The 144179-nt window shown below is 46.1% G+C and overlaps 1 protein-coding gene across 3 annotated transcripts; it reads right to left on the bottom strand.

Annotated features, from left to right (window-relative positions):
- Positions 1–45078: 45078 nt before the first annotated feature.
- KCNJ16 (potassium inwardly rectifying channel subfamily J member 16) lies at positions 45079–119667 on the bottom strand. 3 transcript variants are annotated; one of them, XM_077458671.1, is made up of 2 exons: positions 119512–119667; positions 45079–49539 (listed from the first exon to the last, which is right to left on the bottom strand). In XM_077458671.1, the coding sequence occupies exon 2, from the start codon at positions 49484–49486 to the stop codon at positions 48119–48121; it is 1368 nt and encodes a 455-aa protein (XP_077314797.1). In that variant the 5' UTR covers positions 49487–49539; positions 119512–119667; the 3' UTR covers positions 45079–48118. The 3 variants fall into 3 exon arrangements, with proteins under 3 accessions (XP_077314797.1, XP_077314798.1, XP_077314799.1); XM_077458672.1 differs by lacking the exon at positions 119512–119667 and adding an exon at positions 107043–107256; XM_077458673.1 differs by lacking the exon at positions 119512–119667 and adding an exon at positions 78540–78669.
- Positions 119668–144179: the final 24512 nt, after the last annotated feature.

The raw sequence follows: 144179 nt of genomic DNA, 5'->3' as shown, positions 1-144179 counted from the left end.
TAAACCCCCAAAATATATGATTTATTAAAGATTAGCAGTCCTTGGGGGAGATGGCTGGATTTGTTTTATTTTTTATAGCCTAAATACATTTGCTGCAAGCACAGAAAAGACCTGTTGATCCTGCCAGAAATGCCGTGTCCTTGTAACTTTCCCACAAGCTAAACAAAAATCTGAGAACCCCTCATAATGGGCACAGCAGGTGTACAGACCCAGGAACTCAGCACAGGGATGGTGGGAACCTCTCATAATGTGCACAGCGGGTATACAGACCTGGGAACTCAGCACAGGGATGGTGGGAACCCCTCATAATGGGCAAAGCGGGTGTACAGACCTGGGAACTCAGCACAGGGATGGTGGGAACACCTCATAATGGGCACAGCGGGTGTACAGACCTGGGAACTCAGCACAGGGATGGTGGGAACCCCTCATAATGGGCACAGCGGGTGTACAGACCTGGGAACTCAGCACAGGGATGGTGGGAACACCTCATAATGTGCACAGCGGGTGTACAGACCTGGGAACTCAGTACAGGGATGGTGGGAACCTCTCATAATGGGCACAGCGGGTGTACAGACCTGGGAACTCAGCACAGGGATGGTGGGAACCCCTCATAATGGGCACAGCGGGTGTACAGACCTGGGAACTCAGCACAGGGATAGTGGGAACCCCTCATAATGGGCACAGCAGGTGTACAGACCCAGGAACTCAGCACAGGGATAGTGGGAACCCCTCATAATGGGCACAGCGGGTGTACAGACCCAGGAACTCAGCACAGGGATAGTGGGAACCCCTCATAATGGGCACAGCAGGTGTACAGACCCAGGAACTTGGCACAGAGAACAAAAGAGAGAACACTTAGATGCTGTTGACCAAATAGGGATCACGTTGACCAGAAATGGACCACTTTGAAGCAGTTGGTCAGAGAGGGATCATCGGTGAGGTGTAACAACTTTGTATCTGTATTTTTTTTTTTATACTACATATTTTTTTTCTTTCAGTAAGGCCGGGTTCTGTTTCTTTTACATGTCCTCTTATCACCATCAGCTGGGGAACAGATTTTATTATTGGCTTATAATAATTCTGAGAAGTTACTCCGGGAATCCTCCAGCAGCTCTTGAACTTTGTTGGATTTTGACCCTCACTAGAAGAACAATGGAGCTCGGAAGCTTCCCACAGACCTTCACTTGCCTGACTTCTGACCGCGTTCAGGCACCAGCTACAGACAATCACAGCGCGTTCTCTTCCCTGGATTTCTATACCGGGATCTGAGCACTCCGAACGTTTCTCAGCCGTTCATCAGAATTGTGACAAACCCCAACAAACCTCATGTTACTGTAGCAGAGCCAGCATCAGATAGATTCATCGTGTTAAATGCATGCATAGTAAGTAACATGGCAGTGTGACCCTTCCAGATAATTATTCTCTCTCACAGAGATCACAGGACTCCCCCTGACAATCATCTGCCATCCACAAGGGCGGCGCCATCCTTGCTCAAGCATCATCTTGGGTCACCATGTACTTCCTGGACTGAGATGCCAGCTCAGAGATGACACAATCGTGTAAATCCTGGTGACTGTGCAGTTCTTGGCTGTGTTCACAAATGTCTGACCCAGATCAGCCCCCTGCTGCAGCCTCACACCTTGTGACTTGCTACAAAAAGTTACAATGTTGCTCTCACTGGGGAAGAAGAGACTGAGGAAATGCCTCCTTCTTCTACAAAGTTACAATGTACAGTCTGATCACTGGGGGGAAGGGGAGACTGAGGAAATGCTTCCTCTTGCGTGCAGCGGACTGATGACATCATCTCAGCCTAGGCAAAGTCGCTGGACTGGATCTAAACGAATAGCTGTCCTCGGTGAGAGCATGTGACAGATATGTGGATGCCGCTGGCGGTGGAGTACAGTTGGCGCAGTGCGGGGTTCCAGCATTCTATATAGAAGGGAATCTTGTTTTTTAAGCCAGAAATGTGCAGAGGCGCTGGGAAGTGGCGGCCTTAACACATTCCCGCTCTATCTCCAGCCAAAGCATTGTATTCAGCAAATTCTCTCCTAATCCGCTAACATCCAACGCTTTCAAGCTGCAGTGTGATCCTCCACAGACAGGTTGGGCAATCTTTATCTGCATTCCTTTGAGGTTTTTCTTCTATTATTATTATTATTATTGCTGCAACTGTGAACAATGGAAGACGGAGTTCTTCCACAACCGAGAACAGGGGACGGGACCTGCGGACTCACAGCCCTTACCAACCGAAAACATCCCTCTAACAGGGTCAGTCCACCCAATGACATCACCACTAGACTTCCTTGGTACCTTGGTAGATAAATTTAGTAATTTAGACATCTACTTAAAGGGTTAGGCCACCTGCTGTGCCCATTATGAGGTGTTCCCACCATCCCTGTGCTGAGTTCCCAGGTCTGTACACCCGCTGTGCCCATTATGAGGGGTTCCCACCATCCCTGTACTGAGTTCCCAGGTCTGTACACCCGCTGTGCCCATTATGAGGGGTTCCCACCATCCCTGTGCTGAGTTCCCAGGTCTGTACCCCTGCTATACCTATCATGAGGGGTTCCCACCCCCCCTTGCTGAGTTCCCAGGTCTGTACACCCGCTGTGCCCATTATGAGAGGTTCCCACCACCTCTGTGCCAAGTTCCTGGGTCTGTACACCTGCTGTGCCCATTATGAGGGGTTCCCACTATCCCTGTGCTGAGTTCCTGGGTCTGTACACCCGCTGTGCCCATTATGAGGGGTTCCCACCACCCCCGTGCTGAGTTCCCAGGTCTGTACACCCGCTGTGCCCATTATGAGAGGTTCCCACCACCTCTGTGCCAAGTTCCTGGGTCTGTACACCTGCTGTGCCCATTATGAGGGGTTTCCACCATCCTTGTGCTGAATTCCCGGGTCTGTACACTCACTGTGCCCATTATGAGAGGTACCCACCATCCCTGTGCTAAGTTCCTGGGTCTGTACATCCGCTGTGCCCATTATGAGGGGTTCCCACCATCCCTGTGCCAAGTTCCTGGGTCTGTACACCTGCTGTGCCCATTATGAGGGGTTCCCACCATCCTTGTGCTGAGTTCCCAGGTCTGTACACCCGCTGTGCCCATTATGAAAGGTTCCCACCATCCCTGTGCTAAGTTCCTGGGTCTGTACACCTGCTGTGCCCATTATGAGGGGTTCCCACCACCTCTGTGCCGAGTTCCTGGGTCTGTACACCTGCTGTGCCCATTATCAGGGGTTCCCACCATCCTTGTGCTGAGTTCCCAGGTTTGCACACCCGCTGTGCCCATTATGAGAGGTTCCCACCACCTCTGTGCCAAGTTCCCATGTCTGTATACCTGCTGTGCCCATTATGAGGGGGTCCCACCATCCCTGTGCTGAGTTCCCGGGTCTGTACACCTTTGGTGCCCATTATGAGGGGTTCCCACCATCCCTGGGCTTTAATGAATACATTTAATAAATGCACATTTTCTACTAATTCATTATTGGTGCATTTATTATAATATTTATAATTTTATATTGATTATTATTTATGATGATGATGATTATAAATGTCTTCTTATTGTTATTCTTTGTGATTTATCATTATTTATTATTAGACATTTATGTCTTTTTACTGCATCTTTTCACGTGTGACTGAACTGCTTCCAGAAATCGGTCGGCGGCGTTACTGGCATCCCAAAACCAGGGTGCTTGTAAAGGGACGTGACCCTCGCGGAGAATATTTTCCAGCATCTGGCCTCCAAATATAAAGCGCCTTCTAATACAGAGTGGAAACAGCAGAATTCCTCCCCAACAAAAGAGAAGACGCCGGAGGGGGGGGGGGGGCTGCCAGCTGCTCGGAGCCCACTAGGAAAAAATGCCAACGGTAACGGGATACTGGCAGGTTTTAGACTTATTTGATACGATAACCTAAAATTAGGGCCGCCGGGAACACAGAAACTGATGGCGAAAGCATTCTTAAAGGAGGCCTCTGCAGTTCGTTTCCATTTGAAAATGCCAGTCGCCTGGCTATCACTGGCCTCAGTAACTGTTCACCACTTGTTTACATATAAAAATCAGTATGAATATTTTAATTATTATTTTTTTTTTTTTTTTTGTTAGAACGTTACTTAAAACCTCCAAAAAATATATTTTGTTTAGCAGAAGCACTAGAGAAAAAAAATGACGATCTGTGCATTTTTGTATGTTATGCGCCATTTGCGTGACAGTTTTTCAACGGAAAAAAGACACTTTAATTAATTGTATTGCAAAAAAAAATAACAAAAAACACAATTTTTTGATCAAATATAAAAGATAATGTTAGGCCAAGTAAATTGACACCTAACATGTCAACACTTTACAATTGGAATGGCGACAAACTATGATACTTAAAAATCTCCATAGGCGACGCTTTAAATTTTTTTTTACAGGTTACCAGTTTAGAGTTACAGGGGAGGTCCAGTGCTAGAATTATTGCTCTCGCTCTAATGTTTGCCACGAAAGCTCACATGTGTGGTACAAACATTGCTTGCGCAATGTATGTATGCGTGGGGGGGGGGGGGCACTTTAAATATTTTTTACGTTAATTAATTTATTTTTCATTTTTTACACTGTTTCTTTTTTTATCACTTTTATTGCTGTCACAAGGATTGTGACAATGATAGGGAGTGACAGGTCCTTTTTATCCAGAAATCTTGGTTCTATAAGGGTCTATAAGATGCCAGATGTCTCCCCTGCCCTTAAAAGCATCTACAGTGCCTTGAAAAAGTGAAAAAGTATTCATACCCCTTGAAATTTTCCACGTTTTGTCATGTTACAACCAAAAACGTAAATGTATTTTATTGGGATTTTAATGCGATAGACCAACACAAAAGGGGCACATAAATGTGAAGTGGAAGGAAAATTATAAATGGTTTTCCACATTTTTTACAAATAAATATGTGACAAGTGTGGGAGGGGGGGCATTTGTATTCAGCCCCCTTTACTCTGATACCCCAAACTAAGATCTAGTGGAACCAATTGCCTTCAGAAGTCACCTAATTAGTAAATAAAGTCTACCTGTGTGTCATTTAATCTCAGTATAATTACAGCTGTTCTGAGAAACCCTCAGAGGTTTGTTAGAGAACCTTAGTGAACAAACAGCATCATGAAGGTCAAGGAACACACCAGACAGGTCGGGGATAAAGTTGTGGAGAAGTATAAAGCAGGGTGAGGTTATACATAAATCTCCCAAGCTTTGAACATCTCACGGAGCTCTGTTCAATCCATCATCGGAAAATGGAAAGAGTATGGCACAACTGCAAACCTACCAAGACATGGCCGTCCACCTAAACTGACCGGGCCGGGCAAGGAGAGCATTCATCAGAGAAGAGCCAAGAGGTCCATGGTAACTCTGGAGGAGCTGCAGAGATCCACAGCTCAGGGGGGAGAATCTGTCCACAGGACAACTATTAGTCGTCTCTCCACAAATCTGCCCTTTATGGAAGAGTGACAAGAAGAAAGACATTGGAGAAAGAAAGTCATAAGAAGTCCTGTTTGTAGTTTGCGAGAAGCCATGTGGGGGACACAGCAAACATGTGGAAGAAGGTGATCTGGTCAGAGGAGACCAAAATTCAACTTTGTGGCCCAAAAGCCAAACGCTATGTGTGGGGGAAACTAACACTGCCCATCCCCCTGAACACACCATCCCCACCGTGAGACATGTTGGTGGTAGCGTCATGTGGTGGGGATGCTTTTCTTCAGCAGGGAAGCTGGTCAGAGTTGATGGGAAGATGGATGGAGACAAATTACAGGACAATCTTAGAAGAAAACCTGTTAGAATCTGCAAAAGACTTGAGACCGGGGAGGAGGTTCACCTTCCAGCAGGACAACGACCTGAAACATCCAGCCAGAGCTACAATGGAATGGTTTACATCAAAGCATATTCATGTGTTAGAATGGCCCAGTCACAGCCCAGACCTAAATCACATTGAGAATCTGTGGCAAGACCTGAAAATTGCTGTTCACAGACGCTCTCCATCCAATCTGACAGAGCTTGAGATATTTTGCAAAGAAGAAGAATGAGCAGAAATGTCCTCTCTAGATGGGCAAAGCTGGTAGAGACACCCCCAAAAAGACTTGCAGCTGTAATTGCAGCGAAAGGGGGTTCTACAAAGTATTGACTCCGGGAGGGGGGGGGGGCATACAAATGCCCCCCCCCCCCACACTTTTCACATATTTATTTGTAAAAGATTTTGAAAACCATTTATCATTTTCCTTCCACTTCACAATTATAAGCCACTTTGTGTTGGTTTATCACATAAAATCCCAATAAAATGCATTTACGTTTTTGGCTGTAACATGACAGAATGTGGAAACTTTCAAGGGGTATGAATACTTTTTCTAGGCACTGTAATCGCACTAAAATCGGTGTGTTCAGATGCTTTCACTGTTTGTGGGTGGGTCATAGTAATGGCATAAAAATACATAGATTGTAATTTTTTTTACTGTTTTGGGACCGTTTTCCATTAATAATAAAAAAATAAACATGGAGATATCTAAAATTATTAATAAATGAAGCCCAATTCACCCTAAAAAAATATCCCCCCCCGGGTTCCTCCGGATTTTGGGTACTTGGGAGGGGAGCCAGGACTAAAATAAAAGGTTGAGAAATGCTGATCCAAGAGCAACTTCATCACCAAGATTTGGCGGTTACTAAGCCCTCCCCTGCTGGCTGAAGACCCCAAAGAAGCCGCCCCTTCTACTTACCATTGATACAACTCAGCCCCCCCCCCCCCCCCACACACACACATTGGATCCTTCCTTGTCTGATCATCTGCTGAAAAGGTCTGTGGGCGCTTTAAAGATAAACTTTGCAGGAGAAGCTTTTCCAGTGCTGTTCACTATGGCTCCTCCTACCAGCAATAGTCCCCGCCCCTGCGGAACACTATAATGCTCCGTCATGACAATTCTCACTGACAGATATTTAGAGAGGTGCTGCAATAAGGTAAAAATGAATCACAAAGACAAAAGGGTCATAAAGATGACGTTCAGTGTGATTTGTATTACAAATTATAGAAACATAGAAGAGGGACGGCACAAAAAAAAAAAAAAGACCAAGTGGTCCAGCGAGTCCCGCACCAACCTATCTGTCCTTGTAATTCCTCCATCACTAATGAACACAATCTGCATCCACTTATCGGAAACGTTCAGGCAGTGACAAGCCGTAAGCAGCGATTTGGCAGACGGAGGAAGAAACGTTGTGGAAATTATTCTTACTAATACACCTTATCACAGCTTATCATGGTAACGGCTGATGACATCACACCTGGCCATGCCGGGCACCTTCCACATTGGTCTAATGACCTCTATAGAGCGACGATCATTGACATGGAGCCAGAAGACCAAAGTCATTTCACTTTATTAAAATTGTCACCTAATCAGATGGATGCCACTTATAACAAAGTTTAGCCACAACTTGATGATGACCTACCTAATATTGAGTTGGTCACTACTTTTGCTGCCCTGACCCATCCAGGCATGGACCCCACTAGACAGAGGCGGCTCTAGGTTTTGTGAGGCCCTAGGCAAAACTTAGACACGAGGCCACACTCACGCCCATAATGGGAAAAATAATTAAAGCAAGTTATCAGTGGTGGATGAGACAATAGAGTCGATGGTGAGTCTGGGCCAGGACAGGAGTGTCACCACTACTGGGAGGCTTGAAAGGCAGGAGAAAGATCAGGTATATGACAGGAGTCCCACCATTTCACGGGAAGCTTGACAGGCAGAATAGGGATCCTCCTCCTGTCAGCTCTTTTTTCCGATCTGTAGACATCGGAGCTGAGGAAGGCAGCCAGTATCTCTCCCTGAGTTCAGATTACAGCACGATGAACGCCAAACAGCCCACACAAGCTGAGGGCGGGTGTGCCCACATTAGTGCCCCCCCCCCCTGCCAGGGAATTCACTGGAGCCACTTGGCTCTGCTCCAGCAGGATTTAGCCTGGCAAGGTCCTGGCAATGCAGGTAATTTACCGGAACAGAGAGGATCTCCACATAGGGAGAGAGACATTTCCCAAAAAAGCGATGTTCCGTGTGTGAGTCAGCCAAATTAGGAGGCCGCGGGGCCCCTGTGAGAGTGAGGCCTTAGGCGACCGCCTAATCTGCCTAATTTAAGAGCCGCCTCTGCCACTAGACCCCTGAAGGTATCTGGCACCAAACCGTCACTAGCAGATCCTATGAGTCCTGTAAGTTGGGAGGTGGGACCTCCATGGATCGGACTTGTTTTTCCAGCACATCCCACAGATGCTCGATCGGACAGAGATCTGAAGAACTTGGAAGCAACACTGAAGAACTTCAAGTCAACACCTAATCCCTTCATTAGGTACAGTGGTGTGAAAAAGTATTTGCCCCCTTCCTCATTTTCTGTTCCTTTGCATGTTTGTCACACTTAAGTGTTTCGGAACATCAAACCAATTTAAACAATAGTCAAGGACAACACAAGTAAACACAAAATGCAATTTGTAAATGAAGGTGTTTATTATTAAAGGTGAAAAAAAATCCAAACCATCATGGCCCTGTGTGAAAAAGTGATTGCCCCCCTTGTTAAAACATACTATAACTGTGGTTGTCCACACCTGAGTTCAATTTCTCTAGCCACACCCAGGCCTAATTATTGCCACACCTGTTCACAATCAAGGCATCACTTAAATAGGAGCTGCTTGACACAGTAAGGTCCACCAGAAGATCCTTAAAAGCTACACATCATGCCGAGACCCAAAGAAATTCAGGAACAATTGAGAAAGAAAGTAATTGAGATCTATCAGTCTGGAAAGGGTTATAAAGCCATTTCCAAAGCTTTGGGAATCCAGCGAACCACAGTGAGAGCCATTATCCACAAATGGCGAAGACATGGAACAGTGGTGAACCTTCCCAGGAGTGGCCGGCCGCCCAAAATTACCCCAAGAGCGCAGCGACGACTCATCCAAGAGGTCACAAAAGACCCCACAACAACGTCCAAGGAACTGCAGGCCTCACTTGCCTCAGTTAAGGTCAGCGTTCATGCCTCCACCATCAGGAAAAGACTGGGCAAAAATGGCCTGCATGGCAGAGTTCCAAGGAGAAAACCACTGCTGAGCAAAAAGAACATCAAAGCTCGTCTCAATTTCTCCACAACACATCTTGATGATCCCCAAGACTTTTGGGACAACATTCTGTGGACCGATGAGACAAAAGTGGAACTCTTTGGAAGGTGTGTGTCCAAGTATATCTGGCGTAGAAGGAACACTGCATTTCATAAAAAGAACATTATACCAACAGTAAAATATGGTGGTGGTAGTGTGATGGTCTGGGGCTGTTTTGCTGCTTCAGGACCTGGAAGACTTGCCGTGATAAAAGGAACTATGAATTCTGCTGTCTACCAAGAGATCCTGAAAGAGAATGTCCGACCATCTGTTCGTGTACTCAAGCTGAAACGAACTTGGGTTCTGCAGCAGGACAATGATCCTAAACACACCAGCAAGTCCACCACCGAATGGCTGAAGAAAAACAAAATGAAGACTTTGGAGTGGCCTAGCCAAAGTCCTGACCTGAATCCTATTGAGATGTTGTGGTATGACCTTAAAAAGGCCGTTCATGCTCGAAAACCCTCTAATGTAACTGAATTAGGACAATTCTGCAAAGATGAGTGGGCCAAAATTCCTCCAGGGCGCTGTAAAAGCCTCATTGCACGTTATCGCAAACGCTTGGTTGCAGTTGTTGCTGCTAAGGGTGGCCCAACCAGTTATTAGGTTTAGGGGGCAATCACTTTTTCACACAGGGCCATGATGGTTTGGATTTTTTTTCACCTTTAATAATAAACACCTTCATTTACAAATTGCATTTTGTGTTTACTTGTGTTGTCCTTGACTATTGTTTAAATTGGTTTGATGTTCCGAAACACCTAAGTGTGACAAACATGCAAAGGAACAGGAAATGAGGAAGGGGGCAAACACTTTTTCACACCACTGTATATGTGAGGGCTTACAACCACTTTAACTTACACTTTTACTGGACAGCTTGGTCTGGTAAACGAAGTTGTAAAGTAAAAGACTTTCTGATTAGATCACCAAGTGGAAATAAAGAAAAACGAAATGACAGAAAACTAAAGCAGCCGCCAAAATTGGTAAATTGCAATATATAACATTTTTGCTTTTTTGGGTTTTATACCTAAGGCCCCTTTCACACATGCGGACGATATGTCCGTATTTCATCCATCCATTTGCGGATGAAATACGGACATACATTCATCCCTATGGGATAGCGGGTGTCTGCAGATGAACATCCGCAAACACCCGATATCGTCCGCCTCCGCAACAGTCCGATTCTGCAGACGGAGGAAAATCCTACTTTTCTATCTGTCTGCAGAGCGGATCGGATGAACACGGACAGACGGTCCGTGCTCGTCCGATCCCTATAGAGGAGAGCGGAGAGCTGACAGGGCGGTCCCTGCACAGTGTGCGGAGACCGCCCTGTCCGCCGCCGGCTCAGCGGGGACAACTGATCCGCCTCGTGTGAAAGGGGCCTAATATTTAGTCATTGGCCCGCTTTAAGTCTTTCACAGGAAGCCGTGCCAGTGAAGAAGTCTTTTTTTTTTCTTTTCTTCATTTCCGATTTTGGAGAACCCCTGACAATTCTTTTATTCGCTCCGATAATAATGATGGGATAGACCTCATTTTTTATTCACCAGACGTTTGATGGAGCGCACTGGTCAGCCCAGCTTCTCTGCGTAAATCTGGCGAAGGTTTGTTTTCAGAGTGGTTAGGGAACTGGAAAAGGTCCATCAGGAAAAAGGTGGTTTTCTCCAACACAATAACATTTACAGAGCAACAAAAAAAAAAAAACGATTCCGCATGTGTGAGCGTGCAGAGCTGACCTCAAGACCAGCAAAACAAAACATAAGGGGAGATGAAGGAAGGTAGACGAGCTGCATTTCAAAGCCACGTCTGAGGAGCCTTTGTGGATGGTGCGGTTTATAAGGAGAACATCTAAAGACCGTTATGGGACTATGACGTCAGGCGGAAATTGTTAGTGATTGCCCCTCATTTCCCTTTAAAGTGAGTCTGAGACATCTAAAGCAGGTCATAGACCTAAGGGGGTGTTTGGATGAGCAGTCATGGTCCAACCACCCAGCCTTCCTAACCAGGGTCCAGCAGATTCCTAGGGTTCCTCAAGAGCAGGGGTGTCAAACTCAATTCCATTGCAGGCCGCATCAGAAGTACGGTTGCCCTCAAGGTCTGGTTGTATCTGGAGAGTGCTACATACAGAGTGCAGGGCTAGAGAGTGGAGAGTTCAGAGGTGCGCTATGTACAGAGTGCAGGGTTCAGTAGTGCATTACATACAGAATGCAGAGTTCAGGACTGTGCTGTGTGCAAAGTGCAGAGATCAGGGGTGCACTATGTACAGAGTGCAGAGTTCAGGAGTGTGCTGTGTATAGAGTGCAGAGTTCAGGAGTGTGCTGTGTATAGAGTGCAGAGTTCAGGAGTACGTTACATACAGAGTTTAGAGTTCAGAGTTCAGGAGTGTGCTACGTAGAGAGTGCAGAGTTCAGGGGTGCACTATGTACAGAGTGCAGAGTTCAGGAGTGTGCTGTGTATAGAGTGCAGAGTTCAGGAGTGTGCTGTGTATAGAGTGCAGAGTTCAGGACTATGTTACATACAGAGTTCAGAGTTCAGGAGTGTGCTATGTAGAGAGTGCAGAGTTCAGGGGTGCACTATGTACAGAGTGCAGAGCTCAGGAGTGTGTTACGTTCAGAGGGCAGGGTTCATGAGTGCGTTACATACAGAGTGCAGAGCTCAGAAGTGCGTTACATACAGAGTGCAGAGTTCAGGAGTGCGCAATATACAAAGTGCAGAGTTCAGGAGTATGCAATGTGCAGATTTCAGGAGTGCGTTACATACAGAGTGCAGAGTTCAGGAGTATGCAATGTGCAGAGTTCAGGAGTACGTTACATACAGAGTGCAGAGTTCAGGAGTGCGCTGTGTACAGAGTGCAGAGTTCAGAGTGTGTTACATGCAGAGTGAGGGGTGCGCTGTGTACAGAGTGCAGAGTTCAGGAGTGCGCAATATGCAGAGTGCAGAGTTCAGGAGTGCGCTGTGTACAGAGTGAAGAGTTCAGAGCGTGTTACATGCAGAGTGAGGGTTGCGCTGTGTACAGAGTGCAGAGTTCAGAGCGTGTTACATGCAGAGTGAGGGGTGCGCTGTGTACAGAGTGCAGAGTTCAGGAGTGTACTATGTACAGAGAGCAGAGTTCAGGAGTGCGCTATGTACAGAGTGCAGAGTTCAGGAGTGAACTACATACAGAGTCGGAGGTGAAGGAATGCAGTTCTGCCATGTTCTGGCTGCAAAATTGGGTGGGAGGGCCACATGATAAGGCCTATTGGGAGGTTCTTTTCCACTGACCACCATTGTAAGGAGGACTTCTCTACTGACCAATGATGTAAGGAAGTTATTCTCCATGGACCACCAATGTTTGGGAGACTTCTCTACTGACCAATGATGTATAGAAGTTCTTTTCCACGGACCACCAATGTAAAGGGGACTTTTCTACTGACCAATAATGTAAGGAGTTCCTTCTCCACTGACCACCAATGTAAGGAGGACTTCTTTACTGACCAATAATGTAAGGAGTTCCTTCTCCACTGACCATGAATGTAAGGGGGACTTCTCTTCTGACCAATGATGCAAGGAGGTTTTTCTCCATGAACCACCAATGTAAGGAGAACTTCTCTACTGACCAGTGATGTAAGTAGCTTCTTCTCCATGGACCACCAAGGTAAGGGGGACTTCTCTACTGACCAGTGATGTAAGGAGTTCCTTCTCCATGGACCACCAATGCATGGGGGACGTCTCTACTGACCAATGATGTAAGTAGCTTCTTCTCCATGGACCACCAAGGTAAGGGGGACTTCTCTACTGACTGATAACTGACTGATAACTGACTAATAACGTAAGGAGGTCCTACCCCACTGACCAATGATGTAAGAAGGACTTCCTTACTCATTACCAACGAAAGGGGTAAATTTGTATCTCGGATATGATAAATCTTGGCACGGTTGGACTCTCTGAGTGTACTCGGCCGTGTGAATGGAGCAGAAAGGAGGGACTGGGACCGGACACCTCCAGCTATGGCGTCTCCCAATTGTTACGTCACATGTCTATCTGGAGGTGTCTGCTGGTCTCCAGACCACAGAGATGGTCACTGGACCCCGCACAGCTCTCTATGAAGATGTGAAGCCATTTTACCTGCCACAAGAATTGTAATTCTGTTCAGCCGGGCTTGTGACCCCGGAACCCCCCCCCCCCCCCCTGCCAGATACATGGCTGAAAATATACACCCCCCCCCCCCCCCCCCCCCATCTGCTGGTTCATATCTACAGCTTAATGGAGACTAAATCAGTGCTGCGATAAAGCTGATTCATCGTCCTGTAAATAGACTGGAAGTGGAGATGACACAGCAGGATCTGCAGAGATCAAACGGGAAACACAAGGGTCACCCGCCTGCCTGCGTGTGTATATATAGTATATACATATTTATATATTTACATGCCTTTTCATGCATTTTATGTGCAATTTTAATGCGTTTTAATGCATTTTATGTGTGTTTTAAATATAATGTAAGTGCAATTTTTCATGAGTTTTCTTCCATTTTTCATGCGTTATTTCCTCGCAATTTATGTGCAATTTTCAAGCATGCTACATGCCTTTCTCGCACAATTTATGTGCAATTTTTCATGCATTTTACATGCATTTTATGAGCAATTTTTCATGCGTTTTAATGCATTTTATGTGTGTTTTAAATATAATGTAAGTACAATTTTTCCACGCAATTTATGTGCAATTTTTCATGCATGCTACATGGTTTTCTCATATGATTTATATGCACTTTTTCATGCATTTCTTATGCAATCTATTCACAATTGTTCATGTGTTTTCATGCATTTTATGTGTGTTTTTCATTTCAATTTATGTGCAATTTTCCATGCATTTTGCATGCCTTTTTCATGCAATTTCTGTGCAATTTTTCATACTTTTTCATGCATTTTACATGCATTTTTTCATGCAAATTATGCACAATTTTTCATGCATTTTAATTCACACATAGTGTTTTTAAACAATAATTTATGAACAATTTTTCATGAGTTTTTTTTTGCACTTTACATGCTTTTTTTTTTTTTATGCAATTTATGTGCAATTTTTTCTTGCATTTAACATGTTTTTTTTTTCCGTACAATTTATGGGCAATTTTTCATGTGTTTTCATGAAACTTACATGCATTTTTTCATCCAATTTATGTGCAATTTTCATGCACTTTTATGCATTTTACAATCCTTTTTCATAAAATGTATGTGCAGCTTTTCATGTGTTTTCGTGAATTTTACGTGTAATTTTCAATGCAATTTATGTGCAATTTTTCATGCATTCTTATGCATTTCACACACATTTTTTTATGCACTTTAGTTGCAATTTTACATATATTTTCATGCATTTCACATGCGTTTTTTCATGCAATTTATGTGCATTTTTCATGCATTTTAATGCATTTTAACAAACTTTTTTTGTGTTTTCATGCATTTTAAATGCATTTTCATGCTGTTCCATAAACACGACTAGGCCAGAAAATGCAGGTAAATGCATATAAAACCGGACATGCCTCATTTTATTTTTTACAATGCAGCAAAATGCTGCATGCCGATGTGAATGGCCTCATTGGAATCCGTGTATTTTTATGTTTTTCTGCTCTGCAAAACGCACAGACAAAACTCATATGCAAAACTCACATACAAAACGCACATACAATACTCACATACAAAATGCACATACAAAACGCACATAAAAACACACATACAAAACGCACATAAAAACACACATACAAAATGCACACACAAAACTCACAAATAAAACACACATACAAAATGCGCATACAAAACGCACATACAAAACTCACATACAAAATGCATACACAAAACTCACATACAAAACGCACATACAAAACTCATACAAAACGCACATACAAAACGTACATAAAAACACACATACAAAATGCACACACAAAACTCACAAACAAAACACACATACAAAATGCACATACAAAACGCACATAAAAAACACACATGCAAAATGCACACACAAAACTCACAAACAAAACACACATACAAAATGCACATACAAAACGCCCATACAAAACGCACACACAAAACGCACAGCTGTGAACAGGGCTTCCTCTTCTCCCAATAAGTTTTGTGTGTGCATTTTGTATGTGCGTTTTGTATGTGCGTTTTGTATGTGCATTTTGTATGTGCATTTTGTATGTGCGTTTTGTTTGTGAGTTTTGTGTGTGCATTTTGTATGTGTGTTTTTATGTGCGGTTTGTATGTGTGTTTTGTATGTGCGTTTTGTATGTGCGTATTGTATGTGAGTTTTGTATAAGAATCGACATTGTATTTATATTGTACTTATATTGTATTTATAATGACAGGTCCTCTTGAAAAGAAATCAACTCTCATATCATGTTGGGTGTTCTATTTATCGATCCAAATGTAATAAATAAATAATCCCCCCCCCCCCCCCTTTCATCATTTTCTCATCTATATCTATAGCGCAGATTCGGAGGATTTAAAGGATCTGTCGGTGTTCTCCTCGGACTGACGGATCTATTTTTCCTTCCCAGTGACTTTGCAGAAAATCCTCCTTTTGAAGGAGGCGCGCCTCCGTCTGTCTGCCACCGGGGGCAGTGCTGCTCCGCCGCTCTCGCTCGCTGGCAGTTGGGGTCTGATCAGGCAAAGGTCAGAGAGGAAGAGAAATACGGAACTTCTGCCCTCCAATTCATTCCTAATCTCTCTCTCTCTCTATATATATATATAATACAGGTAAAGTCGCCTCCGATGGGATTTCATTGGACGAGGAGGCGCAGAGCACGGCGAGTTTTATAAAAGGTCGCGAGTTCCATCACAACAGAAAACGCAACGCGCGACACACTGACCGAATACTGGGAACGATTTTCCAACATTTACAGGATTTTAATGACAGACGCAAGACGATCGTTCCGAAGGGGAAGTCCGCCAATCCTTTTATAGCTGAATAATAAGAATAAAGTGATCAGACTGTACATTGTAACTTTGTAGTGGAAGGACCTCTGCCGGAGACGCGGCTCTGTTCCTGCTCCCCGTTTATCTCTGACTGCGGCTGTCTGAAGTGATCGGCGGACAGAGCGATCAGACGGGTCCTGTGTGGTCAACCAAGTGCCGATCTCCACCGTGACCCGGCGTTAACCCCTTCAATACTGGGGGGCGCTCTCCCCCCTTCCTGCCCAGGACGATCCTCATCTTTCAGCGTGGTCGCACTTTGAATGACAATTCCGCGGTCGGCAGCTCTGTACTCAGATGACATTTCTATCATGTTTTTCACACAGACAGAGATTTCTTTTGGTGAGATTTCATCCCTGACGGGTTTTTTATTCTTTTGCTAAACAAACGGAAAAAAAAATGAAAATTGTGAAAAAAAAAAATCATATTTCGTTATAAAATTTTGCAAACAGGTAATATTTCTCCCTCACTGTTGGGAAGTGATGGGGCAGCACTGATAGGTGGCACTGATGAGGCTGCACTGCTGAGCACTGATAGGCTGCACTGACGGGGCAGCACTGATAGGTGGCACTGATGGGCACTTATAAGCAGCACTGATGAGCACTGAAGATGCTGCACTGCTGAGCACTGATAGGCTGCACTGATGGGCACTGATGAGGCGGCATAGATGGGCACAGATGAAGTGGCAGATGGGCACTGATGAGGCTGCACTTATGAGCACTGATGGGCACTGATGAGGCAGCACTGATGGGCACCGATGAGGCGGCACCGATGAGGCGGCACTGATGGGCTCTGATGAGGCAGCACTCATGGGCACTGACAGGAGGCACTGATGGGCACTGATGAGGTGGCACTGAGAGGCACTGATGAGGCGGCACTGATAAGGTGGCACTGTTGGGCACTGGTAAAGGGGCACTGATGGGCAGCCCTGATGTGTCACTGGTGGGCACCGATTAATAGTACTGATGGGCACTAATAGGTGGCACTGGTGGGCACTGATCAGCAGCACTGATGGGCACTGATGAGGCTGCACTGATGGGCATTGATATGTGGCACTGATGAGCACTGATGAGGCGGCACTGAGAGGCATTAATGAGGCAGCACTGATAGGTGGCACTGATGAGTTGGCACTGATAAGGCGGCACTGATGGTCACTGATAAAGCAGCACTGATGAGCACTGATGGGCTGCACTGATAGGCATTGATCGGTGGTACTGATGGGCACTGATTGGCAGCACTGATGGGCACCGATAAAGGGGCACTGATGGGCATTGATAGGTGGCACTGATGGGCAGCACTGATAGGTGACACTGATGATGAGGCACTGATGGGCACTGATGGGCAGCAGTGATGGGCACTAATAGGTGGCACTGATTAATAGTACAGTAGTACTGATGGGCACTGATTAGCAGCACTGGTGGGTAATGTTGGGACAGATTTCCCTTTAACAGAAGCCGGTTATCAGTTTCTTTCTGTTCTCCTCCTGCTGTCAGCGTAAAAAAAAGAAAAGGTGGTAAAGGTCCACTGTGATTGGCCCTTTACCCCAATCTGTGATCCGCCGAATTCCGAAGGACTCAGCTGGCAGCACGAGCACGGAGAACGTCCATGTATGTCCTCCCGGCAATGTAAGCCCGCGCTGTAACCGTCTTTCCAGTATAGCACGGGCAGGAACAGGGTGAGGTCCGCCCGATCATGTGCCCATCCCGATGACCTCAATCAAGTATTGATCACCTGTAAGAAGGCTGCCACCGTTATCGGGCCCCATTCACACTTCGTGTAGCGGGAACTTGCCTTCCCATTCGCGATTTTGTGTGGGCAAATTTTCGCATGGTTCCACTTGTCGCACATGGGCAGGGTTGCCCATTAACTTCGATGGGCCGCCCCTATGTGCGTTTGTCAGCCGCAAGAAGCTCTTGCTCCTTTTTTGGGGCGACAAGCTTCATGCGATTTGTAAAGGCACGTTTTTCCGGGGGATTACTGCGTGACAATCGGGGGGGAAAAGGCGCACTGCATTTGGGGTGACATTTAAAATGAATGGTGCCCAAATGGCACAGTGATATGCCATGCGATTTGGAACTGTGCTGATTCCACCCACGATTCCAAGTTGGCGCGTGTGACAGGCGCCTCGGTGTATCGCCGCGCCGCGTTCTTCAAACATTGTTACCAGCTGAAAAATAGCTGCTATAAATGTCATTATTATTTCTACTGTCATTGATTTGTTTGTTTTCACTGAATCACTTTGCAAAGAATACCCAATCATGTGCGACGAAGAAAAACAAAAAACAAAACAAAAACAGCATTTCTGCTGGCACGTGATTGGACGATGGAACTGGAAGTCAGCGGAGCGCCATAATCTCCGGGAAAATTCCCTTGCAAAGTGAGCCGTCTATTTGTCTTTAGTAAAGCAATCCGCCTCTATGGTGTCAGGAGCAGAAATATAAAATACTGACCCTACCTGACCCTATGTGACCCTACCTGACCCTATGTGGCCCTACCTGACTCTATGTGACCCTATGTGGCCCTACCTGACCCTATGTGGCCCTACCTGACCCTATGTGGCCCTACCTGACCCTATGTGACCCTACCTGACCCTATGTGGCCCTACCTGACACTACCTGACCCTATGTGGCCCTACCTGACCCTATGTGACCCTACCTGACCCTATGTGGCCCTACCTGACCCTATGTGGCCCTACCTGACCCTATGTGACCCTATGTGGGCCTCAGTCCTCACACAGTGCTCATGAATAAACCCCAAATTGTATCCGTGTATTTCCTATGATGGGCAGCGCCATCAATGTTTCCAGGTTCCAGCACTGAAAATGTCCCCCCCGATGCCAGCACAGAACCCCCCTGATTCTTGAACTGAAGAGTCCCCAATACCAGCACCGAACCCCCCCAATCCCAAAACACCCTGATCCTGCCACTGAAAAATCCTGATTCCAAACACTGGAAACTTCCCAATCTCAGCACCAAAAGCCCCCCCATTTTGCATTAAAGCCTCCCTGATCCTGGAATGAAAAACCCTGATAATGGGGCTGAAATCCCCCCCAATCCCAGCACTGAAAACCCCCCAATCCCAGCACTGAAAACCCCCCAATCCCAGCACTGAAACACCCCAAACCCCAGCACTGAAAACACCCCCAATCTCAACACTGAAACACCCCCCCGATCCCAGCACTAAAACTCCCCCAATCCCAGCACTGAAACCCCCTAATCTCAGTACTGAACCCCTCCCCCATCCCAGCACTAAAACACACCCAATCCCAGCACTGAAAATACCCCCAATCCCAGCACTGAAACCCCCCACAATGCCAGTACTGAACCCCCCCCCCCAATTCCTGCACTACCCCCCCCCCCCCCCTGGTCATAGCACTGAAAACTCCTCAATCCCAGCACTGCCCCCCCCCCCATCTCAGCATAGAAAAACCCCAATCCCAGCACAGACAACTCCCTAATCCCAGCACTGAACCCCCCAATCCAAGCACTGAAACACCCCCAATCCCAGCAATGAAAACCCCCACAATGCCACCACTGAAAACCCCCCAATCCCAGCACTGAAATACAACCCAATCCCAGCACTGAAACACCCCCCAATCCCAGCACTGAAAACCCCCAATCCAAGCACTGAAAACACCCCCAATCCCAGCACTGAAACACCCCCAATCCCAGCACTGAAACACCCCCAATCCCAGCAATGAAAACCCCCACAATGCCACCACTGAAAACCCCCCAATCCCAGCACTGAAATACAACCCAATCCCAGCACTGAAACACCCCCCAATCCCAGCACTGAAAACCCCCAATCCAAGCACTGAAAACACCCCCAATCACAGCACTGAAAACCCCCAATCCAAGCACTGAAAACACCCCCAATCACAGCACTGAAACACCCCCAATCCAAGAACTGAAAACACCCCCAATCCCAGCACTAAAACACCCCTCAATCCCAGCACTGAAACACCCCCAATCCCAGCATTGAAACCCCCCAATCCCAGTACTGAACCCCTCCTCCATCCCAGCACTAAAACACACCCAATCCCAGCACTGAAAATACCCCCAACCCAGCACTGAAACCCCCCACAATGCCAGCACTGAAAACCCCCAAATCCCAGCACCGAAAACCCCCAAATCCCAGCACCGAAAACCCCCAATCCCTGCACTACACCCCCCCCCCATTCCCAGCACTGAAAAACCCTGATCATAGCACTGAAAACTCCCTAATCATGGCACTGAACCCCCCAATCCTATCTCTGAAAGCTCCCCAAACCCAGCACTGACCCCCCCAATCTCAGCATCGAAAACCTCCCAATCCCAGCATGGAGGACCTTCTAATCCTGGCACTGAACCCTTCAATCCCATCACCGAAACACCCCCATTCCCAGCACTGAAAAAACCCAATCCCAGCAATGAAAACCCCACAATGCCACCACTGAACCCGCCCCCCCCCCCCCATTCTGGCACTGAAACACCACCAATCCCAGCATTGAAAACACCCCAATCCCAACACTAAAATTCCCCCCAATCCCAGCACTGAAACACCCCCAATCCCAGCACTGAAACACCCCCCAATAGCAGAACTGAAATCCCTAATCCCGGCACTGAACCCCCCAATCCCATCATTGAAAATTCCCCAATCCCAGCATGGACCCCCCCATCTCAGCACCGAAAACCTCCAATCCCAGCACTGAAACACCCCCAATAACAGTACTGAAAACTCTCTGATCCCGGCACTGAACCCCCAACCCCATCACTGAAAACTCCCCAATCCCAGCATTGACTCTCCCCGCCCCCCATCTGAGCACCGAAAACCTCCAATCCCAGCACTGTAAACTCCAAATCCCAGCACCGAAAAAACAAAACATGACCCCAGCACTGAAAACTTCATAATCCCAGCACTGACCCCCCCCCCCCCCCCCTCCCATTCCAGCACTGAAAACTCTTCAGCTCTTCTTTCTTTCCCCCCGTTCTGTAGTAGCCCCCAGGTCTGCCTGACGTCCCATTCAGTAGTAACCCCCAGCTCTGCTGATCCTCTGGTTTTCTGATCCTCCTCGCTCTGTACACCAAGCCCTAATGTAATGAGAAGATTTACACCGACCACCGATGGAACTGAGACATTTAGACTGCATTCACATTTGTGTGTGTCAGGAAAAATCGCTTTCCTGACCCCACAGACTGGTGCTGCCCTTTAGCAGATACTCAGCAGTGCCATTCAGTTTTGCTGACACCCTCACCCATCTACTAATGCTAATATGTGCGTAATCAGGGTGCTGTGGCACCATGTTATTTTGAAAATGGGTTCCATCTCCAATTTGCTCACCTTTGCAGAACAGGCTGATGTTAAGCTTAATGACCACAGTTGTAGGCAGGAATTTCAAGCAGGCCCCTTTATCTCCCCAGTGGGCAGCATTCACCAGAAGTGATGGTGGATATGACCTCGGGGGGCGGGGGGGGGGGGGCAAGATATACATATGAATGCCACCGCTATATACATATCAATGCCGGTTATTTACATGTAAACACAGGGTCTGCAGGTGAGTCATCTGTACACGGCAATAGGACAGAGCTGGGCAGCATTAGTAACAGAACTTCACACTGAGATATCGGGACGCAGCACATGACTAAAACTTCAAGGGACGAGGGAATTTAAACTGGGATAGTTGGCATGTATGAGGCAGCTGCTTTGGCCCACAAAAACTCCCCACTTAAGCCCCGGACCAATTTGCAGCCAAAGGACCAGGCCCCTTCTTGCGATTCGGCACTGCGTCGCTTTAACTGACAATTGCGCGGTCGTGCGACGTGGCTCCCAAACAAAATTGACGTCCTTTTTCTCCTACAAATAGAGCTTTCTTTTGGTGGTATTTGATCACCTCTGCGGTTTTTATTTTTTGCGCTATAAACAAAAATAGAGTGACAATTTTGAAAAAAATATAATTTTTTTTACTTTTTGCTATAATAAATATCCCCCAAAAATGTGTAAAAAACCTTTTTTTCCCTCAGTTTAGGCCGATACGTATTCTTCTACATATTTTTGGTTAAAAAAAATCGCAATTAGCGATTATTGATTGGTTTGCGCAAAAGTTATAGCGTTTACAAAATAGGGGATAGTTTTATAGCATTTTTATTAATATATATTTTTTTTTTACTAGTAATGGCGGCGATCTGCGATTTTTATTGTGACTGCGAAATTATGGCGGACACATTTTTTGACTCATTTTTGGGACCATTGTCATTTATACAGCAATCAGTGCTATTTAAATGCACTGATTCCTGTGTAAATGTCACTGGCAGTGAAGGAGTTAACCACTAGGGGGCGGGGAAGGGTTATGTGTGACGTGTGTGTGGTTTTTTTTTTATTGTTGGGGGGGCGTGGCTTGACATGTGATGTCACTGATCGTCTTTCCCTATAACAGGGAACAGACGATCGGTGACAGCCACACTAGGAAGCACGGGGGAGAGGTTTGTTTACACAGACCTCTCCTCGTTCTTCAGCTCTGTGACCCGATCGCGGGACACCAGCGGCGATCGGGTCCGCAGGTCCCGCGGCCACGGTCACCGAGCTCAGGACCGGGCCGCGAGCGTGCGGGCGCGCTCGTGATCCACGACCGGGGACTTAAAGAGCCACGTACAAGTACGTGATTGTGCCCAGCTGTGCCATTCTGCCAACGGTCCTTAAGTGGTTAAGGCAGGGCAAAAAGGGGCAGGCAGCTACCCTGGACCTCGCAACAATGATGGTGTCACGTACCTGGTAGGAGAGCCCAGAATGCAGGGAGCGGCTCCTCGTAAGCCTCCGGCTCGAGAACCCCTGGAAGTGGGGACAGGGATTCAAGAGTTCGGAGGGCACAAGTGCCAAGCTGGAGTGCGGTGGGTAGGACCCGCAGCAGCAAGGGATCCACAGAGGCACTGGATGGTAGACACCCGGTAGGCAGTTAAGGATGTGGTCACACCGTAGGCACAGGTGGATGACTGGAACAGCTGATGGCGGTCCGTGGGTAACAGCAGGCACTGGTGGTCAGGCTGGAACAGCAGGTGGCAGTCAGCGGGTATCAGCAGGCACTGGCAATCAGGCTGGAACAACAGGCGGCAGATGGCAGGGTCGGGAACAAGCCGGGTCGGTATCAGGCGGGCAGCAGAGGTACACGGGAAGAGACGGAGACGTAGTCAGACAGGCAGGAGGTCGGAGGCAGGCAGCAATCAAACGAAGTCAGGAACAGGCCGGGTAACGGGAATCAAGAACAACGGAAAACAGATAGCAGAATCACCGGACACGCTGTAGACAGGACAGCAAGGAGGAACAGAGGCCGGTTCCTTAAATAGCCCTTTGGGCGCCAAGAACGGTCGCACGGCGAGTCTGCGTGCCCCCGCGGGTAACCGTGCGCCCGTTCGTGACCCCGCGCACCCGCGCGCGCCCGTTCGCACCATTGCGCACCCGCGTGCGCCCGTTCGTGCCGTCACGCACCCGCGTGCGCCTGTTCGTATCTACGTGCACTCGCGTGCGTCCGTTCGCGCTAACGCGCGCCCAAGGATACCGACAAGTCCTCAACGAAGGAATCCTGCGGGCAGGTCTCATATGTGCGATCGGGACACCAGGTCGACCATGACAGATGGGGCCCAGAGCAGCTGCTTTGGACACCATTTAAGGCAGGGCAAAAAGGGACAGGCAGCTACCCTGGACCCCGCAACAATGATGGGGCCCAGAGCAGCTGCTTTGGGCCCCATTTAAGGCAGGGCAAAAGGGGCAGGCAGCTACTCTGGGCCCAGCAACAATGATGGGGCCCATAGCAGCTGCTTTGGGCACCATTTAAGGCAGGGCAAAAAGGGGCAGGCAGCTACCCTGGGCCCCGCAACAATGATGGGGCCCAGAGCAGCTGCTTTGGGGCCCATTTAAGGCAGGGCAAAAGGGGCAGGCAGCTACTCTGGGCCCCGCAACAATGATGGGGCCCAGAGCAGCTGCCCCTTTTGCCCTGCCTTAAAGAAGGCCACAAGGCCACAATCACATTTGTAAAAAATTTTTGGGAACTTTTGAGATCCGAAAGTAACTGAGATAAAGCTTTTCTCTCAGACGCACATCTGATTTAGAGTCACCCCCTATATAGGCGGATGTCATGAACGGAAAGCCACCACCCCCCCCCCCCCCCTGACAGATTTAGATATTTGTAGAGGAAAGTTAACCAATGTTAATGGTCGTTCGCACGATATTTAAAGCTGACTGGTCCTTTAATCTTGAACAATGTGATCTGTGAGCGGATGGAATACGGGGGGGATTAAGCGGCCAGAAAGCATTTCTATAAAGCAGGCATGGCCGCTAACACGCTGACTGTCATGGAGAGAGCGCAGGCGGCCCGAGAGGGGATTTCTCTGGTAATCTCATAATGCACATTATACAGCCATCCAGGCAAGGCAAGCATTTCTCTGGCAGCCGCGGCCATAGATCATGGAAGGGTCGGGATTACTCGGAGTAAGTTATATTTAATGTTTCCAGCTCTGGTCCTGACTAGAATGCAGCTAATTATTCTGCCTGTAAATAAAGGTGCAGAGAGTATAAATACCAGCAAAGGAGCCGGAGCCAGGACAGCTGCACATGGAAAAAATCCTGCAGATATTTTAATTGCACCAACCAAATTATTACTCTCACAGAGTGTATATATATATATATATATATATATATATATATATATATATATATATATATCACGGACCCCTGAAGGAGCTGCTGAAATTTGATTTGGGCCTGCACTCTGCTAATGACCCCCCCCTTGAATTGGCTCAGTCCCCTTGACACAGCTGTGGTGCAATACAATACAGTACAATATAATATAATACAATATACCTGTATTGCAACCACAGGATCCACTGGCTCCACCTGCTGGGAGAAAACAACACTCCACACAACTGGATACTTGACCAATTATATTTTACTGTGAATATGTTTCAAAAGGTGATTACAGTAATTGTGCTGTCCCCCCAACATAGGACGACCGTACAACGGACTTCAACATAAACAATTGCAAACAATATATATATATCTATACCCGGGAGCTTCCCCTACTTTTGAAGCTATGCGTGAGATCTCACTTAACGTACTTAGTCTTTGATCTTCTTGTCTTCGCTAGCTAAAGTAACTCCTTGTGATTTGTAATCCACAGGCTAGAGTAAGTTAAGTTGAGGTAAAGGTGCTCTTGGTGTTACTTCAGTAACTGTATTACAAGTCTTAGGACGTCAGAGTAGATAGGCCTCAAACCTGTTAAGTGTCAGTTGCTCTGCTCCTCCTCTGTGGAACTATAAATCCCAGTGAGGCCTGTGTCTGACTCTAACTGCGTGTGAAAGTTATCAAACTGAGGGCCGTGACCCGCTCACCAACCAGATCGGGGCTCCGTGTAGTAGCTTTGGTCCGGTGACTGCAGCTTGCTTCTTCGTCAGCTGGGCCCGTCGTTCCGTTCTGCTCCGCTGGGTGAGTCCGGTCCTCCGATGCCCAAACGAGTGTCTCTGGATCTCTCCAATCTGGTCACTGTGTCTCTGGCCCCGTCAGGTCACTCACACAAACTGCTGGATTTGCGCTCTGCAATAGCTGTGGGGCGCTTTCTCCGGGAGGACCTCCTCATAGATCCTCACAGGCAGGCCAAGCGATCTCAAGAGACCTAAAATGGCCGTTAGGGCTCCTTTTATGTCCTACCCAGCATGCACTGTCAGAGATGGTGTCCATGGGTAGGTCACCAAGCATCCTGGGTAAAAAGGTCAACCTTCAAATGTAAATAATCAGTCACTTCCTGTATTGTATTCAATGCTTGAAAAACCAAAGTTATCCCAGTCCACTTCTTGTATTTGACCGCTAGATGGTGCCAAATACTAAGCTATAGAATTGTCCATAGGTTTGCATTGTAAAACATTAGCATCACCTTAATAGGCAAAAATATGTCAGCGCTACATATATATATATATATATATATATATACTGTATATATATATATATATACACATACATAAAGAGAGGTATGAGAGGCAACCGAACACAGCATATGCCGCGTACACACGGTCGAACTGTTTGACGTACTTAGTCAGTTGAAACACATTTCAGCGGACAATCTGCTCGTGTGTGGGCTTCAGCGGACTTTTTCAGCGTGCAGTCCGGAGTACTAAGAATTTCGGTTTTTCCAAAAATCTGTCCGTCGTACTTTGGTTTCAGCGGACAATACGGTCGTCAGTATGCTAGTCCGACGGACTAAGAATGGCGCATGCCCAGAAAGGATTTACAGGGCTTTGCTGTGTCTTGGACTTCCTATTTCTAGTCCCGTCGTACGTGCTGTACGTCATCGCGCAAGCTTTCGTCGGACTGTTTGTGTATCCGTGTGTGGTCAAGTCCGTTCAGTGGAAAGTACGCCGGATTGTCCATCGGATTGTATGATGGAACAGTTCGACCGTGTGTACGCGGCAATAGAAGAACAACCGACTCCCAACACAAGTTTGCTCACTTACAAAGATATGAAGGGTCTATAATTCATATCTTAGTTGTATTTTAAACGATAGAAATATAATATCAACCAAAAATCCAGAAAAAACACAGATGTTATAAATTTAGTTGCAGTTCAGTGAGTAAAATAAATATTTGATCGCCAAGCAAAACAAGACTTAGTAGTTGGTGGAGAAACCCTTGTTGGTAAGCACAGAGGTCAGACATTTCTTGTAGTCAGTGACCAGGTTTGCTCACATCTCAGGATGGATTTTGGTCCTCTCTTCTTTACAGATCTTCACTAAATCCTTAAGGTTTCTTGGCTGTCTCTTGGCAACTAGAAGTTTCGGCTTCCTCCATAAATTTTCTATAGGATTAAGGTCTGGAGACTGGCTAGGCCACTCCATGTCCTTAATGTGCTTCTTCTTGAGACACTACTTTGTTGCCTTGGTGGTATGTTTTGGGTCATTGTCATGCTGGAAGACCCATCCATGAGCCATCTTCAGTAGGATTAAGTAGGACCCATCCATGACCCCTCTATAGGATTAAGGTCTGAACACTGGCTAGGACACTCCATGTCCTTAATGTGCTTCTTCTTGAGACACTACTTTGTTGCCTTGGTGGTATGTTTTGGGTCCTTGTCATGCTGGAAGACCCATCCATGACCCATCATCAGTGTTCTGGCTGAGGGTAGAAGGTTCTCATCCAATATTTTACAATATATGGCCCTGTCCATTGGCTCTTCAATGTGGCAGAAACAGCCCCAAAACATCATGTTTCCACCTCCGTGCTTGACTGTAGGAATGGTGTTCTTAGGGTCATAGTCAACATTTTTCTTCCTCCAAACACGGCGAGTCGAATTCATGCCAAAGAGCTCAATTTTGGTCTCATCTGACCACAGCACTTCCTCCCAATCCTTCTCTGAATCATTTAGATGTTCATTGGCATGACTGTAAATGTGCCTTCTTGAGGAGGGGGATTCCTCGTGTTTGGAGGAAGAAAAATGCTGACTATGACCCTAAGAACACCATCCCTACAGTGAAGCACGGAGGTGGAAACATGATGCTTTGGGGCTGTTTCTCTGCTAAAGGTACAAGACCGACTTTGCCACATTGAGGGGCCAATGGATGGGGCCATGTATTGTAAAATCTTGGATGAGAACCTTCTTCCCTCAGCCAGAACACTGAAGATGGGTCTTTCAGCATGACACTGACCCAAAACATACCGCCAAGGCAACAAAGGAGTGGCTCAAGAAGGAGCATATTAAGGAGATGGCGTGGCCTAGCCAGTCTCCAGACCTTAATCCTTTAGGAAATGTATGGAGGGAGCTGAAACTTCGAGTTGTCAGGCGACAGCCAAGAAATCTTAAGTTAGGAGAAGATCTGTAAAGAGTGGACCAAAATCCCTCCTGAAATGTGTGCAAACCTGATCACCACCTACAAGAAATGTCTTACCTACAAGGGTTTGAAAGTGGGCAAACTTACAAAATCTGCAGGGGATCAATTAGATAGATAGATAATGGATCAATAGATAGATAGATAGATCGATAGATAGATAGAGCGTTAATATGTACAATATCTAGATGAGCAGCATAACACCAATACTATAGTTATTGCTTCTGCCTGGTTGGTTGGGCCCCATCTCCATCATACAATGTTGGGGGGGTCAGCTGAGGTCTGGAATGGAGAGGTCTAGAATTGTCTATGAACCTGTCTGTGGTACTTTGTTTGATCTCCCCAGGTACAATGCTCAGACAGATGTTAGGATCTAGGAAGATAGGAGAAGTCAGTAGAATACAGAGCTCAGCCCTTGTATTGCCTCCCTCCTGTAGGGTTGCCGCCATGACGGTATGAATGACCCCCCGGCACTGAGACCTCTTCTTCTCTAAAACCGTCATTATGATGAAGTTTCCATCTCTCACTAATTACTATAAATAATTCATTCTCCCGGGAGAGGAAACGTATCATCCATGCGTTCAGTAAGGCAGAAAATTAAAAATAATGTCCGTGTGTGAAAGGCGACAAACCCCCTCCCCCCCCCGGGGGCGAATCTGTTCTTAGATCATCTGTGAAATGAGACTAATTCTGATTGGTTGATTAGCATTTTCGGGCAACAGAAATGTAGACACTGACAAAGCTGATAGCGATGACTCCAAATGAATAAAGAAAGGAAAGTCATTAGTGGACCGCCATCACCGGATTTATCCAATAGCCATACAGACCACCATCACCGGATTTATTCAATAGCCATACAGACCACCATCACCGGATTTATCCAATAGCCATACAGACCACCATCACCGGATTTATCCAATAGCCATACAGACCACCATCACCGGATTTATCCAATAGCCATACAGACCACCATCACCGGATTTATCCAATAGCCATACAGACCACCATCACCGGATTTATTCAATAGCCATACAGACCGCCATCACCAGATTCATCAAAAAGCCACACAGACCGCCATCACCGGTTTTATCCAATTGCCATACAAACCAACATCACCGGATTTATCCAATAGCCATACAGACCGACATCACCAGATTCATCCAATAGCCATTGCTGAACTGCCATCACTGGATTCATCCAGTAGCCATACAGACCGCCATTACCGCATTTATCCAATAGCCATACAGACCGCCATCAATGGATTCATCCAATAGCCATTGCTGGATTGCCATCACCGGATTCATCCAATAGCCACACAGACCGCCATCACCAGATTCATCAAATAGCCATACAGACCGCCATCTCCAGATTCATCCAATAGCCATTGCTGGATTGCCATCACCAGATTCATCCAGTAGCCACACAGACCACCATGACTGGATTCATCCAACAACCATACAGACCGCTATCACCGGATTCATCCAGTAGCCATACAGACCACCATCAATGGATTCATCCAATAGCCACACAGACCGCCATCCCTGGATTCATCCAATAGCCACACAGACCGCCATCCCTGGATTCATCCAATAGCCACACAGACCGCCATCCCTGGATTCATCCAATAGCCATACAGACCGCCATCCCTGGATTCATCCAATAGCCACACAGACCGCCATCCCTGGAATCATCCAATAGCCACACAGACCGCCATCACCAGATTCATCCAATAGCCATACAGACCGCCATCACCAGATTCATCCAATAGCCATGCAGACCACCATCCCTGGAGTCATCCAATAGCCATACAGACTGTGTCTATGTCACTCAAGTCGCATCAAAGTAGTGCAGGAACCTTTTTTAACTACTTAAGGACCGGAAGGTTATACCCCCCTTCATGACCAGGCCTTTGTTTGCCATATGGCACTGTGTTACTTTAACTGACCATTGCGCGTTCGTGTGACGCTGTATCCAAATTTAATTGACGTCTTTTTTTCCCCACAAACAGAGCTTTCTTTTGGTGGTATTTGATCACCTCTGCGGTTTTTATTTTTTGTGCTATAAACAAAAAAAGAGACAATTTTGAAAAAAATAACCACATTTTTTAACTTTCTTCTATTAAACATCCAAAAAATAAAAATAAAAAAACAAATTTATTCATCAATATTCAGCCACAAATTTTTGTTAAAAAAAAATTTGCAATAAGCGTATATTGACTGGTTTGCGCAAAAGTTAGATACAAAATAGAGGATAGATTTATTTCACATTTTTATTATTCTTTTTTTCCTAGTAATGGCGGTGATTTGCGGCGGACAGATCGGACACGTTTGAACTTTTTTTGGGACCAGTGACATCTATACAGCAGAGCTAAAAATAGCTGCATAAATGACAATGGTAGGGAAGGGGTTAACACTAGGGGGGGGGGGGGGCGATCAAAGAGTAAAGTGTGTCCTAGGGAGGCGTTTCTAAATGTGGGGGGAGGGGACTGACTGGGAGTAGAGAGAGATCGCTGTTCCTGATCAATAGGAACAGACAATCACTCTCTACTCCCCTGTCAGAACGGGGATCTGCTTTGCTTACATTGACAGATGCCCATTCTGGCTGTCTGAGGAGCGATCGTGGGTGGCCGGCGGACATCGCAGCTGCCGGACCCGCGTGTCAGCTGCCCTGCTGTGCAGCGCGCAAGGCCATAGTATCTCGTGCATGGAACAATGTACAGGTATGTTGTTTCTTGTAATAGGGCCACCCTGCCGCAGTATATATGCGGTCCTTAAGTGGTTAGGTCACAAAGATTTGATCGGCTTTTATTGATATACATGGGCTGCGACTTGTCATGCCACTATTCTTTTTTATTCTATTCTTTTCCAAATTCTATTATATTATATTCCATTCTTTTTTATATATATATATATATATATATATATATATATATATATATATATATTTAATCTGTTATTTTATATTCTATTACTTTATCTCATATTTTTTTCTGTTCTGCTATATTTTGCTGTAATATTTTCAAAATTCGAATTTCAGAAGGCAACTATATTCTAACACTAGAGCTGGCTCAATTTTTGAATAAACTTTCTTTCGAAAAACAGTAATAATATTAATGATAGGAAGAAGAAGTATTATAATAATAATAATAGAAAAAAACTGAAATAATATTAATAATGATTATAGTAGTAATAATATTACCAGTATTATTATTAATAACAATAATAATAATACAAACTAATATAATATTAATAGTAATAATAACAATGATAACGCAAAAAATAAAAACAAAATGCAAATGATAATATTAATATTAACGATGATGATGATAAAAATAACGATGATAGTAGTAAAAATAATAACAATAATAATAATACAAACTAATATAATATTAATAGTAATAATAACAATGATAACGCAAAAAATAAAAACAAAATACAAATGATAATATTAATATTAACGATGATGATGATAAAAATAACGATGATAGTAGTAAAAATAATAACAATAATAATAATACAAACTAATATAATATTAATAGTAATAAAAACAATGATAACGCAAAAAAATAAATAAAATACAAATGATAATATTAATATTAACGATGATGATGATAAAAATAACGATGATAGTAGTAAAAATAATAAGAATAAGAATAATACAAAATAATATAATAATAATAATGGTTAGGTCACATAGATTTGATCGACTTTTATTGATATACATGGGCTGCGACTTGCCATGCCACTATTCTTTTTTATTCTATTCTTTTCCAAATTATATTCTATTATATTCCATTTTTTTTTTTATATATATATAATCTGTTATTTTATATTCTATTACTTTATCTAGTATTTTTTTTCTGTTCTGTTATATTTTGTTCTAATATTTTCAAAATTCGGATTTCAGAAGGCAACTATATTCTAACACTAGAGCTGGCTCAAATTTTGAATGAACTTTCTTTCGAAAAACAGTAATAATAATAATGATAGGAAGAAGAAGTATTAAAATAATAATAATAATAGAAAAAACTGAAATAATATTAATAATGATTATAGTAGTAATAATATTACCAGTATTATTATTAATAACAATAATTATAACACAAACTAATATAATATTAATAATAATAACAATGATAACACAAAAAAAAATACAAATGATAATATTAATATTAATGATGATGATGATGATGATAAAAATAACAATGATAGTAGTAAAAATAATAAGAATAAGAATAATACAAAATAATAATATAATAATAATAATAATAATAGCAATGATAATACAAACAAAATAATAATGATAATAATAACAATGCAACAGACAATAGTTTTCTCTATTTGCTAAAAAAAAGGCCAAAGCTCAAAAACGTTGTAAGAAAACTGCACAAGTCGCGCATAAAAATGCGCCAAAACCGTGCATTAAAACCCGGAAAAAAAAAAAAACGCCCAAAGACGCTCAGTTGTGAATCCAAGTGTCAGTTGCTTAACTGCTGTCTGTTCACCGCAGGGGGCTGACAGCCTGCCAAGGATCTGCTGCAATAGAAAATAACAGGAAGAAAAAAGAAAGACTGACTGTGTTGTGAACTTTTGAAGATGAATTTCTCCACAATGAATATAGCTACAGAGGTGAGTGAGGGCCTTAAAGTGCCTTTACTTCAGAATAAATAAATACTTTAATGGTTACAGCCTGGGCATAGGTCCACTTTAATTCTGGAGCAGGGGGTCTGAGAATAAAGTCCGAGGGCCAGTTGTGGCTCGTGTGTGTGGAGCCCATCATACTCCACCATTAACAACGCAGAACACCCCTCCCCCTCCAGGCACATATACTGCAGACTGAGGGGATCTGTAATAACTTGCAGGGCAGAAAAGTCATTTAACACAATGACCTTGCCGAGGTCAAGTATGCAGATTGATCTGTCCGAAGATTCCTGAGCCTGAGAATGAACTTATCAACAAAATCCGCAACATGACAAGACAAGATCAGTATGGACTAAAGTAAGAATACGATCTCTCCCTCATCATGTACAGTGGGGACAATAATTATGTGGTCCCCTGCAGATTGGGTAAGTTTGCCCCCTTGCAAAGAAATGAAGGGTCTATAATTTTTTTATCATAAGTGTATTTTATATGATAGAGACAGAATATCAACCAAAAATCCAGAAAAAAACACACATGATACAAATGTTATAAATGGAGTTGCAGTTCAGTAAATAAAATAAGTATTTGATCCCCAAGAAAAACACGACTTAATAGTTGGTGGAGAAACCCTTGGTGGAGTTGGTGGGGAAACCCTTGTTGACAATCACAGAAGTCAGAGGTTTCTTGTAGGTGGTGATCAGGTTTCCACACATCTCAGGAGGGATTTTGGTCCTCTCTTCTTTACAGATCTTCTCTAAATCCTTAAGGTTTCTTGGCTGTCTCTTGGCAACTTGAAGTTTCAGCTCCCTCCATACATTTTCTGAAGGATTAAGGTCTGGAGACTGGCTAGGTAGGCCACTCAATGACCCTAACGCGCTTCTTCTTGAGCCACTCCTCTGTTGCCTTGGCGGTATGTTTTGGGTCATTGTCATACTGGAAGACCCATCCACCACCCATCTTCAGTGTTTCGGCTGAGGGAAGAAGGTTCTCATCCAAGATTTTACAATACATGGACCCGTCCGTTGGCCCCTCAATGCGGCAACAGTCAAAGCATTAGGTTCCCACCTCCAAGTCAAGTTAATGCCAAGAAGCTCAATTTTGGTCTTATCTGACCGCAGCGCTTTCTCACAATCCTTCTCTGAATCTTTAAGATCAGGGGTGTCAAGCTCAATTTCATCACGGGCCACATCATAATTATGGTTGCCCTCAAAGGAATCATTTCAGGGGTGTCAAGCTCAATTTCATCACGGGTCACATCGTAATTATGGTTGCCCTCAAAGGGCCAATTGTATCTGTAGGATACGGAGCACCCCACCCCCTCTTATATCAGATGCAAAGAGCCCCCCCCCGCCATCAGAAGTCAAGAGTCCCCCAGCCCCCCTTACATCGCAGTACACCCCCCCCCCAACTTGTGCTGCTGCTGGGAAGAAGCTGGGGGCAAAGCTGGGAATCAGAAAGTGCGAGGCCTTGAGGAGAACCATAGAAGGGCTGGAGTCTGATGAATGCTGAGATCAGGGGAAGCAGAGATGAGTTGGTGCTGCGTCTGCACAGAGAGGCGCAGGGCCTGTAGGAGGAATTTTGTACTCCACTCTGCTGCTGACTGCTGAGACGGGGAAGGGGATGCGAGGCAGAGATGAGAAGTGCAGGATCCGCTAGAGGAGTTCTGTCCTCTTCTCTGCTGTTGACTTCTGAGACATGGTGGGGGTGGAGACGAGGGGGTTGCCAAGAGGTTCAAGGGCCAATGAGATAACCTGGAGTGCCGGATTCGGCCAACAGGCCTTGTGTTTGACACATGTGATTTAGATGTTCATTGGCATGACTGTACATGTGCCTTCTTGAGGACATCATCCCTATAGTGAAGCACAGAGGTGGAAACATGATGCTTTGGGGCTGTTTCTCTGCTAAATGGTACAGGCCAACTTTGCCACATTGAGGAACCAATGGACGAGGCCATTTATTGTAAAATCTTGGATGAGAACCTTCTACCCTCAGCCAGAACACTGAAGATGGGTCGTGGATGGGTCTCCCAGCGTAAGACCAAACTTGAGCTTTTTGGCATTAACTTGACTCGGAGGTGGGAACATGATGATTTGACCGACTTTGCCGCATTGAGGGGCCAATGGACGGGGCCATGTATTGTAAAATCTTGGATGAGAACCTTCTACCCTCAGCCAGAACCCTGAAGATGGGTCGTGGATGGGTCTTCCAGCATGAAAATGACCCAAAACATACCGACCAAGGCAACAAAGGAGCGGCTCAAGAAGAAGCAAATGTCCAGACTGATATAAATACAAAAGAATTACCGCTCTAAGGTAATGACTTCTCCCAAAACAGCTGTCTCCACAATCCCACAGGGTGCTGGCTCTGTTTGCAACAGGAACTGAAGTAGAAAAGATGTAGCTGGATAGCCGCACTCCGAATTATTCAGAGCTATGACTAAGCACCGTGTTCGGCGTGAGACATGTCAGCGGCTGTGCAGTTAGTCTGTTTATCAGCCTAGATGCTATGATTTTAATTAAATTTTTGAAATAAAGTTGAATAATTCGGAGTGCGGCTTTCCAGCTACATCTTTTCTATTTCAAGAAGAAGCAAACTAAGGTCACGGAGTCTTCAGACTTTAAAGTGATTGTAAAGTCTCTTTTTTTTCCTCTAAAAATAACAAAGATGTTATACTTACCTGCCCCGTGCAGTGGTTTTGCACAGAGCAGCCCCAATCCTCCTCTTCTTGGATCCCTCTTTTATGCACCTGGCCTCTCACTCCTGTTCAGTGCCCCCCACAGCAAGCAGCTTGCTATGGGGGGCACCCGAGCCGAGTCACAGCTCCCTGTGTCCATTCAGATAGGGAGCTCCGCATTGGCCCTCCCCCTTTCACCTGATTGGCTTAGTGACTTTGATTGACAGCAGCGGGAGCCAATGGCACCGCTGCTGTGTCTCAGCTAATCAGGGGGGAGAGTCCCGGACGGACGAGGGACGGGTGGACATTGCTGGAGAGAGATGGGGCTCAGGTAAGTATTAGAGGGTGCTGGAGGGAGGCTGAATGCATTAAGATACAAAAAAAAACTGAATTTACAACCGCTTTAATCCTATAGAACAGTGGTCATCAACCCTGTCCTCAGGGCCCACTAACAGGCCAGGTTTTATGTATTACCTTGGGGGGAGATGCCGACTAGAATACTGCAATCACTGAGCAGAAAATGAGATCACCCGTCATGTATTTCAGTTATCTTGCAAACCTGGCCTGTTAGCGGGGCCCGAGGACAGGGTGGATGACCACTGCTATAGAACATTTATGGAAAAAAAAGGGGGGGATGTATATCTCCATATACCGGGACTTTAAATGAAACGCACAAGCAAAGGGGGGGCAGTGCGTCTCCATCCCTATTCAAAATTCAAAAAACAAGAAGAGTATGGGACTTTAAATGAGGCAGGCTCAAAAAACAATGTAAGAGTAGAAATTTTATTATCAATTATACACAAATGTCAGGGAGAGTTGTTATGTGACCAAAAAGTGTTCAATACATGTACAGGCGTAACATCCAAGTAAATATGATATAGAGCGTTGATAATCATAACAGGGAAAAAGATTTATAAAATTTTTCCAAAGAAGTAATACAGTAATAATATACAATAGAATTCATAAAAATGTTGTAAAAAATGATGGAAATGTGAGGGGTTGCATCCTCAATAGCTCGACGCGTTTCGTCGGTTGACCGACTCATCAGGAGCGAATATACAATGTCTGTAAATAATAAATAATAACAGAAATTCTAAATTAAAAAGCCTATGATATAGGAAATATTATAAGTAAATACATTTTACATAGAAAAGAAATGAACATTTACGGAGGGAGCTGAAACTTCGAGGTGCCAAGCGAAAGCCAAGAAACCTTAAGGATTTAGAGAAGATCTGTAAAGAAGAGTGGACCAAAATCCCTCCTGAGATGTGTCCAAACCTGATCACCACCTACAAGAAACGTCTGACCTCTGTGATCGCCAAAAAGGGTTTCTCTGCCAAGTACTCATGCCCCGTACACACAAGTGGATTTTTTCCGTCTGAAAAAAACTTGGATGGTTTTTCCAACGGAAATCCGCTCAAGCTTGGCTTGCATACACACGGGTCACACAAACGTTCTCTGAACTTTCCACTGCCAAGAACGCGGTGACGTACAACACTACGACGAACCGAGAAAACGAAGTTCAACGCTTTCCGAGCATTGCGTCGAATTGTTTCCGAGCGTGCGTAGGAATTTTACAACTCGGAATTGCTACAGAAGATCGGAATTTTTTTTCCGATCGGAACTTTTTCCGACCAAAAAATTGAGAAGCTGCTTTCAATCTTTTGGGAATTCCGCCAGCAAAATTCCAATGGAGCGTACACACACGGTTGGACTTTCCAACCAAAAGCTCTCATCCGACTTTTGCTGGTGGAATTTCCGATCGTGTGTACGCGGCATACCGTATATACTCGAGTATAAGCCGAGATTTTCAGCCTCTTTTTTGAGGCTGAAAGTGCCCCCCTCGGCTTATACTCGAGTCATCGCTGTCTGCCCGCTCGATCAGCGTGTCGAGCAGACAGACAGCGGCCATTCTATGATTCAAAAGCCGCGCCTCCGGCTCCGCCTTCGCCTGTGATAGGCGGAACACTGAATTTCCCAGCAGCCTGTGTTCCGCCTATCACGGACGTCGTATCATCCTCGTACTACGGACGAGGATGATACGACGTCCGTGATAGGCGGAACACAGGCTGCTGGGAAATTCAGTGTTCCGCCTATCACAGGCGAAGGAGGAGGCGCGGCTTTTGAATTTTACAATGGCCGCCAACGAAGAGGGCACGGGACGGGACGGGACGAAACGAAGGCAAGGCACGACACGGGACGGGACGGGACGGGACGAAGGCAAGGCACGACACGGGACGGAGGCTCGGGACAAAGGCTCGGGACAAAGGCTCGGGACACAGGTAGGCTGGACACACACACACACACACACACACACACACACACACACACACACACACACACACACACACACGGATGGAGACACACACACACGGATGGATGGATGGATGGAGACACACACAGGGATGGATGGATACACACACACAGGGATGGATGGATGGATGGAGACACACACACACAGGGATGGATGGATGGATGGATGGAGACACACACACACAGGGATGGATGGATGGATGGATGGAGACACACACACACAGGGATGGATGGATGGATGGACACACACACACACAGGGATGGATGGACGGACACACAGGGATGGACGGACACACAGGGATGGACGGACACACACACAGGGATGGACAGGCATGTCTCACCCTCGGCTTATACACGAGTCAATAAGTTTGCCAGTTTTTTTGGGGGTAAATTGGGGGCCTCGGCTTATATTCGGGTCGGCCTATACTCGAGTATATACGGTAAGTCATTTTTTTTGCTTGGGGAACAAATACTTATTTTACTCACTGAACTGCAACTCCATTTATAACATTTGTATTGTGTTTTTTTTTTTCTGGATTTTTGGTTGATATTCTGTCTCTATCATATAAAATGCACCTATGATAAAAAATGATAGACCCTTCATTTCTTTGTAAGTGGGCAAACTTACACAATCTGCAGGGGAGAAAATCCTTATTATCCTCACTGTATATGATGAGGGAGAGATCGTATTCTTACTTTAGTCCATACTGATCTTGTCTTGTCACGTTGCGGATTTATGTTGATAAGTTCATTCTCAGGCTCAGGAATCTTCGGACAGATCAATCTGCATACTTGACCTCGGCAAGGTCATTGTGTTAAAGGACTTTTCTGCCCTGCAAGTTATTACAGATCCCCTAAGTCTGCAGTATATGTGCCTGGAGGGGGAGGGGTGTTCTGCGTTGTAATATGCTTTGATGTAAACCATTCCATTGTAGCTCTGGCTGGATGTTTCGGGTCGTTGTCCTGCTGGAAGGTGAACCCCCCCCCCGGTCTCAAGTCTTTTGCAGAGTCTAACAGGTTTTCTTCTAAGATTGTCCTGTATTTGGCTCCATCCATGCTGGCATGGGGCCCTATGGCAGTGCCCGAGTGCCCGAATGGTCAGTCCGCCCCAGGGGCTGAATACAAATGCTCCCCCCCCCCCCCACACACACTTTTCAGAAATGTATTTGTAAAAAAATTTGAAAGCCATGTATACTTTTCCTTCCACTTCACAATTATGAGCCACTTTGTGTTGGTCCATCACATAAAATCCCAATAAGGGAGGTGCAGGAATAAGCGTCTTCATTGCAGTAATACGTCCCTCGACCCGAATCGGGGGATATATAGAGAGGCAACACCGCCATGTTTTACTCATTGCAGCTTCTCTCTGCTTAGGCAGGACACATAAATGTGTATACACCAGAGATCCATTCATTGGTGGGGGGGGGGGGGGGCAGGGTGACCAAAACTGGCCTGGCCCCTGGTATAGTGGTCTTATAGCAGTCCCACTTTCCATGACTGCAGTCCCTAGATCAGTGAACACACCCCAAGTCACAGAGTGGAGCCCCTGTAGGGTTATCTGCAGTTGCACTGCACACTTTATTCCACAAGAGGGAGCCGATCTGAGCTGTCACTTCTCTGACTCTCCAGAGAGAATGAAGAAAGCACAATGCCCCCTACCTGCCTCCAAAATGACGCTCTCCCTCCTGTAGGGCTCATGCATACAGATGTAATATACTACTGCCCGTCCATTAAGGGCACACGGGCGCCGCCCCGTCTTTCCATGCCACCTCCCTATATGGTTAATGAATCTATTCATGCATCAGCTAAATGGCGTGGGGGGGGGGCAATATTATTGTTAATTTCTGCAATGAATAAATGGATTTTACTAGACCCCTCCCCCTGCTTCTACTGCTGGGGGGGGATAAAGTCAGTACCACTGTTTCACTGAACCACGGGGAGGAGGGGTGAGTCGGTGGGGTGTAGGCAGGGTTGGAGGGGGGCGGTCAGGAAAGCTGTTTCGGGCCCGATGATTTCTAACAGCAGCCCCGCCACCAGCACTGAATGTATCTAGTGCCAAGGAGTGATGGAATGTTCTGCAGGGTCTATTGTTGCTGGCTGGGGGGGGGCATCTATTGTTTCTTGTGAGAGATCTATTGTTGCTGGGGAGGGGAGGGCAGATGTCGCTGGAAGGGATCTACTGTTGAGGGAGGGGGGTCTAAAAAAAAGCCCTGTGTGTGAATATGCATGGATGTATGGATATATGGATACATATATGGTTACATACCATTCCCTATGGATAAAGCCCAACTCCAGGCAGAAAAAATTGTCCTTGCAATGAGTTCCACACACTGTAAGGGTTAAATGCTGACTAAGTCTAGGGATATGGGAGGGGTATGGGAGGGTTATGGGGATCATATGCCTACAGCTGGCAAGAACAGCTTTATATTTGTGGTTCCTCATAAGAAAAAAACATAAACTACCCAACGCGTTTCAGGGCACCAACACTCCTCCTTCCTCATTAGCCATGTTAAGCACTAATATTAAAGGATTTCGGACTCTTTCCTCCTTGGTCTCATTTTTCATTTCAATCTTATCCCCTTCAGATCCAGATCTACAGCGCGGATCTGCTTTGCTGGGAGGCCGCCAATAGACGTCCTCCCCTTTGCACTCTCGCCACGCCCCCCTGAAGGGCGTACGCTGTGATCACCCAAGTCAATGAGACTCGGATGATCAGAGATCGCAGTAAGGGGTCGATCCCGGCCCCTTACCACGTGACCAGCTGTCAGCCAATGACAGCTGATCATGTGATGTAAACAGATCGGTAATTGTTTTTTATTTTCTTCTCACGCTCACAGAGTGAGGAGAGAAAAAAGCCGATCACCAGCTTCAGTGCAAGAGACACGAAGAGGAAGAGGCGAAGCCGCCACATATGTGCCTACCAGTACCGCTTGTCAGTGCCCACAGTGCCACAAATCAGTGCCCACCAGTACATAAGTGCCAGCAATCAGTGCCACCTATCAATGCCCATGAGTGCCACCTATCAATGCCCACCAGTGGTGCCAATCAGTGCCTCATCAGTGCCACCTAGCGGTGCTGCCTATCAGTGTCACCTACCAGTGCTGATCAGTGCCCATCACTGCCACCCTTCAGTGCCCATCAGTGCCAGCTATCAATGACCTTCAGTGCTGCCCATCAGTGCCACCCATCAGTGCCACCCATCAGTTGCACCTCTCAGTGCCCACCAATGCCACCTATCAGTGCCCACCAGTGCCATCTCATCAGTGCCCACCAGTGCAGCCTATTAGTGCCCATCAGTGCCGCCTTATCAGTGCCCATCAATGCAGCCTATCCGTGCCCATCAGTGCAGCCTATTGGTGCCCATCAGTGCAGCCTATTGGTGCCCATCAGTGCAGCCTATCAGCGCCCACCAGTGTCGCCTTATCAGTGCCCATCAATGCAGCCTATCAGTGCCCATAAGTGTAGCCTCATCAGCGTACATCAATGAAGGAGAAAAATTACCTGTTTGCTAAATGTATTAACAAAATATAAAATAGTTTTGTATTTTTATTTTTTTATTCTGTCTTTTAAATTTTTTTTAACAAAAAATAAAAACCCCAGAGGTGACCAAATACCACCAAAAGAAAGCTCTATTTGTGGGGGAAAAATGCTAAAAATGTTATTTTAGTACAGTATTGTATGACCGCGTAATTGTCATTCAAAGAGTGACAGCACTGAAAGCTGAAAATTCATCTGGGCAGGAGGGGGGTTTAAGTGCCCGGTAAGCAAGTGGATAAAGTTCAAGTCCCCGGGATAAGGAGCGACATGTTTATGTCACTGCACTCTACATAAACTCTGTTGACCTTCTTCATCCATAAACTGCTGATAACTCCTATCCAGCTCCTGCGATATACGATATACAAGTTCCGGCATTCACCACATGAGTCCTAATAATCCCCGGAACGTGCTGAGCTTATCATTGGGATGGAAGTAATACTGTGAGGATACACTGATACCCGGCATAGGTCTCTCATTCTTTTCACTGATAAATCTTTTAATACAAAGTATCCTCCAAGCTTTATTATCTGCAGTCTGAAAAAGAAGCTATTCAATGCACATGTGATGGGGACATTAGATTGTAAGCTCTGTTGGTGCTCTACATTGCACTGTTCTAATGGACTGTCTTGTATAACATTCATTGCTGTCATATAAATGATTACAGTCTAGGTGTCAGTCCACTCTGAACTGTTATTTCAGTGTTTGGTGAATGCTGGAGATTTATTCAAGCTTTCCTTCTTATTTCTTGGGAAATCTGTTGGTGTGTTCTGTGCTGAGTTCCCGGGTCTGTACACCCGCTGTGCCCATTATAAGGGGTTCCCACCATCCCTGTGCTGAGTTCCGGGGTCTGTACACCTGCTGTGCCCATTATGAGGGGTTCCCGCCATCCCTGTGCTGAGTTCCCGGGTCTGTACACCCGCTGTGCCCATTATGAGGGGTTCCCACCATCCCTGTGCTGAGTTCCCAGGTCTGTACACCCGCTGTGCCCATTATGAGGGGTTCCCATCATCCTTGTGCTGAGTTCCCGGATCTGTACACCTGCTGTGCCCATTATGCGGGGTTCCCACCATCCCTGTGCTGAGTTCCAGGGTCTGTACACCCGCTGTGCCCATTATGAGGGGTTCCCGCCATCCCCGTGCTGAGTTCCCGGATCTGTACACCTGCTGTGCCCATTATGCGGGGTTCCCACCACCTCTGTACATCTGCTGTGCCCATTATGAGGGGTTCCCACCATCTCTGTGCTGAGTTCCTTGGTATGTACATCTGCTGTTGCCCATTATGAGGGGGTCCTAAAATCCCTGTGCTGAGTTCCTTGGTCTGTACACCTGCTGTGCCAAATATGAAGGGTTCCCACCACCTCTGTACATCTGCTGTGCCCATTATGAGGGGTTCCCACCATCCCTGTGCTGAGTTCCCTAGTCTGTACACCTACTGTGCCCATTATGAGGGGTTCCCACGACCCTTGTGGTGAATTCCCAGGTCTGCACACCTGCTGTGCCCATTATGAGGGGTTCCCAAAATCCCTGTGCTGAGTTCCTTGGTCTGTACACCTGCTGTGCCCATTATGAGGGGTTCCCACCATCCTTGTGCTGAGTTCCTGGGTCTGTACCCCTGCTGTGCCCATTATGAGGGGTTCCCACCATCCTTGTGCTGAGTTCCTGGGTCTGTACACCTGCTGTGCCCATTATGAGGGGTTCCCACCATCCCTGTGCTGAGTTCCTTGGTCTGCACATCTACTGTGCCCATTATGAGGGGTTCCCACCATCCCTGTACACCCGCTGTGCCCATTATGAGGGGTTCCCACCACCCCTGTGCTGAGTTCCCGGTCTGTAAACCTGATGTGCCCATTATGAGTTGTGAGAGGTAATAAAAAGCTTTTTCCACCCTGCCCTGTGAACTCACCATTTTGGGGTGACCCTCAGCCAGCCCCACACAGATCCAAACACAGAAAATAAAATGAATAATATTTTTCACATGACAATGGAGATTAAAAGTGCTTAAAAATATTTAGGCTTAATGTACACGGGATGTTTTTACAACCTCTGCTGAACAATTTAACTTGACAGATAGTAACCCACGTTTAACACATCCGTTAATCTTTTTTCTTGTGTAGTTGCTCTTTCAATGTAGCGAATGATAATCTTTGGTTAATTAGTGTCCACATTGTAACATTTTATGTGGAGTTGTCTTGTAAATAAGAATGGGAGGGTCAATATCTTTACATATCCCAGATGGAATGGAGTAGGCTGTCTTGTAAATGCAAGCCTTACCTTGTCTGACCCCCTCCGTCTTCCAGGAGCCCTCTTTGTTTTCTACACTAAATTCTACCCCTCGGCTAACCACCTCCTGCCTTGCACCTGGACACTGGATTCACACATTCCTGACAATGTGTAAGCTTATCTGACCACCTCTATGCAGGTGAGCCCCTACGTTCACATTTACAGAATAGAAGTCATGACCTCTGACCTGTCCTGAGGGTAGATCAACCAATAAATCCACCTTGGTGGGTAAGTTATGTCTACAATGTTATGGCACTAAGGGGTGCAACGGAGTTCCTGGAGGTGATTACAACATGAAACTGGAAGGAAGTCCTGATTCCTCTATATAGATCTTTATATCACTAGAGGGAACACCAGCAGGAGGAAGGAGGTCCTGATTCCTCTATATAGATCTTTATATCATTAGAGGGATCACCAGCAGGAGGAAGGAGGTCCTGATTCCTCTATATAGATCTCTATATCACTAGAGGGGTCACCAGAGGGAGGAAGGAGGTCCTGATTCCTCTCTATAGATCTTTATATCACTAGAAGGGTCATCAGCAGGAGGAAGGAGGTCCTGATTCCTCTATATAGATCTTTATATCACTAGAGGGGACACCAGAGGGAGGAAGGAGGTCCTGATTCCTCTCTATAGATCTTTATATCACTAGAAGGGTCATCAGCAGGAGGAAGGAGGTCCTGATTCCTCTATATAGATCTTTATATCACTACAGGGGTCAACAGCAGGAGGAAGGAGGTCCTGATTCCTCTATATAGATCTTTATATCACTAGAGGGGTCACCAGCGGGAGGAAGGAGGTTCTGATTCCTCTCTATAGATCTTTATATCACTACAGGGGTCAACAGCAGGAGGAAAGAGGTCCTGATTCCTCTATATAGATCTTTATATCACTAGAGGGATCACCAGCAGGAGGAAGGAAGTCCTGATTCCTCTATATAGATCTTTATATCATTAGAGGGATCACCAGCAGGAGGACGGAGGTCCTGATTCCTCTATATGGATCTTTATATCACTAGAGGGGTCACCAGCAGGAGGACGGAGGTCCTGATTCCTCTAGATAAATCTTTATATCATTAGAGGGGTCACCACCAGGAAGAAGGAGGTCTCAATTCCTCTATATAGATCTTTATATCACTAGAGGGGTCACCAGCAAGAGGAATGAGGTCCTGATTCCTCTAGATAAATCTTTATATCATTAGAGGGGTCACCACCAGGAAGGAGGTCCTGATTCCTCTATATAGATCTTTATATCACTAGAGGGGTCGCCAGCGGGAGGAAAGAGGCCCCCGATTCCTCTATATCTGGGGTCTCCAGACTTTCAAAACAAAGAGACAGTTTATTGTCCTTCGGACTTTAGCGGGGACCAGATTGTGGGAAGTGTGAGTAGAAAATGCCCCAGCGTCAGTGGGATTAAATTTCTCAGGTTTGGGAGTCAGTGGTAGTAAACAATTTAAATAGTGCCTCTGGTCAGAAGTAGGGGCCAAGGATAGGTCCAGGATAGTGGAAAAAAAGAGCTTCTGTAACCCTCAGGAGACATTGAAAGCCCTTAAAACCTCCCTAATGTCACCTTACCCTATTGTATTTAATGCATTTTCACCAAAATTTAGTAGACATGAAAACTCTCAGCTTGTCTCATCCCTAACAATGGTACTCGTTCTCTGTCCTCTTGGAAAAAAAGCCTTCCAGTATTGTAAAAGCACACGTGCAAAACTTAGATTAAAAAAAAAATGTGCATTTAATGGGTATTGACCTACAAATCACAATAAATGTCCATACAGTGACATCAATACTAACTATACATAGCATAATAACTGTACATAGCATAATGACTGTACACAGCCTAGTGACTGTATATATCATATCACATCCATTGATTCGGTAGGATCCATCACCTCTCCGTCTGTTCCTCGGGGTTCACCATCCTTGTGGAAAGCCTTGTGATTTCCCCCATCGTTTTGAGCAAGCCAAGAGTGGTGAAAAGCATTGATTAAGGTTGGTTCAGAGACGGAGACAATCTTGTATGCAGTCACTTTGTTGATAACTAATAATTACGGCAACAGTAGCTAAAAGTGGAGTGTGGCTGATAAATTGTTTTCATATTTCTGATAGGTTAGTGGAGACGGACTACAGTCGCCAGTACCTATATTGTCTATGTACAGGAGGGGCGGGTCTTGAGTGGAGCTGTGGATTTGGGTATGTCTCTGTAGTTGCCCTCCAGGTGCAATTCTGACAACATGGGTAGTTATGTATGGTCAGTTTATGGAGCATCAGAAGATGTGAAGTCATCAGAACTTCACATATTTATCATGAAGAGAAGTTTTAGAGGGCCAACGTTTCGGGTCTTGAGGTTCCCTTCCTCAAGGTGACATATAAACCTATATAGCCCAGTGTAACCCATAGCACACCCAACTTTACTTGGGGGAGGATGAGGATGCTCATCAATTGGGCTTCTCATACAATGGTTCTTCAAAAAGTTTCCACTCTTTTTTAATTCTAATAAATAATAAAAAAGTGCCGAGCTTTGTGAAGACCCCTTGTATAATCATATTTCATTAGTGGTGTGTTGGTCATTTCTGTTTTGATGTACACTAATCACAAGGGAGGAAGTTCTCTGTCCACGCATGCCCACATTCTATATATCGTAGAAAGAACCAAAAATTGTGTAGCTAAGGACTTTTTAGGTCATTTTAGATATTTCTAGTATCACACAAATACATATGTTCTACACATGTTTTACACATCAGTTGATATAGGTCAGTTAGAAATGTCTACATGCAGGCTCAACGCGTTTCTAACATTCATTGTCTTCTTCAGGAGAACATGTGAGCAAGATCTAAAAATAAAATACATAGTTATAAAACTGCCAAATTCATATGCATAAAAATGATCAAATGGTTTATCTGCATACATACGTCTTACCCGTATAGTTGCAGGATCTTGTTCACATGTGTTCAAGAAGAAGACAATAAATGTTCAAAGTGCGCTGACCCTGCATGTGGACCGTTTAACTGACCTATATCAGCTTATGTGTAGAACATATGTGAGCTCCTCGTTGGGACATTCCTGGAGAAAATGCTGCTCTGGGCTTCTTCTAGCATTGACCCAAGAACCAAAAATCCTAGGCAGTTGGTCATGCCATCTCTGCAGAATGAGAGGATCTGGCAATCCTTATTCTGAACATCCTCTTCATGAAAGACCACATGGGCCAATGTCTGGGCTTTTGGTTATGTAGCCAGCACAGGAGGGAGCATGAAGCAGTATGTACTCCAGGAGGGGTGAACCAAACATTTGTGGACACCTGACCCTCACACCTATTAGATCTTGCTGGACATCCCATTCCTAAACCATGGACCATTATGAAGGAGTTGCATCCATTTCAGCCCTAACCATTTTGTGGCTATATGAGATTCCACTCTTAATTTCAACAAGAGTGGAGATCACCTTAATAAATAAGCCATAAATTTGAATAAAATTTGGTTTATGGCATTCAAAAGTTCATCTTTATTTTACAACAACACGTAAGAGGTCACCTAATGATGATATTTCCTTCATGGAAGGTGTTCATGTTTGTAACCCTTCATGTTTGTAGGCTATGGACTTTCCCCCTTCATGTGTCTTCAGGTGCCGTACTTCTCTCCGTTATCTTCTGCAAACTCATCCAGTGCTGGCCCATCCAACGCCACCCTGTCCACTTACTGTGAACCCAGAGAGTCATGGACATGTCATTAAGTCATTATGTAGCCTGGGAAGGATCCATGCTGTGCATGGACCACCATTTGCCATTGCCATCTTGGTTTCTGGCTTGTGCTGGAGACCACACTGGACTGACTGGATCAGTCACTGGTCATGAGTGGGTGAGTTTGTGGGGAAATAGGAAGAAATCCCTACCAGTAAGTCTTGCCCAACAGCGGATGTTGGCGATGGACCCACTTGGGGCTTGGGCTGCTACCCTTTTGATATGGCCTTATGGTCATTTCAGCGTGTAGACTTGGATAGGAAGGAAGGAGACCAGAACAATGCAACTTTTGATACGTGGTTCATATGACGTTTATGAAAAGTAGTAGCATTTATATCCATCCAATGTGTGAATCCCTCATGTTCAGGGCTGTTGCTGCATGCTGTTGGATGGGAATGGTTTACAAAATAGATATATTAATTTGAGATTTCAGAATGACAGAGTGCCTGCTTTAGATGCAGAGGCAACACGTTGCCCGACCTCCCCGGGCTTGATGTACATGCTGCTGCTTTTAATAAACATCATATGAACCATGCATCGAAAGTTGCATTTTTCTGGGCACCGGGCGCTCCTTCTTTCCTATCCAAGTCTATATGCTGAAATGACCATGAGGCCAAATCGAAAAGGTATTAGCCACAAGCCCCAAAAAGGTCCATCGCCACCATCATATACATCATATATAGTCACTGTACAAGTCTAGATAGGAACAAACAGTAGAGTACATAGTAATATCTTGTGGTGTCTATGCACCAGAAGAATTGACATAAAAAATTGCATAGGAATGTTAAATAAAAAGAAAAAAACTTTTGTAATCGAACTTGACTAAAATTGAGCCCTAGATGAAAAAAGAATATCACACCACTTTTTTTTTTTTTGGCTGACTGTCTATGGAACAATGTTATTCATGGCTAACATACTGGAGCTTTCCTACAAGGTGTAAAGTAACAAGGACTCAAATACTCAATACACGATTCAATTTTACGGTATAGTAATCAAAAATGTTATTCTCAAATATCTACTCTACATATTACTCAAAGTCGTGAAAACCCTTTGATAGGACTTGTCCTCGATTATGTTAAATCCTGTTAAGTTTTCTTTATTGTCATCTATAGTACCAAGAGATGCCACACTTGCCATATTCTGTGACACATTGAATAACCCATTGGGCATCGAGCTTGTGGACGCTACTTTAGATAAATCATTAAGCATAGAGGCCGTTGATTCAGAAATGTGTAAGATGTTGGTCATTGAGCTTGAAGACTTGTTTTTACTGGATAGCACATTCTGTACTGGTTTTGGAGGTGTCTCGAAGGTGAACCGAGGGGATGCTGAGCTTGTGGTTGGACTAGCGGGCATGGCATTTATGTCCAGCTGTTTGGCACTGCAAAATGGGGCGTAGTACTCAGTCATTTCCTCAAACTGCTCACAGTCCACCTTGTAATATTTCTTCTTGGCCTCCAAGATATTGTTGAACCTGAAACCCCAGAGGATTTCCCGTGGAAGGTAGGATGTTCGAGACTGGTGAGATGTTCCAGTGGAGTCACCCGTGTATATGAAAGTAACTAAGATCTCAAACCTATCTGCAGCCAAAGCTTTACGATCCAGAGCATACAGAGGACTGTCTTGGTCAATAACATGGACTACAGTGACTGGTGTAACCAATATTATTTGGTCATTCACCAGTTTCAAGTCTTTGTATCCCATGGTGATCCCTTTCTCGTGGTCTTCATGATAACGCAGAAGCTGAGCTCGTACGTTTCCTTCAACGACATGGTTTGGCCGAAAGTCACCAACGCGCCACATGAGGCACAGTTTGCCGTCCCGCATCCCTACAAGGGCAAAGTAACTAAAGCGTATAGTCTGTGCTCTTTTGCGGGCCGTGGCCATCTTGGCCATTGCTGCTCCAATTATAAAAGTGTCAATGATGCAGCTCAATACTGACTGGATTGTTACCATTACAATCGCCAAGGGGCACTGCACTGTTACGCCGCGGTATCCATAACCGATGGTTGTTTGTGTCTCCAAGGAAAATAAGAACGCTCCTACAAATGTGTGCACATTGTCAACGCAAGGGACTATGTCCGTGTCTTTTAGATCTCCATGCTGAAAAGCTATAATCCAAAAGATGAAGCCAAACAACAGCCATGACAGAATGTATGATAAGGTGAAGATGATAAGCATGTGACGCCACTTCATATCGACCAGTGTGGTAAAAATGTCCATCACGTAGCTTTCCCACTCCCCAAGGATACTCTTGAAGTAGACGTTGCAGCTACCATCCTTTTGCATGAAGCGGGTCTGGAAGGACCGTTTGCATATTACACTGTGTTGGTGCCAGGTGCTCTCTTTAATGTTTACCAGCCTCCAAGCATCAGTGGTGTAGCTCATCTTGATGTCAAACGTCAATTTTCCACCAAAACAGTTCTCTATTCATTTAATACCTATAAAAGAAAAGAAATGCATTGTTGTTAGTATTTAACAGTAGTGGGCAGAAAATGGGGTTGTATCTCATGTTGACCAAGTCAGTGTCTTTGGGAAATGTTGACCTTATAATGTCATATGATGACTTGAGCCTAATGCCGCGTACACACGACCGGACTTTTTGACAGCAAAGGTCCAACGGAACGTGTCCGTCGGACAATTCGATCGTGTGTGGGGATCCATCAGACCTTTACTTGACAAAAATCTGGCGGACTTTAGAAATACGACATGTTTTAAATTTTTCCACCGGAACTCCGCCGGACCGAGAAATCCGTTCGTGTGTATGCTGGTCTGACGGACAAAAAACAAAACCAACGCTAGGGCAGCTATTGGCTACTGGCTATGAACTTCCTTATTCTAGTCCGGTCGTACGTCATCACGGTTGAATCCGTCGGACTTTGGTGTGATTGTGTGTGGCCAAGTCCGTTCATTCGGAAAGTCCGTCAGAACTCCGCCGAAAGTCCGTCGGAAAGACCGTCGGACCTAGTCCCTCGAAAAGTCCGGTCGTGTGTACGCGGCATAACACTGCATGTGAAAAGACTTCCAATAACTTTCTTCTATATGAGGGTCAACCATCACATCAGTATCCAACGAAGGGTCACAAATAACAAGCAAAGGCTCGGGTTCAATAGAATGGGTGGTCAGAAATGGGGTGTATGTCACGTCGACTAAGTCGTGTCTTTAGGAGATGTTGACCTTTAATGTAATATGATGACTCTGATTTAACACTGCATGTGAAAAGACTTCCAATGACTCTTCTATATGGGAGTCAACCATCAGTCAGGGGCGGACTGACAACTCATGGGGCCCCCGGGCAATAGGAGATTATGGGGCCCCCAGGCAATCCGAGATTATGGGGCCACACAGTATACAATCACACAGTATACACATACATGTACACACAGTATACACATACATGTACACACAATATACACAGACATGTTTCTGTTGGCTGAGAAGGTACTGGAGAGGCGGGGCAGCTATAATCTCAGGATTTTTAGACCAAAAGGATGTCGGTAAGGGACATTTCAGAGACAGATGGAAAAAAAAAACGATTTTTACATACTGTCCCTGGTTTTACGGAGGCTGGCAACCCTGAAGGGGCCCCCTAGTGGCTCGGGGCCCTCGGGCAGTGCCCGAGTGGCCCAATGGTCAGTCCGCCCCTGCCATCAGTATACCATGAAAAGGCTCTGGTTCAGTACAATGGGTGAGCAGAAAATGGGACGTATCGCTCGATGACTAATTCAGTGTCTTTTGGAGATGTTGAACTTGTAGTGTAATATGATGACTCTGAGCCTAATGTTGCATATGAAAAAAACTTCCAATGACTCTTCTATATGAGGGTCAATCACCAGTATACCATGAAAAGGCCCTGGTTCAATACAATGGTTGGTCAAGAAGTGGAGTGTAAATCATGTTGACTAATTCAGTGCTTTTAGGAGATGGTGACCATGAAATGTAATATGGTAACTTGGAGCCTAATGTTGCATGTCAAAAAGATTTCCAATGACTCTTCTATATGAGGGCCAATCATAAGCATACCATGAAAAGGCCCTGGTTCAATACAATGGATGGGCAGAAAATGAGGTGTATCTCATATTGACTAAATCAATGTCTTTAAAGCGGGAGTCCGCCGGGACTCCGCGTTTTTTTTTTTTTTTTTAAAGCCAGCAGCTACAAATACTGCAGCTGCTGACTTTTAAAATAGTGACACTTACCTGTCCAGCGCGCCCGCGATGTCGGCACCCGAAGCCGATCTGTAGATCGTTTCTCGGGTGCTGCCACCGCCATCTTGGGTATGGGAATCAGGAAATGGAGCCTTTCGGCTTCATTTCCCGGTTCCCTACTGCGCATGCGCGAGCCGCGCTGCGCAATAAAGACGGTCCCCGCTGCCTCTGGGATCTGTGTGTTTTCCCAGCAGGCAGCGGGGCACTTGCGGAAAGGGGCGGGCACTTGCGGAAAGGGGCATAATCTACGCCCCTTTCCGCAGAGAGCTATCCCGGAAGTGGGTGCAGTTACCTGGATTATCCAGGTAACTGCACCCCCCTCCCCCCTGAAAGGTGCCAATTGTGGCGCCGGAGGGGGGGAGGATTCCGATGAGCGGAAGGTCCATTTTTGGGTGGACCTCCGCTTTAAGAGATGTTGACCTTGTAATGTAATACGATGACTCTAATGCCGCGTACACACGAGCGAATTGTCCGGCGTACTTAGTCCGGCAAACAATCCGGCGGATAGTCCGGCCGACTTTCTACCGAACGGACTTGGCCACACACGGACACACAGAAAGTCCGGCGTTTGCTAGCGCAATGACGTACAGCACGTACGACGGGACTAGAAAAAGGAAGTTCAATGGCCAGTAGCCAATAGCTTCCTTTTTCGTACTTGCTTCTGAGCATGCGTCATTCTTAGTCCGCCGGACTAGCGGACTAGCATACTGACGAACGTATTGTCCGCTAGGAAAGATTGGAGTGCAAAACTACTTTCTAAGTCCGTCGGACTTTACGCTGGAAAAGTCCGCTGAAGCCCACACATGATCGAATTGTACGCTGAAATGCGTTTCGGCGTACTAAGTACGCCGGACAATTCGCTTGTGTGTACGCGGCATTAGCCTAACGCTGCATGTGAAGGCTTTCAATTATTCTCTTCTATATGAGGGTCAACCATCACTATCCTATGAAAGATCATGAATAACAGGCAAAGGCTTTGGTTTAATACAATGGGTGGGCAGAAAGTGGGGTGTATTTCATGTTGACTAATTAAGTGTTTTTAGATGTTGACCTTGTAGTGTAATATGGTGAGTTGGAGCCTAAAGCTGCATGTGAAAAGACTTCCAATGACTCTTCTATATGAGGGCCAACCATCAGTATACCATGAAAAGTCCCTGGTTCAATACAATCAGGCATGGACTGGCCATCGGGACTACCAGGAGTTTCCCGGTGGACCGATTGCTCAGTGGGCCGGTCAGGTGCAGTCCTGGAGCCGCTCCTCTCTGACAGTGAGTGATCGCGATTTCACTCCTGTCAGGAGGAGCAGCTTCCGTCATATGCTGGAGAGAGTATTAAGCATTATGCTCCCTCCAGCCTGCAGGGAGAGATAGACACCCAGCAGACTTTCCTTCCTCTCTCCCCTTATCACTTGTTATCACATGACTGGAGAGAGGAACGAAAAGCCGCCTTCAAAACTGTGAGTACATGTGGGAGGGGGAGGAGAAGGAGGACACTCTGATGTGAAGGGGTGGGGACTGCTGGTGGGGACTGATGTGAAGGGGGCTGCTGGTGAGGACTCTGATGTGAAGGGGGCTGCTGGTGGGGACTCTGATGTGAAGGGGGCTGCTGGTGAGGACTCTGATGTGAAGGGGGCTGCTGGTGGGGACTCTGATGTGAAGGGGGCTGCTGGTGGGGACTCTGATGTGAAGGGGGCTGCTGGTGAGGACTCTGATGTGAAGGGGGCTGCTGGTGAGGACTCTGATGTGAAGGGGGCTGCTGGTGAGGACTCTGATGTGAAGGGGGCTGCTGGTGGGGACTCTGATGTGAAGGGGGCTGCTGGTGGGGACTTTGATGTGAAGGGGGCTGCTGGTGGGGACTCTGATGTGAAGGGGGCTGCTGGTGAGGACTCTGATGTGAAGGGGGCTTCTGGTGGGTACTCTAATGTAAAGGGGTCTTCTGGTGGGGACTCTAATGTGAAGGGGGCTTCTGATGGGGACTCTGATGTGAAGGGGGCTTCTGGTGGGGACTCTAATGTGAAGGGGGCTGCTAGTGGGGACCATGATGTGAAGGGGCTGCTGGTGGGGACTCCTGACGAGTACTCTGATGTGAAGGGGGCTGCTGGTAAGGACGCTGATGTGAAGGGGGCTTCTGATGGGGACACTCAAAGTTAAAGTGGGACGGTCATGATGAAGTCCAGGGCCAAATTTTTGTCCCAGTCCAGCCCTGAATACAATAGGTGGGCAGAAAATGGGGTGTATCTCATGTTGACTAATTCAGTGTCTTTAGGAGATGTTGATCTTATAATGTAATATGATGACTTGGAGCCTAATGTTGCATCTGAAAAGACTTCCAATGACTCTTCTATAGGAGGGTCAACCATCAGTATACCATGAAAAGTCCCTGGTTCAATACAATAGGTGGGCAGAAAATGGGGCTTATCGCATGTTGACGACTAAGTCAATGTCTTTAGATGTTGACCATATAATGTAATATGGTGGCTTGGAGGCTAACGCTGTGTGTGAAAAGACTTCCAATGGCTCTCTTCTATATGAGGGTCAACCATCAGTATTCTACGAAAGGTCATGAATACCAGGCAAAGGCCCTGGTTCAATACAATGGGTGGGCAGAAAATGGGGTGTATCTCATGTTCACTAATGCAGTGTTACATCCAATCGATTTGTAGAGTTCAACTATAGCTACCTTGTATTATAAAACAAAATCAAGTCTTTTATCTATGAAAATACAAAAGGTAATGTTATTATAATACAAAAAAAAACAAAAACAAACAAAAAAGATACAATATATTTATATATTATTACTATTGTTTTAGGATTAAAAAAAAAATTTGTCAAGAACATGAACAATATTGCATATTAAAGCAGATCTCCACCCTCAATATGATGTTGCCCCCCCCCCCCCCCCCAACCACCCCTCCTCCCCTCCGCTGTGCAAATTGAGCTTCTTTTTATTTCCTTTATAACAAGGAAACCTTTGGCACCCCCTCGCCCTCCCCTCCCCCCATGCACATCACTCGCCTAGGTGACTGACATGCACCTTGCCCTCTGTGTCTCCTGGGCAATGAACATCACATATCCCAGGAGGCATAGTCCTTCACTGAGAAAGAAGGAGGGGGGGGGGGGTGGTCCTAGCGGCCCATCATCAGGAGGGGGCCAGCTAAACCTGGAAACAGCCGCCGATGACGTCACGTAAGAACATGACGGCAACCATGAAGATCCACTTTAATATTTTAAAACCTTCTTTTGAGCCAGCAGGTGGCGCTTTGGCCTCTTTTTCACATGGTATCCACAGCATCCTTTACCAGTTTATTGATAAAAAGCATGAGGTTTACAGACCTCAATAGCTCAATCTGATTATTTCATATACAAGTGAACGAACCATCACAATAAACTCTTCCTTTATTGAACAGCTCCCTATGAAGTTTCAGTTAGACAGAGCCTGCCTTAAAGCGAGCAGCTTCTGCTGTGGTTTCTTTTTAGATAACCCACACTTCTTGATCGTGTATTTAAATGTTAATTTGTATAAGAAAGATCATAAAAATATAAGTGTAGCTTTTGTTTTAAAGGATATAAAAACTCTTTAGGAATTCATTAATTGTTAAAAACCCTAATAGTTTTCTTGGGTTAAAGGGATGTAAAGGTGCTGCTGGAGGCGATCGGTTTTGGCGGTACACATTGGAGAGATTAGCGCGTCGCTGCGCTGAGAATATTCGGCGCGGCGCACTTTTCACGTAAGGACTGGAATAGTTCATTCATATTTTTTATTTTTTTTCCCGCGAAGCGTCTACGGCTAACATGCAGAAAACAAATACAGAAAAGACGGAGGGGATCTGAAAATGGAAAACACATTCGCCGTTCTAATTGTTTTCATGTTGTTTGGTTGAAGCAAAGTTTATTTAGAAAGAACCGCAAACATCGGGGAATAAATCAGCTTAAATCACAAGCTACTGGTTGGCCAATTACCGAGGTGGGGGGGGGGGGGGGGGGTTCAGTGTTCTGTGGCCACCTTTAAAGGGGAACGCCTCGCCATAGTGTACTATATACACTACATTGTCAAAAGTATTGGGACGCCTGCCTTTACACGTACATGAACTTTAATGGCATCCCCAGTCTTAGTCCGTAGGGTTCAATATTGAGTTGGCCCCGCCCTTTGCAGCTATAACAGCTTCAACTCTTCTGGGAAGGCCGTCCACAAGGTTTAGGAGGGTGTCTATGGGAATGTTTGACCATTCTTCCAGAAGCGCATTTGTGAGGTCAGGCACTGATGTTGGACGAGAAGGTCCGGCTTGTAATCTCCACTCAAATTCATCCCAAAGGTGTTCTATTGGGTTGAGGTCAGGACTCTGTGCAGGCCAGTCAAGTTCCTCCACCCCAAACTCGCTTATACATGTCTTTATGGACCTTGCTTGCTTTTGATATTTTACTGCCAGTGACCCTCAATGTGGTGGAGGGGGTTAATAGTACTGACACTAGTGCTAGGGGTTATTATTGCATCCACTGATACCAATGCTGGGGGTTATTATTGCATTGAGTGACACCAATCATGGGGGGTGATAACTGCATTGACTGACACCAATGATGGAGGTTATTATTGCATTGACTGACACCAATCATGGGGGTTATTATTATTGCATCCACTGATACCAATGATGGGGGTTATTATTATATTGACACCAATCATGGGGGTTATTATTGCATCCACTGATACCAATTACGGGGGTTATTATTGCATCCACTGGCAACAATGCTGGGGGTTATTATTGCATTGACTGACACCAATGCTGGGTGTTATTATTGCCATGACTGACACCAATGATGGGGGTTATTATTGCATTGACTGACACCAATGATGGGGGTTATTATTACATCCACTGATACCAATGATGGGGGTTATTATTTCACTGACTGACACCAATCATGGGGGTTATTATTGCATTCACTGATACCAATTATCGGGGTTATTATTGCATCCACTGATACCAATGCTGGGGGTTATTATTGCATTGAGTGACACCAATCATGGGGGTGATAACTGCATTGACTGACACCAATGATGGAGGTTATTATTGCATTGACTGACACCAATGATGGGGGTTATTATTGCATTGACTGACACCAATGATGGGGGTTATTATTACATCCACTGATACCAATGATGGGGGTTATTATTTCAATGACTGACACCAATCATGGGGGTTATTATTGCATCCACTGATACCAATGCTGGGGGTTATTATTGCATTGAGTGACACCAATCATGGGGGTGATAACTGCATTGACTGACACCAATGATGGAGGTTATTATTGCATTGACTGACACCAATGATGGGGGTTATTATTGCATTAACTGACACCAATGATGGGGGTTATTATTGCATTGACTGATACCAATGATAGGGATTATTATTTCACTGACTGACACCAATCATGGGGGGTTATTATTGCATTCACTGATACCAATTATCGGGGTTATTATTGCATCTGCTGATACAAATAACGGGGGATATAATTGCATCCACTGATGCCAATGACCAAGGTTATTATTGCATTCACTGATACCAATGCTGAGGGTTATTACTGAATCCCCTGATACCAATGATGGGGGATATTATTGGGTCCACTGATACTAGTGCTGGGGGTTATTATTTAATTGACTGACACCAATCATTGGGGTTATTATTGCATTCACTGATACCAGTGTTGGGGGTTATTATTGCATCCACGGACATCAATGATGGGGTTTATTGCATTCACTGATACCAGTGTTGGGGGTTATTATTGCATTCACTGATACCAGTGTTGGGGGTTATTATTGCATTCACTGATACCAGTGTTGGGGGTTATTATTGCATCTACCAACATCAATGATGGGGGTTATTATTGCATTTACTGATACCAATGCTGGGGGTTATTATTGCATCCCCTGATACCAATGACGGGGTATAGTATTGGGACCACTGATACCAGTGCTGTTTTGTATCCACTGGCAACAATGCCGGGGGTTATTATCGCATACCCTGATGCCGATGCTGAGGGTTATTATTTATCAACATGATAATGATATTGTTAAAAAAAAAAAAAAAAACTTTCTGTTTTCATTACATACCTTATTTTAGACCCAGTGATGTCACCACTTGGTCTCTGTCGGCAGATCATGGCTGGTGGGAGGGGCCAGCAGGGAGCGGTACATAGCTTCCTAAAAATATTAAAGCACCCTGCCTCAGCACTCCTCTCAAGAACCCTCAGTCCCGATACAAGCAATGGGAGGAGTTTTGCAAATATCAAAATGCCTTGATGAGTGGCTGTCAGTCTGGAGGAGTGGGCGGTCCTAGGCGGGCGGTATTTGCATGCAGACCGCCCACTTGTGATGCTGAGCCTCCATGATTGAAAGAACTGAAATCTAATGAACGAAAGGGGGTGGGGCCAGGGACAGTCAGGGTGATGATGCAGGGAAATGAGGGCGGAGCTCTCTCTGACTCGCCGCAGCTTCCAATGCACATTGTGAGAAGCTCACAGTGTGCAGTGAAACGTGAGGAAGCCGTTTCAGTCCAGGAAGAGGAGTCGGTAAAAGACTGGAGAGGGGGCCGGAGGGAGGATTTAAAAAATGTAAAAGCAAAATTTCTTTAAAAGAAGTTCTCTGTTGTGATTTCCCCCACCGACACGGAGAGGAGAGAAGAAGATGAAACATTTCTCTAATTGATGACATCGCTCAGAATCTGCAGCTGTACGGCTCAGCCAGGGGGAGGAGGGGGGGGGGGGGCACCCAATATAGCAACCAATTATTGCTCGGTACAGACAGCGATCTGTCACCAGAAGACGCAGAGAGATGCAGATTAGACGTTTTCTGGGTGAATTTCGGGAATGCAGCTGGATTATCTTTATTTTTTTTTATTCTTTATATCAGATTTTAAAAGACCTACTGTATAATGTTAAAGGAGAAATTCACATTTAGCGCTCCGGGGTAATAAATCTATCGGTCAGGTGACTTCTTCCGCAACCGCTTTGTGTATTTCTTCCAGATCTGTGCAGTAATCCTGTGTGATAAAGACCGATCACTGCTGATCTCTCTCCTTGTGCAGGAGGACTGGTCTTGTCTCCGCCCCCCTCCTGTAGTTTTCTGTAGTAGGTGGGGCCTGCTGGGCACCTCCTACAGATCTACTCAACCTCCTTGTGCAGGGGGACTGGTCTTGTTTCCGCCCCCTCCTGTATTTTTTTATGCAGTAGGTGGAGCCTAATGAGTCCCTCCCACAACTCTGCTCTCTCCCCTTATGCAAGGGGACTGGTCTTGTCTCCGCCCACTCCTGTCATTTTCTGCAGTGGGTGGGGCTTGCAGGGTCCCTCCCACAGTTCTACTCAATCTCCTTGTGCAGGGGGACTGGTCTTGTTTCCGCCCCCTCCTGTATTTTTTTATGTAGTAGGTGGAGCCTACTGAGTCCCTCCCACAACTCTGCTCTTTCCCCTTATTTAAGGGGACTGGTCTTGTCTCCGCCCCCTCCTGTAGTTTTAAGTAGTGGGTGGTGCTTGACGGGCCCCTGCTACAGATCTGTTGTCTTTCTTTGTGCGTGGGGGATTGGTCTTGTCTTCGCCCCCTCTTGTAATTTTCTGTAGTAGGTGGAGCCTACTGAGTTCCTCCTACAGCTCCGCTCTCTCTCCTTGGGCAGAAGGACTGGTTTTGTCTCCACCCTCTCCTGTCGTTTTCTGCAGTGGGTGGGGCTTGCTGGGTCCCTCCCACAGTTCTACTCAATCTCCTTGTGCAGGGGGACTGGTCTTGTCTCCGCCCCTCCTGTAGTTTTAAGTAGTGGGTGGGGCTTGCCGGGCCCTTCCTACAGATCTGTTGTCTTTCTTTGTGCAGGGGGATTGGTCTTGTCTCTGCCCCCTCTTGTAATTTTCTGTAGTAGGTGGAGCCTACTGAGTTCCTCCCATAGCTCCGCTCTCTCTCCTTGGGCAGAGGGACTGGTTTTGTCTCCGCCCCCTCCTGTAGTTTTCTGTAGTGGGTGGGGCTTTCTGGGTCCCTCCCACAGCCCTGCTCTCTCTTTCCTTGTGCAGGGTGGGTCCTGGTGTGTCCCTCCCACAGCTCCCACAGCTCTGCTCTCTCCTTCTGCAAGGTGGACTGGTCTTGTCTCCGCCTCCTCCTGTAGTTTTCTATAGTAGGTGGAGCCTGCTGGGCCCCTCCCACAGCCCTGCTCTCTCTTTCCTTGTGCAGGGGGACTGGTCTTGTCTCCGCCTCCTTCCTGTAGTTTTCTATAGTAGGTGGAGCCTGCTGGGCCCCTCCCATAGCCCTGCTCTCTCTTTCCTTGTGCAGGGGGACTGGTCTTGTCTCCGCCTCCCTCCTGTCATTTTCTGTAGTGGGTGGGGATTGCTGGGTCCCTCCCACAGCGCTACTCAACCTCCTTGTGCAAGGGCTCCACCCCCTCCTGTAGTTTTCTGCAGGTAGCCTGTAGTAGGTGGAGCCTGCCAAGCCCCTCCCACAGCTCTGCTCCCTCTTTCCTTGTGCAGGGTGGCTGGTTTTGGCTCCGCCCCCTCCTGAAGTTCTCTGAAGTGGGTGGGTCCTGGTGAGTCCCTCCCACAGCTCTGCTCTCTCTTTCCTTGTGCAGGTTGACTGTTGTTGTCTCCGCCCCCTCCTGTAGTTTTTTTGTAGTGGGTGGGGCCTGCTGAGCAAGAATTTAGTTCTAGGAGAGCGAATTTGGGGAGATGTGCTAGGAGTGGTGATTTGGGGGGATTAGTGTTGGGAAAGGGATGGGAGAAGAGGATTTGCACTGAGAGGGGGGATTTGGGGGTTTGCGCTATAAAAGTTATATGGTAGAGGTAAATTATTATATTTCCGGGGGGGGGGGGATTTGTAGTAGGATGGGGGATTAGGAAAGGGGAATTTAGAGTGGGGGGGGGATTTGTGCTAGAAGGATTGGGGGAGGGGAATTGGTGCTCGAAGGAGGGGGCTTTGGAGTAGGGGAGGGGGCATTTCTCATACATCTGGGGGGGGGGGGGGGCGTAATTTGGAATGTTCTACCCCGGGCTCTAGCTGACCTTGTCCCGGCACTGTGATAGACGGCAGAATCCTGAGGCCACGCGCAGCGCTGCGCACCACTGCCTCTCTCGGGCGTGCGCACACGAACCGCCCGGCAGGACACGAACTATCCTCCGGCGAGCGGCGGTTCGCGGCACGGGCGGCCCCCGGGGGCCCAGACACACCAATAACATTCAGGGCTCTAGAAACGTCAACTGAATTCCGATTCGTCAGGAATTCCAAACCTCAATAAAAAGTTAAAAATGGCAACAAAAGAATTTCTCTTTAAACACGGCGGTCGGAGACGTAAATAGCGCGCGGCTCGCAGACGCTTGCACAAACTTTAAAGTCATGCAACCGGCCCGCAATTTGCACCAGAATAATCTTAGAGAAACAAACAGCGTGACATTCAATTCTTCAAAGTGAAACCAGACGCCGCTCAGAGAGAAAAAAAAACAAAAAACGGCAAGGAACCGCCGAAAGTTGGCGCTATAATAAGCAACAGAATGATCTCGCTCACCAATTATTTGTCTCTTTATTTTTTTTCACTCCAGATCTGCAGAGAATCCGGCGGCTTAGCACGTCACAGGACGGACCGGTTCTGAGTGACGCCGCAGGAGGATCGCGGCCGGACTGGCGAATCGCAGGAAACAGGGAGACTTAAATCTTATTTACCTGCCAAAGGGTTTGTAATTGTCCATCCAGACACAAGACCTGCACAGCTCTGCCACACAGCACAGCCCTCACCTGGCTTGTAAACGGGAGCTGATCGTTCTCTGCTGCAGTTTCACTTTCACTTACAGGTCTGTCCCAGACCCCCCCCCCCCCTAGCCTCTGACTAGACAAGTGAAAAGAGAAAGAGCAGAGGGATGAGGAGTTCTCTCAGTCTCTTTGCTCTCTCCTCCTTGACATGCTCTTTTCACTGCAATACACCAGGTTGGCTCCTAGTGCTGTTTCTCCATTTGCACCCTGAGCTCTGCTGTAAAGGCACTACTTATTCAGGGACTCAGAATGCTTGCATATATCAGCAGCTTTACTCTCTGTCTCTCTGCTCTCTCCTCTTACCAACATGCTCCTTGCACTGCAACACACCATGTTGGCTCTTTGTGCTGCTTCTCCCTCTGCCTCTCTGAGCTCTGCTGCACAGGGACTGCCAATGCTTGCAAATATCAGCAGATGGCTAAGGCTCTCTGTTGCTCTGCTCTTTCCTTCTATCAACATGCCCTTTGCACTGCAACACACCATGTTGGTTTCTTGTGCTGCTTCTCCCCCTTTGCACCCTGAGCTCTGCTGTACAGCGACTACTAATTCAGGGACTCAGAATGCTTGCAAATATCTGCAGATGGGTGAGCTTTTCTCTCTGTCTCTCTGCTCTCTCCTCCTACCAACAAGCTCCTTGCACTGCAACACACACCATGTTGGCTCCTTGTGCTGCTTCTCCCCTTGCCTCCCTGAGCTCTGCTGCACAAGGACTGCCAATTCTTGCAAATATCAGCAGATGGCTGAGCTTTTCTCTCTGTCTCTCTGCTCTTTCCCTCTATCAACATGCCCTTTGCACTGCAACACACCATGTTGGCTTCTTGTGCTGCTTCTCCCCCTTTGTACCCTGAGCTCTGCTGTACAAGGACTACTAACTCAGGGACTCAGAATGCTTGCATATATCAGCAGATGAACGAGCTTTCCTCTCTGCTCTTTCCTCCTACCAACATGCTCCTTGCATTGCAACACACCATGTTGGCTCCTTGTGCTGCTTCTCCCTCTGCCTCCCTGAGCTCTGCTGTAGAGGGACTGCCAATGCTTGCATATATCAGCAGATGAATGAGCTTTCCACTCTTCTTTCGCCTCCTCCCTGGCACATTGTCAGCTTGGTGTATTTTCTTGGGCAGAGCACAGGCACCCTTTAAGACACATGGTGGATTTATAGATTGCCCCTCCCCCCGTGTTGGGGTTAACCAATGAGCAATGACGTCATTTCAGGGGAATAACAAGGTAATTAGCGCAGTGATATGGTCTCAGGTGTGACATTGTTGGGTGTGGCGGGTTTTTAATATCACTTTCATTGAAGTTCCTCTGCCAAATATTATCTGAGCAGAAATATTATTATTCCGGCACACAGGACACTGAATACGAGACTTAACCCCCTCAGCTCCGGAAAGGTTTGTTTTGCAGGGAGGAGAAACAGAGAGATCGTTCCCCCTGTGCTGAGTTCTATGTCGTATATCCTCTGCCCAGCAGTCACTCACTTGATAAAATCACAGCTCCTGTCAGTAGGGTTGCCACCTTTACTTCAAGCCAAATTCTTCTGGGATGACAGCCATGCAGACCAATTTGATGCAGTGTGCGGCGTATGGTCTGAGCGCTGACAGGCTGACCTCCCCCCCCTCACCCCTACACCCCTACAACCCCGGCAATGCTGGCAGCACTCATACGTCTATTTCCCAAAGACAACCTCTGGATATCACGCTGAGCACGTGACCTCAACTTCTCTGGTGGACCATGGCGAGGCCTGTTCTGAGTGGAGCCCGTCCTGTTATACCGCTGTATGGTCTCGGCCACCGTGCTGCAGCTCAGTTTCAGGGTCTCGGCAATCTTCTTATAGCCTAGGCCAGGGATGTCCAAACTTTTTTCAAAGAGGGCCAGATTTGATGAAGTGAACATGCGCGAGGGCCGACCATTTTGCCTGACATTCTTTGAACCATTAAAAATTCGGTCTAAGTGAGTTTGTCCGAGCGCTAATACACGGCCCAACAAGAATTCTCTTGCCTTTGTGGCTGTGTGTGGTGAAGAGACGAACGCAAGTGTATTATTTGGATACACCGTATTTATTGGCGTATAACACGCACCTTCACTTTAAGAGGGAAGCTTCAGGGAAAAAAAAACGTAAAATTTTAAATAAAGACTGGTCAGTGCCCATCTGCAGACCCACAATTGCCAGGAATGCAGCGGCCACCATTGCCAGGAATGCAGCCACCATTGCCAGGGATTCACCCACCATTGCTAGGAATTCACTCACCATTGCCGGGAATTCACTCACCATTGCCGGGAATTCATTCACCATTGCCGGGAATTCATTCACCATTGCCGGGAATTCATTCACCATTGCCGGGAATTCACTCACCATTGCTGGGAATTAATTCACTATTGCCAGGAATGCTGCCACCATTGCCGGGAATGCAGCCACCATTGCCGGGAATGCAGCCACCATTGCCGGGAATGCAGCCACCATTGCCAGGGATTCACCCACCATTGCCAGGAATGCACCCACCATTGCTAGGAATTCACTCACCATTGCTGGGAATTCATTCACTATTGCCGGGAATGCTGCCACCATTGCCGGGAATGCAGCCACCATTGCCGGGAATGCAGCCACCATTGCCAGGGATTCATCCACCATTGCCAGGAATGCACCCACCATTGCTAGGAATTCACTCACCATTGCCGGGAATTCATTCACTATTGCCGGGAATGCTGCCACCATTGCCGAGAATGCTGCCACCATTGCCGGGAATGCAGCCACCATTGTCGGGAATGCAGCCACCATTGTCGGGAATGCAGCCACCATTGCCAGGGATTCACCCACCATTGCCAGGAATGCACCCACCATTGCTAGGAATGCACCCACCATTGCTAGGAATTCAGTCACCATTGCTGGGAATTCATTCACTATTGCCGGGAATGCTGCCACCATTGCCGGGAATGCAGCCACCATTGTCGGGAATGCAGCCACCATTGCTGGGAATGCAGCCACCATTGCCAGGGATTCACCCACCATTGCCAGGAATTCACTCACCATTGCCGGGAATTCATTCACTATTGCCGGGAATTCATTCACTATTGCCGGGAATGCTGCCACCATTGCTGGGAATGCAGCCATCATTGCCAGGAATGCAGTCACCATTGCCAGGAATGCACCCACCATTGCCAGGAATGCACCCACCATTGCTAGGAATGCACCCACCATTGCTAGGAATGCACCCACCATTGCTAGGAATTCAGTCACCATTGCTGGGAATTCATTCACTATTGCCGGGAATGCTGCCACCATTGCCGGGAATGCTGCCACCATTGCCGGGAATGCAGCCACCATTGCCGGGAATGCAGCCACCATTGCCAGGGATTCACCCACCATTGCCAGGAATGCACCCACCATTGCTAGGAATTCACTCACCATTGCCGGGAATTCATTCACTATTGCCGGGAATGCAGCCACCATTGCCAGGGATTCACCCACCATTGCCAGGAATGCACCCACCATTGCTAGGAATTCACTCACCATTGCCGGGAATTCATTCACTATTGCCGGGAATGCTGCCACCATTGCCGGGAATGCTGCCACCATTGCCGGGAATGCAGCCACCATTGCCAGGAATGCAGCCACCATTGCCGGGAATGCAGCCACCATTGCCAGGGATTCACCCACCATTGCCAGGAATGCACCCACCATTGCTAGGAATTCACTCACCATTGCTGGGAATTCATTCACTATTGCCGGGAATGCTGCCACCATTGCCTTGAATGCAGCCACCATTGCCGGGAATGCAGCCACCATTGCCAGGGATTCACCCACCATTGCCAGGAATGCACCCACCATTGCAAGGAATTCACTCACCATTGCCAGGAATTCATTCACTATTGCCGGGAATGCTGCCACCATTGCCGGGAATGCTGCCACCATTGCTAGGAATTCAGTCACCATTGCTGGGAATTCATTCACTATTGCCGGGAATGCTGCCACCATTGCCGGGAATGCAGCCACCATTGTCGGGAATGCAGCCACCATTGCTGGGAATGCAGCCACCATTGCCAGGGATTCACCCACCATTGCCAGGAATTCACTCACCATTGCCGGGAATTCATTCACTATTGCCGGGAATTCATTCACTATTGCCGGGAATGCTGCCACCATTGCTGGGAATGCAGCCACCATTGCCAGGAATGCAGTCACCATTGCCAGGAATGCACCCACCATTGCCAGGAATGCACCCACCATTGCTAGGAATGCACCCACCATTGCTAGGAATGCACCCACCATTGCTAGGAATTCAGTCACCATTGCTGGGAATTCATTCACTATTGCCGGGAATGCTGCCACCATTGCCGGGAATGCTGCCACCATTGCCGGGAATGCAGCCACCATTGCCGGGAATGCAGCCACCATTGCCAGGGATTCACCCACCATTGCCAGGAATGCACCCACCATTGCTAGGAATTCACTCACCATTGCCGGGAATTCATTCACTATTGCCGGGAATGCAGCCACCATTGCCAGGGATTCACCCACCATTGCCAGGAATGCACCCACCATTGCTAGGAATTCACTCACCATTGCCGGGAATTCATTCACTATTGCCGGGAATGCTGCCACCATTGCCGGGAATGCTGCCACCATTGCCGGGAATGCAGCCACCATTGCCAGGAATGCAGCCACCATTGCCGGGAATGCAGCCACCATTGCCAGGGATTCACCCACCATTGCCAGGAATGCACCCACCATTGCTAGGAATTCACTCACCATTGCCAGGAATTCATTCACTATTGCCGGGAATGCTGCCACCATTGCCGGGAATGCTGCCACCATTGCCGGGAATGCTGCCACCATTGCCGGGAATGCAGCCACCATTGTCGGGAATGCAGCCACCATTGTCGGGAATGCAGCCACCATTGCCAGGGATTCACCCACCATTTCCAGGAATGCACCCACCATTGCTAGGAATGCACCCACCATTGCTAGGAATTCAGTCACCATTGCTGGTAATTCATTCACTATTGCCGGGAATGCTGCCACCATTGCCGGGAATGCAGCCACCATTGTCGGGAATGCAGCCACCATTGCCAGGGATTCACCCACCATTGCCAGGAATGCACCCACCATTGCTAGGAATTCACTCACCATTGCCGGGAATTCATTCACTATTGCCGGGAATTCATTCACTATTGCCGGGAATGCTGCCACCATTGCCGGGAATGCAGCCACCATTGCCAGGAATGCAGTCACCATTGCCAGGAATGCACCCACCATTGCCAGGAATGCACCCACCATTGCTAGGAATGCACCCACCATTGCTAGGAATTCAGTCACCATTGCTGGTAATTCATTCACTATTGCCGGGAATGCTGCCACCATTTCCGGGAATGCAGCCACCATTGCCGGGAATGCAGCCACCATTGCCAGGGATTCACCCACCATTGCCAGGAATGCACCCACCATTGCTAGGAATTCACTCACCATTGCTGGGAATTCATTCACTATTGCCGGGAATGCTGCCACCATTGCCGGGAATGCAGCCACCATTGCCGGGAATGCTGCCACCATTGCCGGGAATGCAGCCACCATTGCCAGGGATTCATCCACCATTGCCAGGAATGCACCCACCATTGCTAGGAATTCACTCACCATTGCCGGGAATTCATTCACTATTGCCGGGAATGCTGCCACCATTGCCGAGAATGCTGCCACCATTGCCGGGAATGCAGCCACCATTGTCGGGAATGCAGCCACCATTGCCAGGGATTCACCCACCATTGCCAGGAATGCACCCACCATTGCTAGGAATGCACCCACCATTGCTAGGAATTCAGTCACCATTGCTGGGAATTCATTCACTATTGCCGGGAATGCTGCCACCATTGCCGGGAATGCAGCCACCATTGTCGGGAATGCAGCCACCATTGCTGGGAATGCAGCCACCATTGCCAGGGATTCACCCACCATTGCCAGGAATGCACCCACCATTGCTAGGAATTTACTCACCATTGCCGGGAATTCATTCACTATTGCCGGGAATGCTGCCACCATTGCTGGGAATGCAGCCACCATTGCCAGGAATGCAGTCACCATTGCCAGGAATGCACCCACCATTGCCAGGAATGCACCCACCATTGCTAGGAATGCACCCACCATTGCTAGGAATGCACCCACCATTGCTAGGAATTCAGTAACCATTGCTGGGAATTCATTCACTATTGCCGGGAATGCTGCCACCATTGCCGGGAATGCAGCCACCATTGCCGGGAATGCAGCCACCATTGCCAGGGATTCACCCACCATTGCCAGGAATGCACCCACCATTGCTAGGAATTCACTCACCATTGCCGGGAATTCATTCACTATTGCCGGGAATGCTGCCACCATTGCCGGGAATGCTGCCACCATTGCCGGTAATGCAGCCACCATTGCCGGGAATGCAGCCACCATTGCCGGGAATGCAGCCACCATTGCCAGGGATTCACCCACCATTGCCAGGAATGCACCCACCATTGCTAGGAATTCACTCACCATTGCTGGGAATTCATTCACTATTGCCGGGAATGCTGCCACCATTGCCGGGAATGCAGCCACCATTGCCGGGAATGCAGCCACCATTGCCAGGGATTCACCCACCATTGCCAGGAATGCACCCACCATTGCTAGGAATTCACTCACCATTGCCGGGAATTCATTCACTATTGCCGGGAATGCTGCCACCATTGCCAGGAATGCTGCCACCATTGCCGGGAATGCTGCCACCATTGCCGGGAATGCAGCCACCATTGTCGGGAATGCAGCCACCATTGTCGGGAATGCAGCCACCATTGCCAGGGATTCACCCACCATTGCCAGGAATGCACCCACCATTGCTAGGAATGCACCCACCATTGCTAGGAATTCAGTCACCATTGCTGGGAATTCATTCACTATTGCCGGGAATGCTGCCACCATTGCCGGGAATGCAGCCACCATTGTCGGGAATGCAGCCACCATTGCCAGGGATTCACCCACCATTGCCAGGAATGCGCCCACCATTGCTAGGAATTCACTCACCATTGCCGGGAATTCATTCACTATTGCCGGGAATTCATTCACTATTGCCGGGAATGCTGCCACCATTGCCGGGAATGCAGCCACCATTGCCAGGAATGCAGTCACCATTGCCAGGAATGCACCCACCATTGCCAGGAATGCACCCACCATTGCTAGGAATGCACCCACCATTGCTAGGTATTCAGTCACCATTTTTGGGAATTCATTCACTATTGCCGGGAATGCTGCCACCATTGCCGGGAATGCAGCCACCATTGCCGGGAATGCAGCCACCATTGCCAGGGATTCACCCACCATTGCCAGGAATGCACCCACCATTGCTAGGAATTCACTCACCATTGCCGGGAATTCATTCACTATTGCCGGGAATGCTGCCACCATTGCCGGGAATGCTGCCACCATTGCCGGGAATGCAGCCACCATTGTCGGGAATGCAGCCACCATTGTCGGGAATTTCACCCACCATTGCCAAGAATTTCACCCACCATTGCCAGGAATGCTGCCACCAATGCTAGGAATTCACTCACCATTGCCAGGAATGCAGCCACCATTACCATCAGTGCAGCCATGGAGGGGCAGGACGAGCGCCAAAGACATCCTACAGGAGAATCTCCTGTTTACACAACGGCCTCTTTAAGAGAAAGTCCCGTCTCCTTTGATGGACAGAACAGTCGTCCAATGGCAGAGACGGGACTTCCTATTACAGAGGCTGCCTTGTACACAGGAAATTCTCCTCCTGTGTGCACGGCACTCGTCCCGCCTCCTCCCTCCGACGCAGCCGGACTATATATCTTTTGTGGCCCCGGCGTTGGGAGATCGCCGGGGGCCACAAAAGATATATATGTTTATATAACCAGGCGGGCCACTGAAAACCGGACCGCGGGCCGGACTTTGGACAGGCCTGGCCTAGGCCATCTTTATGTAGAGCAATTTTTTTTTTCAGCTCCTCAGAGAGTTCTTTGCCATGAGGTGCCATGTTGTACATCCAGTGACCAGTATGAGAGAGTGAGAGCCATAACACCAAATTTAACACACCTGCTCCCCATTCACACCTGAGACCTTGTAACCCCAATGAGTCACATGACACCGGCGGAGGGAAAATGGCTAATTGAGCCCAATTTGGACATTTTCACTTAGGGGTGTACTAACTTTTGTTGCCAGCGGTTTAGACATTAATGGCTGTGTGTTGAGTTATTTTGAGGGGACGGCAAATTTACACCGTTATACAAGCTGTACACTCACTACTTTACATTGTAGACAAGTGTCATTTCTTCAGTGTTGTCACATGAAAAGATAGAAGGAAAGATTTACACAAATGTGAGGGGTGTACTTACTTTTGTTGCCGGCGGTTTAGACATTAATGGCTGTGTGTTGAGTTATTTTGTGGGGACGGCACATTTACACTGCCAGCGGAATCTGATCAAACACAATCTGTGATCGATCGAGTACCTGTTATTGCCCCAACTATCACAAGTGGGCTTGTTGAATTAAATGAATAAAAAAATAAAAAAATCTAAAAGTATAAAAAAAATTTTAATAAAAAATAAATAAATAAAAGCACCCCTATGATTGTGGGGAAAAAAAATAAAATAAAATTGCCCCGGTAGGCAAGCTGTTAAAGGAGAACTTTGTGCCATACAATAGTTAAAACGGCAGAGCTGTAAACCGTAAAATCTCCTATAAGCGTAAACACACTTTGATGTCACTCTAATGCCGCGTACACACGATCGGAATTCTCGTCAGAAAAAGCTCTGATGGTTTTCCCGTCAGAATTCCGACGGAATTCCGTTCTCCGAAAATATTGTTTTTTTTTTTTTTCCAAATTTACGCTATTTTTTCGCTTATATCGCAAAAAATTAAAAACGGAGTCGTGAATAAATACCACCAAACTAAAGCTCTATTTGTGCCAACAAAATGATAAAGATTTCATTTGGGTACAGCGTAGCACGACCGCGCAATTGACATTGAAAGTGCGAGAGCGCTGAAAGCTGAAAATTGGGCTGGGAAGGAAGGGGGGGGGGGGCGAAAGTGCCCCCCGGTATTGTAGTGGTTATGTTTATGGTAATGTGTATTGAATAGTCAATCGGTGAGCTAGAAGACAAAGTCTTACCCTGAAAAGTCCTATCTCTCAGACAACTAGTCTGGGTCAATGATTAGATAATTAGCTCATGCTGATTAGGTTAGGTTTTAGTCATCCTACTATATATATTTGTGGGAGATCTCAAATAAAAGGCTATTCCGGGTGTACTCCAAGACTGGTGTCGTCTAGTTCTTGGGGGGTTCCTATAGCCAGATCCATTGGACTTGGGTTCCAGGACTTAGGAAGCGGTAAACTGATGGAAGCAGGGCCGTCTTTAATATTGATTGGACCCTGGGCAAAACTTTTCTTGCCCCCCCCCCCCCCCCCCGCCTCCCCCATGCAGTTTTGCTCTCCACCTGCTCTGAGACATACAATAAATAGCAGCTAGACTCAAAATCAGTTTACTGAATCAGATCAGGCAGCTATTGCGATTGGTTGCCAGAGGTTACAGTGTATCATTACCGCTCACTGACTGGTTGCTAGAGGTTACAGCACACATTACAGCTCACTGATTAGTTGCTAGAGGTTACAGCACACATTACAGCTCACTGATTAGTTGCTAGAGGTTACAGCACACATTACAGCTCACTGATTAGTTGCTAGAGGTTACAGCACACATTACAGCTCACTGATTAGTTGCTAGAGGTTACAGCACACATTACAGCTCACTGATTAGTTGCTAGAGGTTACAGCACACATTACAGCTCACTGATTAGTTGCTAGAGGTTACAGCACATGATTTCTGCTTGTTGAGATTACTGTACAGTAATAGCGCTCACTGATTCATTGCTAGAGGTTACAGCACATCATCTCCTCACTCCAGGGGTCATGCTATACATATGTATGCTGCATTTATTTACACATCTATGCAGCTATTTACATGTGAATGCTGCTGCTATTTACATATGAATGCCGGTTATTTACATGTAAACACAAGGTCTACAGGTGAGTCATCTGAACACAACAATAGGGCAGAGCTGGGCAGCATCAGTAGCAGCACTTCACACTGAGATATCAGGACACAGCAAGAGACAAGTAAATTTAAACTGGGATAGTTGGCAAGTATGGGGCAGCTGCTTTGGGCCCCACAACAATGACAGGGCCCAGGGCAGCTGCCCCTTTTGCCCTGCCTTAAAAACGGCCCTGGACGGAAGCACTCAAGCGGAGTGTGGGGGGGCGTTCTGTCACATTGGGTTAGGCGGGAAGAACCATTGCATGCAGCAGGGGACACTCCTGAAACTATCAAACATGAAAGACGTTGTTGGAGGGCTTTGAAGGTGCTTGAAGAGAGCTGGGGGGGGGGGGGGGCAATCATTCACAGTCTTCTACTGCAGTCTGAAATTCTTTCTCTTTGGGAGGAAATGTCAGAATCCCATCGTCAATGTGCGAAGGCCAACAAGTACAAATGTGAAAGTCATTATTATTATTATTAACTTCAGGTAAAACGCTACCAAACGACCCGACACAATTCGTTCCCGCTATAAATACTCAATTTTCCCTTTTTTACGCCATAAACACGGAGCAAACAGGAGCCCTGAAAGCACGCGGTTGTCTGTAGACCCTTAACAGAACGTTCTTCCAATGTCGAGTAAAAAGCCTTTAAAGTCCATTGTATATTCCATGGCGGGACGAGCTGTTCCTCACTAATTATCTTTTTACAAGCATGTGTATTTTTTATTAAGCCAGCAATGCGATGTGAACGCGGGCAGGACACAGAGAGAAAACTTTATACAGTCGAGGGCAAGCTTGCCAATCAAACCCCTTGCAGCCTATATTCTGAGACTCACAGACTGCGGGGAAAGGTACCAGCCCTGGAAATTATTGGACAAGAATTTGGAGAGAATTCCGAATGTTTTTTTTTTTTTTTTTTGGATTTCCTCACCTTAGGTTAGACCTTTCCCGGTCATCCCTCACAGGACACGGGATTAGTCTTAGCCCTTGTACACACGGGTCGGAGATTCCAACGGAATGTGTCCGATCGGACCGTTTTGTCGGATATTCCGACTGTGTGTGGTCTCCATCGGACTGTTTCCGTCGGAGTATCCGACGGACCAAGTTTTCCAACTTGTTGGTAAAATTTTCCGACAAAATGCTCCGATCGGACATACTCCGATCATGTGTAGAGAATTCCGATCGGACAAAGTGCCACGCATGCTCAGATCAAATTCCTACACCAAAGCTATTGGCTACTAGCCTGAACGTAGTCCCGTCGTAACGAAATAACGTCATCCTGTCGGATTTTCCGACAACTTTGTCCGACCGTGTGTATGCAACAGTTTCGGACAAAATCCGTCGGACAAAATCCAACGGATTTGGTTGTCGGAACCTCTGACCGTGTGTACAAGGGCTAAGATGATTGAGTTATACCACTGCCATCCGGTTAGTTGGATGCTGGCAACCAAAGGACTGCCCAGTATAACTCCTCCCACTCTCACTTGGGGGATGGATGTCTTCCGCCTGATCTGAGCCATGTGACTCAATGGAATGCCACCTCTGCAGACCCCTAACACCAAGATTGAGATTATGTAACAAAAATAGGGGGGGTTCCTTAACTCTCATACCTCCCATCCGGTTTTTGGACAACCAACATCTACACCTTCCATGCTGATTGGATCAAGATGTCTTAGTCCTTGTACACGTGGTCGGAAATTCCGACAACCAAATCCGGCGGATTTATTTTGTCCGAAACTGTTGTATACACACGGTCGGACGAAGTTGTCAGGAAATCCGATCGTGCAGAATGTGATGACGTTATTTCATTACGATGGGACTACATTCAGGCTAGTAGCCAATAGCTTTGGTGTAGGAATTTGATCTGAGCATGCGTGGCACTTTGTCCGATCGGAATTCTCTACACATGATCGGAGTATGTCCGATCGAAGCATTTTGTCTGAAAATTTTACCAACAAGTTGGAAAACTTGGTCCATCGGATACTCCGATGGAAACAGTCCGATGGAGACCACACACAGTCGGAATATCCGACAAAGCGGTCCTGTCACGTCACCTTGAGGCGAGGTGACAGATGCACATCGTAGGGATCAGGAGTGCACCTCAAGGTTGTGGACCCTACGGCTGACTGCTGCAGATGGGGGACAGATCCCACTGGGGTTAGAGCGTAAGATTCCCTGAGGCGCGGAGTCTAAGAGCCAGCAGGTGTTCACCAGCTCCTCTAGTGGTGAGGATGGACTGGGCTGCAACTGGCTCCAGGTCGCGACCCCCAGGGTCCCCCAGCTCACACCCACAGTAGGCAACAGGAGGATAGGGATAGTGAGGGACAAAGCCAAGGTCAGGGCAACAAGCAGACAGGAATAGTCAGGGACACGCCAAAAGGTCAGGATCACAGGCAAACAGGGATAGTCAAGGACACGCCAAAGTCGGTAACGGAACAACAGAAGAGCACACAGCAGGTAACAGGCAGCTAACACACAAAGGTTGATCAGCAGCGTTGGCCTGCAGTGCACAGGTTAATATAGAGCTCACTAATAGGAGCTAGGGTGGAGCCATGCCAGAGGATGGATTACAAAAGCAGACAGGTGAGGGTCGGCTGGTCTCTAGATGAACACATGAGAACAGGTAAGCAGACAAACTATTGCATAACCATGACAGGTCCGATCGGACACATTCCATCGGAATCTCCGATCGTGTGTACAAGGGCTAAGATGATTGAGTTATACCGCTGCCATCCGGTTAGTTGGATGCTGGCAACCAAAGGACTGCCACAGTATAACTCCTCCCACTCTCACTTGGGGGATGGACGTCTTCCGCCTGCTCTGAGCCATGTGACTCAAAGGGATGCCACCTCTGCAGACCCCTAACACCAAGATTGAGATTAGGTAACAAAAATAAGGGGGTTCCATAACTCTCATACCTCCCATCCGGGTTTTTGGACAACCAACATCTACACCTTCCATGGGGATTGGATCAAGATGTCTTAAGGGGTGGCTATAAAGGTTGGGGTATCTTTAGAACCGCAGAAGAACTTGGAGAAGCTACAAAACATCTTAAACTTTACTAAACAAATCCAAATCCATGGTTTTTTGTTTTTTTTCTGATGCTGGCAACCAAGGACTTCCCAGTATAACTCCTCCCGCTCTCAGTGTGTTGCTAGTGTGTCCTCGGGTGATGGACGTTGATACATGCTTGTATAATAAATACATCTATTTTTCACTAACAGTCAAAATGTTATTGAAATATGACATTTTGGGGATTTCCCCAACAATGTCTTCCGTCTGCTCTGAGCCATGTGACTCAAAGGAATGCCACCTATGCAGACCCCACCACCAAGGATGAGATTATGTAACAAGAACAGGGTAGTTCCACAACTCCCACACCCCCCCATCCTGTTCTTGGATGACCAAACATCTACAGCTTCCATGGTGACCGGATGAAGGTGTTTTAAGGGGTATATATATAAATGCTGCTGTGTTTTACCGACACTCATTAGAACTGAAGAAGAGCTTGGAGAAGCTACAAGACATCTTCAAATTCCATTTAAATGGTTATTGGCCACACCTCCTACTCAGTTTTGTTGCTAATGTCCTGGGGGTGATGGATGTCTATGGTCTGCTCTGAGCCACGCGACTCAAAGGAATGATACCTATGCAGACCCCCCCCCCAGCACCCGGGGTGGGATTATGTAATAAGAACAGGGGAGTTCCACAACTCTCACACCTTCCATCCCGTTATTGGATGATCAACCTCTACACCAACAAAGCTGATTGGATAAATGTGTCTTAAGTGGTGGCTATAAATGTTGGGGTGTCTTCCTGACATTCATTAGAACTGAAGAAGAAGAAGAGTTTGGAGAAGCTATAAAACATCTTCAACTTTTCAGAACAAATCCGGCTAAACACTTATTTGGATGCCGGCAACCACCTTCCATGGCAATTGGATGACGGGGTCTTAAGGGGTGGATATAAATGTTGGGGTGCACTCATTAGAACTGAGGAAGAAGAGCTTGGAGAAACTCCAAAACATCAATTCAGAACTTTCACAGATATATCTACTCTAAGGAGGATTCCTCCCACTGTCATCAATAATAGACCACTATTCCTCCTTCTGACACCAATGATGGGGCACTATTCCTCCGTCTGACACCAATGATGGGGCACTATTCCTCTCACTGTCATCAATAATAGACTACTATTCCTCCGTCTGACACCATGATGGGGCACTATTCCTCCTTCTGACACCAATGATGGGGCACTATTCCTCCGTCTGACACCAATGATGGGGCACTATTCCTCCTTCTGACACCAATGATGGGGCACTATTCCTCCGTCTGACACCAATGATGGGGCACTATTCCTCCTTCTTACACCAATGATGGGGCACTATTCCTCTGTCTGACACCAATGATGGGGCACTATTCCTCCGTCTGACACCAATGATGGGGCACTATTCCACCTTCTGACACCAATGATGGGGCACTATTCCTCCTTCTGACACCAATGATGGGGCACTATTCCTCCTTCTGACACCAATGATGGGGCACTATTCCTCCATCTGACACCAATGATGGGGCACTATTCCACCTTCTGACACCAATGATGGGGCACTATTCCACCTTCTGACACCAATGATGGGGCACTATTCCTCCATCTGACACCAATGATGGGGCACTATTCCACCTTCTGACACCAATGATGGGGCACTATTCCTCCGTCTGACACCAATAATGGGGCACTATTCCTCCTTCTGACACCAATGATGGAGCACTATTCCTCCTTCTGACACCAATGATGAGGCACTATTCCTCCTTCTGACACCAATGATGGGGCACTATTCCTCCGTCTGACACCAATGATGGGGCACTATTCCACCTTCTGACACCAATGATGGGGCACTATTCCTCCTTCTGACACCAATGATGGGGCACTATTCCTCCATCTGACACCAATAATGGGGCACTATTCCACCTTCTGACACCAATGATGGGGCACTATTCCTCCTTCTGACACCAATGATGGGGCACTATTCCTCCTTCTGACACCAATGATGTAGCACAATTCCTCCTTCTGACACCAATGATGGGGCACTATTCCTCCCACTGACACCAATAATAGGGCACTATTCCTCCCACTGACACCAATAATAGGGCACTATTCCTCCCACTGACACCAATGATGGGGAACTATTCCTCCCACTGACACCAAGGATGAGGCACTATTCCTCCCACTGACACCAATGATGGGGCACTATTCCTCCCACTGACACCAATGATGGGGCACTATTCCTCCCACTGACACCAATGATGGGGAACTATTCCTCCCACTGACACCAATGATGAGGCACTATTTCTCCCACTGACACCAATGATGGGGCACTATTCCTCCCACTGACACCAATGATGGGGCACTATTCCTCCCACTGACACCAATAATGGGGCACTATTCCTTCCACTGACACCAATGATGGGGAACTATTCCTCCCACTGACACCAATGATGAGGCACTATTCCTCCCACTGACACCAATGATGAGGCACTATTCCTCCCACTGACACCAATGATGAGGCACTATTCCTCCCACTGATACCAATGATGGGGCACTATTCCTCCCACTGACACCGATGATGAGGCACTATTCCTCCCACTGACACCAATGATGGGGCACTATTCCTCCCACTGACACCAATGATGGGATACAATTCCTCCCACTGACACCAATGATGGGACACTATTCCTCTCACTGACACCAATGATGGGGCACTATTCCTCCCACTGACACCAATGATGGGGAACTATTCCTCCCACTGACACCAATGATGGGGCACTATTCCTCCCACTGATACCAATGATGGGGCACTATTCCTCCCACTGACACCAATGATGGGCACTATTCCTCCCACTGACACCAATGATGGGGCACTATTCCTCCCACTGAAACCAATGATGGGGAACTATTCCTCCCACTGACACCGATGATGAGGCACTATTCCTCCCACTGACACCAATGATGGGGCACTATTCCTCCCACTGACACCAATGATGGGGAACTATTCTTCCCACTGACACCAATGATGGGGCACTATTCCTCCCACTGACACCGATGATGGGGCACTATTCCTCCCACTGACACCAATGATGGGCACTATTCCTCCCACTGACACCAATGATGGGCACTATTCCTCCCACTGACACCAATGATGGGGCACTATTCCTCCCACTGACACCGATGATGGGGCACTATTCCTCCCACTGACACCAATGATGGGCACTATTCCTCCCACTGACACCAATGATGGGCACTATTCCTCCCACTGATACCAATGATGGGGCACTATTCCTCCCACTGACACCGATGATGAGGCACTATTCCTCCCACTGACACCAATGATGGGGCACTATTCCTCCCACTGATACCAATGATGGGGCACTATTCCTCCCACTGACACCGATGATGAGGCACTATTCCTCCCACTGACACCAATGATGGCACACAATTCCTCCCACTGACACCAATGATGGGACACTATTCCTCTCACTGACACCAATGATAGGGCACTATTCCTCCCACTGACACCAATGATGGGGAACTATTCCTCCCACTGACACCAATGATGGGGCACTATTCCTCCCACTGATACCAATGATGGGGCACTATTCCTCCCACTGACACCAATGATGGGCACTATTCCTCCCACTGACACCAATGATGGGGCACTATTCCTCCCACTGACACCAATGATGGGGAACTATTCCTCCCACTGACACCAATGATGAGGCACTATTCCTCCTACTGACACCAATGATGGGGAACTATTCCTCCCACTGACACCAATGATGAGGCACTATTCCTCCTACTGACACCAATGATGGGGAACTATTCCTCCCACTGACACCAATGATGGGGCACTATTCCTCCTCTGGATTAATATTTCAAATGCCATTTGCACCTCTGCCCAGTTCACCTCTATGAACTACAAAACACCTCCCCTCTATGGTATGAAGAAGAATTCTGTGGTCTTGGCACACTTCCTTCCCTAGGTGTGACAACACTGCTCCTCCATAGATACAGTATGGTGAGTGAGCGTTGTCACCCTAGGGTAGGAAGTGTGTTTCTGGCAGGATCACCAGGTGATAATAAAGGAAGAAAAAAATAAAACAAATGCAGGCATCCCATCTGGTAATACACTGCAATATATGACAATTTTAATTTTTTGGGCTTTATTCAGGAAGATTTCACGAACCAGAGACCAGATTTAGTGGAGTTGTCCTTTAAAAGCGCTCTTATATAAAGTGAACTGATGTCATTTAGTGGTCTTTTAAAAAACGTGGAACTGCCCAAAACAATCCACCTCAAATGAAGCTTTACAGCCGAAGAAGACGGACCTTCAGTTGTGTCACCTACCTGATCCTCAGTCACTCGGGTGAGTCCCTATCCCTCCCGCCGCCCTCAGTGACAGCAGAGATTGCCGAGATGTTTACCTCTCCCGAGGTGCCACTGTGATAATGACGGGGATTGGTGGCGGGGCAGCCAGGCGTGGCTCTGTCTTTAGAAATGTTCCCAAACGTTGTCATTTCTCAAACATCACCGCTGCCAACTTTGGGTGGCGCCTCAATCTTACAGAATCAGATGTGTCAACACGCATTTCCCCATCCCCAGACACCGCAACGCGCCGAGCGTCTCGCATGTCCTGTTAACTCCTTTTGTTCCCCTTTTTTGTTTACATGCTTAAAAAATTATGTTAGGCCTGAAGACTATATAACCCCTCCCCCCCCCCCCCAATATACAACTACCTACAAAGAAATCCACAACTCTGCCCCCCCCCCCCCCCCCAGCTACATCACTAGCCTAGTCTCGAAATACCAACCCAACCGTTCTCTTTGTTCTTCTCAAGACCTCCTGCTCTCTCTAGCTCCCTCATCACCTCCTCCCATGCTCGTCTCCAGGACTTTTCCAGAGCCTCTCCAAGCCTATGGAACTCCTTACCCCCAATCTGTCCGCCTATCTCCCACTCTATTGGCTTTTAGAAGATCCCTGAAAACCCTCCTCTTCAGAGAAGCCTATCCTACCCACACCTACCCTGTTTCCCCTAAAATAAGACCTAGCGTGATTGTCGGTGATGGCTGCAATATAAGCCCTACCCCCCCAAATAAACCCCACCCTCTTTCCCCAAAAAATAAGCCCTACCCTGAGAATAAGACATAGAAGGACTTTAACTAGGGCTTATTTGGGGGGGGTAGGGCTTATATTGCAGCCATCGTCGACAATCACGCTAGGTCTTATTTTAGGGGAAACAGGGTAACAACTCTATTTTCATTTTCTCCATCTGATCATCCCCCCCACAGCTACCGTGCTACCCTTTGTTCCGCTTGACCCTCCCTTCTAGATCGTAAGCTCTAAGGAACAGGGCCCTCTGATCCCTCCTGTATTGAATTGTATTGTAATTGTACTGTCTTCCCCGGTGTTGTAAAGCGCTGCGCAAACTGTGGGCACTATATAAATCCTGTATAATAATAATAATAATAATATATATATTTTCTGAAAGCAAACACCCTGGAGAATAAAGTAGCGGTAGTTCCATTTTTCTTTTTTTTTATGTCACAATATTAGTGTTTAGGAAATGCAACAATTCAGCAAAAAAATAAAAAATACTGAATTGAATTTTAGGGCACACAATATATTACCCAACGTTTTGGTAAAATATAAAAAGATGGGGTTGCACCGAGAAAATAGATACCCAACATATCAAGCCTTAACCCCTCCACACCTGAGGGTGAAATAAATCTAAATTTAAAATTTAGCAATTTTGACATGTGTTAGTAAAATCGTACATATCATCACTACTACTACTAACTAACTACTCGGTGCATCCAGGTGAATTATACCACGTGTTTTTTTTCAGGACTAATTGGGCTTTCATTTGGGGTAAATGGTAATGGATATCTCCTGATTTTTTTTTTTTTCTAATTATCAAATTATTACAATTATTACAAAGTTACAATGTACAGTCTGATCACTGGGGGAGGGGAGACTGAGGAAATGCCTCCTCCTCCTTCTACAATGTTACAATATACAGTCTGATCACTGGGGGAGGGGAGACTGAGGAAATGCTTCCTCCTCCTTCTACAAAGCTACAATGTACAGTCTGATCACTGGGGGAGGGGAGACTGAGGAAATGCCTCCTCCTCCTTCTACAAAGTTGCAATGTACAGTCTGATCACTGGGGGAGGGGAGATTGAGGAAATGCCTCCTCCACCTTCTACAAAGTTACAATATACAGTCTGATCACTGGGGGAGGGGAGACTGAGGAAATGCCTCCCCCTCCTTCTACAAAGTTGCAATGTACAGTCTGATCACTGGGGGAGGGGAGACTGAGGAAATGCCTCCTCCACCTTCTACAAAGTTACAATGTACAGTCTGATCACTGGGGGAGGGGAGACTGAGGAAATGCCTCCTCCTCATTCTACAAAGTTACAATGTACAGTCTGATCACTGGGGGAGGGGAGACTGAGGAAATGCCTCCTCCTCCTTCTACAAAGTTACAATATACAATCTGATCACTGGGGGAGGGGAGACTGAGGAAATGCCTCCTCCTCCTTCTACAAAGTTACAATGTACAGTCTGATCACTGGGGGAGGGGAGACTGAGGAAATGCTTTCTCCTCCTTCTACAAAGTTACAATGTACAGTCTGATCACTGGGGGAGGGGAGACTGAGGAAATGCCTCCTCCTCCTTCTACAATGTTACAATATACAATCTGATCACTGGGGGAGGGGAGACTGAGGAAATGCTTCCTCCTCCTTCTACAAAGCTACAATGTACAGTCTGATCACTGGGGGAGGGGAGACTGAGGAAATGCCTCCTCCTCCTTCTACAAAGTTGCAATGTACAGTTTGATCACTGGGGGAGGGGAGACTGAGGAAATGCTTCCTCCTCCTTCTACAAAGTTACAATGTACAGACTGATCACTGGGGGAGGGGAGACTGAGGAAATGCCTCCTCCACCTTCTACAAAGTTACAATATACAGTCTGATCACTGGGGGAGGGGAGACTGAGGAAATGCCTCCCCCTCCTTCTACAAAGTTGCAATGTACAGTCTGATCACTGGGGGAGGGGAGACTGAGGAAATGCCTCCTCCACCTTCTACAAAGTTACAATGTACAGTCTGATCACTGGGGGAGGGGAGACTGAGGAAATGCCTCCTCCTCATTCTACAAAGTTACAATGTACAGTCTGATCACTGGGGGAGGGGAGACTGAGGAAATGCTTCCTCCTCCTTCTACAAAGTTACAATGTGCAGACTGATCACTGGGGGAGGGGAGACTGAGGAAATGCTTCCTCCCTCCTGCAGCAGACTGATGACATTGTCTCTCAGCCTAGGAGATTGGAACTCAGGAACGGCTTCTTCATTTTTCTAACCCGCATAGCAGTGCTGTTGGTGGGAAGATGTTAAACAAGGGCGGGATAAGGATGTGTGGCGCGGCGTGTACTCTGCCGCTGTGCGGTGCGACGTGTCAGACTTGTAAATCTTCTTTGAGGATGACTTTATAATCTAATGATAATAATCGGGTGTTATGCCGGAGCACACAGAGTGGATGTTTGGTTTCATCAGGTAGACGCCCTCGGATCCCGGGATTCTCCGGCCAGTTCCAGCTTGCGCTGGTCCCAGTAGCCACAATCCATCCATTCCTCTCTAATTACCTGAAACGCACCGAGAATCCTGAGAGGAGCCATGCTGCCCTCCAACTTGTTCTCAGGTTGGGTTTTGTCCCGAGTCATGGAACGTTCTTCCTTCCTAAATGTTAAATGTTCAGATGTTTCCACCACTCCGCCGTGTCTTCCAGAGAAACGTTCTTGGCTCCGGCTCTTCTTGTGTATTTTGAGGTTGCCTTATTTTTCCATTGGACTGGGGCAACGCTGGCGTGTGCTGTGCCAGTGGGCATGAGACGACTGCTGACCAAGCATTCCCGGGAGATGGATCTTCAGATATATTGGAACATTAATCATCATAGGTGTCACTATCAGTGCCCCCCTTTTTCTCGCTGATTTCCCTCCCCACTAACATATCCCCGAGACTCTCACTCTGGGGTTCCGTACAACTCCCCCCCCCCATTCTTCACAGACCCGCAGAGGTTACACACCGATTATTCTGATCCCTGACAGCTAACATTGATTATCTCCTTACAATGGCATCTGAAAATGGGTGGGATATATTAGGCAGTAAGTGAACATGTTGTCCCTAAAGTGGAAAAAATTGGGCAAGTGTAAGGATTTGAGGGAATTTGACAAGGACCCAATTGTAATGTCTACACAACTGGGTCAGAGCAACTCCGAAACTGCAGCTCTTGTGGGATGTTCCCGGTCTGCAGTGGTCAGGACTGACCAAAAGTGGTCCAAGGAAGAAGGGTCATTGATGGAGGTGGGGAGGGAAGGCTCATCGATGGAGGTGGGGAGGGAAGGCTCATTGATGGAGATGGGGAGAGAAGGCTCATTGAAGGAGGTGGAGAGGGAAGGCTCATTGATGGAGGTGGAGAGGGAAGGCTCATTGATGGAGGTGGGGAGGGAAGGCTCATTGATGGAGGTGGAGAGGGAAGGCTCATTGATGGAGGTGGGGAGGGAAGGCTCATCGATGGAGGTGGAGAGGGAAGGCTCATTGATGGAGGTGGGAGGGAAGGCTCATTGATGGAGGTGGGGAGGGAAGGCTCATTGATGGAGGTGGGGAGGGAAGGCTCATTGAAGGAGGTGGGGGGGGGTGGAGGCTCATTGATGGAGGTAGGAAATGGAAGGCTCATTGATGGAGGTGGGGATGGAAGGCTCATTGAAGGAGGTGGGGGGGTGGAGGCTCATTGAAAGAGGTGGGGGGTGGGAAGGGTCATTGATGGATGTGGGGAGGGAAGGATCATCGATGGAGGTGGGGAGGGGAAGGGTCATTGATGGAGGTGGGGAGGGGAGGCTCATTGATGGAGGTGGGGAGGGAAGGCTCATCATTGGAGGTGGGGAGGGAAGGGTCATTGATGGAGGTGGGGAGGGAAGGCTCATTGATGGAGGTGGGGAGGGAAGGCTCATCATTGGAGGTGGGGAGGGAAGGGTCATTGATGGAGGTGTGGATGGAAGGGTCATTGGTGGAGATGGGGAGGGAAGGCTCATTGGTGGAGAGAAGGCTCATTGATGGCCTGGTCATGAAGGGGAGGGTAAATCTTCCGGAGTCTAAATGGTTAGGAGAGGGAGCTCTTATAAAGGATTTATTCCTCTCCTGCAGAGCACAGCAGACTCCGCTCCATGTGAATGGAGCCTTAAAAAGAAAAAAAAAAGAAAAAATAACGAATGCAGCCGCCACATCTGAGAAGTGGTAAGCTGCGATATAACAATTCTTTACTTTGGGGTTTAACACCGATTTAGGAGGAGCGTCCAGGAGAGGAACAAGGGCAAGTCCACGGACTGTACAATCACCGTATCAGAAAACAAATAAACAGCCGGGTTATTTCCTGGTAGCAATATTGGATGGCATCCAGAAAGATTGAAGTCATCAAGGTAATTTCTAAGAAATACTGCTGATAATTCATTACTATCGGCACCGACTGGCACAAAATAACATTAATGACTACGGCTATCCCAACTGCCCCAGACCTGCGTCCAGAGAGCAGTGGCGTCACTAGGGTTGGTGTCACCCGGTGCGGTAAAACATGGTGTCACCCCGCTCCAACTATAGTTGCCCCTCAATACAGAACCCCCCCTCCTTCAGTACAGACCCCCTTCCAAGTATAGACCCCCTTAATACAGACCCTCCACAAAGTATAGTCCCCCCTCAGTCTAGACTGCCCACTTAGTAACGACCCCCCCCCCAGTATAGACCCCCTCACTAAGTATAAACCCCCTTCCATCAGTACAGGACCCCTTCAGTACAAATCACCCCTCTCCTCCATCAGTACAGACCCCCTTCCAAGTGTAGTCCACCACTCAATACAGACCCTCCCTCCACAAAGTATAGTCCCCCCTCAGTCTAGACCGCCTACTTAGTAAAGACCCCCCTCCCTCAGTATAGACCCTCCCACTAAGTATAAACCCCCTTCCATCAGTACAGGCCCCCCTCAGTACAAACCACCCCTCTCCTCCATCAGTACAGCCCCCCCCCAGGGCAAACTACCCCCTTCATCAGTACAGCCCCCCCCCCCAGGACAAACCCTGTCACAACACTGTGGAGGACACCCCCTCATCTCAAGCCCACACCCCCTGGAGCTGGAGAGAAGAGGACAGTGTGCATCCACGCGCCGCCCAAGTGGAGAATGAATCGTGACAGGCAGCAGCACCGTAGAGACAGAGGAGGAGGAGAACATCCGTGGTGCTGGAGGTGAAAGAAAAAAAAACTTCCAGAGTCAGCAAGGGCTTTCCTCAACCTTGGAATGGTGTCACCACTGTAGGGGGTGGCACCCCCGCACCCCCCCTAGCGACGCCACTGCCAGAGAGACATTTTCCAGTGTAATAGACATCTGTACGTGTGAAAACATGTCTAAATGCGCACAAAAACGCGGGCATATGTGTGTAAATGTATTCCATTGGCTACAAAAATTTTATATTTCAGCCAGTTGAAAGAAATTTACGCGCTCATACGCATCGAAACGCAGTATGTGCCCCCCCCCCCTCTTTTTTTTTTACTCCCCGTTCCGTTCTTCTTTGGGGATCCTCTATTGTTTGTTCTGGACTCTCCGGCTCGGGTGATGCTGCCCTCCTGGGTTCTGTCAGGTGCTCCAAACCCGTAGTCTACCCTGTTAGATGAATGTATTGTGAACTTGTATATCTGTACATCTCCTTATACTATGCAAATGTTTTATGTTACTGACATGTGAATATTGCAATAAAGTTCTTTCATTGTAAAAAAAAAAAAAAAACACAGTACGCGTGGAAGCGCACACAGATGCACATACATACGCTTGTCAACTCGCATAAAAATTCAGCACTAGAGGCGTTTTTTGTTTTTTTTGCCCACAAAAAAAGCACCTTTGCATTTGAGGGAGCCATTAACAATTAATGGGTTTCCTGAAAAGCGCAACACGCATCTTGCGTGCATTCTGGCGCATTCCTGCGCGCTTTCCCAGAATGTGAACGGAGCTGGAGCTTTTTGCCACGCTCGCACATATTGATGCATTTGTTGTGCAGTTTTTGCACGTGGCAAAACTCATGTTTGCTTGTCACTTTCCCGCTCTACAAGACTCTGGTCCGGCCGCACCTGGAGTATACTGTCCAGTTCTGGGCACCAGTCCTCAGGAAGGATGTACTGGAAATGGAGCGACTACAAAGAAGGGCAGCAAAGCTAATAAAGGGTCTGGAGGATATTAGTTATGAGGAAAGGTTGTGAGCTCTGAACTTATTCTCTCTGGAGAGGAGACGTCTGAGAGGGGATATGATTTCATTATATAAATACCGGACTGGTGACCCCACAATATACAAATACCGGACTGGTGACCCCACAATATATAAATACCGGACTGGTGACCCCACAATATACAAATACCGGACTGGTGACCCCGCAATATATAAATACCGGACTGGTGACCCCACAATATACAAATACCAGATTGGTGACCTCACAATATATAAATACCGGACTGGTGACCCCGCAATATACAAATACCGGACTGGTGACCCCACAATATACAAATACCCGACTGGTGACCCCGCAATATATAAATACCGGACTGGTGACCCCACAATATATAAATACCGGACTGGTGACCCCACAATATATAAATACCGGACTGGTGACCCCACAATATACAAATACCCGACTGGTGACCCCGCAATATATAAATACCGGACTGGTGACCCCACAATATATAAATACCGGACTGGTGACCCCACAATATACAAATACCGGACTGGTGACCCCACAATATACAAATACCGGACTGGTGACCCCATAATAGGGAGAAAACGTTTCTGCAGAAGGGAGTTTAACAAGACTCGTGGCCACTCATTAAAATTAGAAGAAAAGAGGTTTAACCTTAAAGCGGAGGTCCACCCTAAAGTGGACCTTCCGCTCATCGGAACCCTCCCCCCCTCCGGCGCCACAATTGGCACCTTTCAGGGGGGAGGGGGGGTGCAGGTACCTGTACAGTACAGGTATCTGCACCCACTTCCGGGATAGCCTCTGCGGAAAGGGGCGTAGATCTACGCTCCTTTCCGAAAGTCCCCCGCTGCCTGCTGGGAAACACACGGATCCCAGAGGCAGCGGGTCCATCCGTATTGCGCAGCGCGACTCGCACATGCGCAGTAGGGCACCGGGAAATGAAGCCGAAAGGCTCCACTTCCTGATTCCCATACCCAAGATGGCGGCGGCAGCACCCGAGAGACGATTGAGAGATCGGCTTCGGGTGCCGACATCGCGGGCGCGCTGGGCGGGTAAGTGTCCTTATTTTAAAAGTCAGCAGCTGCTGTATTTGTAGCTGCTGGCTTTAAAAAAAAAAAAAAAACGGCGGAACTCCCAGCAGACTCCCGCTTTAAACTACGTAGAGGGTTCTTTACTGTAAGAGCGGCAAGGATGTGGAATTCCCTTCCACAGGCGGTGGTCTCAGCGGGGGGCAGCGATAGTTTCAAGAAACTATAAGCCCTTGTACACACGGTCGGACATTCCGACAACAAAATCCGTCGGATCTTGTCCGTCGGATTTTGTCCGAAACTTGTCTTGCATACACACGGTCGGACAAAGTTTTCGGAAAATCTGATCGTTCAGAACGTGATGACGTTATTTCATTACGACGGGACTACGTTTGCGGCTAGTAGCCAATAGCTTTGGTCTAGGAATTTGATCTGAGCATGCGTGGCACTTTGTCCGATCGGAACTCTCTACAAACGATCGGAGTATGTCCAATCGGAGCATTTTGTCTGAAAATTTTCTAAAACGTTGTCGGTCGGATACTGCGATGGAAACAGTCCGATGGAGCCCACACACGGTCGGATTATATGACAACGTGGTCCGATCGGACGTTTTCCATCGGATTTTCCGACCGTGTGTGCAAGGGCTTAGATAAACACCTGAACGACCGCAACATACAGGAATATACAATGTAATACTGACATATAATCACACACAGAGGTTGGGCTTGATGGACTTGTGTCTTTTTTCCGCCTCACCTACTATGTAACTTTTTTTTGGGATGCCATTACTAATTTTTGGCACTGTAACATGCATTTTTTGGCGCGTTTCCAGAAATGCTCGCAGGTGAACGGAGCCTTAATGAAGGTATTTGAAGGTCTACCCTCTTCAGATGGTCATTGTTTTATGATAGGGGTCAGGACCATCTGTAGGGTGAAGGATGATGCAGATTTCAGCACTCCTGTCCCTAATCACCCCCCCCCCCCCCGCCCCCGCCTAGTCCCCGGTGTACTCTATGGCACTTTGCATGTCCTGTGCATTGTGAGATCTGAGCTCAGCTGAGATATTCTTAACAAACAACCAGTTTTTCTGCCTTCCCCAGGAAGGTTGTGCAAGATCCTTTATCTCCTGTTAGGTGACTCTTATCTCTGTGTATTGTGCTGCTAAGCTATTAAAGGGCTAGTCTACCGGTGAACTATGAAATTCCCACCAGGTCTGCTTTATAACTGGAGCATGTGCATTTATTTACAAGGGGGGGGGGGGGGTTCCTCTATGATGATAAGGGGGTTTCCACTTCAAGTGATAAAGCGGAAAAGTCCTCCATTTGGTGATGAGGGCAGGGCTGACACCATTTGGCTGAAGCAACTGACAGCCAGTGAGATATTCTGGGGGTCACGCTGAGCCAGACACCAGAGAAGGCTCTTTAAGAAAAGCTGCACCCCTTTAAAGGACAAGTCCATCCTAGTGTTTAACTGTTTAACATTTAAGGCCTAGCTCTGAGGAAGGGGGTGCGCCCCCCGAAACGCATTAGCTGTACCCCGTGTTCTGTGCATGTCCATGCATTAGTTTTATGGCCCTTTGTCAGCTGCATTTTGTGTGTACCCACTTTTATATAAAACATTTTTATTATTAAGTTATCTTTGGTAATGCACTAGGTGTGCTCCTTAGCACTGGAAGTGACTGTGTTTTTTGTAGCTCTTGTGGGATGTTCCAGGTCTGCAGTGGTCAGGACTGACCAAAAGTGGTCCAAGGATGGAGAACCGGCCAATCGGTAGGAAGGGTCACGGACGGCCACGGCTCATTGATGGTGGTGGGGAGAAAAGGCTCATTGATGGCAGTGGGGAGGGAAGGCTCATTGATGGAGGTGGGGAGGGAAGGCTCATTGATGAAGGTGGGGAGGGAAGGCACATTGATGGAGGTGGGGAGGGTAGGTACATTGATGGAGGTGGGGAGGGAAGGCTCATTCATGGAGGTGGGGAGAAAAGGCTGATTGATGGAGGTGGGGGGGGGGGGGCTCATTGTAGGAGGTGGGGGAGGCTCATTGATGGATATGGGGGAGGGGGAAGGTTAATTGATGACTTGGGGAGGGAAGGCTCATTGATGGAGTTGGTGGGTGGAGGCTCATTGATGAAGGTGGGGAATGGGGAACTCTAATTGATGGAGTTGGGGAAGGAAGGCTCATTGATGGTGGTGAGGAGAGAAGGCTCCTTGATGGAGGTGGGGGGGAGGCTCATTGATAGAGGTGGGGAGAGAAGGCCCATTGATGGAGGTGGGGAGGGAAGGCTCATTGATGGAGATGGGGTGGGAAGGCTCATTGACGGAGGTGGGGGATGCTCATTGATGGAGGTGGGGAGGGAAGGCTCATTGATGGAGGTGGGGGGAAGGCTCATTGATGGAGGTGGGGGGAAGGCTCATTGATGGAGGTGGGGGGAGGCTCATTGATGGAGGTGGGGGGAAGGAAGGCTGATTGATGGAGGTGGGGAGGCTCATTGACGGAGGTGGGGGAGGCTCATTGATGGAGGTGGGGAGGACGCTCATTGATGGAGGTGGGGAGGGAAGGCTCATTGATGGAGGTGGGGGGAAGGCTCATTGATGGAGGTGGGGAGGAGGTTCATTGATGATGGTGGGGAGAGAAGGCCCATTGATGGAGGTGGGGAGGGAAGGCTCATTGATGGAGGTGGGGAAGAAAGGTTCATTGATTGAGATGGGGAGGGAAGGCTCATTGACGGAGGTGGGGAGAGGCTCATTGATGGAGGTGGGGAGGAGGCTCATTGATGGAGGTGGGGAGGAGGTTCATTGATGATGGTGGGGAGAGAAGGCCCATTGATGGAGGTGGGGTGGAGGCTCATTGATGGAGGTGGGGAGGAGGTTCATTGATGATGGTGGGGAGAGAAAGCCCATTGATGGAGGTGGGGAGGGAAGGCTCATTGATGGAGGTGGGGAAGAAAGGTTCATTGATTGAGATGGGGAGGGAAGGCTCATTGACGGAGGTGGGGAGAGGCTCATTGATTGAGGTGGGGAGGAGGCTCATTGATGGAGGTGGGGTGGAGGTTCATTGATGATGGTGGGGAGAGAAGGCCCATTGATGGAGGTGGGGAGGGAAGGCTCATTGATTGAGGTGGGGAGGAGGCTCATTGATGGAGGTGGGGAGGGAAGGTTCATTGATGGCAGTGGGGGGGGGGGCTCACTGATGAAGGCTTATTGGTGGAGGTGGGTAGGAGGGCTGAATTATGGAGGTGGGGAGAGAAGGTCCATTGATGGATGTGGGGGGTAAGGTTCATTGATGGAAGGGAGGAGGGAAGGCTCATTGATGGAGGTGGTATGGGGGCGGGGGCTCATTGATGTAGATGGGGGAGGGAAGTCTCATTGATTTAGATGGGGAAAGTAAGCCTCATTGATAGAGGTGGGGAGGGAAGGTTCATTGATGGCAGTGGGGGGGGGGGGCTCACTGATGAAGGCTTATTGATGGAGGTGGGTAGGGGGGCTGAATTATGGAGGTGGGGAGAGAAGGTCCATTGATGGATGTGGGGGGTAAGGTTCATTGATGGAAGAGAGGAGGGAAGGCTCATTGATGGAGGTGGTATGGGGGCGGGGGCTCATTGATGTAGATGGGGGAGGGAAGTCTCATTGATTTAGATGGGGAAAGTAAGCCTCATTGATAGAGGTGGGGAGGGAACGCTCAAAGAGCATCGCAGTTTGTTGTGTATGGAGCTGCGTAGCTGCAGACCAGTCAGGGGGCCCATGCTGACCCGTGTCTACATCCAAAAAACGCCTACAATGAGCACATGGGTATCAGAACTGGACCACAGGACAATGGAAGAAGGTGATCTGGTTTGATGAACTCAAGAATGGTTTGAGGAGCACAACAAAGTGTTTGAGATGTTGACTTGTCCTCCAAATTCTCCAGACCTCAATCCAATTAGGTGTGGAAAAACAAGTCCGATCCGTGGAGGCCCCACCTCCCAACTTGCAGGACTTAAGGGATCTGCTAGTGATTGCTTGGTGCCAGAAACCACAGCGTACCGTCAGAGGTCTAGAATAATCCATGCCACGACTGGTAATGCTGGGTGATCATAATGTTATGGCTGCTTTAACAAATTAATATGTATCAGTTCACCCCAGTTGTCTAGGAAAGTTTCTTTTCGAGGAAATCTGGTACCCATTGAGACAGGAAATGCGGGGTTTGTTACATTTCCACGTTTCCCCCTCGCACTGTCCCTCCTGCCCTGAGAATGCGGTAATGCGATTATCGGTGTATTCTATGAGCAGAAAAGGTCATCCCGCCGTGTAATGTGAAGACATCTGCTCTGTGCACGCAGCCCGCACGCCATCCTTTCTTACGCACACGCTGAACAGACGCATTGCAGAGATTCCTTGCCGCGCAGACTTTGTTTAAATATTCTGCTGAGTGAATATTAATGTAGAAACAACACAGAAAATCCTGAGACTTTTTTTTTTTTTTTTTAACACAGGCGTCTATCTTTAGCGTTTTACGTAAGCCTTTAAACGTTTACCCAATCTGGACGTAGCGCGTTGGCCCCTCTCTGTCTTTAATCAAGATGCTTCTGAGGCTTCCCTCTAATTATGTAACTGCACAGGCAGCGCCGCCATGTAGGCCGGGGTCTCCTCTGGTCATTATCATTAGAAGATTTAAAGGGAAAGTTTTGGCAAGGTCTGATTAAATGGTAGTTTGGGTAAAATATATATATATAGATAGATAGAGATTTTATATATATATATATATATATATATATATATATATATATATATATATATATATACACACTTGCTGACCATGCCTTTCAAACTCAGAATTCTGTAAAAACAAAAATGTTTATGATGGCCACTTCACTTTGAAACTCAGAATTCTGACTTTTGATCTCAGGATTCTGACTTTAAAGCTCAGAAACATTTTTTCAAATTCAGAATTTCAAAATCATAATTCTGTAAAAAAAAAAAAATGTTTATGATGGCCTCTTCACTTTAAAACTCGGAATTTTGTTTTTTAATCTTATAATTCTGACTTATAAACTCAGAATTCTGTAAAAAAAAATGTTTTCAAAATCAGAATTCTGGCTTTCAAACTCAGAATTCTGTAAAAAAAAAAAAAAAAAATGTTTATGATGGCCACTTGACTTTGAAACTCAGAATTCTAACTTTTGATCTCAGGATTTTGACTTTCAAACTCAGAATTCTATATAAAAAAAAAATGTTTCAAGCTCAGAATTCTAACTTTCAAACTCAGAATTCTGTAAAAAAAAAAAAAAAAATGTTTATGATGGCCACTTGACTTTGAAACTCAGAATTCTAACTTTTGATCTCGGGATTTTGACTTTCAGACTCAGAATTCTATTAAAAAAAAGTTTTCAAACTCAGAATTCTGTACAAAAAAAAATGTTTATGATGGCCACTTGACTTTGAAACTCAGAATTCTAACTTTTGATCTCAGGATTCCGACTTTCAAACTCAGAATTCTATTAAAAAAAAGTTTTCAAACTCAGAATTCTATTAAAAAAAAGTTTTCAAACTCAGAATTCTAGCTTTCAAACTAGGAATCCTGTAAAAAAAATTTTTTATGATGGCCACTTGACTTTGAAACTCAGAATTCTAACTTTTGATCTTGGGATTCTGACTTTCAAGCTCAGAATTCTATAAAAAAAAAATGTTTTAAAACTCAGAATTCTGACTTCCAAACTCAGAATTCTGTAAAAAGAAAAAAAAAAAAAAGTTCATGATGGCTCCAGGGATCTTCTATATTTCTGGCACTTTTTGTTCACAAGTAACAATCAGTATTTTTTGCAAGAAAAGTACTGTTATAACCCCCACACATTATATATATTTTAAGGGTTTTACTATATTGTGCATAGGTATATAATAATGTAAGTGGTCTTGTAACATATATTGGGCTAGCGCCTTATTTTATTTAAATGTATATATATATATATATATATATATATATATATATATATATATATATATATATATATATATATATATATATATATATTTTTAGCAGAGACCCTAGAGAAAAAAAATCAGATCGTTTATATTTTTTTTATGTCACATGATATTTGCACAGCGGTTTTTCAAACACAATTTTGAGGGGAAAATACCCTTTTTTTTATTTAAATCCGAAAGAAACCCCACAATACATAACCAAATTTTTTTGTAAAATTATGTTACACCGAGTAAATAGATACCTAACATGTTCTATTTTAAAATTGCATATGCTCGTGGAATGGCGACAAACTTCCATACTTAAAAATCTCCATAGGCGAAGCTTTAAAAATTTGTACAGGTTACCTGTTTAGAGTTACAGAGGAGGTCTAGAGCTAGAATTATTGCTCTTGCTCTAACATTCACGATATTTCTATGCTGACAAGGTAGCTATTTGTATCTGATGTGCGTATGTCCTCTGGATATATCCAGATATCCTCTGGATATAGCAATGCTTGAAAGTTTTATTAATCATATGTTATTGTAATATAATGTCTGATGGATTTATTTTATCTTTGATAGTGAGACCTGTTCCTTCCAACTACCCCCAAGTATGTCCTGACGAAGCAAAACAGCGTAACGCGTTGACGCTAGGGTTGCCACCTTTTCTTCAAGTCAAACCCGAACACTTTAGCGGTGCACAGCAATTTTTTTTATAGTATAAACTATACATATATTTTGCTACTAAATAACATTTCTAATCATATGAAGTTAATAACAAGAGTTCCCTGTTACATCAGAGACCACAGAGTTCCTCTTTACATCTGAATTCGCAGAGTTCCCTTTCACTGTAAGCGGGGAGGGGGGGGGAGGGGGCTCTGCAGACTCTGATGTAAGGGAGAACTCTGGGGACTCTAACATAAGGGATGCGCTGGGAACCCTGATCTAAGGGGGAACACTGAGAACTCTGATGTACGGAGCGTACTCTGATGTAAGGGGAAAGGCTGTGGCCTCTGGTGTAAAGGGGAACTCTGATATAAGGGGTGCTCTGAGAACCCTGATTTGCCTTAGTGTACTTACTCAGAGGCAAGAGAGTGAAGGGGGGAGACTTCAATCACAGATAGATGGATGGTAAGATGGATGGTGAGCTCACTCACCTCTTGACAGTCAACACCTCTCATCCAGTTGGATCTGAGGCTGCTGGACTTCAAATTTCTGGCCCAAATTTCCCTTTTCTGAGGCACAGTGCCAGGGATTGGAGTGTGGGCAGACAAAGAGGGGTAGGGGTGGGGGGGGGGGGGGGAAGAGGTGCAGATCGAGCCCTCTCTCCTCTCCCGTCTGTATGTGTTTGGGGGGGGTTGTTAATGTTGGCTTTGGGGAGTGTGAAAGAGAGTAACAGACACTCTCAGCTTAGACAACTGCAGCCAGCAAACCTGCTGGGAAGCCATAGGCCAGTCTAAATAATGTGTCCGGGGTGCAGACAGTCGGAAACCCGGACACATGATTCCAAACCCGAACTGTCCGGGTGAATCCTGGACAGGTGGCAACCCTAGTTGACGCACAGGGGCTCACTGCCGTTTATTTGGTGCCACTAGATACTCATTACTATCATATGCCTATCGTATGTTTTTAATTCTTTTTTTTACTTGACCTGTTTGATTGTTAATAAAATATATTTTCGTACTATATCGTTATCCATCTTGCCTGTGAAGTCCGCCCTTTACCCGTTCTCTCTTCCAATCAAGTTTATACGAAGAGTGTTATTTCAGTTTTTTCACTTTAACCGGTTCCCGACCAGCGCACGCCGATGTACGTCGGCAGAATGGCACGGGCAGGCATATTGGCGTACAGGTACGTCCAATCTTCAATGCCGCCCTGCCATCAAGAGCGCGCCGGCGGCGGCGCGCTCGCGTGCCGGTCAGGACCCCCGTGAGTCCGGTCGCAGGTCCCGCGGACTCGATCGCCGCGGGCATACCCGCGATCGTCTCACAGGACGGCTGAATGGAGGAAATGCCATGTAAACAGCATTTCTCCATTCTGCCTAGCAACTAGTGACGCTGATCTCTGCTCCATGTGATTGGAGCAGAGATCAGTGTTCATTAAATGAAAGCCCAACCCCCCCACAGTTAGTAACACGCCCCTAGGAACACTTAACCCCTACACTGCCACCCACTGCTTAACCCCTTCACTGCCAGTGTCATTTACACAGGAGTCACTGCATTTATATAGCACTGATTACTGTATAAATGACAATGGTCCCAAAAATGTGTCAAAAATGTCCGATGTGTCCGCCACAATGTCGCAGTCACAATAAAAATCGCTGATTGCCGCCATTACTAGTAAAAAAAAAAATAATAAAAAATTATTAATAAAAATGCCATAAAACTATCCCTATTTTGTAAACGCTATAACTTTTGCGCAAACCAATCAATAATCGCTTATTGCGATTTTTTTTACCAAAAATATGTAGAAGAATACGTATCGGCCTAAACTGAGGGAAAAAATGTTTTTTTATATATTTTTGGGGGATATTTATTATAACAAAAAGTAAAAAACAATGCGTTTTTTTCAAAATTGTCGCTCTATTTTTGTTTATAGCGCAAAAAATAAAAACCGCAGAGGTGATCAAATACCACCAAAAGAAAGCTCTATTTGTGGGAAAAAAAGGACGTCAATTTTGTTTGGGAGCCACGTCGCACGACCGCGCAATTGTCAGTTAAAGCGACGCAGTGCCGAATCGCAAAAAGTGGTCTGGTCTTTGACCAGCAAAATGGTCCGGTCTGTAAGTGGTTAAGGTAAGTCAGAACTGTTTTGGCAGGTAAAACAGCTCAATGCGTCTATTTCACGGGTGCTTAATTTAAGGTGAAATTTCTCCAAGCACAAAGCTGAAATGATCTGCAAAGAGGCTGCAGGAGATCAGTAGTACTGAGACGTAATAAGAGGATGAAAAAAGGGCTAAAAGAGTCATTTTGGAGAAAGAAATAATAATGTTTATGGTGCACGGCACTTTAGCAAATCAGCTGTCATCCAGCGTGAGTCCCATCCAGACTGGAAATAACAACATAAAGATCAGTTGATAAACTATAACAATAATTAACTAAAATCCGCAATAACCTTGTTCTCGCTCACAATGTTTTCACCATTTGGGACAAATGGTTGCGATTTCAGATAAATTTGCTGATAAGGAAATACCTCTGAAAGCATCAGAGTGGCCGGATCTGATCTGGAGGGAGCCGGTAAGCTCCAGATCTTTAGATAGCTGACAGAGGGCAGATATTTCACTTGTAGGAACTTGAGGAACACTTGGAGGTCAGGTGATCTCCTTATCAGATGACTTCAGTTGTTGGAGATACAAGATTTCAGGATGAATTTCATCCCATTGTATACATTTTGTAGTATATATATATATTGTAGATATAAAAAATTGTATATGACCCGGGGGAAGAAATCTAAGTAGGGTTGCCACCTGTCCAGGATTCACCCAGACAGTCCAGGTTTTAAATCATGTATCCAGAACTTGAGGAACACTTGGAGGTCAGGTGATGTCCTTATCAGATGACTTCAGTTGGAGATACAAGATTTCAGGATGAATTTGATCCCCATTGTATACATTTGTACTATACATGTACCGTATTTATCGGCGTATAACACGCGCCGGCGTGTAATACGCACCCCAAGTTTAGGAGGGAATTTTAAGGAAAAAAACTTTTAGGAGGGAAGTTTAAGGGAAAAAAAAAACTTACATTTATATGCCCATCAGTGTCATCTGCAGCCTTGTCCACCATTGCAGTCTTATGCAGCCTTGTCCACCATTGCAGCCTTATGCAGTCTTGTCCACCAGTGCAGTCTTATGCAGCCTTGTCCACCAGTGCAGTTTTATGCAGCCTTGTCCACCAGTGCAGTTTTATGCAGCCTTGTCCACCAGTGCAGTCTTATGCAGTCTTGTCCCCCATTGCAGCCGTGTCTATTTTATTTTTTAAAAATGCCGCCGCCGAGATACAGAGCCGGATGTGTATCTCGGCGGCGTGCGGTAGTTCTCGGCTCTTCTCGGGCAGCTTTCAGCCACCTTCGGCTCTTCTCGGGCAGCTTTCGGCCGCCTTCGGCTCTTCTCGGAAGCTTTCAGCCGCCGAGAAGAGCCGAAGGCGGCCGAAAGCTTCCGAGAACGGCCAAAGGCGGCCAAAAGCTGCCAAGAAGAGCCGAAGTCGGCCGAAAGTCGCCTTAAAGAGCCGAAGGCGGCTGAAAGCCGCCCAGAGGCTCAGAATTTTGGGGGATTGGTGTATAACACGCACCCACGATTTTCCCCTGCTTTTAAAGGGAAAAAAGTGCGTGTTATACGCCGATAAATACGGTATATAACCCAGGGAAGGGTTCTGAGTAGGGTTGCCACCTGTCCAGGATTCACCCAGAAAGTCCGGGTTTTAAATGATGTATCCAGAACTTGAGGAACACTTGGAGGTCAGGTGATCTCCTTATCAGATGACTTCAGTTGTTGGAGATACAAGATTTCAGGATGAATTTGATCCCCATTGTATACATTTTGTAGTAAATATATTGTAGATATTAAAAATTGTATATCACCCGGGGGAAGCAATCTGAGTAGGGTTGCCACCTGTCCAGGATTCACCCAGACAGTCCGGGTTTTAAATCATGTGTCCAGAACTTGAGGAACACTTGGAGGTCAGGTGATCTCCTTATCAGATGACTTCAGTTGTTGGAGATACAAGATTTCAGGATGAATTTGATCCCCATCGTATACATTTGTAGTATACATATTGTAGATATAAAAAATTGTATATAACCCAGGGAAGGGATCTGAGTAGGGTTGCCACCTGTCCTGGATTCACCCAGACAGTCCGGGTTTTAAATCATGTGTCCATGTTTCAGTCTGCCTGAAACCCAGGCACATTATTAAGACCGGGCTGTGGCTCCCCAAGTAACCGAGATAGTCGCACAGAAGTCTGTTGCCTTCTGGAGGCTGCGGGCGGCTGTCTGGGGGGCAGGTTTGGCATCACCGAAGGGTGGAGCGATGATGTCAGCAAGAGCAATTCGGCAACACCCATTGTTTGCCGTATTCCTACTGTAAGAGTCCAGGGCTTACTACGCATGCACCATTGGTGCGTTGCCGCAAGAGGAAATCTGTGCCAACTGAGCATGCGCCAAAGACCCCTCAGGGCGCCAAACCACATTTGCGCAGAAGACTTGATGGAAAGGGGCAGGAAAATGCCCAGGACGTGCACAGGAAGTGACCTGAACCTGCTGGAAAAAGGCGGGAAATTACCCAGGAGGCACACAGGAAGTGACCTCAACCTGCTGGAAAAAGGCGGGAAAATACCCAGGAGGCACACAGGAAATGACATCGACCTGATGGAAAAAGGTGGGAAAATGCCCAGGAGGCACACAGGGAGTGACCTCAACCTGCTGGAAAAAGGCGGGAAAATACCCAGGAGGCACACAGGAAATGACATCAACCTGATGGAAAAAGGTGGGAAAGTGCACAGGAGGCGCACAGGAAGTGACCTCAAACTTCCCTATATAAGCCCAGCCCACACACTGCCAAATTGCTAGATTATCTTCAGTCCCTCCTTGTTCCTGTGCCAGTGTGTGAGCTGTCTGAACCTGTTGTGACCTGGAAACGTATTTGACTACTCTTGATTGCTGCTTGCCACTGACCTCGGATTTGTACCTTAATCATTCTACTTCTTTTCCCCCTTTTGTACTCAGCTGCCAGATTGGAACCGACCCCAGCTTGGATCTCGACCATTCTTCTTTGGATTAACCCTTTTATGCTTCCTTGCCCAACTGAACCTGACCTCAGCTCGGATCTCGGACTAAGGCGTGCACCCCTGGCACCTCGGTCTCACATCAGGTATGTGGCTCTCGTGACACCTACTCTCCTTGTTGCACCCAAATATGTCCCAGATCTTTTATAACCCATAGTGTTTACTGCGGGAAAATCTCGGACTAAGGCTTGCATGGTGCTCCGCACCCCTGGCAACCCAGTCACTCAGTGTCCACCAAGTCTCTGTCTCCGTCTCCAGAGGCTTTAAGGACCCGAGGTGCAAAGGGGGGCCTCCCCACTACTTCAGTCTCACATCAAGTACGTGGCTTTCGTGACACTACTTTCCTTGGGACACTCAAATATGTCCCAGGTCTTTTATAATCCATAGTATTTACTGCAGAAAAAAAAAGTGTTCGGATTTGGCTTGAAGGAAAGGTGGCAACCCTGGATCTGAGTCTTCCTCAGATAGCAAAGGGGATCACCTGAATTCCAAACATTCTGCAATAACCGATGACTAACACAGTCCAAGACTCTACTAGCTGCAAGAACATGTAAAGTGTAGACGCCTGCCCATCACATCGACACCTATGGTCAAAAGTTCAGGTGTCTCCAGTAAAGGGCACTGGAAATACTATATCATACAAAGACATCGTAGATCAGTGGTTCTCAATCAGCCAGGGTACCCTTAGAATGTATGCAAACTCTCAAAGCACCCCAGTCTAAAACAGGGTCCCCCTTCACATCAGCTTTTCTCCTTCACATCAGAGTCTTTACTTTGTAGATTTTGTAGACAATTGTGCTCTTCCAACCTTCTGGTACCAGTTTTGGGAAGACCCAACTGTACACCTTTGGAATGAATTGGAACACCGATTGTGAGCGAGGCATCCAACATTAGGACCCGACCTCACAGATTGGCTGAGAGTGCAAGGGCAGTAAAAGGTTAAAAGAAAATCATTTCCAAAGCTGTTCAGTAGGGTTGAGGTCAGGGCTCTGTGCAGGACACTCGAGTCTCTCCACACCAAGCTGGTCAAACCATGCCTTTATTGGGCTGGCTTTGTACACAGGGGCACAGTCATACTGGAACAGAAAAGGGTCTTCATCAAACGGTTACCACAAATTTGGAAAAGCATATTTGTCTACAGCAGTGATTCTCAACCAGGGTTCCTCCAGAGTTAGCTAAGGGTTCCTTCAGCATTGGGCATTATCTGTGTCATGGTTATGCAATAGAGTTGGTCTGCTTACCTGTTTCCATGTGTTCATCTCTAGAGGCCAGCCAACCCTCACCTGACTGCTTTTGTAATCCATCCTCTGGCATGACTCCACCCTAGCTCCTATCAGAGAACTCTATATTAACCTGTGCACTGCAAGCCAACAGGGCTGATCAACCATTGTGTATTCCTTTGTATGTTAGCTTCCTGTTACCTGCTGTGTGCTCTTCTGTTGTTCCGTTACCGACTTTGGCGTGTCCTTGACTATCCCTGTTTGCCTGTGATCCTGACCTTTTGGCGTGTCCCTGACTATTCCTGTCTGCTTGTGGCCCCGACCTTGGCTTTGTCCCTCACCATCCCTATCCTCCTTTTGCCTACTGTGGTTGTGAGCTGGGAGACCCTGGGGGTCGCGACCTGGAGCCAGTTGCAGCCAAGTCCATCCTCACCACTCGAGGCTCTGGTGAACACCTGCTGGCTCTTAGACTCCGTGCCCCAGGGAATCTTACGCTCTAACCCTGGTGGGACCTGTCTCCCGTCCGCAGCAGTCAGCCGTAGGGTCCACAACCTTGCGGTGCACTCCTGATCCCTACGGTGTGCATCTGTCACCTCGCCTCAAGGTGATCTGCCTCTGAGATGAGCTCCCACTCCCACCATTGATCTTTTTAGCTATCTGTAAGGAGGTAATTCTTCCCAATGACCACAAGTGTAAGGACCATTCCTCCCATTGACCATCACACTAATGTATCATGAGTTGTAGATTTCTAATTTTTACCAGGGGTTCCCCGAGACCGGAGAATTATTTTAAGGGTTCCCCTGTGTTGAAAAGGTTGAGAAAGGTTGGTCTACAGTGTCTGTATGATGGAGTATTACCACCACCACCACTCTTCAGTGGAGACACCAGAACTCATTGTGGACATTGTAGACCATTGTCTTTTCCAACCTTGTTGTAAGGGTTTGGTGAAGACCCTTTTCTGTTCCAGTATGCCTGGATGGCATCTGCATTGCATTACATTCAGTGGAGAACATGGGGAGACATTTGGGGGTCTTTTAGACCTTGGATGTCTCTTTAAAGAAAATCTGTCACAAAAAAAAAAATCATCACATGGGGACAAAAAGTATGCAATTTTAACGCTTGACATGTTGGGTATCTATTTACTCGGGGCAACTTCATCTTTTAGATTTTACCACAAACAATTGGGTAATTTATTATGTTTGTGTGCCCTAAAATTAAGTGTTTTTTTCCCGAAATTTTGCATTTCCTGGACTTTTGCGGAAATATGGCCTAGCAAAAAACAACAACTTGGAACTACTGCTGTTTTATTCTCCAGTCTACTTTCAGAAAAAAATAGAATGTTTTGGGGTTTTATGTAAATCTTCAAGCCTAAAAGGATTTTCTTTAAGCATGTGTTCATAAAAAAAAAAAAAGGCTCTGGCAGTCCAAGGCATGGATGAGAATGTACATGGGTCGCACCGCGGAGCGCTAAATTGGTCAATTTGTTTCGCTCCAAATTAGTTTTTTGATGAATTCCGACAAATTAGTTAAATCTGAATTATCCGAATTAATGAAAAACCCATTTAACAAACTTTTCCAAATATTCGTAAATTTGAATATTCGAAAATTCGTAAATTGAAAAGTTCATAAATTCGAAAATGTGCAAATTAATAAATTTGACAATTAATAAATTTGGAAATTCTAAAATTCTAAAATTCGGAAATTCAGAAATTCGTTAATTCAAAAATGTGTAAATTAATACATTTGAAAACTCAGAAATGTGAAAATTTGTAAATGAATAAATTAGAAAATTCAGAAATTCGAAAATTTGGAAATTCTGAAAATTCTAAAATTCGTAAATTCGAAAATTCATAAATTAGAAAATTTTAGTAAATTCGGAAATTCAAAAATTTGGAAATTTACAAATTTGGAAATTCGAAAATTCGGAAATTCAAAAATTCATAAATTTAAAAATTCATAAATGTAAAAATGTGTAAATTAATAAATTTAAAAAATTCAGAAATTTGAAAATTTGGACATTCGAAAATTCGGAAATACGAAAATTTGGAAATTTGAAGTTCGGAAAATCCAAAAACCCGAAAATTAAAAAATCAGAAATAATAACTAATAATAACTTAACTATTACTAATTATTAAATTATAGGTATTGGAATTTCCTTTAAAATTTGTCAGTTAGTGAACCTAATAAATATGAATTTATCCAAAGTAACAAATTATCCCGAAATAACGAATGACGCATCTAAACGAATGGAACGTCACAAATTAGTAATAATAAATCACAATAATAATAAAAACATTTTATTATTATTGTTATTTCTTAATATTTTTTTTCCGTTCCATTCATTTAGATGCAGCATTTGTTATTTCAGGCAATTCGTAACTTCGGATAAATTCAGTCAAAATTCGTATTCGTTACGTTCACTAATAGCCATATTTGAAAGTAAATTCCAATACCTATAATTTAATAGTTTACAAATTTTCGAATAGTTAAGTTATTATTAGTTAGTTATTTCTTTTGAATTTTCAGATTTTTTAAATTTTTTTTTGAATTTTCGAATTTACGAATTACGATCATAACGAATGACTCGAAAAACGAAAAAAAAAAAAAAATTAACAGGAATGCAGATTTGGAATTGGAAAATGTGTTTAGGTTTGAATTATGTACGTTATGTAATATGAATAACTGGGGATGTGTTATGCACCCACAGGGATATTTCTGTATCCCTGTAAAGAAATAAAGAATTTTTTAAAAAGTCGAAAACGAACAAATTTTTCGGCAGTGCACATGTCTAGTACAGATATTTATTTTTATTTTTTTTATTTTTTTAGGGTTCTTTAAAAAGTGAAAAATGGATGCCTGTATGCAAAAAAAATTACAAAAAAAAACAAAACATGCATTGGCGCAGACAGAGAGTTCTGAATGTGCCCTTACTATTTATTATGGGGCATCCGTGACTCTGAGCGTCATCACCATTTGGAAGACATTAGGCGTGCAGATGAGTGAACCGTTATATATAGCGCGGCAATGCTGTAACCACATGGATGGTTCATATGGTAAAAATTAATAACACGGAGTGCGTTTAGCCATCCGGTTTCCATCAAGGTCCCCGACTCTTAGACCCAAAGGTGACGTTTCTCTACAGTTAGCAGGTTACACGTCTATGCAATGCATTGTGGGTGTCTGACATTATTAGAGACTGCAGAGAAGATTGTTTTCAATCAGGCAGACGTCATCGGAGAGGATTACCAGCAAGTGAAGTATATATATAGGTAGCCAAGTCCCGAGCCTCTCTAGGCCTAATGGTGACCTCCAGAGTCAGAGACAGCTGGCATCCTTCTGTGTAGAGTGGGTTACGAGGCATGGTGGGTGTAATGCAAAGGTAGATTCATAGGCGCCAGACACTTCTTGAATGCAAAGAGGTTTATTTTCCCTTAAACGGAACTGTGGGAGAGAGGGTTGGGGCCAGGACACCCTTAAAGTGGTTGTAAACCCTTTTTTGTTGGCCTTTGCCTATAGGTAAGCCTAGAATAAGGCTCACCTATAAGTAGTGAAAATATTTCCTAAACCTGCGCCGTCTAGGAGAAATTTCACTTGTAGCGTGCCGATGTCTGTGAAGAGACGGACCGCCGTGCCGTTTCCTCCCCCAGCGCGTGCCGCGACTGATGGATCCCACGCACGTGCGGCGGTGACGTCACGCGACTCCGGCCAGTCACAGAGCCTGTGGCCCCGGAAGGAAGAGGGGCGAAGATGGACGCGGCCTGCACAGGGGACAGCGCGGGCTTCATTTGCAGGTAAGTGCAATATAATGGGCTAGCATGCGATGCATACTAGTCCATCGTGCTTTTCATTTGCAGGTCTTGCGGGGAGCCAAAGAGGAAGTAAAACCCATCGGGGGTTTACTTCCTCCTTAAGTAGATGCAATGTAAATTTTGCAGTTGGCACACTCCGAGACTTCTATAGGTAGGCAGCCATACAGGGGGAGGGGCCTGGACGGAGTCAGGATTTTGCCCCGTACACGCGATCGGATTTTCCGACAACAAAACCGTGGATTTTTTTTTCCGAAGGGCGTTGGCTCAAACTTGTCTTGCATGCACACGGTCACACAAATGTTGGCCAAAGATTCCGAACGTGGGAACGCGGTGACGTACAAGACGTACGACGAGCCGAGAAAAAAGGGAAGTTCAATAGCCCAGTGCGGCTCCTTCTGCTTGATTGTGCGACGGACTTGTGTACAAACCATCGGACTTTCCGACATCAAGTTTTGTTGTCGGAAAATTTGAGAACCTGCTAGCCAACATTTGTGTGCGGAAATTCCGACAGGCAAATGTTCATTGGGGCGTACACACGGTCGGACTTTCCGACAACAAGCTCACATTGGAATATTTCCCGTTGGGAAAATCGGACTGTGCGTACGCGGCTTTAGACTCCTTCAACTTACACGACTGTTGGGGCTGTTTGGAGTTTGGGATCTTGTCCTCTTGAATGAGCGGTCTTTATTACAGGAAGTCTGCAAGGATTACTGCACCGATCTGGAAGAAATACACAAAGCTCTCCAATGTTCAAGAAGAACGCGCATGTCCAGTGGGTTTATCATTCTGGAGTTTAGCTTTAGGTTTGGTCATTAGGTGGTCTGATGGAGGACCACCACAATTTACACAAAGAGCAGAACTGAACCTTCATGCTGGAAGGTGTGGAAGGTCTGGGTGCTGTCGTGTGTCAATGACTCCCTTAGAAACCAAGGTGGTGGTACCAGATAATGCTTCATGTCCATGCCGGCCATCCTGGTGGACAATGTCTCCAATCAGTTCTCCTATTTTTGTGTTTTTTGGCCAATATTTCCCTTACAGAGATTGTCCAGTGGATTTATCATTCCGAAGTTTAGCTTTAAGTTTGGTCATTAGGTGGTCTGATGGAGGACCACCACAATTCACACAAAGAGCAGAACTGAACCTTCATGCTGGAAGGTGTGGAAGGTCTGGGTGCTGTCGTGTGTCAATGACTTCCTTAGAAACCAAGGTGGTGGTACCAGATAATGCTTCATGTCCATGCCGGCCATCCTGGTGGACAATGTCTCCAATCAGTTCTCCTATTTTTGTGTTTTTTGGCCAATATTTCCCTTACAGAGATTTCTTTATCTGCCACTTAAAACAGAGACCGGTCTGCACGCCGGCGTTGTCACACAAACCTCTGAAAATAGAAGAAAGAACGTATTTGAACATCTGGAAGTCTTATCTCAGTGTGGATGACGGGACCTTTGTAAAGCAGCGGAGCAACCAGACCGCCTAGAGTGGCCTCTCGAGAAAGACACAGCCAAATACATTGTATCTCTGCGGCCTTTCATGTGAAATCACGAGATACAATGTTAGAACGAATGTTATCAGGCTGCACACCCAGCTATCCGGCTTGGACCCCTTCCAGGGCAATGGAAATCTCTCCAACCACAGACATAAAAGAGATTTGCGGGGGCTCGGTAATCTGCCGCACGTTTTCCAGTCTTTGCAGTGACCGGTTTCAGCGTCTGTTTCGAGTGATTTCATTTGTTGGCACGCGGAGCCGGAATCGCGGCGAAGAGGCACTGGGGGGGGGGGGGGGGGGATCGTGCTTTACATAACGTAACTTCACAATTGGAAAAATATAGCGGCGTGCAAACCATTGGCGCTTTAGAAATGCGGGCTGGAGAACGGACACATGGACTGGCAGCGGCCAGCGTAATAATGGACGTCATGGGCTTTTTTTTTTTAAAGATATTTGTGCGATTCTGCCCGTGCATTCCAAACTGCGCTAAAGTGGCAAAACGCTCAGTGCGTTTTTGGGTGCCATTTATTCCTAATGGCGCTCCAAATGCAGTGCGATTTGGCCATGAGAACTGTAGGAATTGGAGTGGCAAACCAAGAGAAAAAAGAAATCACGTGAAGCTCGTCGCCCAAAAATGTGCATGAAGCAGACAGAGCTTTCTTTTGGTGTTTTTATTTTTTATTTTTTGCTAAACAAACAGAAAAAAACTGAAAATATTGAAAAAAAAAAAGGTTTCGGTTATAAAATGTTGTATATAAGTAATGTTTCTCCTTCACTGATGAGCACTGATAACTGCATTGATGAGCACTGATAACTGCATTGATGAGCACTGATAACTGCATTGATGGGCACTGATGAGGCGGCACTGATGGGCACTGATAACTGCATTGATGGGCACTGATAACTGCATTGATGGGCACTGATGAGGCAGTACTGATGGGCACTGATGAGGCGGCACTGATGGGCACTGATAACTGCATTGATGGGCACTGATGAGGCAGTACTGATGGGCACTGATGAGGCGGCACTGATGGGCACTGATAACTGCACTGATGGGCACTGATGAGGCTGCAATGATATGCGGCACTGATGGGCACTGATAACTGCACTGATGGGCACTGATGAGGCTGCTAGGCATCACTGATAGACACTTATAGGTGGCACTGATGGGCACTGATAGGCATCAGTGATAGGCAATAATGGGCACCGATTGGCAGCACTGATGGGCACTGTTGAAGCTGCACTGATAATCAGGACACTGATGTTAGCGTAAGGAGAGGAATGCCAATAACCGGCATATCCCTGTTTATATCCTGATCAGCTGTAATTGGCTCTTTACCCTGAACTGTGATCAGCTGAGGGGCGGACTTACAGGGGTCACAGGAGTCGCCATCGCAACTGGGCCCCATGCTGCAGGGCCCCCTGTATGCTTAGATAGGAGAAACGGCAGACGAGCTCCCCGATCCTCAGCCAAACTGTAAATCGGCAGCTCATCACACTGATAAGGGTAAAGGACTGCTGTTTTTTAAAAGGCTATCTGTGCGTGTGTTTATGTGTGTGCATGTATGTGTATGTGCATGTGTTTATATGTATGTGCATATGTGCATTTATATATGAGTGTGTGTGTATTTATATATATGTGTGTGCTTATACATGTGTGCGTGTTTATATATGTGTGTGTGTGAGTGTATTATGTGTGTGTGTGTTTATATATATATATATATATATATATATATATATATATATATATATATATATATATATATATAGGTAGATACATATATATATATATATATATATATATGTTTTTTTTTTTACTATTTTGGGCCAATTTTCCTTTGATAATAATAAAAAAATAAATCCATAACTGTTTACTATCATATGAAAGCCCAATTTGTCCTGAAGAAGAACACAGTATAATCCACCTGGATACACAAAGTAGTTGTGATGATATCTACGGTTTTACCTACATATGTCAAAGTTGCAAAATTACAGACTTTTTTTTTTTTTTTACTGCTATCTGTGGCCCCATTACAGAGATTTCCCTTCACTTCCCATCCATGCTGACAACATTTTACCAAACAGGAAGTGAGGGAAGATCTGCATTGAGAGAGAAAGAGAGAGAAATTAAAAAAATGAGTAGGGGGAAGGCCTCCGAGTCCAAAGTGGACAACCAACGGCCACCAATGAGGTTCAAACATTTACCCACCAACCAATAGTTACGGGGCCCTCACAGACAGTTCTGATCTCGGACTTCTCAGAAGGAGTCCTCTCTCAGGATTTCCTTATAAGAGATGTAACCCACCTTATTGCACCTGGTGGTGAGAAGCTCCATTAGGACACCCAGCCGACCAGCGAGCCTTCATCTTCTGTAGTCACCAGTGGACCACCCCATTCCTCGGATGTCCATTTTCAGCAATTTGGCCATCAAGCTCTGGGTTCTTCCGGGTGATTTTCTTCAGCTCTATGACACTGAACACCTGCGGCAGGTAGAGAGGGCGGACTGATCTGGAATGTTCCCGTCGGTCGGGGAAGACAACAGAAGCAAATATTTGTCCTCAGCCAGCGCCGCCTCCGATTGTAAAACTTGTTTGCCGGAACAATGAGAGTTTCTTTTCAGTCAAAGAATGCGACCGAAGAACCAACAATTAGAGGACTTCGAAGGGATGTTGCTTTAAAACTGAAATCTGAGAGCATGGCCAAACTTTCACCCTTCTCTCCTACCATAAGGTCCCCTTCCACATGATGAGCCCGCTCAGGTCCACCTGGTCATTTTTCAGGTGGATCCGGGCGGGCCACCCGTTGACTCCTATGGGCAGGCGGATGACAGCGGAGATGTGTCCTCTGACACCCGTCTGCCGTCCGAACCGCTCAAAACAAATGTATGGCGATGCGTTCGCCGTCCGTCTGGCGGATCGGATGGGATCTGATGAAAATGGACAAGCTGGCCGTTTTTGTCCGATCTCTCCATAGAAATCAGCGGGGCTCTGACAGGTCCCGCTCAGTGAGCAGAGATGGACCTGTCATCCACCGGTTCAGCGGAGATCAACACAGCGACCCCCCCCCCCCCCACTGAGCTAGTGGAGTCCACTGAGTGGATCTGCCCCGTGAGAAAGGGGCCTTAATCCTCGTACACACGATCTGATTTTACGCAGACAAAACCTCAGACTTTTATCCGAAGGCGTGAGCCTGGATTTTGTCTTGCATACAAACGCAAAGGAATTGTCGGCCAACAAACACGAGAGTAGCGACGTACTATATGATTTTTCAGCTCTTTGGGCTCCTTCTGCTAATTTCGTAGAAGTTTGGATTTGCGCTTTTCGTTTCACGCTTTTCCGTTCGTTTCTGAAAGGCCATTCCTCAACCAGCCATTTTGCGGAAACTGAGGCGATAACGTGTTATTTATTATTGGCCTTGGAGTTATTGCTTTGACCCAAGTCCAGTCCAGGAACCGGAGGAGGAGGATTTCTTGGACCAAAAATTGGTTGCTTTATTAATGGTGACCAGTTATGTCATATGCCTTTGCTGCGGGAGCTCCAGGAGAATAATCCGGATGATTTCCGGAATTATCTCCGGATGACGGACCCCCTGCTTTCACCAACTCTTGGCATTGCTGACCCCCCTATATTACGAAGCCGGACAAATGCTTTTATTTTATTTTTTAATGATTTCATTTGGTATATTTTCTATATTTTTGGGTGCATAGAATGCAGTTTTTGGTTAAGTTCTATTGGCAGATAGCGTGTCTAATTTTATTTGTTTTCTTTTTTTTAATGCACAATAAAAAAAAAATGTGGAGAATAATACTTTGCTGTGTGTTTTACTTCAAATGACAGTTTGGGAGTGGCAGTTACATTTTTTTTAAAAATACAATGTAAAATTAACAAGGGACATCAACATAGTTGTATCTTTGATCTTAGAAACTACAGGATAATGGTGTTGTGATAATTTGGCCAAAAAAAAAAAAGCATAATAATATTATTCTTGATATCACTAGAAAAAAAAAAAACCTTTGAAAATTTGTTTGCCATAACTCCATCAGTATCACCAGCAAAGCAGCTTCATTATTATCCCATTAACCACTTACAGACCGGACCATTTTGCTGGTCAAAGACCAGAGCACTTTTTGCGATACGGCACTGCGTCGCTTTAACTGACAATTGCGCAGTCGTACGACGTGGCTCCCAAACAAAATTGATGCCCTTTCCCCCCCCCCCCCCCCCCACAAATAGAGCTTTCTTTTGGTGGTATTTGATCGACTCTGCGGTTTTTATTTTTTGCACTATAAACAAAAGAGCGACAATTTTGAAAAAAAAAAAAAAAACGCAATGGGGGTTAAGGCAACAAGTGCAAACTACAAGTGCAAAGTGCACTTGAAATTGCACTGAAGGTGCACTTGGAAGTAAAGTCGCTGTAGATTCGAGGGGGACATGCAAGGAAAATAAAAAAACAGCATTTTAGCTTGCACATGATTGGATGATACAATCAGCAGAGCTTCCCCTCATTTCAGATCTTCCCCTCAGATTTACAGCGACTGCATTTCCATGTGCACTTGTATTGCAAAGTGGATTTGCCTTTTGTAAAAAAAATATATATATATATATATATATATATATCTATAATAAATATCCCCATTTAAAAAAAATAAAAAAAACTAATTTTTTCCTCAGTTTAGGTCGATATGTATTCTTCTACATATTTTTGGTAAAAAAAAAAAGTTTGCAATAAGCGTATATTGATTGTTTTGCGCAAAAGGGACAGATTTATAGCATTTTTATTATTATTATTATTTTTACTAGTAATGGCGGCGATCTGCGAATTTTCAGCGGGACTGCGATATTGCGGCAGACAAATTGGACACATTTGACACATTTTTGGGACCATTGAGAACTATACAGCGATCAGAGCTAAACATAGCCACTGATTACTGTATAAATGTCCCTGGTAGGGAAGGGGTTAACATTGGGGGGGCGATCAAGGGGTTAAATGTGTTCCCTCACTGTGTTCGAACTGTGGGGGGGGGGATGGGACTGTCTAGGACAGTGATGGCGAACCTTGGCACCCCAGATGTTTTGGAACTACATTTTACAATGATGCTCAACCACACTGCAGAGTGCGTGAGCATCATGGGAAATGTAGTTCCAAAACATCTGGGGTGCCAGTGTCATTAGTACAGTGACAGTGCATATATTTTTAGCATTGATCGCTTTATTAGTGTCGCTGGTCTCCCCAAAAAACTGTCAAAAGTGCCAGTTAGTGTCCAACTGGCCGCCGCAGTCCCGATATAGTTCTTACTTAGTAGGAATGAATGAAATACTTGTATAGCGCACAATGCGAACTGAATCGCCTCTAGGAACACACGATCTGCCTCTACACCCCTGAAAGAACCGGGATTTGTGGGCTTAGACACATGCACAGATCCCGTTTCTCGCTCTGTCACGAGCGATCGCGGGTTATCACACCGGCCGGGCGCTCGCATCGGCGCCAGGCACTCGCATGGGCGCCGGGCACTCGCATCGGCTTCAGGCACACGCTGCAGGCGTGCGCGCGCGCCCCTATGGGCCAAAAAGAAAAAGCGACGTAAGGTAACATCGACTTGCCCAGCCAAGCCAACCTGCCGCAGTGAAAAGGCGGCGGCCGGTCCGGAGGTGGTTAAAGTAGCGCAGTGTCGTAAAAAAAATTGTCTGCTCAAGAATGGGGGCGGGGGGGGGGGTAAATCTTCCGGAGGTCAAGTGGTTAATGCATCGTAATGCATTAAAGCAGTATTAAAACCAAAACTGAAAAAAAATTTGTATAAAAAAAGATATGAATTGCTCCACAGTGAAAATATATAAACAGCTGCACAAATGGTGCAAATATACAAAACAGTTCTGTGAAAGTTATATATAGCAACAAATATAAAACAAAGTGTCAATACTGTAAAGTAAATATAAAGTAAAGTAAATATAAATGTCACTGCTCTAATTACTGTCAATAAACATCAATGTTGCAAGATGAGTATATTTGTTACAAATCACTGTTAATGTTGAACATAAATCGAAACTTCCTATCTGAATGCCCACAGACGCTTTGGAGGGATCGGGCGCTCTCGCATGCGCGTGTTCTCTGCCATATGTATTAAAGCGGGAGTCCACCGGGACTCCGCGTTTTTTTTTTTTTTTTTTAAAAGCCAGCAGCTGCAAATACTGCAGCTGCTGACTTTTAAAATAGTGACACTTACCTGTCCAGCGCGCCCGCGATGTCGGCACCCGAAGCCGATCTCTAGATCGTCTCTCGGGTGCTGCCGCCGCCATCTTGGGTATGGGAATCAGGAAATGGAGCCTTTCGGCTTCATTTCCCGGTTCCCTACTGCGCATGCGCGAATCGCGCTGCGCAATAAGGATGCTCCCCGCTGCCTCTGGGATCCGTGTGTTTCCCAGCAGGCAGCGGGGCACTTGCGGGAAGGGGCGGGCACTTGCGCCCCTTTCCGCAGAGAGCTATCCCGGAAGTGGGTGCAGTTACCTGGATTATCCAGGTAACTGCACCCCCCTCCCCCCTGAAAGGTGCCGATTGTGGCACCGGAGGGGGGGAGGGTTCCGATGAGCGGAAGGTCCACTTTAGGGTGGACCTCCGCTTTAAGTTGCCTTACTTGATACATTTTCCTATACAAGTGTTTTTATTGCGCATTCAAATGTGTTTATGTATTTATGTATTGTTGTTTATACATTTTATCACTGTTTATATTTTTAGACAGTCGTTCAATCTGTTTTACTGTCTTGAGAATCCCCCAGAACGAAGACCCTCGAGTCGAAACGCGTAGGGACACCCACGATTTTTTTGGTGGGATCTAGAGCTTTTTTTTCTTGCACGAAGAAAGACATCCTGTGCAAAATTTTGCATCTACTGTTGCATTGTTTTCATTAGTGTCTTGAGATTGTATTTAAAAAAAATAAAAAAAAAATTGTATTTTTAATTCAATCTTATTTTATTCAGAAAAAAAGGTTGAGAAAGAGAAGGTAAACAACACAAGCAGTAACAAGATACACCAACAGTATGCTTCGTATGTGCCTGTACAAAAACATGTCTATGGTACATATAAATGGATTGAAAGCCTACCAGGAAACCGTTAATGATATCAATCCATGTTTGGGGGAGAAGGGGAGAGGGAGAAGAGAAAGAGAAAAAAAAAATAGATTATATATATATATATATATATATATATATATATATATATATATATATATATATATATATATTTATATATACATACATACATACATACATACATACATACATATATATATATATATATATATATATATATATATATATTTATATATCTATATATATATACATATACACATACATACACATATAGACACATACATACAGATAGAGTAAAATTAATACAGCGTATAAGCCAAAGAACCTTTCGTCTTCAGTACTGCCAGGGGGGATCAAAGCTGACCCCTGCGCAGAACTCCAGACGAAATTATATAAAAATCTGCAGGAAAGATATTACGTAGTGTTCTTACACCAGTTCAGGAACACTAGATAAGTTGGAGCCATGGTACATTAGCTAGATGTATTCCCAGGGGTGTATGGAAATATATAAAAAAAGAAAAAGAATCAGGGACATATAAGAGGGGGCATAGCGATAGGGGACGAGAATCACTCCATCATGGACCCAGGGCGACGCCGTCCAGGCCATGTTCAGCCCAGGAGATAAACTCAGAGGAATATCGGAAACATGGACCATGATGTCCAGGTGAGAGTAAACTGTTCATTTTTACCACATTCCTCTGCCAACAGACGTTCCAGGTCCCTTATGCGGTCCACCTCCATAGCCCAGTCCCCAAGGGAAGGCATGATCGTCGATCTCCAGTGACGGGGGATCACTACCCTGGCCCGCCGCCAGGAAGTGTCGTAAAATATCTTTTTTGATGGATTTGAATGCACCAGGGAGTATAGATAAGAGAGCCACCTCAGGTGAGGGGTGTAGAGAGGTCGCCATCAGCTTACAGTAAAGTTTGAATATCTGTTGCCAATACTTTTGTACCGGAGGGCATTCCCACCATATGTGGAGCATGGTTCCCCCGGGAGCTAAGACACCGCCAGCAGGTATCTGGTACTCCCGGGTTGAAATGGTTTATCGTCGATGGGCATCTGTACCGTCTCGTTACCAGTTTAAATCCCTTTTCCTGGGTCTTAGTGGCGAGGGATATTTTGTGTGTCAGGATAAAGCATTTCTGCCAGTCAATAGGAGAGATAGGGTGTTGTAGTTCTGTCTCCCGGGCCGCCGTAAACGGAGGGAGGTCAGGGGAGGAGATATTGAGCAAGAGGGAGTAAAGTTGAGACACCACATGCGTTGGGGGTTCTGCCTGCAAGAGCAGTTCCTCAAACCCTGTCGGTTCAGCAAGGATATCTGGAATGGAGGGGAAAGTCCGGATGTAGGAGGTGGTTTGTTGTCTCTGCATCCACTGCATGGGATGTCGGGAGGTCAGATTGGTAGGGGTATCTGTCCTTAAAGTGGGATCTGCCCGAAGAACTTGGGCAAGTCTCCTATGGTCTTCTCTTTGCCATGGTCCAAATTTTGATACACCCATAGCTGGAGGAAAGGCCGGGGGCCCCAAAGAAGGGAGGCATAGGCCCCATATATTTTGATAAGCCCCTTTTGGTCAGCATGCGGTCAAAAATTGTATTTTTTATATATAGTTGTCATAGTGGAGTCTTTCCAAAACCCCCTCCCATAAACCTCCTTTCTGTATCCACTGCTGAACATAAAAATCCTAATAAAAACCAACGGTGATCGAATTTCAAAAAGTCCCCAAAATTCCAAAGATAATCAGTGCAGGAATAAAAAAAAAAAAAAAATTAACACACAAAAAAGATACGTGCTTCAGATAAGTGACACAAATCCACCAAAAATGCGTTCACACCTGGCTGATTGACCCTCGCTGCAAGGGTCAAAAATCACCTGGGAACTAAAATTCGCAGCTCCAACAGATGAGGGCCAGTCCACACCATAGAAACGCAGTCCGGATGAGTTGCTTTTCTGCAATGACGTGTTTTTTTTATGCGTTTCGGGGCGTTTTATGCATTTTTGGTGCGTTCCGGTGCATTTTTTTTGGTGTGTTTTTGATGCAGTCTGGTGCATTTTTTTTTTTTACGTCTCTTTTTTCCTTACCTTAACCGCTTCAGTATATAACAGAAAAAGGTATAGCGCTAAAATAATAAATGAACAATAAAGTCCATCAATCAATAAATATTAAAGTGCGATCGAATCCAGATCTCCATCCAAAGACTGATAAAGCGGAAAAGGATAGCCACCACCAACACCCAAATCAACTGACCCTTACCGTTTTGAAAAAAAAAAAAACGCATTATTTTTTTACATTTTGCTATAATAGTTATCCCCCAAAAATATATAAAAAAACTTTTTTTTCTTCGGCCGATACGTATTCTTCTGCATATTTTTGGTAAAAAAAAAATCGCAATAAGCGTTTATTGATTGGTTTGCGCAAAAGTTATAGTGTCTACAAAATAGGGGATAGTTTTATGGCATTTTTATTAATAATTTTTTTTTTTTTACTTTTTGCTATAATAAATATCCCCAAAAAATATATATAAATTTTTTTTTTCTTCAGTTTAGGCCGATACGTATTCTTCTACATATTTTTGGTAAAAAAAATTAAAAAAAATCGCAATAAGCATTTATTGATTGGTTTGCGCAAAAGTTATAGCGTCTACAAAATAGGGAATAGTTTTATGGCATTTTTATTAATATTTTTTTTTTTACTTTTTGCTATAATAAATATCCCCAAAAAATATATATAAAATTTATTTTTTCCTCAGTTTAGGCTGATACATATTCTTCTACATATTTTTGGTAAAAAAAGAAAAAAATATCGCAATAAGCGATTGGTTTGCGCAAAAGCTATAGCTTCTACAAAATAGGGAATAGTTTTATGGCATTTTTATTAATAATTTTTTTTTTTTACTAGTAATGATGGCGATCAGCGATTTTTATCGTGACTGCGACATTATGGCGGACACATCGGACATTTTTGACACATTTTGGGACCATTGTCATTAATACAGCGATCAGTGCTATACAAATGCATTGATTCCTGTCTAAATGACACTGGCAGTGAAGGGGTTACCACTAGGGGGGCGATCAGCGATTTTTATCGTGACTGCGACATTATGGCGGACACATCGGACATTTTTGACACATTTTGGGACCATTGTCATTAATACAGCGATCAGTGCTATACAAATGCATTGATTCCTGTCTAAATGACACTGGCAGTGAAGGGGTTACCACTAGGGGGGCGATCAGCGATTTTTATCGTGACTGCGACATTATGGCGGACACATCGGACATTTTTGACACATTTTGGGACCATTGTCATTAATACAGCGATCCGTGCTATACAAATGCATTGATTCCTGTCTAAATGACACTGGCATTGAAGGGGTTAACCACTAGGGGGGCGATCAAGTGGTTAAGTGTGTCCTGGGGAGTAGAGTGATTCTAACTGTTGGGGGGGGGCGTGGCTACGTGTGGCACGTCACTGATCACTGCTCCCGATCACAGGGAGCTGTGATCAGTGACACTGTCACTAGGCAGAACGGGGAGATGCTTGTTTACATTAGCATCTCCCTGTTCTTCCTCTCCCGACTCATGGAGTTTGCCGCGGCCGCGTGCCAACTCTTAAAGGGCAACGTACAGGTACATTAGCTTGCCATTCTGCCACAGTATAGCTGCATGAGGCGGTCGGCAAGCGCTTAATACAGCGATGGAGGTTTGCGGGTACGAGCCGACCCACTGCAGTATAATGGCGGTGGCTGGTCGGCAATCGGTTAAGCTCCGATGGATGGGACGAAACGTGTTGGTCGGAGCCCAGGCTGAGACTGCCATTCGCCCCTCTCTATACACAGGTCTGCCATTTGATGTGCGGCGCATGGATTTCTTTACCTGACATTAATCAATTAACCAATTAACCGGCGTAATAAATGTTTATATTGATCCCGGACATATCACCTCTAGAATACAAAGCATTTCCAAACTCTTTGTGCGTCCATAAAGCCCGTCCCGTCCTTCTGATGAGCCAACAATATCAGACAATGGTCAGCTATGACAACATACTACACCGTCTCCATCAGACCTGCTGCGTCCCCGATAATCCGGACCTCATTGTCTCGGTGTTTGCAGAGGAACTCCGGCGCGGCCAACAGCCGATTAAAAACTGCACCATGCAGCAAAAAAAAAACATTCACCTTGTTGTCCAAAGTCAATATTTACCACACGGCAGCAGACTGATATCACATGTATGTCCCAGTCAGTCCGATTCACAGACCGGCTAAAAATAGAATTGTTTATACATTGTAGCGTCCTATCAGAAAAATCCAAAGGAGGGTGTTTATAAATAGGGAAGCGATCGATTTACCGATCGCCGGGTGCTGCTTCTCTGCTCCACGCCTGTGAAAGGAGAGATAGGTCCGTATCTTTCCCTGATTGAGATCCTTTTGAAAGCCTTTAACCTTTTGGCACCGGCTTCAGTCCCGGAAGGTTTTACCCCCCTCCCCTGCTTCCTGACCAGGCCATTTTTAATTTATTTTTTGCACACGGCACTGCGTCACTTTAACTGACAATTGCACAGTCACGCGACCCTGTACCCAAAAAAAAAAAGTATGTCCTTTTTTTCCCACAAATAGAGCTTTCTTTTTGTAGTATTTGATCACCTCCGTGGACTAGAATTATTGCTGACGCTCTATCGCTCGCGGCGATACCTCACATGTGTGGTTTGAACCGCGTTTACATATGTGAGCGCGACTTACGTGTGCGTTCGCGAGCACGCGGGGACGGGGCAGATTTAAAAAAAAATGTATTATTATTTTACTTTAATTTATTTATTTTTACAGTTTCTAGTTAGTTTTTATTTATTTATTTATTTATTTTTACTTTTATTTATTTATTTTTACACTTTCTAGTTACTTTTTTTTTATTTATTTATTTTTTTTACTTTTATTTATTTATTTTTACACTTTCTAGTTACTTTTTTTTTTATTTATTTATTTATTTTTACTTTTATTTATTTATTTTTACACTTTCTAGTTACTTTTTTTTTTTTTTTTACTTTTATTTATTTATTTTTACACTTTCTAGTTACTTTTTTTTATTTATTTATTTATTTATTTTTACTTTTATTTATTTATTTTTACACTTTCTAGTTACTTTTTATTTATTTATTTATTTATTTTTACTTTTATTTATTTTTACACTTTCTAGTTACTTTTTATTTATTTATTTATTTATTTATTTATTTATTTATTTATTTTTTACTTTTATTTATTTATTTTTACACTTTCTAGTTACTTTTTTTTTTATTATTTATTTTTTACTTTTATTTATTTATTTTTACACTTTCTAGTTACTTTTTTTTTATTTTTTATTTTTTTTTACTTTTATTTATTTATTTTTACACTTGGGAGATGAAGAGATACAGACATGGATTTCATATATAAAAAAAAAAAAGAGCAGCCTAGGGTGACAACCATGGCTCCCTCCAAAGATACGAGTGACTTAGCCACCCCAGGACTGGAAGCGCGTTCTCTGCTGGATTGCCAGGTGAAATATAATGCCGCGTACACACGATCGAATTGTCCGGCGTACTTAGTCCGACATACAATCCGAAGGATTATGCGGCGGACTTTCTACCGAACGGACTTGGCCACACACACGGACACACAGAAAGTCCGGCGTTTGCTTGCGCGATGACGTACAGCACATACGACGGGACTAGAAAAAGGAAGTTCAATAGCCAGTAGCCAATAGCTTCCTTTTTCGTACTTGCTTCTGAGCATGCGTCATTCTTAGTCCGCCGGACTAGCATATTGTCTGCTGAAACCCAAGTCCGGCGGGAAGATTGGAGTGCAAAAATACTTTCTTAGTCCGCCGGACTTCGCGCTGGAAAAGTCCGCTGAAGCCCACACACGATCGAATTGTCCGCTGAAATGCGTTTCGGCGGACTAAGTACGCCGGATAATCTGATCGTGTGCACGCGGCATAAGTCAAACGAAACTTGAAAAAGTAAAACAAATGCAGCCACCACAACGTGGACTAGTAAGCTGCAATATATGACGTTTCTGGTTTTGGGTTTAGAAGATACATTTTAAGGCGTTAGGAGGCTGCAAGAATTGGAGATCAGCGTAACACACCACTGGAGTTTTCAGAAATCCTTCCCCAATCAATCAGCAATAGAAGATTCACTGTTTATAAATCCATAGCCAATCAATAAAAAAAAAAAAAAAAAGACGACGCGCAATGAAAACGCTAAACGACGTGGAATCAGGAGTGACCTTTGCATTTTCTTATTGCATTCCATATTCCAAATCAAAAAAAAAAAAAAAAAAAACACAACTAAAAGCATAAAAAAGAACATCAAATTTGGGATATGCCTAAAAAAAACACATCACAACATAAAGGACTGTAGATGGAGCAAATCATAATGTGTTTAATGAATATTAAGGGAGAGAATACAGACGATTCCGGATATTCCGATGAGCCTCTATGGACTCAGAACTTCAAGCAAATATTATATAAGCCTTCATATATGACATACTATAGATTGCCCCACGGGGTGCCCAACCTGTGTTGCGGAACTACAAGTCCCATCATGCCTCTGGGAGTTATGCTTGTAACTGCCAGGCTTGCAATGCCTCGTGGGACTTGTAGTTCGACAACAGCTGAAGGGCCCATGGGTTAAGCACCCCTGGAATATCCCATCATCATAACCTACTTTAGCAACCTTTCTCAACCGTTATACCGAGAATAACCCCTAAAATAATGATCAAGTCTCAGGGAGCCCTTACTAAATCCATTGAGGGTGGGGGGGGGCAATACCGGGACAGGTTTGTCCAGATCCTAGGTCAAGGATGCGGAACTGTATCCCAACCCCCCACTGTTGATGCATACTCAGGGACGGACTGACCATTGGGCCACTCGGGCACTGCCCGAGGGCCCCAAGCCACTAGGGGGCCCCCATCAGGGTTGCCAGCCTCAGTAAAACCAGGGACAGTATGTAAAAATGTGTGTGTTTTTTACATCCGTCTCTGAAATGTCCCTTACCGACATCCTTTTGGTCTAAAAATCCTGAGATTATAGCTGCCCCACCTCTCCAGTACCTTCTCAGCCAATAGAAACATGTCTGTGTATACTGTGTGATTGTATACTGTGTGTGTGTGTGTTTGTGTATACTGTGTGGCCCCATAATCTCTGATTGCCTGGGGGCCCCATAATCTCCTATTGCCCGGGGGGCCCCATGAGTTGTCAGTCTGCCCCTGTGCATACTATAGAATGGCAATGACCTTCTTGCTCCGCTGGGCCCAGGGCAGTTGCGTCTCCTGCCCAACCCTTGTCCAAGCCCTGATTAGAGGTCAATGCTCCATACATTGTTGGTCGGTGAAAAGAAAGCCCCCCCCCCCCCCTTTTAATGTGGTTGTTAGATTCCTACTTTTGGATAATTAGAAACATAACCGTTATGTCAGTTGTGGAACTGTCAAGGCACCACCAAATGGAAGGTCAATCAGCCACAGCTCAAGCAGCGACCTAAAAACCCCTGTAGGAACCTTTGGGTTCCATGAAAACCTGTTTGAGAATGGCTATACTAGAGTATCTCCCCCCCCCCCCCCCCAGAATCATAACATACTATAGGAAACCAGCGCCATCTCTGCTGCCTCTGACCCAAGTGCCAATCCCAGTCATTTAGAAGTTGAAGTTGCCCCCTTACCTGGGTTCCCCGTGCAGGGTAGTCATTGCACAATGCCAGCTCTGTTCTCCAGCCTGTTAAACCAAGTGACTGCTCTTTGTCAGCTTGAAGTTAACAATCAAGACTTTTCGGTTAAATATTTACCCTTGTTGACCCTGATAATCTACGTGAGAAAGGACTGGCATCTCACACAATACCTGCAGCCTTCCTTCCCACCCGTGTCACTTGTTTGTGTGCTTTTGTTTTCATAGCTTTAGTTTCTTTTCATGTAACGTTTGCGAATCTGGTAGGTTTCATCTGGTCATACCCGCCTATCGCCACCTTTCCAAGGCTGAAGTTTGTTCTTTGCTTTCGAAGGGGGAATAAGAGTTTTACACTTACATTTTGTCTTGGAGGGTGGACATATGGTCTCCTACAACTTCTTAGGTGGTTGTAAACCTCCGTGAGGAATGTGTACCTATAGGTAAGCCCCGTTTTTAAGGCAGGGCAAAAAGAGCAGCTGCCCTGGGCCCTGTCATTGTTGTGGGGCCCAAAGCAGCTGCCTCATACTTGCCAACTATCCCAGTTTAAATTTCCTTGTCTCTTGCTGTGTCCTGATATCTCAGTGTGAAGTGTTGCTACTAATGCTGCCCAGCTCTGCCCTATTGTTGTGTACAGATGACTCACCTGCAGACCCTGTGTTTACATGTAAATAACCAGCATTCATATGTAAATAGCTGCAGTATAGAATGACCCCTGGAGTGAGGAGTTGATGTGCTGTAACCTCTAGCAATGAATCAGTGAGCGCTATTACTGTACAGTAATCTCAACAAGCAGAAATCATGTGCTGTAACCTCTAGCAACCAGTCAGTGAGCGGTAATGATACACTGTAACCTCTGGCAACCAATCACAATAGCTGCCTGATCTGATTCAGTAAACTGATTTTGAGTCTAGCTGCTATTTATTGTATGTCTCAGAGCAGGTGGAGAGCAAAACTGCATGGGGGAGGGGGGGGGGGTGCCCAAGAAAAGTTTTGCCCAGGGTCCAATCAATATTAAAGACGGCCCTGGGTAAGCCAAGAATAAGGCTTACCTATACGTACTGTAAATATATACTAAATGTGTGCCGTTTAGGAGATACTTACTGTGTTGTGTGCCGATGATGTCATCAACACATGTGCTGTGAAGAAACAGCCCTCCATGCCATTTCTTCCCGAGCGAGTGCCGTGACTGGCGGCTCCCACATGCATGCATGGGAGTGACGTAACGCAGCTCCGGCCAGTCACAGAGCCGGAGTCCGCACCCCCAGAAGGAAGAGGGGCAAAGAGCGGTGGACAGCGCGGGCTTCGTTTGCAGGTGCCACATAATGGGCTAGTATGCGATGCATACTAGGTTATTATGCTTTTACTTTGCAGGGAACAAAAAAGGATGTGAAACCCATCAGAGAGATCCTTCTTCAATTATCAACATTACAAGGAAACCATCCCCCAATTACTAACATTTTAAGAAGTTCCTCCTCTAATTACCAACATCGCAAGAAGATCCTCCTCCAAATAACAACATTGCAAGAGGACCCTCCTCCAATTACTAACATTGCAAGAAGATCCTCCTCCTATTACTAACATTGCAAGAAGATCCTCCTCCAATTCCCAACATTGCAAGATGATCCTTCTTCAACTACTAACATTGCAAGAAGATCCTCCTCCAATACCTAACATTGCAAGATCCTTCTTCAATTATCAACATTGCAATGAGACCTTCCTTCAGATCTCAACTTTGCAGGGAGACCCTCCTCCAATCACAAACATTGCAAGAGGATCTTCCTCTAATTACTAACATTGCAAGAAGATCCTCCTCCAATTATCAACATTGTAGGGAGACCCTCCTCCAATTATGCACATTACAAGGAGATCCTCCTCCAATCACTAACATTGCAGGAGGACCCTCCTTCGATTACTAGCATTGCAAGAAGATCCTCCTCCAATTATCAAAATTGTAGGGTGTCACGTACCTGGTATAGGAGCCCAGAATGTAGGGAGCGGACTCTCGTAAGCCTCTGGCTCGAGAACCCCTGGGAGTGGGGACAGGGACTCAGGAGTTCAGAGGGCACAAGTGCCAAGCTGGTGCAGGACTGGTCCGGACCCTTGGGAAGAGGAGGATCCACAGGAGCGCTGGGTAACAGGCACTTGGCAGTCAGGCTGGGACAGCAGATGGCAGCAGGCACAAGCGGTCAGGCTGGAACAGCAGGTGGCAGAAGACACTCAGCGGTCAGGCTGGAACAGCAGGTGGCAGCAAGGCGGGCCAGAGGTACAAGCCGGGTCGGTAACAGGCGGGCAGCAACGGTACAAAGGAAGAGGCAAAAGCATAGTCAGACGGGCCGTAGGTCGGTGGCAGGCAGCAAGCAGACGTCGTCAGGAACAGGCCGGGTAAACAGGAATCAGAGACAACTAGGTAGCAGAATAACCGGACACGCTGTAGACTGGACAGCAAGGAGGCACAGTGACAAGTTCCTTTAAGTAGCCCTTTGGGCGCCAAAAACGGTCGCACGGCGTGTCTGCGCGCACCCGCGTGTAACCGTGCACCCGTTCGTGACCCCGCGCACCTGCGTGCGTCCGTTCACACCATCGCGCACCCGCGTGCGCCCGTTCGTACCATCGCGCACCCGCGTGCGCACGTTCGTACCATCGCGCACCTGCGTGCGCCTGTTCGTACCATCGCGCACCCGCGTGCGCCTGTTCGTACCAACGCGCACCCGCTTGCGTACGTCCACGCCAACGCGCGCCCATGGATACAGGTTAGTTCTTAACATGGGGGTTCTGTGGGCAGGTCTCCCGTATGCCACTGGATTCCCGGGACGATCATGACATAGGGAGACCCTCCTCTAATCACTAACATTGCAAGAGGATCCTCCTCCAATTACTAAAATTGCAAGAAGATCCTCCTCCAGTTGTCAACATTGCATTGAAACCCTCATTCAACTCCCAACATCGCAGATGAGATGCTCAATTTTCCCAGACCTGATCCTCCTTCATTTCACAAATTTTCAGATGAGGCCCTTGTTCAATTCCTAACATGGTATGGGGAACCTCGATTCACTCCCAGCTTTACTGGAGATACCTCCTCTCCTCCGATTCCCCAAACTGCTGGGAACACTTCTTCCAATCTACAAGTTTAAAGCGGAGGTCCAACCTAAAGTGGACCTTCCGCTCATTGGAATCCTCCCCCCCTCCGGCGCCACAATTGGCACCTTTCAGGGGGGAGGGGGGGTGCAGGTACCTGTACAGTACAGGTATCTGCACCCACTTCCGGCGTAGATTCTGCAGAAGGTACGCCCCTTTCCGCAGAATCTACGCCCCTTTCCGAAAGTCCCCCGCTGCCTCCTGGGAAACACACGGATCCCAGAGACAGCGGGGACCATCCTTATTGCGCAGCGCGACTCGCGCATGCGCAGTAGGGAACCGGGAAATGAAGCCGCAAGGCTCCACTTCCTGATTCCCATACCCAAGATGGCGGCGGCAGCACCAGAGAGACGATCGAGAGATCGGCTTCGGCTGCCGACATCGCGGGCGCGCTGGGCGGGTAAGTGTCACTATTTTAAAAGTCAGCAGCTGCAGTATTTGTAGCTGCTGGCTTTTAAAAAAAAAACGGCGGAACTCCCGGCGGACTCCCGCTTTAAAAAGTAACCCTCCTCCGATTACCAATATTGCAAGGCAGATATTTCATTTGTCAAATTGCAAACACAGAAGTGAAGATCTTCTTCCATTTTTTTCAACATTGCATTGGAGACACCTTTGCATTTCTCTTCAATTTCTTCTCAATTTTGTTGCCCTTCCTCCAATTTCCAACAGTACAGAGGCACCCCTCCTTTCATTCCAAATTGCACCGGGTTCCTTGATTGTATGTCCTAAACATCAGATTGGAGAAACTCTTCACGTTATAAACATTGTAAAGTCACTAGAATAAAATATTGCAATCATTGCAGGGTAGGCTTCTTCACCAACTCTCCTTTCATTTCCAACATCCCAGAAAATCTTCCTCAAATTCTTCATCTTTCATTTACAGATCCAGTTCCCACATTGAACTCTCTGGAGACCTTCCTTCAATTCTGCTCCACGCCGAGCAGCAAATTCGGTATTAAGAATCGATAGGGGAGAATTGATTATATCAGCTTGGTGATCTTGCCCCTATCTGAAAATAAAGCCCCATACACACAATCAGATTATCTGCTGAGTGTTTCCTTCAGATTTACCAAAACCATATAATATGAGGACAAACCTTAGGAGTTTCAATGTGTATGCAATCAGGCAGGCCCTTCTACTACATGGTTTTGGTAAATCCGAAGGAAAAACTCAGCAGATAATCTGATAGTGTGTATGGGGCTTTAGGGGGAATTTTCGGAAGTAAAAACAGAACATGTATTGCTACCTCTTCTGGTAACATGCGCCCTCCTTATCACATCACCCAACAATGCTGAGTCAGCAACGTTTCTTGTTATCACAAAGTCTTTTTCTTATAGTATAAAAGAGCTGCGTTTGTTACTCTCAGTGAGGATAAGAAATTGAGTGTAAAGCTGGCCATTCCTTTGGTTCTCCCTCACCTCTCCTGTCATCTATTATCTCACAAAATTCTAGATTCTCTTTTAGAGATGGCCTTGCGGTTCGCCCGGCGGTCGGTTCGCGGCGAATTTTGCTCGTTCGTGATTCGCCAAACCGGCGGACTTCTGGCGCTGTTCGCGCGGCGGACATATGCGTTTACATTGTGGAAGAACTTTGACCCATGATGACACATCCATCATGGGGTACAGGACAGCCAATTGAGACATTTCAGCACATGGAAAATTGGACATTCCCTCTACCTTATAAATAGACCTGATCTGGCGGCCGTTTTACATTCTGTCTTTTGTCAGTGTAGGGACAGGACGCTGTGCGGAGCAGGGACAGTCAGTTTAATCACTAGCTATTACTATTAGGTCCACAAAAGTCCTTTTAAGGACTGGTATAGGTGTACAGTATATAGGGTTGTAATACACTTATAATATACTTTCTTTCAAGTATATTATGGTGCACTGCTGTGTTGCTGAGTGCTTGCTGACCGATTCTGCAGCTGTGTTTTATCAGTGTAGGGACTGAGGGACAGTTTGGTGTTTGGAGCAGAGACAGTCTGCAAATCACTAGCTACTAGGTCCACACAGGTCCTTTTTATAGGTGTACAGTATATAGGGTTGTGCACGTATAATATACTTTCTTTCAAATATAGAAAGCATATTATAGTGCACTGCATGCAGTGCTGCTGACCGATTCTGCAGCTGTTCGTTTCTTAGTGTAGGGAGGGACAGTTTGGTGTTTGGAGCCGGGACAGTCTGCAATTCACTAGCTACTAGCTAGCTACTATTAGGTCCACAAAGGTCCTTTTAAGGACTGGTATAGGTGTACTATTTGGTGTGCAGTATATAGTGCCCCAGCATTGGTGTCAGTGGGAAGAATAGTACCCCAGCATTGGTGTCAGTGGGAGTAATAGTGTCCCATCATTGGAATCAGTGGGAGGAATAGTGCCCCAGCATTGGTGTCAGTGGGAAGAATAGTGCCCCATCATTGGTGTCAGTGGGAGGAATAGTGTCCCAGCATTGGAATCAGTGGGAGGAATAGTGCCCCATCATTGGTGTCAGTGTGAGGAATAGTGCCCCATCATTGGTGTCAGTGGGAGGAATAGTGTCCCAGCATTGGAATCAGTGGGAGGAATAGTGCCCCATCATTGGTGTCAGTGTGAGGAATAGTGCCCCATCATTGGTGTCAGTGGGAGGAATAGTGTCCCATCATTGGTATCAATGGGAGGAATAGTGCCCCATCATTGGTGTCAGTGTGAGGAATAGTGACCCATCATTGGTGTCAGTGTGAGGAATAGTGCCCCATCATTGGTGTCAGTGGGAGGAATAGTGTCCCATCATTGGTATCAATGGGAGGAATAGTGCCCCATCATTGGTATCAGTGAAAGGAATAGTACCCCATCATTGGTATCAGTGGAAGGAATAGTGCCCCATCATTGATGTCAGTGGAAGAAATAGTGCCCCGTCATTGGTATCAGTGGAAGGAATAGTGCCCCATCATTGGTGTCAGTGGGAGGATTAGTGTCCCACCTTTAGTATCAATGGGAGAAATAGCGTCCCATCGTTGGTGTCTGTGAGAACAAATGTGCCCTTTTGATGGTGTCAGTGGGAAGAATAGTGCCCCATTGTTGGTGTCAGCAACAGGAATTATGCTTTCAGTGGATGGAATAGTGTCCCAAGGGTGGGATAAAGGCAAACAAAGGGCTTTATCCAGCCCCAGGCCCACAGTCTGGAGACTGCTGTCCTAGGTCAAATATCTTGGGATCTTTGCCCTTACTGTCTGAATCTGAGTGCATTTGCTACCTTGTAAAGTCTATTACTACATTGTATGGAACTGTTCTGAGCCTGTACATTGTATCTTATTATGTTTACTTCTTACACATAGTTTATATAGTCAGGTTGAAAAAGACACAAGTCCATCTAGGTCAATGAAAAGAAAAAAATAGATAAATAGAATACTGTATTGTCAAAAGTATTGGGACACCTGCCTTTACATGCACATTAACTTTACTGCCATCCCAGTCTTAGCCCTTGTACACACGTTCGGAGATTCCGACAACCAAATCCATCGGATTTTGTCCGAAACTGTTGCATACACACGGTCGGACGAAGTTGTCGAAAAATCAGATCGTTCAGAACGGGATGACGTTATTTTGTTACGACGGGACTATGTCCAGGCTAGTAGCCAATAGCTTTGATGTAGGAATTTGATCTGAGCATGCGTGGCACTTTGTCCGATCGGAATTCTCTACACATGATCGGAGTATGTCCGATCGGAGCATTTTGTCAGAAAATATTTCCGGCAAGTTGTTAAATTTGGTCCGACGGAAACAGTCCAATGGAGACCACACACAGTCGGAATATCCAACAAAACGCTCCGATCGGACACATTCCGTCGGAATCTCCGATCGTGTGTACAAGGGCTTAGTCCGTAGGGTTCAATATTGAGTTGGCCCGCCCTTTGCAGCTATAACAGCTTCAACTCTTCTGGGAAGGCCGTCCACAAGGTTTAGGAGTGTGTCTATGGGAAAGTTTGACCATTCTTCCAGAAGAGCATTTGTGAGGTCAGTCATTGATGTGCCTGACCATTTGGTGGGGGAGGGGGGGATTATGGTGTGAGGTTGTTTTTCAGGGGTTAGATTTGGCCTCTTAGTTCCACTGAAGTAAACTCTTAAGGCGTCAGCATACCAAGACATTTTGGACAATTTCATGCTCCCAACTTTGTGGGAACAGTTTGGGGACGGCCCCTTCCTGTTCCAACATGACTGCACACCAGTGCACAAAGCAAGGTCCATAAAGACCTGGATGAGCGAGTTTGGGGTGGAGGAACTTTTTTTTTTTTTTTGCAAACTTTATTGAGATGTCACAAACCTATCTCATTTTATTGCCAGCCATGCAGTGTGAGTCAGAAGGTTGCAGTGTGTTTTTTCTCAGCGTGCTGTGCTTGCAAACCACCACAACACAGTGGTGTGACCCGGGTACATAGGATATTGGACATTTTTCCTTTTCCATGTGGTGGCACTGGAATAACCGCCCAACACTTTCCCACCACATCTGGTGTTAATATAGTATAGAGATCCTTTTTTTTTTTTTTCTTCTTCACAATGGTGGTTTTACATGATAATCTAGAAAATTCAACCAAAAAGTCGGAGAACATAGGAGGATAGAGGGACTGTCCCTCCACATTGTACCTCTATGACTGCCTATAGGATCCTATAGAATCCTCAGATTGGTCAGGGTGAGTTTTGGCTCCTCTGGAGGTCTTTGTCCAAGGGCACAGCACAGGAACACAATGAACATTAATTCCTAGTAAACGATTAACATCTCCTCTGTATTTTTTATGTTTACAGCAATATCGGCGCGCAGGAAGGCGGTTTAGTAGGCAGTTAGTGGTAATGATTACCGAACGATCGTGCATTCATTGATCCAAGTGCAAATAATCCTCCAGGCTCTTGTGGAACAGTCAGTACTCCTTTGTGGCGCCGGCGTGCGGGGGGGGGGGGGGGGGGGGGGTTAGGATGTGCGGGTCGATTTACTAAAGGCAAATCCACTTTGCACTGCAAGTGTACTTGGAAGTGTAAATCTGAAGAAGATCGGAAATTAGGGGAAGCTCTGCTGATTTCTATCACTCCCAAATGTACTTCCAAATGCACTTCCAAATGTACTTCCAAATGTACTCCCAAATGTACTCCCAAATGTACCTCCAAATGCACTTCCAAATGCACTCCCAAATGCACTTCCAAATGTACTCCCAAACGTACTTCCAAATCTACTTCCAAATGCACTTCCAAATGCACTCCCAAATGAACTTCCAAATGTACTCCCAAATGCACTTCCAAATGCACTCCCAAATGCACTTCCAAATGCACTCCCAAATGCACTCCCAAATGCACTTCCAAATGTACTACCAAATGCACTTCCAAATGTACTCCCAAATGCACTGCCAAATGTACTCCCAAATGTACTTCCAAATGCACTTCCAAATGCACTCCCAAATGCACTTCCAAATGCACTTCCAAATGTACTTCCAAATGCACTCCCAAATGTACTTCCAAATGTACTTCCAAATGTACTTCCAAATGCACTCCCAAATGCACCCCCAAATGTACTTCCAAATGCACTTCCAAATGCACTCGTAAATGTACTTCCAAATCCACTCCCAAATGTACTTACAAATGCACTTCCAAATGCACTCCCAAATGTACTTCCAAATGTACTTCCAAATGTACTTCCAAATGCACTCCCAAATGCACTCCCAAATGCACTCCCAAATGCACTTCCAAATGCACTCCCAAATGTACTTCCAAATGCACTTCCAAATGCACTTCCAAATGTACTCCCAAATGCACTCCCAAATGTACTCCCAAATGTACTCCCAAATGCACTCCCAAATGCACTTCCAAATGCACTCCCAAATGTACTCCCAAATGCACTCCCAAATGCACTTCCAAATGTACTACCAAATGCACTTCCAAATGTACTCCCAAATGCACTGCCAAATGTACTCCCAAATGTACTTCCAAATGCACTTCCAAATGCACTCCCAAATGTACTTCCAAATGCACTTCCAAATGTACTTCCAAATGCACTCCCAAATGTACTTCCAAATGTACTTCCAAATGTACTTCCAAATGCACTCCCAAATGCACCCCCAAATGTACTTCCAAATGCACTTCCAAATGCACTCGTAAATGTACTTCCAAATGCACTTCCAAATGCACTCCCAAATGTACTTACAAATGCACTTACAAATGCACTCCCAAATGTACTTCCAAATGTACTTCCAAATGTACTTCCAAATGCACTCCCAAATGCACATCCACATGTACTCCCAAACGTACTCACAAATGTACTTCCAAATGTACTCCCAAATGTACTTCCAAATGCACTTCCAAATATACACCCAAATGTACTTCCAAATGTACTTCCAAATATACACCCAAATGTACTTCCAAATGCACTCCCAAATGCACTTCCAAATGCACTTCCAAATGGACTCCCAAATGTACTGCCAAATGCACTTCCAAATGTACTTCCAAATGCACTCCCAAATGCACTTCCAAATTCACTCCCAAATGTACTTCCAAACGCACTCCCAACTGCACTTCCAAATTCACTCCCAAATGTACTTCCAAATCCACTTCCAATGTACTTCCAAATGCACTTCCAAATGTACTTCCAAATGCACTTGTAGTGCAAAGTGGATTTGCCTTTAGTAAATCAACCCCATAGTGTCTCTAAAGCCAAACTATGGCAAAAATCGAATTTAATTCAAATAAATAACTCATAATAGAAAGAAAAATTATAATAATAAAAAAAAGTTTTGCTGTGTCTGCATTGTAGGGGTTAACTGCTGCTTCCCGTCCATGAGAACTTTTACTTACCTGATCCTCCCTTGGCAGATGGAGCTCCCCCATTCCATCGGGTTGGAATGTCCCTTAGCATACTCATGTCCAATGCATGAATATGGTCTCTGCCAGTGGCAGCTGGTGGGTTTATTTTTTGTGGGGGGGGGGGGTGCCGCAAACAACCCCACGCTGTTTGTCGGTTGGTCCAGCACTTACCCCATCGTGGCTGGTGGCAGGTGGCAGGCAGCATGGTGCATTTATATAGATCAGCCCAAAACAAGGGACAAATGAGGAACAAAGAGGGACATGGTTCCAAATCAGGGACAGTCCCTCGGAATCCGGGACAGTTGGAAGCTATGCATTCAGACGTAGGCTCAGGGAGGATCGGGGGTGGCAGGTTGCAGGGACTGTCCTAGCAGTGTAGAGAAGCCCATTGGAATAGTGGATCAGTTAAAGCAATATTAGACCCAAGAGCAAACATTTATTATGTTGCAGCTTCCCTCCCCCCCAGACTGACAATGCTGCTGTCCAAAGGTGCCCCCTGTGCTCCTTCATCCAGAGTGGGGGTGCTCTAATGCGGGAGGTGTGTTACTTACCAGATCAACAGGTAAAAAAAGAGGGGGGAAAAAAGCATTAAAAAAAAGAAAACAAATTCAGCTGCCATATCTAATGAGTGATAACCTGCAATATATTCCATTTTTGGTTTGGGGTTTAATATCACTTTATAGAGTAACTCTACTACTTTTGTTGAGAAAAAAAAAACAGATCCCTCCCCTCCCCCCTCTGTGTACATTGCAGGGATTATAAGAAACTTTGTAGCAGATTCCTACTATTTGTTATTCTGAATAAATAGCTGTTTGTTTCTCTGTGTCCATGTGCAGATTAAATGTGAATGGGAGTGACTTTATAATTATCAATCAGCTGCTGCACATGTAGGGCTCTAATGAGGAAAGTTGCCGGGCCTGCATCCTTTTAGACGTCATTTCGTATTGGGAAGTATCTCCCCAAAAATGACATATTTGTTGCAGAGGATGCCCAGAATCCCACTTGTATCTTAGTGCAGACTTCTGGGAAAATCAGTGAGCCAATCACACAAGCAGGAAATTACATTTCTGGGGGGGGGGGGGGGGGGGAGGGATCAGTGAGCCAATCACACTAACAGGAAATTGGGGGAGGGGGGTCAGTGAGCCAATTACACACGCAGGAAATTAGATTTCTGGGGGGGGGGGGGGGCTTGGGATCAGTAAGCCAATCACACAAGCAGGAAATTACATTGGGGGGGGGTCATTGAGCCAATCACACTAACAGGAAATTGGGGGGGGGGATCAGTGAGCCAATCACACACGCAGGAAATTAGATTTCTGGGGGGGGGGGGCTAGGGATCAGTGAGCCAATTACACAAGCAGGAAATTACATTGGGGGGGGGGGGGGGGAATCAGTGAGCCAATCACACAAGCAGGAAATTACATGGGGGGGGGAATCAGTGAGCCAATCACACACGCAGGAAATGAGATTTCTGGGGGGCTCGGGATCAGTGAGCCAATCACACAAGCAGGAAATTACATTGGGGGGGGGGGGGAATCAGTGAGCCAATCACACAAGCAGGAAATTACATGGGGGGGGGGATCAGTGAGCCAATTACACAAGCAGGAAATTACATGGGGGGGGATCAGTGAGCCAATCACAAACACAGGAAATTACATTGGGGGCGGGGATCAGTGAGCCAATCACACAAGCAGGAAATTACATGGGGGGGGGGGGGATCAGTGAGCCAATCACACACGCAGGAAATTACATTGGGGGGGGGGGATCAGTGAGCCAATCACACCGGCAGGAAATTACATTTCTGGGGGAGGGGCTTGGGATCAGTGAGCCAATCACACAAGCAGGAAATTACATTTGGGGGAAGAGGGGGCTTTGGATCAGTGAGCCAATCACATAGGCAGGAAATTAAATTTTTGGGAGGGGGGGGTGCTCTGTATACTATGTGAGTACAGAGCGCCTCCAGGTGGCCGTATTGCATTTCAGAGAAAAGGACAGCACTGCAGATTGCAAAGGAAAAGTCATTTTTATTAACATTGAATTATAATATGATTTGTGTAGGGTATATATATATATTTTTTTTTTTGAACAAAATTGTGTGTCTCTAATCTGGACGGATTGGTCGATCTCTAGTGACTGGTGTCTTCATATGTCTTATTCACCTTCAGGAATTCATTCTATATAACATTCTATATAACATTCTATATAACGCGGTAACAAGAAGCGCTATAAACCAGTGAAGAGACGCCCGGTAATTAGCGGTATAATAGAGGATGGTATGTTCCGGAATGTTACAATGTGTCTCTCACAAGGTCAGAAATCAATTCACAAGAACACTTTACGACCCGCACAGATCACACAATCACCCATCACTGGGGTTTATTGGCACCAATCCGAGAGTTAACCCCTTCAATACCGGGCACTTTCACCCTCTTCCTGCCCAGACTGTCTCACTTTGAATGAGAATTGCGCGGTCATGCTACACTGTACCCATATGACATTTTTATCTTTTTTTTTTCCTTTGGTGGTATTTTACTAAAAAAAAAAAAAAAAAAAGAAGGAAAAAGAACAAAAATTTGGAAAAATAAAAAAAGTTTTTCTTAGTTTCTCCATAACATAAAGTTTCACAAGAATGTAATGAAGGTTACAATAACCACTTTTCGGCTACAGCGTGGGCGTCCTTTGCCGGGACTCAGCTGATCATAGGAGTAAAGGGCCAATCACAGCAGCCCTTTACAATGTGATCAGCTGTATCCAATGACAGCTGATCATGGATGTAAATGGAAGCCGGTGAAGGGCTTTCCTTTCCTCGTGCTGGCAGCATGAGGAAGGGAGAAGAGAGCCAATAACCGGCTTATGTTAAAGGGACATTGGCACTGATAATCAGGGCACTAATTATCAGTGTCCTGATTATCAGTGCAGCCCCAACAGTGCCTACCAGTGCTGCCTATCAGTGCCTCCTCATCAGTGTCACCTATCGGTGCTGCTTATCAGTGCCGATCAGTGCTGCCTACCAGTGCCTATCAATGCTCATCCGTGCCACCTATCAGTTCCCTTCAGTGTCACATATCAGAGTCCATCATTGCCCATCAGTGTCACCTATTAGTGCCATTTAGTGTCACCTAGCAGAGCCCATCAGTGGCACCTATCAGTGCCCATCAGTGCAGCCTCATCATTGCCTCTTAATTAGTGCCCATCAATGCTGCCTATCAGTGCAGCCTCATCAGTGCTGCCTATCAGTGCCTCCTCATCAGTGTCACCTATCAGTGCTGCTTATCAGTGCCCATCAGTGCCAACTACCAGTGCCTGTCAATGCCCATCAGTGCCACCTATCAGTTCCCTTCAGTGCCACTTATGAGAGTCCATCAGTGCCCATCAGTGCTGCCTACCAATGCCCATCAGTACCACCTATCAGTGCCACCTATCAGTGCCCTATAGTGTCACCTATCAGAGCCCATCAGTGCCACCTATCAGTGCCCATCAGTGCAGCCTCATCTGTGCCTCCTCATCAGTGCCCATCAATGCTGCCTATCAGTGCAGCCTCATCAGTGCCCACCGGTGCTGCCTCTTCAGTGCCACCTATCAGTTCCCTTCAGTGCCACTTATGAGAGTCCATCAGTGCCCATCAGTGCTGCCTACCAGTGCCTATCAGTACCACCTATCAGTGCCCATCAGTGCCACCTATCAGTGCCCTATAGTGCCGCCTATCAGTGCCCATCAGAGCAGCCTCATCTGTGCCTCCTCATCAGTGCCCATCAATTTTGCCTATCAGTGCAGCCTCATCAGTGCCCACCAGTGCTGCCTTATCAGTGCCACCTATCAGTTCCCTGCAGTGCCATTTATCAGAGTCCATCAGTGCCCATCAGTGCTACCTAACAGTGCCACCTATCAGTGCCCTTTAGTGCCACCTATCAGTGCCCATCAGTGCTGCCTATCAGTGCAGCCTCATCAGTGCCCACCAGTGCTGCCTCATCAGTGCCACCTATCAGTGCCACCTATCAGTTCCCTTCAGTGCAACTTATCAGAGTCCAACAGTGCCTGTTACTGCTGCCTACCAGTGCCTGTCAGTGCCACCTAACAGTGTCCATCAGTGCCACCTATCAGTGCCCTTTAGTATCACCTATCAGTGCCCATCAATGCTGCCTATCAGTGCAGCCTCATCAGAGCCTCCTCATCAGTGCCCACCATGCTGCCTCATCAGTGCCCATCAGTACCACCTATCATGGCTCCTGAAGTGCAGCCTAGCAGTGCCCATCAGTGTTGCCTATCAGTGCCCACTGGTGCTGCCTCATCAGTGCCCATCAGTACCGCCTATGAGTGCCCATCAGTGTTGCCTATTAGTGCCCATCAGCACACATCAGTGAAAGAGAAAAATTACCTGTTTGCAACATTTTATAACAAACTATATAAAATGATTTAGTTTTTTTTTCAACATGTTTGCACTTTTTTCAGTTGTTTAGCAAAAAAATAAAAAAATAGAAAACAATCCAGTGGTGATTAAATACCACCAAAAAAATGTCATATGGGTACAGCGTTGCATGACCGCGCAATTGTTATTCAAAGTGTGAAAATTGGCCTGGGCAGGAAGGGGGTAAAAGCACCTGGTAGGCAAGTGGTTAACATATTGTTTGGCACACATGTACTTAGCATGACCCATATATGTGATGAGAAGTAGCTGATCTCTGTGTGGAGATCTGACGTGAAGATTTATGTAACCTCAGAGGCGGCGCACTCCTCGCTCCGTGTCATCGATATCGGCGCAGTAATGAGAGCCTTATGTAAAGTGAGTACAGAGCGGGGAAGTAGGCCAAGAGCGCCGATCCATCCATCCCACCTTGACGTCTGCCTTCCTCTTCAAGAAGTTTCTTCAGAAGACAACATTGATTTTCACTTTTCTTTCACGCTGTTCCAGTTTTCATCTTCCGCTAAATACATCGCTGAGCAGGTTTAAAGCGGAACTCCGGGGCAAACAGCTAAATACATGGATGGAATACATATATGGGGGGCTGGTTTCTCCCTCTGGCTGCAGGGCAATTGGTTCTTGTAGCTGTGCCCCCTTCTACCTGATGCCCCCCTCCCCCCCCATGTGTTCCCGCCTCCCCAGCAGTACTGCTGGCTCCCCCTCCTCTTTTCTCCTGCTGGCATCTGCTGAGGGCACACAGGAGGATCGGGTTCAGGATGGAGAACTGGGGGCGGGTAAATAGGCCATATCAGTACTGATCGCTCATGTGTCTATTTGCCACTGAAGCATAGTAAACTGGACTTTCTATGCTTTTGATTGTGAATGAACAGGAAGCCCCGGAGCTCTTAATGAACCTCTGTCCTCGATCCCTTTCTCTATCTCAAATGCAAGGGACTTGGTTGTGGCATGCTAGTGTGGGATTTAAAGGGTTAAAGCCGGTTTTTGAGGAGTGATCCAAATGTGGATAGAATTTTAGAAAGCATTAAACACGCAGAAAATTTCTTATGGTGACACTGTGACTGGTGTGGTGTTGATCAGGGACACTGGGACTGGTGTGGTGTCCATTAGAGACTCTGTGACTGGCGTGGCGGGATTAAGGACACTGGGACTGGTGTGACGTTGATCGGTGACACTGGGACTGGCATGATAGTGATTAAGGACACTGGGACTGGTGTGGTGGACGGTGATCAGGGACACTGTGACTGGTGTGGTGGTGATCAGGGACACTGTGACTGGCATGGTGGTGATCAGGGACACTGGATCTGGTGTGGTGTCCATTAGAGACACTGTGACTCGCGTGGCGGTGATTAAGGACACTGGGACTGATATGGTGGACGGTGATCATCAGGGACACTGGGACTGGTGTGGTGTCCATTAGAGACACTGGGACTGGTGTGGCGGTGATCAGTGACGCTGTGACTGGCGTGGCAGTGATTAAGGACACTGGGACTGGTATGGTGGACGGTGAACAGGGACACTGTGACTGGTGTGGTGGTGATCAGGGACACTGGGACTGGTGTGGTGTCCATTAGAGACACTGTGACTGGCATGGAGGTGATTAAGAACACTGTGACTGGTGTGGCGTTGATCGGTGACACTGGGACTGGCGTGGCAGTGATTAAGGACACTGGGACTGCTGTGGTGGATGGTGATCAGGGACACTGTGACTGGCGTGGCAGTGATCAGGGACACTAATTGGTGTGGCGGTGACTAAGGAAACTGTGACTGGTGTGGCGGTGATCAGGCACACAGTGACTGGTGTAGCAGTGATTAAGGACAGTGTGGTGGTGATCAGGGACACTGGGACTGGTGTGGCGGTGAATAAGGACACTAACTTGCGTAGCTGTTATCAGGGACACTGTAACTGGTGTGGCGGTGATCAGGGACACTGGGATTGGCGTGGCGGTTATCAGGGACACTGTGACTGGCGTGGCGGTGATCAGGGACACTGTAACTGGCATGGCGGTGATCAGGGACACTGGGATTGGCGTGGCGGTTATCAGGGACACTGTGACTGGCGTGGCGGTGATCAGGGACACTGTGACTGGCATGGCGGTGATTAGGGACACTGGGACTGGCGTGGCGGTGATCAGGGACACTGGAACTGATGTGGCGGTGATTAAGGACACTGAGACTAGCGTGGCGGTGATCAGTGACACTGGAACTGGCGTGGTGGTGATTAAGGACACTGGGACTGGCGTGGCGGTGATTAAGGACACTGGGACTGGCGTGGTGGTGATTAGTGACACTGGGACTGGTGTGGCGGTGATCAGTGACACTGAGACTGGCGTGGCCATGATTAGTGACACTGGAACTGGTGTGGAGGTGATCAGGGACACTGGGACTGGCGTAGCGGTGATTAAGGACACTGGGACTTGTGTGGCGGTGATCAGTGATACTGGGACTGGTGTGGCGGTGATCAGTGACACTGGGACTTGTGTGGCGGTGATTAAGGACACTGGGACTGGTGTGGCGGTGATCAGTGACACTGGGACTGGTGTGGCGGTGATTAAGGACACTGGGACTTGTGTGGCGGTGATCAGTGATACTGGGACTGGTGTGGCGGTGATCAGTGACACTGGGACTGGTGTGGCGGTGATTAAGGACACTGGGACTGGTGTGGCGGTGATCAGTGACACTGGGACTGGTGTGGCGGTGATTAAGGACACTGGGACTGGTGTGGCGGTGATCAGTGACACTGGGACTGGTGTGGCGGTGATCAGTGACACTGGGACTGGTGTGGCAGTGATCAGTGACACTGGGACTGGTGTGGCGGTGATTAAGGACACTGGGACTGGCATGGCGGTGATCAGTGACACTGGGACTGGCGTGGCGGTGATTAAAGACACTTTCACGTTTGCCCTATTTGCACAGAACGTATGTCCATGCTGATTCAATGGATGTAGTCTATGCACATTTTTCTACATAGACCCCTTTGTGTGGGTTTGCAGGAGAAGTGTCAGGAGGAGGTCACCGGGCACCCAGGATGGAAATACTCTCAGCCGTACTCCATCCGCCGGTGCTGCCTTATGTTCCTTGGTCCTGGCACAAGGATATCACATTTTCTTCTTGCCTCCAACAGGAAGAATCGGTCTACCACAATAAAATCAGGCCTCTTATTCCTCTACTGCATTCCAGCATTTTTAGAAGACAGACAGGTTTACCGAGCACAAAAAAAAAAAAAGGAAAACCAAGTGTGATTTCACCGGCATAGACAAAACATAGCATGGCGGAGACAACCTGGACCGCTGACAATTACCTGATCGGTGGAGGGAGAACCAACTCGAACAGCTCAAATGAATGGAAAAATTCTCATACCGAGCTGCCCTTCCCGATGCTAATTTCATTTGTAAGCGCTCACTTTCCCAAGGTAGGAAAATTAGGAGCTGCCAAGAGTAATAAAACCGGTGAAGAGATTTTTTTTATTTTTTATTTATTATTATTTCGTCTTCTGCCTTTCAAGAAAAGAAAAAAAAAGGTCAGAAACCTTACCCAAAGCTCCATTCTAGAAGATGTGTGTGTCAAGCTGAAGAACAACTTTTTAACCCCTAGAAAGCAGAAAGAGAATAAGTAGAGGCTCAAAGGAACCTTTAAAAGTCTTTATTGAGAACCAACTCTACACAGAACTTCTCATTTCTATCTATCTAGACAGAGCAGGAAAGGGATGGAGCCATTTATTACCTTCTGTGTCCCTACTGGAAACATCCTCCAATGGGTAAAACATCGTACCCAGCTGCATTCACCCCCAGGCATTACGTTTTTGAGCGTTATTTGGGTGCACATTTTTGCAGGTTTATGAACGTTAGCATTTTACTTTTTTAGCCAACAGAGTTTCATCATTTGTTGCTGTTTTTCAGCTTTTTCATCTGCTTTTATTTATTATTTATCTATTATTTATTTATTAATTGTTTTATTTTAGATTTGTAGGGTTAGAGGTTAGGATTGGGGGTTAGGTTAATGTATTAAAAAAATATATATATTATTATTGTTTATTTATTATTTTATTTATTAGGATTGGGAGTTAGGCATTTTGGTTAGGGGTAAGAATTAGGGGTTATGGTTAGGGGTAAGAATTAGGAGTTTTGGTTAGGAGTTAAAATTAGGAGTTATGGTTAGGGGTAAGAATTAGGGGTAAGAATTAGGAGTTTTGATTAGGGGTTAGAATTAGGAGTTATGGTTAGCGGTAAGAATTAGGGGTAAGAATTAGGGGTAAGAATTAGGAGTTATAGTTAGGGGTTAGAATTAGAATTTATGGTTAGGGGTAAGAATTAGGGGTAAGAATTAGGAGTTATGGTTAGGGGTTGTGGTTAGGAGTTGTGGTTAGGGGTTAGAGTTAGGGCCGGTTCACACAGGGGGCGATGCGAGGCGACACCGACTTGCCTTGCCGCGACCTCAGCGGCGACTTGCAAATGACTTCTGTATAGAAGTCAATGCAAGTCGCCCAAAAGTAGTACAGGAACCTTTTTTCTGAGTCGGAGCAACTCGAGTCGCTCCTCTCAGAACGGTTCCATTGTACAGAACGGGGGCGACTTGTCAGGTCGCAGCGAGGCAAGTCGTGTCGCCTCGCATCGCCCCCTGTGTGAACCGGCCCTTAAGGGTTAGAGTTAGGGGTTAGGGATGGGGTTAATGTGTTAATTATTTTATTTATTATTATTGTTTATTCATTATTTTTTTATTAGGATGAGGAGTTAGGGGTTATGGTTAGGAGTAAGTGCCCGTTCACACAGGGGCGACGTGACTTGCAGCGCGACTCACAGACGCGACCTGCACACGACTTCAGCGGCGACTTGCAAAATGACTTCTGTATAGAAGTCAATGCAAGTCGCCTGAAGTCGCCCCGAAAATACTACAGGAACCTTTTTCTAAGTCGGAGCGACTTGAGTCGCTCCTATTAGAACGGTTCCATAGTACAGAACGGAGCGCGACTTGTCAGGCGGCTAAGTCGCCTGACAAGTCGCGGTAGTGTGAACGGGCACTTAGAGTTACGGGTTATGGTTAGGGGTAAGAATTAAGGGTTATGGTTAGGGGTAAGAATTAGGGGTTATGGTTAGGGGTAAGAATTAGGAGTTATGGTTAGGTGTAAGAATTAGGAGTTATGGTTAGGGGTAAGAATTAGGGGTTATGGTTAGGGGTAAGAATTAGGAGTTATGGTTAGGGGTAAGAATTAGGGGTTATGGTTAGGGGTAAGAATTAGGGGTTATGGTTAGGGGTAAGAATTAGGAGTTATGGTTAGGGGTAAGAGTTAGGGGTTGTGGTTAGGGGTTAGAGTTAGGGGTTAGGGATGGGGTTAATGTCTTAATTATTTTATTTATTATTATTGTTTATTCATTTTTTTTTTTTGGAATTAGGAGTTATGGTTAGGGGTTAGAATTAGGAGTTATGGTTAGGGGTTAGAATTAGGGGTAAGAATTAGGAGTTATGGTTAGGGGTTAGAATTAGGAGTTATGGTTAGGGGTAAGAATTAGGACTCATGGTTAGGGGTTAGAATTAGGGGTAAGAATTAGGAGTTATGGTTAGGGGTAAGAGTTAGCCCTTGTACACACGGTCGGAGATTTCCACAACCAAATCCGTCGGATTTTGCCCGTCGGATTTAGTCCGACGGATCTTGTCCGAAACTGTTGCATACACACGGTCGGGCCAAGTTGGCGAAAAATCCGATCTTTCAGAACGTGAAGACGTTATTTCGTTATGATGGGACTACGTTCAGGCTAGTAGCCAAAAGCTTTGATGTAGGAATTTGATCTGAGCATGTGTGGCACTTGGTCCGATGAAAATGCTCTACACATGATCGGATTAGGTCCGTCCGGCCCAGTTGGTCGGGAAATCTTTCCAACATGTTGGAAAATTGGGTCGGACGGAGATTCGGACGGAATCAGTCCGATGCATACCACACACAGTCGGATTATCTGATGACACGGTCCGATAGGACACATTCCGACAGATTCTCCGACCGTGTGTACAAGGGCTTAGGGGTTGTGGTTAGGGGTTAGAGTTAGGGGTTAGGGATGGGGTTAATGTGTTAATTATTTTATTTATTATTATTGTTTATTCATTATTTTTTTATTAGGATTAGGAGTTAGGGGTTATGGTTAAGAGTAAGAGTTACGGGTTATGGTTATGGGTAAGAATTAGGGGTTGGAGTTAGGGGTTAGAGTTATTGTGTTTATTTATTTATCATTATTGTTTATTTATTATTTTCTTATTAGGATTAGCAGTTAGGGGGTTATGGTTAGGGGTTAGCGTTAGGGGATATGGTTTGGGTAAGAATTAGAGGTTATGGTTAGGGTTAGGAATTAGGGGGTATTAGTTAGGGGTAGGAGAAAGGGGGTTATGGTTAGGGGTAGGAGTAAGGGGTAAGAATTAGGGGATATGGTTAGGGGTAAGAATTGGGGGATATGGTTAGGGGTAAGAATTAGGGGATATGGTTAGGGGTAAGAATTAGGGGATATGGTTAGGGGTAAGAATTAGGGGATATGGTTAGGGACAGGGGTGTTTCTAGGTCTACAGAGGATCTGGGGCTAGAGCCCATAGCAGCGTAGTAAAGAAAGTCATACGCTTGGGCAGGCATACATATGTATATACAGTAATATATATGTGTGTGTGTATATATATATATCCCCAAAGAGCCCCCACGCTTAAATCAGGGTCCCCAGAGAGACCTCCCTTAAATCAGGGTCCCCAGAGAGCCTCCTCCTTACATCAGAGTCCCCAGAGAGCCCCCCACTTACATCAGGTTTCCCAGAGAGCCCCTCTTACATCAGGGTCCACAGAGAGCCTGCCCCTTTAAATCCGGGTGCCCAGAGAGCCTCCCCCTTGCATCAGGGTCCCCAGAGAGCCTCCACCTTAAAATCAGGGTCTCCAGAGAGCCTCCCCTCCCCTTGGGGGCTCCTGCATAGACTCAGGGCTCTATCCCCAAAAGCCACCCCCTAGTGACGCCACTGGGTTAGGAGTTAGGGGTTATGGTTAGGGGTAAGAAACAGAGGTTATGGTTAGGGGTTATGGTTAGGCTTAGAGTTATGGGTTAGGGATGGAGTTAATGTGTTTATTTATTTATTATTATTGTTTATTTATTATTTTTTTCTTAGGAATAGGAGTTAGGGGTTATGGTTAAGGGTAAGAGTTAGGGGTTAGGGATGGTGTTATTGTGTTTATTTATTTGTTATCATTGTTTATTTTTATATTTTTTATTACGATTAGGAGTTTGGGGTAAGAGTTAGGGGTTAGGGTTAGGGATGGGGTTAATTAATTAATTCATTCATTGTTAATATTTATTTATTTGTTTTTTGTTAGAGTTAGGGGATATTTTATTTATTTGTTTATTTATTAATATTTGTTTATGATTATTGTTTATTTATTTATTTATTTCATATATTATTATTATTTATTTAGATTTTATTACTATATTTGAGCAGGCAGCCTGTAGTGGGTGGAGCCTGTTGGGCCCCTCCCACAGTTCTGCTCCATCTCCTTTGCAGGGTGACCGGTCTTCTCTCCTCCTCCTCCTCCTCCTGTAGTTTTCTGTAGTGGGTGGAGTCTGTTGGGGCCCTCCCACATCTCTTTCTAGACTTGTGCAGGGTGACTGGTCTTGTCTCCGCCCCCTCCTGTAGTTTTCTGTAGTGGGTGGAGCCTGCTGGGTCCCTCCCACAGCTATGCTCTTTTTCCTTGTGCAGGATGACTGGTCTTGTCTCCGCCCCCTCCTGTAGTTTTCTGTAGTGGGTGGAGCCTGCTGGGTCCCTCCCACAGCTACGCTCTTTCTCTTTGTGCAGGATGACTGGTCTTGTCTCCGCCCCCCTCCTGTAGTTTTCTGTAGTGGGTGGATCCTGCTGGGTCCCTCCCACAGCTACGCTCTTTTTCCTTGTGCAGGATGACTGGCCTTGTCTCCGCCCCCTCCTGTAGTTTTCTGTAGTGGGTGGAGCCTGCTGAGTCCCTCCCACAGCTACGATCTTTCACCTTGTGCAGGATGACTGGTCTTGTCTCCGCCCCTCCTGAAGTTTGCTCTAGGCAGTTTAAAGTGGGTGGAGCCTGTTTGGCCCCTCCCACAACTCTGCGCTCTCTCTCTCTCTCTCTCTCCTTGTGCAGGGTGACCAGTCTTGTCTCCACCCCCTGCTGTAGTTTTCTGTAGTGGGTGGAGTCTGTTGGGCCCCTCCCACATCTCTGCTCTCTTTCCAGACTGGTGCAGGGTGACCAGTCTTGTCTCCACCCCCAGCTGTAGTTTTCTGTAGTGGGTGGGGCCTGCTGGCCCCCCTCCCACAGCTCTGCTCTCAGCACAGGCTATGTACAGCCCAGTGATGATTCCATTTATATTTTTACAAGGTAATATCTTGGTTTGTAAAGGCACACAAAGTAGATTTATATCCTTTTTTGGCTATTGAGAAATATATTTAAACCGAATGTTTTGTTTCCAGAGTTCAGCTATAAGAGGGATCAGAACATGAGAGAGTAGAGGGATCTAGGGGGAGGAAGGCCGAGCAGCCATGTGCAGAAGCTATGGGGGGGATTTACTAAAACTGGAGAGTGCGAAATCTGGAGCAGCTGTGCATAGAAACCAATCCGCTTCTACTAGGTTTTAGCCCACGTTCACACTGAGGGGGGGCTTGAACTCGCGCGATTTCAAAACGGCATTTCAGTGCGACTTTGGGGCCGATTTGACAGACATCTGTGCGAGTTCATGCCCAGATGTCTATTGAAGTCGCCCCCCCGAAGTCGCCACAAGTAGTGCAACTACTTTTGGGAATCGGTGCGGTGCCGCAAAGTCGGCCTCACACCAATTCGAATGGTGCAGTTGCTAGCAATAGGCTCCAATTTGGCATGCGATTTGACGTGTCAGTCGCATGCCAAATCGGCCCAATATGAATGTGGGCTTATTGTCAAAGCCAGTGGCGGCTGGTGCTCCATCAGTCGGGGGGGGGGGGGGGGCATCAGACGGATCTAACCATGGATGCCCCCCCATTGCTCCAGCCCAACACTCACCATACATACGTTCCTGGTCGCTGGCTCTCTTACATTGTGCTGCTGTCTATGGATGGCGGCTGCCCCCCCACCCCCTGGTCCTAGCCTCCTTGTCTCCCCTCTGTCTTGAAGCCTACCCTGGCAGGGGATGGGTACAGCGGGCATAGCACACAGGCACCCCGACTCCGTACTGATCTCTGGCTGAAGGGAGAAGGCATTCTACAGAGAGCAGACCGCCCCGCTCCTCCGGTTGGTGGGTTGGTGGGTCGGTCGGTCAGGCTTCCCCTGCGTTGTCGTCTCCTCCCTCCTCCTCCTCCTCTTAGGCCAATAGGATCGCTCCTCCTCAGGACCCACTTCCTGATTGGCCAGGAAGAGAATAAGTGTTACAATAGCGAATATAAATGACCTATTGTCACACAACTGGGTGGGCTCGGGGGCGCAGTTCTCTGTGCCCCGAGCCCACCCTTTTTTGAAGCCAATTAGAGCCTCAGGCCCTAATCACGTGCTTCAAAAAAAATGAAAACCCCATTGGAATCCATGCGTCTGGTGCCCTGCATGTAGATTATGGGGCATGGGGGGCGGCGCCCGGGCGCCCCTAATGGACGGTCCGCCACTGGTCAAAGCTTAACTGAAAAAAGCTGAAGTTAGAAGCTGATTGGCTACCATGCACAGCTGCGCCAGATTTTGCATGACATCATGGAAAACAAAGGCGTTCGGCGGCAGGCTGTGTGTTCTCAGTATCAGTGCCGGCTGGCTGTTCCTGTTTCTCCGGAGCGTACCTTTCATTGTAATCAGTAAATTGTCCGTTACCTCTTGTTGGAATCTGGAACACATCCAGCGGCTCCTAATGTGACCCTTTCCAGCCGCTCTCCTTTCACTTCTTCATTCTAAATGTATTTTGTACCATCTTCTCGCTGTGAATCATTCAATAAGACGCGAGATCCTCTCCTCCGGTGTGCTGGAACACGTTACAGCATCATCAGGAGGACCTACATTTCCTTCTATTCATCTTCTTTCTTTGGTTCATTAAGAACTAAAAATAAAAAGAGTCCTCATAATTGTCCCCGATTTATTAAATTCGATCTAAAGCCAAGAACACAAATGTTATATAAGAGTCATAATTACATAGTTACATAGTAGGTGAGATTGAAAAAAGACACAAGTCCATCAAGTCCAACCTATGTGTGTGATTATAGGTCAGTATTACATTGTATATCCCAGTATGTTGTCGGTCCGGTGCAAAAATTTTTTGCAAATAAGTAATGTTTCTCCTTCACTGATGTGCGCTGATAAGGCTTCACTGATG

Source organism: Lithobates pipiens, unplaced genomic scaffold, assembly GCF_037356315.1.
Source record: "Lithobates pipiens isolate NorthernLeopardFrog02 unplaced genomic scaffold, aLitPip1_a1.2 Scaffold_28, whole genome shotgun sequence".
NCBI lineage: Eukaryota > Metazoa > Chordata > Amphibia > Anura > Ranidae > Lithobates > Lithobates pipiens.
The sequence above is the reverse complement of the archived record's forward strand: the minus strand, read 5'-3'. Positions and strand labels throughout refer to the sequence as shown.

Excerpts from the sequence above, each read along its gene's own strand:
- KCNJ16 (XM_077458671.1), bottom strand. The coding sequence starts at position 49,486 with ATGAGCTACACCACTGATGCTTGGAGGCTGGTAAACATTAAAGAGAGC.